The sequence below is a fragment of the Crinia signifera genome, chromosome 5 (assembly GCF_055691185.1).
Source record: "Crinia signifera chromosome 5, ASM5569118v1, whole genome shotgun sequence".
In the NCBI taxonomy this organism is placed as follows: Eukaryota; Metazoa; Chordata; class Amphibia; order Anura; family Myobatrachidae; genus Crinia; species Crinia signifera.
The window spans coordinates 180,427,045-180,571,223 of record NC_139221.1 but is presented as its reverse complement, the minus strand read 5'-3'; positions in this window follow the sequence as shown (position 1 = coordinate 180,571,223).

Genomic DNA, 144,179 nt, shown 5'->3' with positions numbered 1-144,179 from the left:
TAGTGCATCAGTGAGGAGGTGCCACCACCACAGTTAGATGTGTTTGGTGTCTTTCAGTTTAGTATGCGTCCAACCCCTGCTGCTACAATTGTATATAACCCTCCTCCGCAATCACAGGGACAGCAGTGTGCTTGCAGAAGCTTGCTCCCATAACATGTAGAGCGGAGGAGGGCATCAGCGGGAGCCCAAGCATCTGTCTCCTGTCCTTGCAGTGCCTGCTTTGCCTCTCCATCCTATGGCTCGCACAAGGGGCTGGGTAACATACAGAGAAGGGAGGGGGCAGGCAGGGAGACATAAAGTCAATGGGGGCAGAGTGGGGGACATACAGTAAATGGCATTCATACAGTGAAGGAGGAGCAGGCTGGGGGACATAGTGAATGGAGGCAAAGTGGGGGACATACAATAAATGGCATTCATACAGTGAATGAGGAGCAGGCTGGGGGACATAGTGAATGGAGGCAGAGTGGGGGACATACAATAAATGGCATTCATACAGTGAATGACGAGCAGGCTGGGGGACATAGTGAATGGAGGCAGAGTGGGGGACATACAATAAATGGCATTCATACAGTGAATGACGAGCAGGCTGGGGGACATAGTGAATGGAGGCAGAGTGGGGGACATACAGTAAATTACATTCATACAGTGAAGGAGGAGCAGGCTGGGGGACATACAGTGAATGGGGGCAGAGTGGGGACCATTCTGATGTGATTAATGGTTCAAAGAATGTCAGACTGAATGGTTGTCCACCACACATTTTAACCTCACCAAATCTGGCCCTCAACGCAAAAAGTTTGGACACCCCTGATATAGAGAATGCATTGTTTAGTGTTTTGCACTAATGTATTACTTTATTTCATTACATAGATGCATACAGCACCTGTAAGTGTTGAAAGTTACAATTTATTATTATATTGGATATTAATAAAAATATTATTTGCATATTATAAACCAAGGATTGCTTTCAAATGACTTATATATTTGTTTTATGTAAGAAAAGGAATAAGTTTGAGCTGCTGCAGCAGTAAGATGTGAATGATGTAAATATGTATTTCACAGGACAGAAGTGGGTAATGTGGCAGAATGGAAATGTGGGTCATTTAATTACATTTTACCCAAATTGTTGTTGTTATTATTATTATTATTAGTAGTAGTAGTAGTAGAAGTAGTAGTACATGTAGCGACCACCCAGGCATTTTCTAAGTAATCTTACTAGATCACTTAGAAAATGCCCCTACATCACTCTGTGTGTAGGGGCATAGTGTTAGAGATGCGCTGTCCCGCATGTTGCTATCGCCCTGGTGATACTATATACAGCAGGCTGGATAAATGTATAATCGTCTGTGTCAGGGCCAATGTTCTCACGGAGAACACTGTCCCTGACAGATTGTTCAGTGGCACATCGTTGTGCATTGGTGTGTGCTGAGCAGTCTGCATTCTGAGCGATCTAGCATTGCTTAGAATGATTATCTCCCCATGTGTAGGCCCCATTACTGATGTGACATTCAAAGGGCCTGCAACACCTGCCTCATCAGAAGGAGACAATGGGGAGATCAGGGAGGGAGAGGGGGAAGATGGGAAGGAAAAGGGGCGTAGGTAAAGAATGGTTAAAAAATAATGAAAGGGAGAGGGATAGATGTGAAGAAAAGGGAGAGATGGGTGGTAGAGGGGGATACCAGGAATATAGGGGGATGCAGGAAGAATAGGAGAAATAAGACATAAGAATTAGGAAGAGTTGGAAGAGGAAAAAAGAAACTTCAACAGCATCCTTAGGGCCTGATTCATGTTGACTCACTAAGCAGCATAAATTTGCTGCTTAGCGAGACATCTAATGCCGTCTACTGGGAGAACTAATACTGCCCCCCCCTGCCGCACAAATATCCCCACTGCATCTTGAATGGATGTTTAGCATAAACATCCAATCACATGGGAGCGTATGGGGTACGCCGACCATCAAATGATTTAAAATATAAAAGTTAGCCTTGACAGACCTACAGTATATTTGCGGCATCTTATGACATCAGCTGCCAGCCTCCCGCAGGCATCGGCCCGCCATGTACCCATGGGAATGCACAGTGTTTTCATAGGGACGCCTATAAAACGTTGGGCTTTCACATGCCCCAACCCCCTGACCACAACAATCCGCCCCCCCCCTCCCGCACCTGTGTGAATGCCTCATTGACTGTGCAAGTCGCCAAAGGCATCCACACAGCGGCCCTGCACATGAGTATATTAGCATATACGCATGTGCATAGTGAAAACATTGACCCCCAGTGTGAATATGCTGGGGACCGATCTTAACTAAATCATACCCTTAGCCCTTTCAGGGCCAATGTCTAGTCAGGTTCAACAGCCCTCGTTCTAGTAGCAGACCCCTTGGCGAGCCAATTTAAAATAAGAACATTAACATCGATCAACATTGAATGTAGACCATTTTTGAATAAAAAGAAATTACAATTAATTTAAACATTTAATCCAGCTTGTTTGAATTGCAAAAAAAAAAAATTTGGACTGCAAAGGATTAATAGCTAGCAACCCAGCACTGATAATTCCACTATACTAGTAACATTAAGAATTCTATAACTAGGTCCAATCACCTTTTGTCTTGCTTAGATCCAATGCTTGTGAATAATTTTGGCTGCTGATTTTATCAGTGGTTGTTCTAAGGCATCTTGGCTGTTTGCAAGAGAGAGAATCAATACAGCGAGGGTCAGGGCCATTTTTACAGGAGGACAAGCCGTGCAACTGCATGGGGCGCCGCATGGCTTGTCCCGCTGCTGCACAGCAGCTGACACCACTCTTACACTGTTTTGAGTGGGAGCAGTGATGTAATAATGGTCCCGCAGACCCGGCGGTGGCTTGGGGGGAGAAGAAAAAGGTTTGTAATCAGCGCACTGAATCGTGTTCGGCTAGCAGCTGCACTTCAAGGGTGACTAATCCTTTGCTTGTACATAGATATTTGGGTTTTGTAGTGCTGCGCTCTGCCTAAGTATTAAAGTGTGTGTGTGGTCATAATAACAGTCCGTTGTTGAAATTGAAAAAACACACTTTACTGATAAATCAAGGTGCGAATTGACATACACATGCAAAATTTAAAGATAAAATATAAATGAAAGTCAAAACATAAACTTAAATGCATACATGGTCTGCAAGTAATGTTGCAGCACAAGTGGAAAATAGTTTAAATGAGCAACAGTTGCCGATATGTGCACAAACTCCCAAGGAGTCAGATTGGTGATCTGTCCTGGTTGGGCAGTGTGTACGCTCTTGCGGAGCTGTTGCTTCGAAATGTAAATTTCACGTCAGAGATGAGACAAAACCTTAGGTTGTTAATAGCAACGGGGGAAGGTGAGTTGCAGATGGTAATTGGCAGTCTCGGAATGGTACTGAGCGCGGCGTCCCGCTAACTCAGATGTAATTTGAACAGATCTTCAGGTACCCCTTTAGATGTTAAGGTTGTGTTGGTTTTCGGAGGAGCTGTGGATGGTGCATGTAGGTAAGCCAGGTGAGCTAGTGCACCCACCGATGTTTGCTGTGCGTGTGTGGAGACACAACGCACAGCACCTCGGTCCTTTGGTGACTGCCTGTTTCAAGGATGTGGACCGTGCCGCCTGAGTCACCTTCGGTCACTCGTGCGCCGCGTACCAACCTCCTTGCCTGGGAGTCCTCCTGCCTCTCGTCACACTGGACTACCTCCTACTTACCTGTCCTCACAGTCCGGCTGTCTTAGCTTCCGCTCCGTCTCAGTTCTGCTTGCAGCTTGTCTGTTTGCTGCAGCACCGCGGGAAATTGCGGGATGGTTTGATGTTTTCCTCTCTGGTGTGGAACAGTCCAAATGTCTAATGGATATCACTCCAACGCGTTTCAGCCTTATTGGCCTTCTTCTAGGGAGATAATTGTATGTCTAAAGTTGCAGTTTTTATCTGTCCCTCTGTTCAGACAAACTGTCTTGGGGGGAGAAGAGATGGCTACTGACTCAATGGGGGAAATTTACTAAAATGAATTCGTAAAAAATAGGTGTATTAGTAGGCAGAAATACACCTAATTTTTACACATTTGTATTTTCGGGATTTACTGTCCCAAAAATACAGCAATTCGTATTCCTAAAGATGGGACATTCGTATTTGTATTTACAAATACGAATGTCTACACCATCGATAGAATACAACAGGAATCACCATTCAAAAGAATGGTGGTTTCTGATTTACTAAGCAGCCATATAGATAATACGATTTACTAAGCAGCCACGAAAATACGTCAGGAAAATACACCTTGATTGTCCTGTCATTTTTGCTTTAAGCCTGCACGGATCAGCCAGGCTTTAGTGTAAAAAAATAGAAAAATAAATAAATATTTAAAAAAAAAAACGGCGTGGGGTCCCCCCCACAGCTGTAACCAGCACCAGGCTGAAAGAGCCGGGCCCGGTAATTAAAAATCAGGGAACCCGACAAATAGGGGTTCCCCGATTTTTAACAACCAGCCCCAGGCTCCAGGTCCGGGGGGGACAAAATGACTAGGGGTCCCCCGTATTTTAAGAATTAGCCCCAGGCCAAACCATCCAGCAGGGTAATGTCACAGCCGGGGGACACTTATTATATAAGGTCCCGCGGCCAAAACATTAACCCTACCGACCAGTCAGCCTGGCCAGGGGCCCTGGGGGAGTGGGGACCCCCCCAATAAAGGGGTCCCCCCCCTCCAGGACTTACCTGACCAGGCTGAAGCCTGGTGCTGTCCCCGGTGACCCTGGGCTGTGGTCACCGGGCTGATTTCAGTGTAAAAAAAATAGATGAAAAACTATTGTTTAAAACTGTGGAACTATGAGTCCCAGTAAGCCTCCCCTGCAAGCTTGGACTTAGAGAACCACAAGTTCCTGCCTGCGGGGCATTAAAGGGCCCGCTGGGTCTTGTAGTTCCACAGTAATAAAAATAGTACAATAAATACACACTGACACAATGAAAATAAAACTTTAATACATCCATTACACACATACTGATACTTACCTATCTTGAGCCCGTAGGTAGCCCTCTGTCCTGGTGTCCGGTGTCCTGTGTCGTCCTCTAGGTCCATGGCGGTGTCCGGGTCTGAAGTAATCCATGGTGGAGCTGTGGAAGGAAATCCTACTCACCTGGTTCTGTGGTGAAGATGTCTTCTCTTGGTCCGCCGTAGTCTAGGTAATCTTCAAGCTGCCGGCGCTCCCCGCACTCTCCGCATTGCACTGAGGAGAGATTCAGAGATATTTCATATTCTGCGCCTCTTCTCAGAATGATTCTATTGGCCGCCTAGCGGCCAATCAGGAGCCAAGAAAGTCGGCTCCTAATTGGCCGCTAGAATCATTCTGAAAAGAGGCGCAGAATATGAAATATCTCTCCTCAGTGCGATGCGGAGAGTGCGGGGAGCGCCGGCAGCTTGAAGATTACCTGGACTACGACGGACCAAGAGAAGACATCTTCACCACAGGACCAGGTGAGTAGGATTTCCTTCCACAGCTCCACCATGGATTACTTCGGACCCGGACACCGCCATGGACATGGAGGACGACACGGACTGCCAACATGGACCTGGAGGACGACACAGGACATCGGACACCAGGACAGAGGGCTACCTACGGGCTCAAGATAGGTAAGTATCATTATGTGTGTAATGGATGTATTAAAGTTTTATTTTCATTGTGTCAGTGTGTATTTATCGTACTATTTTTATTACTGTGGAACTACAAGACCCAGCGGGCCCTTTAATGCCATGCAGGCTGGGACTTGTGGTTCTCCAAGTCCCAGCTTGCGGGGGAGGCTTTCTGGGACTCATAGTTCCACAGTTTTAAACAATAGTTTTTCATCTATTTTTTTTACACTGAAATCAGCCCGGTGACCACAGCCCAGGGTCACCGGGGACAGCATCAGGCTTCAGCCTGGTCAGGTAAGTCCTGGAGGGGGGGACCCCTTTATTGGGGTGGTCCCAACTCCCCCAGGGCCCCTGGCCAGGCTGACCGGTCAGGGGGTTAATGTTTTGGCCGCGGGACCTTATATCATAAGTGTCCCCCCGGCTGTGACATTACCCTGCTGGCTGGTTTGGCCTGGGGCTGGTTCTTAAAATACGGGGGACCCCTAGTCATTTTTTGCCCCGTATTTTAAGAACCAGCCCCGGACCTGGAGCCTGGGGCTGGTTGTTAAAATTTGGGGAACCCCTATTTGTCGGGTTCCCTGATTTTTAATTACCGGCTCCGGCTCTTTCAGCCTGGTTACAGCTGTGGGGGGGACCCCACGCCGTTTTTATTTATTTATTTATTTTTTCTATTTTTTTACACCTTGCAGCCTGCACGGATCTGACTGATCCGTACAGACTGCCTGAAAAATTCGTATTAGCGGCCGTATATATGGCCAGCTAATACGAATTACTATGACATCGAAGGGTTACAAAGCAGTCGTATATGACTGCTTTGTAAATTCCCCTCCGGAACAAGATATATATATATATATATATATATATATATATATATATATATATATATATATATATATATATATATATATATATATATATATATATATATATATAATGTAGATATGGAGTAGCACTCCTCACAGCGTCTCACGGTCCGGTGCACACCACAACTTGCACAATGCAAGTCAAAATACAAACAGCGTGGAGGTGGCACACGATCAAAGAAATGATACTCTCAGACCCCCAAGGTCAGGTCAACGTTTCGAAGCTTTATTCACGCTTCTTCCTCAGGACCAGCAATACAAAAACCACAGTGCAAAATGACAAATATATACATACATACCAGCACGCCCTCCGTCGCCCGGCATCCACCACGCTCGTCCTGGAGTGACGTCATCAAACCCGGCCAGGTCAGTCACGTCAGCGCCCACAGGCGTCATGACGTTCCCCCTCCTCCGGATCGCCCGCACTACACGTCCAGGCTTCACTGCGTTGTATGGTTGCCGCGGCAACCAGAGCTGCGTCTAACAAGAAGAAACAGGGACATTGAAAAAAGTGAAAGATAAAAACATGTATAAACCTCACATTGCTAAATATCAAAACATCGGCGTTAAATCAGAATTCTCATAAGCACATGCATTACATGGAAATATCAGGAAACAAGTTCATAGAGTAATAATGTACCCAAATATTACGGAGCACTGCCTACAGAAAACCACTGCATTGACAATGTAAACAAAGGCATGACAGAGAGGTGGCACACAAGGATATCATGACAGAATATAACACTTTGCAGAATGCATATGTGCTAAATAAAACAGTGAAGACCAGCGGATTCATTTAACCCCCTAGGCGCCAGTGTCCCCAACCTGTGGATCCACTGGGCCTCACACCGGAGGAGTTTCAACGACCTGTTACCCCCTCTGATCGTAGCTGGTACATGATCAATAATAATGTATCTTAACATGGGAATGGTATGTTTAGCAGTAACAAAATGCCGTGCCACAGGCTGATCACTCTGCCCTTTGATAAGAGCAGCTTTAATCGAGGACCTGTGGCCGGCCATCCTCTCACGTAAGGTACGTTCTGTTTTACCGACATAGTGCAACCCACACGGACACGTGATCATGTAGACAATGAACCGTGCCATGCAGGTTACCCTATGTCGGATTTTGCACTGTGGTTTTTGTATTGCTGGTCCTGAGGAAGAAGCGTGAATAAAGCTTCGAATAGTTGACCTGACCTTGGGGGTCTGAGAGTATCATTTCTTTGATCGTGTGCCACCTCCACGCTGTTTGTATATATATATATATATATATATATATATATATATATATATATATATATAAACACACACACACACACACACACACATACACATATATACACATACAGGGGCGTCAACAGCAGTGTAGACCCCTGGGCATAGCAATGTATTGGGAACCTACAGATCCTCCAGCGGTAGGGGTGCGGGAAGCTTTGATGTCCCACGGGTGGTAGGGGCTATATATCAACCGCTCAGCATGTAGGGCCTGGATCAGTAATTTCCACTAATTACCCCTTTACTGCACAGATGGTGGGAGATGGGGTGGGAGAAGGGGGCATTGGGCTGAATGAAGGGGCCCTGATACATCACTTCCAGGGTGGTAGAGAAAGTTTAATATGCAGAGGAGGGGTGTATAGTGGAGAGTGCTTATTATTTCTTAGATTTTAATGGAATTTAAAACAAGAGAATCCCACCTACCAAATGGTTTTGGGGACTAGGGGATCAGAATTTAAGAGGCAGAGCAATCTGCCAACGAGCATATAAAACAGTAACTAGCTGCTGGAAGGCTGATATCTCTGGTTCCGGGAACAGTAGAGACAAGCTTCTAGTGTCCATCAAAGCGGGAGAGTCCCATCTTTTGGAATATACCCTCAGAAAGACTCTAAGTCAGACAGAACCTGAGTATCTGACTGGGAAGAGCAATTAACAGGCTTGGATGGGGACCACTGCTTTGAAGTCAGATATCTCCGGTTCCCAAGGGCCGATTGTTAAAATTCTTATACCCATGGAAAGAGGGGACCCTCAGCTTTCAGCCTAGCACCCTTTGACTCCTGGGGGATTTCATACCCCCCCCCCTGCGTGCACTACTGGTTGTGGCTTCAGGAAATGAGAAGCAACCAATTATTTTTGTGCAGCTGTGTAATACGAGGAGAGACAATGAATGTTAGAGACATGAAATATTGACTAATATTATAAATAGACTATAGAGATTAGATAGGAAAACAATTCTTAATATTTGTGAACATATAGGATTTCTCTTTGTCATATTTAAAACCAAGAATGCAATACTATTCTAACAATAGTCTACTGTAAAAACATAGAATAAAAGTTGGACTGGATCAGCACTGTAACGAGAGCTCCCAGCTCCCTGTGCTGGACCTGCCTATATGGGCAGATCACCAGTATGCAGAAACCATAACAGTCTCCAGAGTCCGGGCTGCTGTAGTAGACAGTAGGTGGATGCTGTGGGGCACTACTGCCACCCTATACTGGCTGCAGGGTGCCATCCAATGCACCCTGCAAGCCAGAAGTGCGGGCAATGGGGCGGGCAACAGTGCGTCAACTGAGCTTCTGTGCATGGTGCGGTGCACAGTTCACTCATACCTAGATCTGATTTAGATGTGGACACAAACTGCAATGGTGCTGCAAATCAGCAATTATCATTACCTTGTGCATTTATCATCTTTCCAATGCTACTCACAGTGAAGAATCAGTCACAGAGTGAATGACAGGTAGAGATCATTTTGGGGAGATAATCGGGATTGTCTGCAAAAATGCCATTCTGCCCATCCATGGATACACTCCATAGCTGTGCATCTGTGTCGCAGTTGCCATGGAGTCTGCAGTTGCTGAGAATGGGCATCTCTATTCACTTGTGTGTGGCTCCTACTGAAAAGGATTGCTGTTGTGTCAGCAACGTGACTGCATCTGAATCAGGCCCATTGCCTGGTCTGTTTTACAAACTTACATTTTACCCTCTTTTTCACATCTTTAATATAATCAATATCAGATATTTACATTTGAATATTATTATACAAATGCCAGTTTGTAGAGCAATATTTTCAAACTGCAACCTTTTCTGTGCAATACTACTCTATATAATTAATACTTTTGACTTCAGAAGATTCTTTCTGTTTGATGTCAAGTATGTTCTTTTAATGCACTCAGCAAATTATTATTTAGTATTTTATTTTGCAATAAGTTTAGGTGATGTGTTTTTTTTCTCTATATCATGTGGAATTTGCCAGATGGTCCAATAAAAATGCTTATCATCATCAAGAATTAATTCATTGCTTAGCTTTATAAGATTTTCCATTGCACGTGTAATGAAGTGTGCATTCTTCTTCTGTTCATTTTTAAGTCTTTCAGTACTTTAGGGAAAATGACAATGTCACTCAAATCATTCTTTTATGCTATGCGCGCTCCCCATTAAGTGAAAGAAAATTTAAAGCATGGTTTTGTGTATTATAAACAATATTAGAGACATGACTTGATAAATAATTGATCAGGTTTTCTTGACATCTCAGCTTATGTAGTGCAATCCTGCATCGAAAGAGAAAAGCTGATTCTATGACAATAGCATTTTAAATGATAAAGTTATTCAGGGAAGAAGTCTTAAAACACAACATTCATGTAAAATGGAGTTGCTCCTCAAGTGATACTTTTCCTCTTCACCTTAAAGCAAGCGTGCATTCATATAGCATTAAATGTTGGTTAAACTTGTCAAATTGTTTATTTTTTAATCAAAAACATTTTAATACCATACTCTAGAAGTGTATTAAGAGCTCCCAATAGGTATTACCAAGTACAAGTTAGCTAATTTATTTTGTAAATAAAGGATTAACTACTACCAAGGATTTAAGGAATAATAATAATATATATATTATAATTTTTATATTAATGCTTTTAATGTTTTAATGCAATATCCCTTTCTTGATGTTATACCCCTAACTTCCTATTGAAATCTATGGACCCTGTAGTGCTGGAGGCCAACACTTGGTGGTGATGTGAAATGTATGGATGACATTCTGCAAGGGCAAAGAAACTTGTTGTTCACACATATGCAATTGTATTTGGGAGATGTAGTATAGGAGCACAGCTGGAGAATGGGAATGGAGTGTCATAGGTCTGAGGGCGGGATGAACCAAAAAAATGCAGCAAAAACACCAGTTCCTGGGTTTTTACCGCATTTTGAAATGCAATAAAGTCCTTCCTGGCAGTGCTTCACTGTGTGGGTTATACCAACTCTAGAGCTGGCGTAACCCCATAAAAGCATATGGGCTTCTCTTGGCAGTGCTGATGTGTGAGGGATGCCACATGGATCCCTCCCAGAATGCCCTGTGGCTGCCAGCTTCTCTGCGCAATAGCAGTTGGACTTCCCCATCAGAAATGAGGAAGTCCAAGCAGCGGCGGGGATCGCAAAGGGCAGCTCTTATCGGTGTTGAGTTGGTATCCGGAATGACAGAGAAACACAGGCATGCACAGGTGTTTGGAGGGAAATTGTGTGATGGCAGCTCTGACCCTGATCAGCCCAATTCTATTGCAGTCACCGAGTAAGTTCAGGGCTATGCACAGACTGCACACACTGGGAAAATAATTAGATGGTGAGTGGTTTCCAAATGGATTTGCAGGCTAATCCCTGATCAAGTTACAAAGCTGTTAACAGCCTTGCAAAGGGCAATGATTTCACTCTGGTGGGGCTGTGTTTCCTGTTCACTGGTGCGATCAGGTCTGTATCAGGCCAAATGTTGGCCTATGGTGGGGCTGTTTTAAGGTAGCTACAGCTATTTCTGATATTTGGAACCGGAGGATGGAATTCTGACTACTAATAGGATGCTTTGCACATTTGGACTTGTGTTATCTCCCCAATTAAAATACTTATCATTATCAAGAATCTATAGATAAACAGACTCAGATACATACAGTACAATGAGACTGAGGTTGAGATTTATCAAAGTTAAGAGAGAGTATAAAGGAATAACGTACCAACAAAACAACTGTCATTACACAGTCTGTGTTTAAAAAAGGCAGTTAGAAGCCGATTGGTTTGTACTTTGGCCCTCATGGCTCTCGCAGCAGGGGGGCATGAAGGAGGTGGGTAGTGGGCATACGCTAGGTGCACCAAGGAAAATGCTGGTCATCCCCATGTCAACAGAGGTGGCTACTGGCCTTCCGTGGGCGGGCAGCTGATGTCACCGGATGTCAGCTTCCCGCCCTGTTCACTGAGCAGGGCACCGCTCATCTAAGGCACCAGGGAGTGACAAATTAGCAAGCGCTTTAGAAATTATTCAATGGTCGGCGACCATCGAATGATTTTGGCACCCACGCAAGGCTGCGAACCAATGCTGCTTTGCGAGTCAACCAGAATAAGAGGCTTTATTTCTCTTCACATTATCTTTATCCAAGATTTGATATATTTATTTATTAATTAACAGTTTCTTATATAGTACAGAATATTCCATTGCTCTTTATAATAGGAAACAGTGATAAAACAAACTGGGTATTTACAGTCAAAGGTCTGAGAGCCCTGCTCGCAAGCTTACAATCTATAGGGAAATAGGCATTGTTACAAAAATATAGATATTCTTTATTACATAAAGTCCACCAGAATGCAAAGGTTCTGTGTGTGCTGTATGATATGATGACCCAGCAGTTTGGCCAGGGGTCAGGAGGATGGAAAATGTGAAAAAGAAAGAGAAAGGATGTGTGTGGCCTGTACAGTGGGGATGTGGTTGGATAGGAAAGGTGTATGAAGGGTAAACAAATCGACTATACTTAAAAAGTGAGCTATATAAAAAAAAAACCATCCACAGTGTTTTTCCTATTAAACTAAAGGAGAGAAAATTAGCCCCTGAGGAAATGGTTGTTGGGCCGTGTATTATTTTTTCCTTCATGCTTTGAGTAAAAGTATGTTGGATTCTGAGTGCCGGTTCTTTTGCTTTTCATGCTGAAGGAGGGTGAGTGTGAATATTTTTTTGTATGGACTGTGCACCACAAAAATTTGTTACATATCAAAAGGTGTTCTTGAGTGCGGTCTTCAACAATTATCTATGAAACTAAAGGAGAGAAAATTAGGCACAGTAATATAGCAATCACCACAACTATTTTCTCGCAGCCCGAACGTATGTCTGATTTTCCTAAAATTCACTTATATAAGAACTGGTCATGATGTGAATGATTGCTTATTAACTAATAGACTGGGAATAGAGAGTGAAGAGGTATAGATTGCGCTTAAAGCAGCTCGTTATTAAAGTTACAGTGAGAAGAGTAACACAACACCCTTTGAATAGAAATGTGAGAAAGGTGACTGTGACTTAGATGGTGAGCGCTATAATTGAAATGGTAGTACTCCCCTGTTTTTGATGATCCTTTATGGTGCTCCTCGGTAGTATTGAAGGAGCCGTATATGTGGAAAGAGAAGGGGGGAGGGATTGTAATTTTGGACACGAAAACTTATGAGGAAGAAGTGTTTAGACAAATAAACGATGAAACAACCTATAAAAAGCTAAAAAAAGACCCAACTCTAACGTATAAAGGAAATCTAGAACCCTTATAAATAAACATGAAAACGTACTAACTACAAATGAGAAGAAGTTTATTTGTTTAGAAAATTCTCAAATACCTGCCATATATATTTTACCCAAAATTCTCAAGGACCCCATAAACCCCCCGGGACGCCCCATTGTCTCGGGTATAGATTCTATAACAGCCAACCTTTCGGAAATGATTGATTTTTATCTCCAACCCCTTTTTTTTTTAAAAACAAGTCACATTTGAAAGACACCCGCGATATTTTAAACATTTTAAATCAAATCGAATGGAAGGATGACTATTATTTAGTAAGTGCGGACGTAAGTTCTTTATATACCATTATTAAGCACGACCAGGGTATTAAAGCCATAAAAACCTCCCTAGAAAAATCAGAAATGGAACCACAGCTACAAGAGTTCATTTTAGAAGCGATTTTATTCATCTTACAACATTATTATTTTATTTTTAAAGGGAGTATTTATCTTCAAAGCACGGGCACAGCCATGGGCACCAGGTTTGCCCCCAGCTACGTTAACATTTTTATGGGCTGCTGGGAGAATGAAGTTATCTGGGAAGAGAACCCATACGAGGCAAACCTGGTGTCCTGGTCGCGCTACATTGATGATATTATTTTTATTTGGAAGGGAGACGAGGAAACCTTACAGTCATTCTGCAATTATTTAAACAATAATATATACAACCTCAAACTCACCTTCATGATTGATAAAACAAGTATTGATTAATTAGACCTCACGATATATATAAAGGATGGCAACATTTGTACCAAAACTTTTCAAAAACCGACAGACTCGAGTACATATATCTATGCTGATAGCTGCCACCATGTGAACTGGCTTTCAAATATCCCCAATGGCCAGTTCAAACGCCTAAAAAGAAACTGCACAGAAATGGACATCTATAACACACAGGCTTCAGAAATGAAAAAATCATTCCAAAGTTGTGGATACAAAGAAGAAGATATAGAAAAAGGAATGAGAGCAGCACAAGAAACAGAAAGACAAGAATTATTACAACCGAAAAAAAGAAATAAGGAAACAAATTCCGATTACCAGTGGGCATTCATCACCGACTATAATGCCCAACATCACGAAATAGAAAGATCTTTTAAAAAACATTGATTGGGCCCTTGCTGCCAAAAAAGCCCAAACACATCTATAGAAAAGCAGCAAAAATAAAAGATAAGCTAGTTCGAAGCTTACATATGGGCGATCAAACGAGGCACAGCTATAATAGATCGAAGGGCTTCTATAGATGCGGCCTTTGCATGGGGTGCAAAAATACAACTGCACCATCAACATCTAAAACAGAATCACTAACCATCAATGAACAAGAAATAAAGATAACAGAATTTATTACATGCAACACCGCAAGTGTTGTATATGCAATTAAATGTTCATGCAATAAGTGGTACATTGGGCGAACCTCTCACCCTTTGAAAACACGTATCTCAGAACATCTCAGAAACATTAAAAAAGGACTGGAAGCGCATCCGTTGGCAGCACATTTTAAAAAACAACATAACTGTTCGACATTTCAGGGTTTTGGGGATTAAACAAGTACAAACCACTGAAAGAGATAAAAATCTGGCCAAACGTCTTGCACAAAAAGAAATGCAGTGCATATATAACTACAAAACTTTAGAACCTATTGGCCTTAATAGGGACTTCGAACTAAAATGGTTCCTCTGAATTCTTTATGGTCCTTACCTTCATCATTTGCACTAAAAAAAGACCTTTACCCCTCCTTTCTATTATCTCATGGAATGATTATTTATAAGCACTAGATCACTTTTAAGGAAAAAAAATGTTTTTATAAAATATCAATTTTAAAAATACTTATGCTTTTTATCAAACAATGAAAGATCTCACTGTGATACAAACAGGCCATTTCCAAATACACTATTTATTCTACTTAGGTAAACATCAAAATTCAACTTGATGCTTAAAAACTACGTTGGAACGAAGCAGCCAACCAAAAGATGTCCGCCGGGAAAGAAATCAACACACAATCCTGCCAATCAAAAGATGGACACGGAGAAAATAACCGGAGGACAGAACTAAACACATAGACCAACCACAAGATGGCCGCAAGATCCATGACAATGAGGACGCTATGCAAAGGACCAATGAGGGAATGAAAACAAACAGATGACCTAAGAAATACATCACGTCCGCCGGAAACAAGATGGCCGCCGGCCGGGACTTCATTAATAATATACTGCCCGGGAACGTGTATAAAGTAAAAACGGCACATAGAATAACATGGGAGAACGATAGTATATACACCCCACCCGCATTGTACACAGGGGATAATGATTAGTAATCACATACAGGGTATTTAAACCCTGCAGCCCAGTCAGTCAGAAACACCTTGATAAAGATCCAACTACAGATCGAAACGCGTTGGTGCTGACTGACCTTCTCTGGGGAATCTCACCATTTTGGGACAAAGGACTGCTGACTACTCCAGAAAACGGGGCCCCGTTGCTTCCTGGTGATACCATCATTCAGCTGACCCCTGCGAACCCTTAAGATGAGTACCCCACTTGTTTTACACTTGGTATTTTAACATTATGTAATAAAGTCAAACTATTTTATCCTAGTTGTGACTGAAGAATCATTTACATTCATAAACCCGGATATAGCAAGAACTTTGAGACACGCCTGATTAACTCCGACACTTGTGAGTTATTAGAAAGGGGATAACTCCCCGTATTCATTTCTATTCAAACCTATATGTGTTAGAATAAGGGGCTACACCCGACTGAATGTATGATATTGAAATTAACATATCAGTAGTACACGAAGTGTCCCTATAAATTCTCTTTCCACATATACGGCTCCTTCAATACTACCGAGGAGCACCATAAAGGATCATCAAAAACAGGGGATTACTACCATTTCAATTATAGCGCTCACCATCTAAGTCACAGTCACCTTTCTCACATGGGCACCAGCACTGGGTGGGGCGCCTAGCAGGAATAAAATGAAGGCCTATTTTATTCCATGCTTCTTAGCTGTCACCCGTCCTGTTGTACTGTGAGGAGTAAAGTTCTTAATGTAACTTACTGATGGAACAATTACTTTATGTACATTGTGCTACAGTACCAGCTGGACAGCCTAAAGCTAAAGCCTTCTTCTAATGCCACAAGCATTAGATCATACATGCCAGTATTATAACCTTGGTTACATACACATGGGCAGTATGACTGGTGAGTCCCTGAGCACCCATACACGTGTGTTTAGCAGCATTACAAGGGTGCTGCATGTGTATAAGCCTAGGGTATCTGTAACCTTTAATCAAGCCTTGAATGTAGCAGGACTCATCTGTACTGTACCTTTGTCAGGGCAGAAGTAATTGCAGCAGCCAGTCACATCCAAGTCTGTGAAGTGTGGAGAAGCAGCAGCCGGAGCAGTCAGAAAGAGGGAGTTTTTTTTTCTTCTAGTCCGATGGGATTTCGGCAAGAAAAAAAGTGACCCATTTATTTTATATTAGAAACCGTGGATATAAGGAGGGCATATACCCACAGCATATTGGTCATGGATTTTTTTGAATCTTTTGTGGGTAAAATCCTGCAGGCAGAGCCTGCAAAACAGGGAGGTGCCAGGCTGTACAGGTGCTCTCCCTGCTCTGCGACTCTGCTGCTGTCTGCAGGGATTTGCACAGCAGAGGGGATAGGTATTACGTTGGGTGCTGAGAGCATTAGCAGAGGAAGTCCCTGCACCTTCCTACATACTGCGGTGCCAGCCCCTCCCACCTTCAACTCCGTACAGGTCCAGGGCAGCATGTGCCGAGCTGTGATAGGAGGTGCTCGGCACATGCTGAATAGAAGAGTCCCTGATTAGAGTAACTCCTCTGAACCCTGGAATACGGAAGATATCACAGCATGGACCTGCCTGTGAGTATGCCTCCAGGCTCCACTGTCTCTTTAGCTCCTGCCTCTCCTGCACCTTCACTCACTCTATCTCACTCTCTCACCCCCTCCATGGCCAGGATCTGTCCTCACTCTACCTCCCCAGCATCTGCCCCCCACTCTACCCATCATCTATCGCCCCTCTCCCTGCTCATCATCTGTCCCCCTCTCTTTGCACACTTCCCACCATCTGTCCCTCTCTCTTTCCCATCACCCCACCTCTCTCTGCCCAGCATATACTGTATACCCCTATCCCTGTACAGCATCTGTCCTTCCTATCCCTACCCAGCTTCGGTCCCCCTCTCTCCCTGCCCACCATCTGTCCCCCCTCTCCCTGCCCACCATCAATGCCCCTCTTTCTGCCCAGCATATCTCCCACTCTCTCTGCTCAGCATTTGTACCCCATCCCTCTCTGCCCAGCATCTGCTTCCTCTCCCCACATTTGTACCCCCCCTCTCTCTATCCAGAATCTGTCCCTCTTTTCACACCTGTCTCCCCTCAAAGTTTCTGCACATCACATTTCCCCCTATCCCTCTGCCCATCATCTGTACCCTCATCTTCCTGCCTTGTTAAGTAGAATAACCTGACAACATTTATTAAAGGGGATAAGAGGACATCGGTCAAGTGAAAGTGTATGCCCAACAATAATAATCAGCATACAAATAGATCAATAATGAGATGTTATTAATATGCATTCATTCCCTACTACTTAAACACATTGTAAACTTTATCTGCTGCAGTTCCACTTTAGCTATTACTAAATGGAAATTGCAATTGTTTAATTACCTCAGTACATTTTACTTTGAATATACAGTATACTGTAATCGTCACATCATCACACAACAGACCGCACTGTAAGTAAATACCCCAGACTGATTAGTCATTTACTTGTTTATGACAGATTTCTTTCATTCAGTAGTCTCTTGTTATTCTACTACATGAATATATTTGTAACGCATAATAGCAAAGCCACAAAAGGCAAAGTCAGCTTTGGATAATGGTCATCCTGAATTCACAGTAATGCAACAGATATGTGTCAGTCGTTGGAACAAAACTATCTGCAGCACTTGCCAATAATTACTGTATACCTCAGTATTTAGGGGTATTTTCAATTACCTGCAGGCAGGGCCAGTGCCAGGGTGTTCGGTGCCCTCTTGCAAAAGCTTTTTTGCACCCTCCCTCTTCTAAAGGGACAGCACACACAAATAAAGGGTGTGGTATCATAAGGAATGGGTTATCTCAGTTTAATTACACCACACAGTAGCACAATCTTATTTACATTACATTGCACATAGTGCACCTGATTCACAATACAAAACATGCAATCGTAGTGTTCCTTTTACATAAAGCCCACAGTAGTGCCCCATATAAAAAATGCCCACAGAAGTAGTGCCACTAAACACAACACTCACAGTGTAGTCACTAAAAACACCCACAATAGTACTGTTCCTTATACATAACACCCACAGTAGCACCCAAAAAATCTACAGTAGTAATGCACCTTATACACATATGCTGGGGAGAGAGTAGGGGGACAGATTCTGGGTAGAGAGAGGGGGAACAGATGTGGGAAGGGGGGCAGTTGCTGGGCAGAGAGGTTAGATGGTGGGGAGATAGGGACAGATGCTGGGGAAATACTGATATGGGGGGAAGATGATGGGCAGGAAGATGGGGGTACAGATGCTGGGCAGACAGATGGGGTACAAATGCTGATCAGAGAGAGTGGGAGATATGCTGGGCAGAGAGAGGGGCATTGATTGTGGGCAGGGAGAGGGGGGACAGATGTCAATATGAAAAAGGTCAACACATTTTTTTTTCCATAAGCTGTTGGACTTTTTCATACTTACTTACATACATACTTACATACCGTATAGACTCGAGTATAAGTCGACACGAATATAAGCCGAGGCACCTAATTTTACAACAAAAAACTGGGAAAACGTATTGACTCAAGTGGGACCCTCACTTGAGTATAAGCCGAGGGGGGCCTTTTCAGCATAAAAAATGTACTGAAAAAGTAGGCTTATACTTGAGTTTATATGGTACATAACATTTTTAATGTCAACCTTTTGTGTCGACCTAGACATCTATCATCCTGATACCTGCCTGCTCATATCTCTTTCATAGCAAAACTTTTATTGCCAACTGCAGAGCTATATATCACTCTTGTTTTATTGCCATCATTGTTGCTTTTAATTTCTAACTTCGGAGCTCTACACTTATCACCCCATATCTTTTTAATCACCACCTATGTTACACTTGATTGCCAGCATCTGATCTCAGCCTCTGTACAATTACCTTTGTACAAGGCACCCTGCTCTGCTTCAATGCTGGTCATACAGGAAGTGAGGAAACATGAACTTCCTGTGTGATCCCATGGCTCCCTGAGGCACTCTGCCTATGATCTCCTATGAGTGCTTAGACAATCAGAGGCTCCACAATAATGCAGAGAAGGGATGAATAGTAAGTACTACACATACATGGGTTCTTTTTTTCTCAATGACTTAATAAATGTAAAAAACAAAAATACATATTGCATACATTTATTTAATTTGTTTAAAATATTTTTTTTCTATTTTATTGCCATCAAAACTATACAGTTATGTAGGTAATAAGGTTAAAAAATTATAGATCATTCTGAAACTTTCAAAAAGTCTAATAGTGTTGGACCTCTATATATATATGAAATGAAACAATATGAAAGCGATAAAACAAAAACACTTAATAATGCCAGAAATATAAATGTACAAGTCAATAAGCAAAAAGGCAAAACAGCAATACTGTTATTTTGTGATCAATTTTAAAGACTGTTAAATACATTTTGCCTTCAATATGTAGTGCTGTTGCAGAGTGTTATAAATCACTTATTGAGCAAATAATATTTCTTCTTATTGATGTGCATTTTAGCATAATTAAAACAAAAAAATAAATCACACTGTTAGTATATACAGTCAATGTGCACATAACATTTTTAAAATGTGCATAAATATAACTACAAACAGGTCAATGTGGGAAGGAAGATCTAAAATTGGAAGCAGTTTGCTAGACTGTCATTTCATCTGGTGACTTCAAATGTACCGCTTGTTACGTCTAGAAATACCTTTGCTGTCTTCATCATAGTCAACAGCATTATAAGTGTGTAAAGCTAAGCTTTTTATCTTGGTATTTGTGTCCACACAAGTAAAATAAATAATGCAATAAAACACCCTCCTCCACCCAAAAAAAATAAAAAATAGATGCGATCGAACAAAATAAAAAATGACATGCAGGTTTGTAGATAAGTACCATGTCTATCTAGACTGTAAATTATACTGGCTGGTACTTCACTCTGTAGCTGCTGTGGTTGTGCAGTCATTAAATGTAACAAGCAGGGGGAACAAAAAAGAAAAAAAAAGTACAAAGTCTGTCGTATAAAAGAGAAGAAACTACTTTAAACAACTTGTTTTCCCTGGCTGCTCTTTGTGATAAGGGAATAGTCATGCGAATGCTGTCAGCTTTGTGCCATATGTTACAGGAAACCAGGGACCCTTGAAGAAGAACCTCTGAATTATTGATCAATGATTAGCAAATGCAATCGAAATTGTAGACTTGATGTTGTGCAGGGATTCATAATTTATGAGTGGACAAAATAGGAGGTAGCAGAGGTAGCGGTAGGTGATTTCAGCCCCCATATTGATTACTTAAAACATCAGGAGGTAAGTGTAGTGTGACAGACAGAACAAAACCTGACAGCTCACTGCCTGTCCATCACCACAGATGGAGAGCTAAGGGAATAAGCTTTCTACAGAAGCAAATACATTTCTATTGTGTGTCTTTGATCATTATGCTGTTCTACTAAACCAAAGGACATATTAGTAGGTAATTTATGTATTCTCTTACAATAAAAAATTGATAACTTCCGATTAGGTACCACTAGAGCTAAATATCCAGGCAGTTTGTTTTCTTAACAGTTGGACAAGCATTACTATAGACGTATTTTGCATTCACTGGAAGAGGAGGCCACATAGCTTGTACTAGCCTGTTAGAAAATGCTGAAATTCACTGTATAATTGATAAGAAGTTAGCGATATGACAATTGCTTCATTTATCTGGATATAAAAGCTAAACATGTTATTTGTTTCTTTCATTTGCATAAAATGATTCTTCCAGAATCATTGATCATTTTTCGGCAGTCACAGATGAACATGGAAAAGTGTGACATACAGTGTATATATACTGTATATATATGTTGCATGCAGGATTTTACAATACTTTACCATACCTTAATTCTCTGCAATGCATCTGTCACTATTTCCAGTTATAGGGAACATGGCAAGATGGAAGGGATTATATTCATTTTCAACATAGTTATTGTAGGGAACATAACATGTATTGCAAAACTCTTTAATGCAGAAATGAGGACACAAGATCTAATGCAAATTGTATTTTTGTCCCCTTCCGGTGTCTGATTTAGGTCTGGTCGCTCTAACGGTAATGTTGCAATACACTGATGTCATATATATTGCTGATGCACCGGACCTGTACTTTGCATGTGCAGTATGGGAACTGTTTTGTCGGATATAGTATGGCTGCAAATGTCAGTTGATTGGTAGTTTGCAGCCATTTGGGAATGGTAAGGGGGCACGAATAGCATCTGTTTCACAGAACAGATGTGTGCCGTCTCATTTTGTGGGATTGCCCAGGACATGGGATTTTGTGGGATTGCCATCTGACAATGGAGATTTCTTCACCCCATCTTCTGATTTATATTGGCTATTTGCATATTCACATTGGTGACTCAGCAGGCCAATGGTGTCGCAGTTGACCCATTGTTGAATCATTGGATGTAGCAGAGTATTAAAATGCCACCTGCTGCATTATTATACATTAGCATCGCTTCTACTTCCATATTGAGTTTGCATGTACTCTCCCAGGTTATTTATTTAGCATTTTCCAATTATAATATTCCCTTCTTGTTGTGCCTTCCTACTTCATTTTCCTTCAGGCTCTCATTGCTGGTAATCTCCTGGCACCTTCCCTGCTCTGGATCAGCAAACATGGAGGGCCGGAGAGTACCCAGAAGCCTCAGCAGACTTGTACACAGTGGTAGGCTGGGCAGGGTGAATCTGGTGACCAAATGAACTAAAAGATGTATAATAATTATTTAAAATAGCAAGAACCTACAAAGAAAAAATTGTGCATTATACACAGACTTAGGTCCAAAAAAAGTTTTCAAATCTTAAAGTTGTTATCTTGGGACTATCTTGTGACCGTAAATTAAGTCTTTTAACTGTCCTGTGGATCCGTTATCTGGACCTTTGCAGAGTGAGAATTTATATAGTGAAAATTCAGAATGGTGAATGAGTTTAGAAAATGTGAGTGAATCATTTCCATCCAATTATAATGATGACAGTCAATGCTCCTCGAATTGATGCCAATAAATGAAGTCTAAACATTGAGAATGTACAATATATGAACATTTTCACACTATTTTAGTTACAAGTATATTCATACATTCATATAAATAAAAAATAATAAAATTCCTGTTGTCTAAAAATATTAGGAATATACAGAGGGAAAGAGGGTAAAAAGATCTATTCAGTTTGGACAAATTGAGTATAACCTATTCAACAAAATAGTTTACACAATTCAGTTTGATTCAATTCAATGACCCCATTCCTTGTCCAAGCATGATGAGGGAGGTCATCGTTAATGACAGCCATACTGCAGCTGAAACATGACTGTCATTTCCCCTGTCACCCCCCAGCTGTAGCTCACCTCGGAGCATGCATCGGCAAACGTGTATGGGGCTTATTGAGGTAGGCCTGCTGAAAACACATACACTGCTCAAAAAAATAAAGGGAACACTTAGACAACACAATGTAACTCCAAGTCAATCACACTTCTGTGAAATCACACTGTCCGCTTAGGAAGCAACACTGATTGACAATCAATTTTGCATGCTGTAATGCAAATGAAATAGACCACTTCTCAGCTCCTATGCTTTCTGGCTGATGTTTTGGTCACTTTTGAAAGCTGGCGGTGCTTTTACTCAGATGTTACTTGTGCAGACAGGGTGCTTTTATCTCTAAGTACTCCAGATTGTACTCCAGTCTCCAGGACAAAACCATGTGCACTGCAGGTGGGGCAGATGTTACTTGTGCAGAGAGAATTAGATTTTGGTGGGGTTTTACTTTAAAGTGAGATCTATATTGCAGTGTAAAAATAAAGCAACCAGTATTTACCCTGCGCAGAAACAAAATAACTCACCCAAATCTAATTCTCTCTGCACATTTTACATCTGCCCCCTGCAGTGCCCATGGTTTTGTCCATCTAAGACGAATTTTGACAGAAAGAGTGAACTAGAATAAGGCCCAATGTGTATGAACGGCTCTACTGTGGTGCAAAGTGTCAAAGGGGCTGTACTATGTGGCTCAACGTGTATAAGGGGCAGTCTAATGCCGGGCAGTGTCTGAGCACCCGCTCAGATGCTACCCAGCTGCTCCTGACCCGACATGCGGCCTGCGCAACATGATAGTAAGAGGTCACGCTGCACAGGCCACACTGTCACACATTGCTGCTTTTGGCTTCACCTCCCGGCCACTCCGCCCACATGCTCTGCTGCTACTGCGGAGGCACAAGGCACCGCTGCTGTCTGCCTCGCTCCCAAACACCCGACAATTTAAGTAAATGTGCGAGGCAGCAGGTGTGGGTGGATGGGCACATTTTTTTATTATGAATGCCAATCCTGGGAATCCCGGGATTGAGCATTTTTCAATCCCAGACCCCGGAATGGAAAAAAATGTTGCAAAGCAGATTACTGAGGGCATAACAACTATGCTGGTGTTAGACGTGTGCCAATACCTTGCCAATAGTGCAGTGGGATTTACACAGTTGATTAACATACTGTGTACCAGTGATTCCAATTCACTAGGCAAGCAATTCCCAGACTGTACAAGGACATTTAAAAAAAATGTCATTAGTGTCCTCAGAAATGCCGTTGTATCCACTACCCACAGACATGTGGACAAGAGGTATAGGGCAAACTAAGGACTACATGACTGTGACAGCAGCGCTTTACAAAGAAAATGTGTACATTGACACAGGGCCGGATCAACAATGGGCCTGATGGAGCTATAGCTCCAGGCCCACTCTCCAAATAGCATTTTGTAGCTGAGGGCCAGGGCTTTCCAACAAGACTATCCTTGTGTCGCTAGACCCCTGGAAACTGGAGATACCGCCAGGCACACCTGGAACGTTTTCCCCATAGGATAACATAGGACCCGCTAATTCCAACCTCCACCCGGTTCCAATGGCTGCCAGTTCCCCCTACAGCATCACAGAAACTCGAGGTTAATCTCAGTCGAACCCAAATCGTTGGGCCTTCAATCTGATACCTGGTCCATATGGGTTCATTGGTTCTAGAGATATTGCAGGTAAAACTATTTTTTTTTTTCATTTCTGAAATGTAATTCCATGGCTGTTCATGTTGTTTGAGGACAGATTTCTCTGGAACCAAACGACCCAGTTTCACGGGACCAAAATCATTTGTAGCTACATGTAAATGGGTCAGTTAGTTCCAAAGATATAGCTGGTTGTTTAAAGGGGGGCGGGGGTGGTTTTCTCTCCCCCTCACACCAGAAAATGCAGGGACTAGGCTGGTGTAAAAGGGGCCAGTCCGAGAATGTCCCTGCATGATCCTGGGACCATATTCCCTGCATTTTCTGGTATGAAAGGGGTATTATTTCAAATAGCCGGGACATGCAGTGCTCTGAATACAGCCAGGCAGCCCCCTGCTCTCTATACAAGAATTAGACTGCCCTAGGGCAGTCAGAGGGCGCTGTTATGGGATGTCGGTCAAATGCAGCAGCTACTTCATAGGGACTGAGTGGGTCCCCAAAAGTAGATACAAACAAGACAAAAAGAAGGTAGCGCTTGCCAATGAGGAAAATCAATATAAAAATTTATTACACAATAATGACAATAAATAAATCAATATAGTAAGAAAATACACAATAAAAATATAAGTAAAATGCTCAAGCCCTCAGTGGATGCCACTGTTTGTGGGATGTTAATAGGATCCGTCCTATGTATGCCGCAGGGTGGGTAAATGAATGAGGACCCAACAAAGTTCTTTTATGAACTGAAACAATATATAAGGTCTCCAATTGGGAATAAAAGTCAGCGAATTTTTAGAAGATGGAAATAATTACCACTGATTGTCCCTTGGGAGTCTTGTGTCCATGTAGGACTGCTGAAGAAGCTGTGATCTCCGTGTGGGGTTTGTGGACAAATCTTCTTCGCTTGGTGAAAGCAAATATGGAGCCAGATGGTGGGTCTCAAAGATGGAAGGTTGTTTTCCCAAAATATGAAGGTGGTCAACGGCTGGTTGGATCCAAGTAGCGTGGTGTGGCAAAAACAGTGAGGGGCCAGTGTGAGCAAGCAGCTTCCAACGCGTTTCACTGTCTCTAGGGACAGCTTTGTCAAGGATATGCTGCTAACAGTCCTTTGGGGGTATTTATACCTGTGTCTGATAATCAAACACAGTGCACCTGTGTGCTAAAGAACATTTCATCTACTTTAATACATAAAATTTCAATAAATAAAAAACAATAGAAGGCAACAGTAAAATAAATAGCATCTAGAATAAACTTTCATATTAATATAACGAAAGACTAGGTTTTAAGCAAGAAAAAACATGTGTAACAGAGGCGCGCTATTGGACGGGGATCAGGTGTCCAATAGATTATTTCCTCAAACATCAAACGTTTGTCATGGTAACGGGTCATGTGTTTGCAGTACAGCCTATACTAGGCGTGGGGCGGGATGAATTTAGATAGAAGAGGCTGGCGCGATGTTCGCGTGCGTTCCAAGCCTCTATTTAGGAAGCGTACTTCCTGTTTCATTCATTTGGCCTGGACGCCTCGTGGTAGGCTTGCGTCCCAGACCTCGTTTTGAAGATGGTACTCCGGAAGTTCCGGTTTTCTCTAACGTGTAGTCTGGTTGCCTAGTGATAGGCTTGCGTTCCAGACCTCTTTCTAAAGTATATTGTTGCAAAAGTGACGGAGGAAAGTTAGACTAAAGTTGTATATCTGTTACGCATCAATCTAAACGCACATCATTATTGTAGAAAGAAGCATAATTCAAGAAAGGACATAACTTTTTTAAAAAGGTCACGTAACTCAGTGTTGGTGTGTTTAACTTTTGTATAGACATGAAAATATCATGTGTCCATTTCTAATAATCACATATAGGTTAGAGGGAGCTTTTTGGAGTTTAGAGGAGAGGGTCTCATTCAGTAAATAAGAACATTTATAATTAGCTAAAAATGCTAAACCATAATTACAAAATAGCAATGATCAAGAAGTAGCGCCATCTTGTGGCCACTTTTGATTTATACACTAGTACATTATACACATTTGGCCTATATAGTTGATCAATGAAGGAGGGAAATACAATATATAGCAAACAATAATATGGCATCACTTAATTCTTCTTTTGATAGAAGAAAAGATGAGAAGGTAACCGAAGGTTATTACACAGATGAGAAAATAAAAAATTAATAATAATAATGATAATTATATTTAATAATACAGGTACAGAAAATATATTTATATACACAAAAATATTGTAAAAAAAAAATATATAATAATAATAATAACAAAAAATAATAAAAATTGATAAAAATTGAAATTGAGGATTAAACCAGTAGGGCAGGGAGGACTCATTATAAAAATGAAAATATTTTAGTGTGAAACTCACTGATTTCAAATCACACTATTTAATTCTACTGCTTCGTTTAGACCATTAGGGTGGATACAGTTCATCTGATACATCCAGTAAACTTCTCTCCTACATAACTTTTTGAACTGATCTCCACCTCTAATGGTCTTAGCGATATGTTCAACCCCTATCAATTTAAGACTCTTAGGGTCACTGGAATGTTTCTCAAAAAAATGTTTAGATACACTATGCAAAATGACTTTGTTAATGACATTTCTACGGTGCTCTAAAAAACGCTGTTTAAGGGGGCGAGTGGTGCGCCCAACATATTTCAGGTTGCAATCGCATGTAAGTACATAAATAACAAAACTGGTGTTACAATTAATAAAACTGTCGATTTCATGAGTCGACCCATCATCTACAGTGACTTTCAATGTCCTTCTGTCTACATGTTGACAAGTGAGACAGCGGTTAGACCCACACTGAAAAAAACCCTTAGGTTTAGTGGGTAACCAGGAGGTAGGTTTCTCGTTTGTACACGTAACAATTGGTTTTAAAAAACTGGGGGCTAATAGATTCTTTAAGGATTTATTTTTGCGGAATATAAAGACAGGTTGGTCTGGAATAAGATTGCAGAGTACATTGTCACCTTTAAGGATATTGTAGTTCTTCTTAATTATATTACGGATTTTGGGACAGTAATCATTATATTTAGAGATAAAAGCCATCTCTCTCTTATTGTCATAGGGTTCTTTATCATTTTTATTTTTATTATTTTTTTTGGAAGTGGCGGTAATATTTGTGAAAAGATCTTTTCTTTCGATCTGTGAAACGTCAGATAGTGCCTTTTTTAGGATATTTTCTGGGTAATTGTTTTGTTCAAAGGCTTCTATCAAGATATGGGATTGTTTTTGATATGTTACTTCGTCCGAGCAGTTTCTCTTTAAGCGGAGTAGTTGGCCTTTTGGTATATTCTTTTTCCAGATAGGAAGATGTGAACTATGATAATTGAGGTAGTTGTTAGTACTTACCTCCTTAAAATAAGTGCTAGTAGCAATCTTGTTGTCTTTGATCTCTAATGTGAGATCTAAATAATTAATTTTTTGCTTATCATAAGCATGGGTGAATTTCAAATTAAATTGATTATTGTTTAAGTGCTCAACGAAAGAATTTGCAGAAAAGTGATCCCCATCCCAAATAATAAAAAGATCATCAATGTAACGACCATAGAGGACCAGGTTCGCACCGAATGGGCCACCCCATATCAGAGTGTCCTCCGCCTCCCCCATAAAGAGGTTGGCGTAACTCGGCGCGAACCTGGTCCCCATGGCCGTCCCATTCACCTGTAAATAAAAAGTGTCCAGAAATAAAAAATAGTTGTGCTGTAAAATATATAGAATAGAACGTGTCAAAAACAGTCTGTGATCCTCCCCCAGGTCTCCATCTCTTAGAAGTTTGTTGTTAATTGCTTGTACTCCTAGTAAATGGGGGATGTTTGTATACAAGCTTTGCACATCCAGTGTAAGGAAAGCATAAGATGGTTTCCATACTACAGTTTGAATTAGTTGTAAAAAATGTCCTGAATCCTTGATGTGAGACCTGAGGGAGGGTACACGAGGCTGTAGAAAGGAGTCAACATAAAAGGAAAGATTAGAAGAGAGAGAATTAATACCTGAAATAATAGGGCGCCCAGGGGGTGAGGTGAGGGACTTGTGAATTTTGGGTAAATGATAATAAATGGGTGTGAGGGGGTGTTCATTATAAAGAAAATGAAATTCTTCCTTCGAGATGATTCCGTTGTTTTTGGCCTCATCCAATAAGAGAAAAAGCTCGGATTGGTATAACAATGAGGGGTCTTTGGGCAGAGTTATATAGAAGTCTGTATCGTTAAGTTGTCTTCTAGCTTCTAATATATAATCTTTTGTGTCCTGAATCACCAGGCCCCCCCCTTTGTCTGCCTCTTTGATGATTATAGAGGAATCCTTCATAAGATTTTTTAAGGCTCTTTTTTCCCATTTATTTAGATTGGTGTGCCGTCTTGGGTGTTCATTGACCTGTTTACAAAGATCTTTAAAGTCTTTTAAGGTGGTCTTGTAAAAGCTTTCCACACTACTTCCTTTCGTTTTTATCGGAAAAAATTCCGATTTCATCTTAAAATTTTTCTTTATATCGAAAATTTTTTGAGGGGAAGAAGAAAGGGATGGGTGTTCATTTTCATCTAAGAGCTGTACTAAGGTGGCTAGAGCTTGTTGGTCTTCTGTGTCTAGCAGAATGGGTGAGGCCTGGTCCTGTTTTTCAACAAGAGTTTTATTGGCGAAGTATTTTTTCCTGCACAGGGTCCTAATGTATCTGTTTAATTCGACGAAAAGGTCGAAAATATTGGGTGTGGATGAGGGTGAAAATTTGAGTCCTTTATTTAAAAGTTTATTTTCGGTGGTGGTTAAAATTCTTTTTGAAAGGTTAAATATTTTTTGAGGGGGTTTTGAGTTATTGATTATCTTCTTATTCTTGAGTTGTACCTGTCTGCCTCCTCTACTTCCTCGAAGCTTGAGGCCCTTCTTCTTTTTGGTGTACCTGTTACGTGATCGGTTTTTTGGTGTCGACTTGGGAGTCTCTTCTTTCTCATTTGTTGGTCTAAAAAAACTACCTCAGGTTCTTGTTGGGATTTAGTTTTGAGTGGGTAAGACCATTCTTTGGGTCTAGCTCCTCTCTCCATTGTTTCTCTAGATCTATATTCTTTTTCTCTTTGGGAATAGTTAGAGGGGAGATTGTAATGAGTTCTCGGGGGAGGAGTCCTCCTCATGGTTTCTTCTCTGTTATTAGTGATAGAGACTTTTCTTCTAATATTAGAATAATTATTACGGGAGTGGTTTGGTAGAGGGGTTCTGTCCGTACTTCTTTTATAATTATTTCTACCATTCCTGTCCATTTTTAAATGGTCTTGTGATCAGGGTTTTCTTTCTTTCTGTACGTTCTTACTGTACCCCCCTGGTAATCCTCTAAATCTCTTCTGTATTTTTTGCATTTTGATTCTACTAAAAGTTGTTCAAATTTATTCACTCTGTCCGTGACCCTCCCTCAGGTCTCACATCAAGGATTCAGGACATTTTTTACAACTAATTCAAACTGTAGTATGGAAACCATCTTATGCTTTCCTTACACTGGATGTGCAAAGCTTGTATACAAACATCCCCCATTTACTAGGAGTACAAGCAATTAACAACAAACTTCTAAGAGATGGAGACCTGGGGGAGGATCACAGACTGTTTTTGACACGTTCTATTCTATATATTTTACAGCACAACTATTTTTTATTTCTGGACACTTTTTATTTACAGGTGAATGGGACGGCCATGGGGACCAGGTTCGCGTCGAGTTACGCCAACCTCTTTATGGGGGAGGCGGAGGACACTCTGATATGGGGTGGCCCATTCGGTGCGAACCTGGTCCTCTATGGTCGTTACATTGATGATCTTTTTATTATTTGGGATGGGGATCACTTTTCTGCAAATTCTTTCGTTGAGCACTTAAACAATAATCAATTTAATTTGAAATTCACCCATGCTTATGATAAGCAAAAAATTAATTATTTAGATCTCACATTAGAGATCAAAGACAACAAGATTGCTACTAGCACTTATTTTAAGGAGGTAAGTACTAACAACTACCTCAATTATCATAGTTCACATCTTCCTATCTGGAAAAAGAATATACCAAAAGGCCAACTACTCCGCTTAAAGAGAAACTGCTCGGACGAAGTAACATATCAAAAACAATCCCATATCTTGATAGAAGCCTTTGAACAAAACAATTACCCAGAAAATATCCTAAAAAAGGCACTATCTGACGTTTCACAGATCGAAAGAAAAGATCTTTTCACAAATATTACCGTCACTTCCAAAAAAAATAATAAAAATAAAAATGATAAAGAACCCTATGACAATAAGAGAGAGATGGCTTTTATCTCTAAATATAATGATTACTGTCCCAAAATCCGTAATATAATTAAGAAGAACTACAATATCCTTAAAGGTGACAATGTACTCTGCAATCTTATTCCAGACCAACCTGTCTTTATATTCCGCAAAAATAAATCCTTAAAGAATCTATTAGCCCCCAGTTTTTTAAAACCAATTGTTACGTGTACAAACGAGAAACCTACCTCCTGGTTACCCACTAAACCTAAGGGTTTTTTTCAGTGTGGGTCTAACCGCTGTCTCACTTGTCAACATGTAGACAGAAGGACATTGAAAGTCACTGTAGATGATGGGTCGACTCATGAAATCGACAGTTTTATTAATTGTAACACCAGTTTTGTTATTTATGTACTTACATGCGATTGCAACCTGAAATATGTTGGGCGCACCACTCGCCCCCTTAAACAGCGTTTTTTAGAGCACCGTAGAAATGTCATTAACAAAGTCATTTTGCATAGTGTATCTAAACATTTTTTTGAGAAACATTCCAGTGACCCTAAGAGTCTTAAATTGATAGGGGTTGAACATATCGCTAAGACCATTAGAGGTGGAGATCAGTTCAAAAAGTTATGTAGGAGAGAAGTTTACTGGATGTATCAGATGAACTGTATCCACCCTAATGGTCTAAACGAAGCAGTAGAATTAAATAGTGTGATTTGAAATCAGTGAGTTTCACACTAAAATATTTTCATTTTTATAATGAGTCCTCCCTGCCCTACTGGTTTAATCCTCAATTTCAATTTTTATCAATTTTTATTATTTTTTGTTATTATTATTATTATATATTTTTTTTTACAATATTTTTGTGTATATAAATATATTTTCTGTACCTGTATTATTAAATATAATTATCATTATTATTATTAATTTTTTATTTTCTCATCTGTGTAATAACCTTCGGTTACCTTCTCATCTTTTCTTCTATCAAAAGAAGAATTAAGTGATGCCATATTATTGTTTGCTATATATTGTATTTCCCTCCTTCATTGATCAACTATATAGGCCAAATGTGTATAATGTACTAGTGTATAAATCAAAAGTGGCCACAAGATGGCGCTACTTCTTGATCATTGCTATTTTGTAATTATGGTTTAGCATTTTTAGCTAATTATAAATGTTCTTATTTACTGAATGAGACCCTCTCCTCTAAACTCCAAAAAGCTCCCTCTAACCTATATGTGATTATTAGAAATGGACACATGATATTTTCATGTCTATACAAAAGTTAAACACACCAACACTGAGTTACGTGACCTTTTTAAAAAAGTTATGTCCTTTCTTGAATTATGCTTCTTTCTACAATAATGATGTGCGTTTAGATTGATGCGTAACAGATATACAACTTTAGTCTAACTTTCCTCCGTCACTTTTGCAACAATATACTTTAGAAAGAGGTCTGGAACGCAAGCCTATCACTAGGCAACCAGACTACACGTTAGAGAAAACCGGAACTTCCGGAGTACCATCTTCAAAACGAGGTCTGGGACGCAAGCCTACCACGAGGCGTCCAGGCCAAATGAATGAAACAGGAAGTACGCTTCCTAAATAGAGGCTTGGAACGCACGCGAACATCGCGCCAGCCTCTTCTATCTAAATTCATCCCGCCCCACGCCTAGTATAGGCTGTACTGCAAACACATGACCCGTTACCATGACAAACGTTTGATGTTTGAGGAAATAATCTATTGGACACCTGATCCCCGTCCAATAGCGCGCCTCTGTTACACATGTTTTTTCTTGCCTAAAACCTAGTCTTTCGTTATATTAATATGAAAGTTTATTCTAGATGCTATTTATTTTACTGTTGCCTTCTATTGTTTTTTATTTATTGAAATTTTATGTATTAAAGTAGATGAAATGTTCTTTAGCACACAGGTGCACTGTGTTTGATTATCAGACACAGGTATAAATACCCCCAAAGGACTGTTAGCAGCATATCCTTGACAAAGCTGTCCCTAGAGACAGTGAAACGCGTTGGAAGCTGCTTGCTCACACTGGCCCCTCACTGTTTTTGCCACACCACGCTACTTGGATCCAACCAGCCGTTGACCACCTTCATATTTTGGGAAAACAACCTTCCATCTTTGAGACCCACCATCTGGCTCCATATTTGCTTTCACCAAGCGGAGAAGATTTGTCCACAAACCCCACACGGAGATCACAGCTTCTTCAGCAGTCCTACATGGACACAAGACTCCCAAGGGACAATCAGTGGTAATTATTTCCATCTTCTAAAAATTCGCTGACTTTTATTCCCAATTGGAGACCTTATATATTGTTTCAGTTCATAAAAGAACTTTGTTGGGTCCTCATTCATTTGCCCACCCTGCGGCATACATAGGACGGATCCTATTAACATCCCACAAACAGTGGCATCCACTGAGGGCTTGAGCATTTTACTTATATTTTTATTGTGTATTTTCTTACTATATTGATTTATTTATTGTCATTATTGTGTAATAAATTTTTATATTGATTTTCCTCATTGGCAAGCGCTACCTTCTTTTTGTCTTGTTTGTATCTACTTTTGGGGACCCACTCAGTCCCTATGAAGTAGCTGCTGCATTTGACCGACATCCCATAACAGCGCCCTCTGACTGCCCTAGGGCAGTCTAATTCTTGTATCCTTTTTGAGTATTTTTGGGCAGCAGTTATGGGCTGTTTTGTCAAGTATGAGGAAAGAATCAATAGAAGGCAACAGTATTTTTCCAGGTGGGATCTTCCCGAAGTAGAGATTAAGAATGTGGAAAGTGATCTTAAAGATGATTTTTATGCTCTAGAGGATCTACTAAAACTAGAAATGAGACACTGGCTTGACAGTGTCAACTTACAGAAATACTTAGAGAAAAAAATGGTTCCAAGAGGACTTAGAATTTTTAAACCCTCTATATTCCAAGAGAATGAACATTATCAGAAGGAATGGGAAAAAATTCTAGATAGTTGTTCTCTAAATCTGATAGAATTGGTGATTAAGTATAGACAGGAAAAAACCCACAAAGTAGAATCTGAGATAGAGACCCTGAAGAATAAACTTGCACCTTTGAATACCACAAAGGAATTTAAAGACAGAGATGCGTTGGTCACGGACAGAGTGAATAAATTTGAACAACTTTTAGTAGAATCAAAATGCAAAAAATACAGAAGAGATTTAGAGGATTACCAGGGGGGTACAGTAAGAACGTACAGAAAGAAAGAAAACCCTGATCACAAGACCTCAAAAATGGACAGGAATGGTAGAAATAATTATAAAAGAAGTACGGACAGAACCCCTCTACCAAACCACTCCCGTAATAATTATTCTAATATTAGAAGAAAAGTCTCTATCACTAATAACAGAGAAGAAACCATGAGGAGGACTCCTCCCCCGAGAACTCATTACAATCTCCCCTCTAACTATTCCCAAAGAGAAAAAGAATATAGATCTAGAGAAACAATGGAGAGAGGAGCTAGACCCAAAGAATGGTCTTACCCACTCAAAACTAAATCCCAACAAGAACCTGAGGTAGTTTTTTTAGACCAACAAATGAGAAAGAAGAGACTCCCAAGTCGACACCAAAAAACCGATCACGTAACAGGTACACCAAAAAGAAGAAGGGCCTCAAGCTTCGAGGAAGTAGAGGAGGCAGACAGGTACAACTCAAGAATAAGAAGATAATCAATAACTCAAAACCCCCTCAAAAAATATTTAACCTTTCAAAAAGAATTTTAACCACCACCGAAAATAAACTTTTAAATAAAGGACTCAAATTTTCACCCTCATCCACACCCAATATTTTCGACCTTTTCGTCGAATTAAACAGATACATTAGGACCCTGTGCAGGAAAAAATACTTCGCCAATAAAACTCTTGTTGAAAAACAGGACCAGGCCTCACCCATTCTGCTAGACACAGAAGACCAACAAGCTCTAGCCACCTTAGTACAGCTCTTAGATGAAAATGAACACCCATCCCTTTCTTCTTCCCCTCAAAAAATTTTCGATATAAAGAAAAATTTTAAGATGAAATCGGAATTTTTTCCGATAAAAACGAAAGGAAGTAGTGTGGAAAGCTTTTACAAGACCACCTTAAAAGACTTTAAAGATCTTTGTAAACAGGTCAATGAACACCCAAGACGGCACACCAATCTAAATAAATGGGAAAAAAGAGCCTTAAAAAATCTTATGAAGGATTCCTCTATAATCATCAAAGAGGCAGACAAAGGGGGGGGCCTGGTGATTCAGGACACAAAAGATTATATATTAGAAGCTAGAAGACAACTTAACGATACAGACTTCTATATAACTCTGCCCAAAGACCCCTCATTGTTATACCAATCCGAGCTTTTTCTCTTATTGGATGAGGCCAAAAACAACGGAATCATCTCGAAGGAAGAATTTCATTTTCTTTATAATGAACACCCCCTCACACCCATTTATTATCATTTACCCAAAATTCACAAGTCCCTCACCTCACCCCCTGGGCGCCCTATTATTTCAGGTATTAATTCTCTCTCTTCTAATCTTTCCTTTTATGTTGACTCCTTTCTACAGCCTCGTGTACCCTCCCTCAGGTCTCACATCAAGGATTCAGGACATTTTTTACAACTAATTCAAACTGTAGTATGGAAACCATCTTATGCTTTCCTTACACTGGATGTGCAAAGCTTGTATACAAACATCCCCCATTTACTAGGAGTACAAGCAATTAACAACAAACTTCTAAGAGATGGAGACCTGGGGGAGGATCACAGACTGTTTTTGACACGTTCTATTCTATATATTTTACAGCACAACTATTTTTTATTTCTGGACACTTTTTATTTACAGGTGAATGGGACGGCCATGGGGACCAGGTTCGCGCCGAGTTACGCCAACCTCTTTATGGGGGAGGCGGAGGACACTCTGATATGGGGTGGCCCATTCGGTGCGAACCTGGTCCTCTATGGTCGTTACATTGATGATCTTTTTATTATTTGGGATGGGGATCACTTTTCTGCAAATTCTTTCGTTGAGCACTTAAACAATAATCAATTTAATTTGAAATTCACCCATGCTTATGATAAGCAAAAAATTAATTATTTAGATCTCACATTAGAGATCAAAGACAACAAGATTGCTACTAGCACTTATTTTAAGGAGGTAAGTACTAACAACTACCTCAATTATCATAGTTCACATCTTTCTATCTGGAAAAAGAATATACCAAAAGACCAACTACTCCGCTTAAAGAGAAACTGCTCGGACGAAGTAACATATCAAAAACAATCCCATATCTTGATAGAAGCCTTTGAACAAAACAATTACCCAGAAAATATCCTAAAAAAGGCACTATCTGACGTTTCACAGATCGAAAGAAAAGATCTTTTCACAAATATTACCGTCACTTCCAAAAAAAATAATAAAAATAAAAATGATAAAGAACCCTATGACAATAAGAGAGAGATGGCTTTTATCTCTAAATATAATGATTACTGTCCCAAAATCCGTAATATAATTAAGAAGAACTACAATATCCTTAAAGGTGACAATGTACTCTGCAATCTTATTCCAGACCAACCTGTCTTTATATTCCGCAAAAATAAATCCTTAAAGAATCTATTAGCCCCCAGTTTTTTAAAACCAATTGTTACGTGTACAAACGAGAAACCTACCTCCTGGTTACCCACTAAACCTAAGGGTTTTTTTCAGTGTGGGTCTAACCGCTGTCTCACTTGTCAACATGTAGACAGAAGGACATTGAAAGTCACTGTAGATGATGGGTCGACTCATGAAATCGACAGTTTTATTAATTGTAACACCAGTTTTGTTATTTATGTACTTACATGCGATTGCAACCTGAAATATGTTGGGCGCACCACTCGCCCCCTTAAACAGCGTTTTTTAGAGCACCGTAGAAATGTCATTAACAAAGTCATTTTGCATAGTGTATCTAAACATTTTTTTGAGAAACATTCCAGTGACCCTAAGAGTCTTAAATTGATAGGGGTTGAACATATCGCTAAGACCATTAGAGGTGGAGATCAGTTCAAAAAGTTATGTAGGAGAGAAGTTTACTGGATGTATCAGATGAACTGTATCCACCCTAATGGTCTAAACGAAGCAGTAGAATTAAATAGTGTGATTTGAAATCAGTGAGTTTCACACTAAAATATTTTCATTTTTATAATGAGTCCTCCCTGCCCTACTGGTTTAATCCTCAATTTCAATTTTTATCAATTTTTATTATTTTTTGTTATTATTATTATTATATATTTTTTTTTACAATATTTTTGTGTATATAAATATATTTTCTGTACCTGTATTATTAAATATAATTATCATTATTATTATTAATTTTTTATTTTCTCATCTGTGTAATAACCTTCGGTTACCTTCTCATCTTTTCTTCTATCAAAAGAAGAATTAAGTGATGCCATATTATTGTTTGCTATATATTGTATTTCCCTCCTTCATTGATCAACTATATAGGCCAAATGTGTATAATGTACTAGTGTATAAATCAAAAGTGGCCACAAGATGGCGCTACTTCTTGATCATTGCTATTTTGTAATTATGGTTTAGCATTTTTAGCTAATTATAAATGTTCTTATTTACTGAATGAGACCCTCTCCTCTAAACTCCAAAAAGCTCCCTCTAACCTATATGTGATTATTAGAAATGGACACATGATATTTTCATGTCTATACAAAAGTTAAACACACCAACACTGAGTTACGTGACCTTTTTAAAAAAGTTATGTCCTTTCTTGAATTATGCTTCTTTCTACAATAATGATGTGCGTTTAGATTGATGCGTAACAGATATACAACTTTAGTCTAACTTTCCTCCGTCACTTTTGCAACAATATACTTTAGAAAGAGGTCTGGAACGCAAGCCTATCACTAGGCAACCAGACTACACGTTAGAGAAAACCGGAACTTCCGGAGTACCATCTTCAAAACGAGGTCTGGGACGCAAGCCTACCACGAGGCGTCCATGCCAAATGAATGAAACAGGAAGTACGCTTCCTAAATAGAGGCTTGGAACGCACGCGAACATCGCGCCAGCCTCTTCTATCTAAATTCATCCCGCCCCACGCCTAGTATAGGCTGTACTGCAAACACATGACCCGTTACCATGACAAACGTTTGATGTTTGAGGAAATAATCTATTGGACACCTGATCCCCGTCCAATAGCGCGCCTCTGTTACACATGTTTTTTCTTGCTTAAAACCTAGTCTTTCGTTATATTAATATGAAAGTTTATTCTAGATGCTATTTATTTTACTGTTGCCTTCTATTGTTTTTTATTTATTGAAATTTTATGTATTAAAGTAGATGAAATGTTCTTTAGCACACAGGTGCACTGTGTTTGATTATCAGACACAGGTATAAATACCCCCAAAGGACTGTTAGCAGCATATCCTTGACAAAGCTGTCCCTAGAGACAGTGAAACGCGTTGGAAGCTGCTTGCTCACACTGGCCCCTCACTGTTTTTGCCACACCACGCTACTTGGATCCAACCAGCCGTTGACCACCTTCATATTTTGGGAAAACAACCTTCCATCTTTGAGACCCACCATCTGGCTCCATATTTGCTTTCACCAAGCGGAGAAGATTTGTCCACAAACCCCACACGGAGATCACAGCTTCTTCAGCAGTCCTACATGGACACAAGACTCCCAAGGGACAATCAGTGGTAATTATTTCCATCTTCTAAAAATTCGCTGACTTTTATTCCCAATTGGAGACCTTATATATTGTTTCAGTTCATAAAAGAACTTTGTTGGGTCCTCATTCATTTACCCACCCTGCGGCATACATAGGACGGATCCTATTAACATCCCACAAACAGTGGCATCCACTGAGGGCTTGAGCATTTTACTTATATTTTTATTGTGTATTTTCTTACTATATTGATTTATTTATTGTCATTATTGTGTAATAAATTTTTATATTGATTTTCCTCATTGGCAAGCGCTACCTTCTTTTTGTCTTGTTTGTAGCCCCCTGCTCTCTGCCCGGCTGTTAATGGCTGTCATTTCTGCCCGGCGGTGACTGTTCCCCAGTTACCACGAGTATGTATTCCCCCATGGCAATGAGCATGTAATCCCACATGGCAACAAGCATGGAACCCCTGGCAATGAGCATGGAACCCCTGGCAATGAACATGGAACCCCTGGCAATGAACATGTAGGTAAGCAACACTTATGTAGCATAATTTTTAATAGGCATTATGGTGTTTAGCATAATACGTAATGGAGATTATGGTGTGAGGCTTAACATGTAATGGGCATTATGGTGTAAATTTTATTTAATTTATTTATGAAGCATATTGTGCATTATTGCTCAATCTGTTTGGTATAGTGCAGGCATTTCCAAACTATGGCCCTCCAGCTGTGAAACTACAAGTCCCATCATGCATTGCTACAGTTTTGCAATTAGGGAAGGCTAAAACGATGTCAAGGCATGCTGGGACGTGTAGTTTCACAACAGCTGGAGGGCCACTGATTGGACATGCCTGGTATAGTGTGTATTTTGGCTCAATCCACGTGGCAAAATGGGAATTTTGCCTTAATCTGTGTGGCATAATGTGAATTTTGACTCAATCTGTGTGCCATAGTGTGAATTTTTGCTCAATCGGTGTGAATTTTGTCTCATTCCATGTGGCATAATGTGTAAGAAGCAAGTACAGTATAAGGGGGTTACTATTGTGTTGCATGATTTGTATAAGGGGTATATGGTGTAGTAAACTTAGGTTACCACATAAAAGGTGCTGACATACTGTCTACCAAGTTTCGGCTTTCAGTATTTTTTTTATGACTGGAGTGCCGCCTCACCCCGCAAGTATCTTAGGACATCGGCGTCCTGAGGGTGCACCTTTGGAGGGCACCCACCAATATATCTCCCTGCATTTTTTGTTATGCCAGCCCCCTGCCTTTTCCAGGCATATATGATTAGTTGAAAGTATTTACACAAATAGAGACACACCCATGAGCAGACAACCCAAACAGAACACTGGTCACGCCACCCACATTATTAGGTGCTGGCCGTAACCCCTATTATTGCACATAATAGACCCTTGATCATTTTCAGCTCCAGGCCCATTTAGACCTTAATCTGGCTCTGCATTGACATCATTCCCTGCCCCAGTGGAGCTTATTATCCATATTCCCTTACCACATGTATTATACACAAAAATATTAATTGTAGGGATGATTTATGTTGAGAGCCAAGTAATCACCCAGTATATTTTTGGATTGTGGGAGAAAACTGGAGTACCCAAAGGAAACCCACACAAGCATGGAATTAATATACAAAATCTGTGCCGTTAGGGACAGAATTGGAATGACTTCAGTCCTGTGAGTCAGTAATGCTAACAATTAAGGTGCATAAACACGGGGGCGATTTTGTGTAATATCGCAGGAAATATGGTCGCTAAGCAACCATATTGCCGTGATGGGAGTGTGCACCGGCGATATATCGCCGGGTGCGTGCTCCCGTTTTTACCCCTGTAGTGATCGCTGGTCGCAGAAACATGCTCCTGCGACCAGCTGATTTCCACTGCCGGGCTCCCCCCGGCAGTTTCTTTTTCATCAGCGACCATCTCTGGTCGCTGATGAAAAGGAGAAACTGAGCAATATATTGCTCAGCCATATATTGCTCAGCAATATATGGCTGAGCAATATATCTCCCCCGTGTGTACGGGGCTTTACACAGTCCATGCTAGAAAATTAGAATTTCTAAACACACCCGTTACAATTACTTTCACTGCATATAATGCAGTCACCATTGAAAGAATAGTGGAGGACTATTTTAGTGACATCATCTAAGTAGGCAAGTCAGACAATCTGTTAAAAAAAAAAGGCAATTTGGAGGAACTAACACAAATTGGCTTTGTTTAACATATGTTGTCCCCACTCCAGTGTGTACTGGAGTGAAATAGTTATTAACACAGTCGGGAAGCTTGTCAGAGATCGGCCTAGGAGGTTACTTCCCCAAAATGTAGAAAACATGATGTTCATCAAAATAAATTGCAAATTCCTTGAGGAAGACCTTTACCAGAAAATACCTCAAAGTAGTGTAGAAGAGAAGAATTATAGTCTGTTATAACGACGATGTACACACTGATGGAGTTGAGAAATCATAAGATTATGATGACATCTTTCCTCTTTAGAAACAGTTTGTGCATGGAAGTTTAATTGACTCTTTTTTTGTGGGGGCCCAAACAAACCAATCATTTCAGCCCCAAGACCTAGCAGACTAATGCTGTGTACACACGGTCCGATTTCCTTTCCGATGTTGACGATATAGTCAACATCGGATCAACATCGGATGCAGATCGCAAGGGTTTTAACCCTTGCGATCCCGATCCGATCCCGATGCGCGTTCACATATCGGAAGCCAGAAAGTCTTGGCTGCCTTGTCTATACAGGTCGAGTATCCCGTATCCGAATATCCGTTATCCGAATTATTCCGAAATACGGACATTCCAGAAAGTGAAAAAAATTTTTTTTTGCTAAAAACTCACTGGGGACATATGTAACAGCATCACTGGGGACATGATATGTAACTGGCACTATATATGTGCAAGACAATGATTGCTTGGCATTCAAATTCAGTGCTGAGATAGTACACACATTTTGTTTCACGTTTTGAAACCTTGTTTTTTGAACAATTAAAATATGTTTGTGTGTATTTTATGTGGTAATAAAATATATTTGTGTGTATATTATGTGTTTATACAGCATAAATGCAAGATACTTCAAAATACATCATTGAAATATTAAAATATTCCGAAATACGGAATAATCCGTTATCCAAAATTCTCCTGGTCCCGAGCATTTTGGATACGGGATACTCAACCTGTATAGTGCAGATCTGCACTATATAGTCAAGATAGGATGCAAATCGGATGTGCCTTAAGATCCAATCCACGATCCTATCTGATCAGATCGTGGATAGGATCTTAAGGCACATCTAACGTGTGTACACACCATTAGACTATGGCAGACAGGGTGCTTTTATCTCACACTAATCCAGATTGTACTCCAGTCTGCCATTCAACCTAACTTTTAGTGTATCACCCCCTGTACAGCACATCTGTCCCTTTAGTGTTGCTCCAGGAGGGTTGTGATCATTTGGTCTACAGCATTATGGTCTACAGCATTATGGTCGACACCATTAGGTCGACATGGGAAAAGGTCGACATGGGAAAAGGTCGACATGGGAAAAGGTCGACATGGGAAAAGGTCATTAGTTCGACTGGTCGTTAGTTCGACTGGTCGTTAGTTCGATTGGTCGTTAGTTCGACAGGTCATTAGTTCGACATTGTCTAGGTCGACAGTCAAAAGGTTGACATCTGGTTTTTAACTGTCGACATGGACACAGTTTTAAGTGCACCTCATCCCCTCGCATCGCTCGTTGCACTCGCAATGCGTCGGGCACGGTGCCTCGCTTCGCTTGCCACACTATTTTATTCTCCCACCACACCCTAGTGGATGGTAGGGCATGAAATACCGCCTGTCGGCACATGTTGACTAAAAAATCAGTGAAAAACTCCATGTCGACATTTTGACTGTCGACCTAGACAATGTCGAACTACTGTAATGATCTGTCAAACTAACGACATGTCAAACTAATGATCTCTCGACCTAGACCCATGCCGACCTTTTACCATGTCGACCTAGACCCATGTCAACATTTTCCCATGTTGAACTAATGGCGTCGACCTAATGACTGTCGACCATAATGCTGTAAACCAAATGACCAAATCCCCTCCAGGACTATTGACTGCATCTTCAGTTATCTCACAGTAGTCTGGATTGTACTCCAGTCTGTCTGCCTTCAACCTAACTTTAAGTTTATCACCCCTGTACCCCTGTTCAGCACCCTTGTAATTCATGGCAGAAAGTCAGCACTCAATTATAGGGCAAACAGGCACAGCACCCAAATATAAGGCAGACACACGCAACACCCAATTATTTGGCAGACGGGGCAGCACCCATGGACTTATATACAGCAGCACCACTGGACTTATATATGGCAGCAACACTGGACTTATATATGGCAGCAACACTGGACTTATAAACATCAGTACAGGGCAGCACCGCTGGACTTATATATAGCAGCACCACTGGACATATATACTGCAGCACAGGGCAGCACCTCTGGACTTTAATAAAGCAGCACAGGGTAGAACCACTGAGCTTATATGCACAGCAGCACAGGGCAGCGCCATTGGACTTATACACAGCAGTACAGGGAAGTACCACTGGACTTATATACAGCAGCACCACTGATCTTATATAAAGCAGCACCACTGGACTTCTACACAGCAGCACGACTGGAATAATATACACCAGCAGAAGCAGGGCCGGCAACAGAAATCTTGGGGCCCTGTACACTGAAATTTCTGGGGCCCCCATCCCCCCAATTTATCCCAAATCCCTACAACCCTCTTCTGCGTGAGCTTCACCTAATTTTCTCGGCTCCAGATCCTGCTTTCAGGTGCGGACTTCTTTTGTTCTCCATCCTACTGGCCTGGCTCCTGCATGTGGCTTCCTGCTGCTGCTGCTGGCCGGCTGAGGCTGATGCCTGTCTTGACTTGTCACAAAAGAACATAGAGCACTGTAAGCAGGCAGCACAGGCCGTTTGCAGAGCATGGAACAGTGAATGCGTATTAATAGTAAAGAAGCCTGAGACTGAGGCCACTGCGCCAGAGGTGGGTACAGCTATGAGCACACACACAGAGTAGATGGCTCCGAGTGCCAAGTGGCCGCAGCAGTAGATGACAGTGGCACACAGTCAGACTCAGACACACATAGACAGTGTGCAGTAGACGGCCGGGCTGTGGGGGTCACTGACAGGCGAGCTAGTACAGGCATCAGCCGGGCTGGGCACAGAAGCTCTGGGGCCCTTCAGATTGCCGAGGCCCGTCACACTTGTCCCCCTTGACCCCCCCTGTCGCCGGCCCTGAGCAGAAGAGCACAACTGGACTTGTTAATGGCTGCACAGCACCACTCAACTTATACTTGGTAGAGAGCACACAGGAGGTCAGTCCCCTAATGTATCACCCCTGTACAGCACACCTGTCCTTTAGTGTTGCTCCAGGACTATTGACTGCATCTTCAGTTATCTCACAGTAGTCTGGCTTGTACTCCAGTCTGTCTGCCTTCAACCGAACTTTAAGTTTATCACCTCTGTACCCCTGTTCAACACCCTTGTAATTCATGGCAGAAAGTCAGAACTCAATTATAGGGGAAACAGGCACAGCACCCAAAAATAAGGCAGACAGGCGCAACACCCAATTATTTGGCCGAAGGTGGCAGCACCCATTGACTTATATACAGCAGCACCAATGGACTTATATACAGCAGCACTACTGGACTTATATATGGCAGCACCACTGGACTTATAAACATCAGCACAGGGCAGCACCACTGGACTTATATACAGCAGCATCACTGTACACATATAAAGCAGCACAGGGCAGCACATCTGGAATTTAAAACAGCATCACAGGGCAGAACTACTGGACTTATATGCACAGCAGCACAGGGCAGCACCACTGGACTTATATACAGCAGTACAGGGAAGCACCACTGGATTTATATACTGCAGCACCACTGGACTTCTACACAGCAGCACAACTGGAATAATATACACCAGCAGAAGAGCACAACTGGACTTGTTAATGACTGCACAGTACCACACTACTTATACATGGTAGAGAGCACACAGGAGGTCAGTCACCCTACCTGGACTGATACAGCAGAAACAGCAACACCAGCCCCACACCATCTGCAGACAGACAGACACACTTCTGTCTACTACCCTCTCCAACAATGACGAAGTGAAGGTGGCTCCGATTAGTAGGTACTTAAATACAGGGGCGGATGCAGGAGAAAATTATGCGGGGGGAGGGGCACTATGATAGGAGACAGTTTTGGAGGGGGAGGAGGATGTTAATGGTGCCAGTGTACATGCTTTGAGAGCAGTGAGAGAGAGGAGAGTAGAGAGAGGGCATGAATTGGATTAAAAGTAGACCCTTGCATTTAAAGTGCACAGGCCAACTTTGGCAACAAAAGTGAAGGATGTAGGTGTGCGCGTGCCCAGAGCCAGCCCTAGGCATAGGCAAACTAGGGAAATGCCTTGGGACAACAGCAGCTTCTGCTGATTAAAATTATATGCACCATGCCTATATTCTGTGTGTGAGTGAGGCTGTATCTGCATATGAAATAGTGTATTCATGAAAAATCAATGTAACATAGCATTCCGTATGCATTCCGTATGCAGGTACAGCAACAGTCGCACACAGAATATAGGCATGCTGCATATCATTTTAATCATCGGAAGCTCCTTGTGTGTCCTGGTCACATAACAATGCAAATAAGACGAATTTTCAGCAAAAAAGGCACCCAACGTACTGTGTGATGTAACATGAATAAGGGACACCATCGCATGATATAATGTGAATAAAGTTGCACTCCTGTGTGGCATAATTTGAATTGGGGGTACTATTGTGTGGACCCACCCCTGTTTGGGCTGCACACCGAATGTGTACACTGTTTCTATTTAAAATATTGCGGGTAGGAGCGCCAAAATGACGACTGCTATGATGAGGGTTGATGGTGCTGGGAAAAGGGAGCAGGGTCAGAGGCGGAACTAGTGGCAGTGCTTGGGGGCCCCAGCCAAAATCTTGCCTAGGGTGTCATTTAGGCTAGGGCCGGCTCTGTGTGTGCCAAAGGCGTGCTCTCAAAAGGGGGAGTATCCTTGACAGCCATTGACAGCTGAGCAGAGTGCGGGATGCTGCTCGGCTGTCTTCAGAGCACTGCAGGTCCCGGCTATTTGAAATAATACCCCTTTCACACCAGAAAATGCAGGGACTTACCTGGGAATATGGTCCCAGGATCATGCAGGGACATTCCAGGGTTGGCCCCTTTTACACCAGCCTAGTCCCTGCATTTTCTGGTCTGAGGGGGAGAGAACCCACCCCCTTTAACCGGCTATCTCGTTTAACTGGCTATATCTTTGGAACCAACTGACCAGTATCATATTGAATAACTTTTGAGTGGGCTTCGAATGATTTTGGTCCCGTGAAACTAGGCCATTTGGTTTGGCCAATTGGAGTAATCTGCCCTCAAAGAACATGAACAGTCATGAAATTACTTTTCAGAAAGCAAAAAATTGGTTTACCCACAATATCTCCGGAATTAATTGACCCATATGAACCAGCTTGGTATCAATTGAAGGCCCAGTGGTTTGGGTTCAAATGAGATTAACCACGAGCTTCTGTGATGCCAGGGGGGAACTAGCAGCCATCGGAACCGGGTGGGGGTCGGAATTAGCAGGTCCCATGTTATCCTATAGGAAAAACGTCCCAGCTTTGCCAGGCGATGTCTCGGGTTCCCATGGGTCTAGCAATGCGGGCCAGGCTCGTTGGGAAGCCCTGGTCCTCAGATAAAAATGTGCCATGTCTGTCCAAAATTACAGGGGGGGGGGGCAGGGACACATGCCCCCCTGAATCTGCCCATGCTTATATAGAATACAAAACATGCAAGAATCCTACAGCGGCAAGATGACGTTTTGCTTCAAACTTGGTCTGGCATGAAAACCTAAACCGGACTTCAATCCCAGCTCGGTTTGTAATGTTCAAGGGAGTTTCAATCTTGAGATCTGAACCCGCTCATCCCTATCTGATACCCTCAGCTAAACTCGTTTTTTTTTCTGCAAAACTCCTCTCCTTTAACTGTTACAGACTAATTTTCTAAGAACAATTTTCATTTGGACATAAATAATATGGCATCATTGGCAGAGGAAATTTGTGAGCAGTTCTGAAGTACTTGGTCTCACTGGATTGTTTTTAAAGATTCTTTGCAGGATTTAATTCAGTCCAAGATGCCTTGTGAATAATTGCCCCTTTAAAAAAATGTCTGATATCAGCCGGCATATCACACGTACAGCTATCATGGACTATATTACATCCTGCATTTTGTCACCTATCAGGGCTCTTAATCTGCAACACTTTACTTCTTGGTGCGCCTCAGTCCCCTCTGGCCATTGACTCCTGATTTATGGCTTTTTTATCTTCTCTACTGTATAGCACCTTGAAAGGTGTTCCTGTAAGCCTTGTATTCCTTACCACTAACCCTACCTTTATGCCATTTCTTTCCTCTTTTCTACTCTCTCTACTTCCTTCTCCCATTTGGTTTGACTTTCACTACATTTTTTATCTTTCCTTTATTTTTATTTTTTGAGGGGTACAGTAAGTTAATTATTTTCTAGCCAAATTGCAGACACAAATACTTTTCTTCTACATCTGATAGGTTGTTTACTTCTGCTTTCACTTGTGCAAGTGGATCTTATACTTGCCTTATTTTATGTGCTCTCTGTTACCCATGTTATACTTTGGTTTATTTATATTTTTTAGTTCCTGAGTTTTTCAAATGAATAGGCACTAAAGCAAAAATATTTTGAAGTAATTTAAATCTGTAGTTAAACTATATGCCTGCCAAATGAATGATTGCACCAGTGTAACAAAAAAAAAACCAAGAAGACTCTCTCAGAGGCCCCATGTGACAGTATTGATACAGTATGTTTTTAAAACAACAATGGTGGTCCCTAGGAGTTAGATCACAAAAAGCATCAGTCTGATATCTTATGTGGCTGCATAGACTTTGGCAATTAAAACGTTTGCTACCCTTGGTGTACAAACAAAAAGGTCATATTATAAATCAGTGACCATAGGCGTGCGCACAGGGGGTGCCAGGGGTGCACAGGCACCTCCAAATGATGGGCACCCCCCTCACAATTGCAGCCAGAGCCGACATCGTGGAGCAAGCTCGGGCCGGCTGCAGTGTGTGACAGACGTGGCCAAGGCTGCTGCAGCAGGATACTACAGTACTATCTGTATCTAGTGACGCCCCTGGCTGCCTCTAGGGGGAGCTGACGTGCACAGCTTCGCTGCCTGGGTGAGGAGGGACGGAGGAGAGTGAGGACTTCCTGCCTGCTGATTGAAATTTGCTGCAGGTGTGCTCAACTTATCGGGACTCGGGAGGTGCTGTAACAGGGGGATTTGTATATTATCTGGGCAGTCTATGGCTTTGTTTTATGGGGGGGGGGTGTATAAAAAGTTATTTTTATATTTGTCTTTAATCATGCTGCCTGCTTTTTATTATGTCTAAAAGGAGTGTGTGTGTGTGTGTGTGTGTGTGTGTGTATGTATCAGCTTTTTGTATGTATACTGCATGTATGTCTGCATAGAGGGGCTGTGTATACTGTATGTATGCTGTGTGGGTGTGTGGGAGGGGGCTCTGTGTATACTACAATACATCTGTGTGTGTGTGTGTGTGTGTGTGTGTATGTTTGTGCATGCTGTGCCTGTATGTATAATGTGTGTGTGTGTGTGTGTGTGTGTGCATGTGCATGCATAGAGGGGGTGTATGTGTGAGCATACTGTAGGGGGCTGTGCATATGTATACTATGTGTGTGGGGGCTCTGTATGTATATACCTGTGTGTGCATAGGGGGCATGTGTGATGGGCATTATTGTGTGTGGCATTATGTCTAATGGGCATTACAGTGTGTGGCATTATGTTTAATAATAGGCAATGATGAACACGCCCAGTAGGTGGTGATGGACACGCCCCTCCAATGGTGCACCCCCTAAGAAAATGGGCTGCGCACGCCTATGTCAGCCTCCTGCCAGATGGTTTTAGTTGTCACTATTTGAGGCATTTGGTGGCTACATAAGAGTCACAAAGTGGGTCATTACTTAGTTTATTTACTCAAATGTGCAGTAGGGTTAAGTTAAGAATTCTCTATTAAGTACAGCTGCCCAGATTAAAACCTCTGTGAGATGCAGAAAGGTAAACTGAAAACAATTTCACTAAAAGAATATTGATAGTGTATGCATTATAATACACATATGTTGATGGGACATGAGGCAATCATTTTATTGGTGGGAATTAAAAGGCTAGACTGAGCGACACCTTGAAAAAGGGCTGAAGCTTGAGCCCGAAACGCGTCGGTGAGGAGAAGGGGACACACTTGATGGTGAGACCTATTGCTTTATACCATCTAGCAAATTCACCTCAACCTGTTCCGGATGCAGGGAGGGAGTGATTTTTGGTCTCACACATTTTGAGTGTGATATTGTTTTTTAATACATTTTTATCGTCTGTTTTATTTGTATACCATATGGAATAAATATTTTTTACGGAGTATGCTGGTTGTGGAGAATATCCTTATCTGGAGAAAGATCAAAGAAACTGCTCTGTGCACATAGGGCCTCATATTGAGGTGAGTGTCTGTCCATCAGGCGTTTGATGTGTTTTTGGTGACTTGATACAAAGTGTCGGGGGAAATGCTTGAAGATTAAGATCCTGTTTCAAAGATACCTTTACATGTAAATAGGGCCTATTTACCAGGTCAGTAACATCCATATTGTGCTCTCGAAAAAACATGAGGTTACAGAAGGATTGGAAGGGAGACTGTCTTTGGAGCCCCATAAAGATACCTTTATGTACATATAGGGACCCCCACGGAGGTCAGTAGGAGACCCCATTTTTTCCAAATTAAATTGAGGACAACAGTCAACCTTGAAATCTACGAGCAAGTTTCATCTGCTGTAGCTTTAGGGGATAGCGCTGAAGTGTATTTTCATTTCTTTGGTGTTGTATTTGGTCGGTGGGAGTGTAGTGACCAACAGAATTTACACACAGCAGCAGTCCCGGGCGCAATCATCCACCTGTTGAACCCTTTTCTTTTGTGTAGACTGAGCAGTGTTTAGGGACATTCAATACCCCTATTGCAGTGGTTCCCAACCCTGGTCCTCAAGTACCCCCAACAGTGCACGTTTTCCAGGTCTCCACACAGAATCACAGGTGACACAGGGCCGGCTCTACCATTAGGCAGCTTTAGGCATTTGCCTAGGGCGCTGGGATCTGGGGGGCGCCACCAAGTCTGCAAATCAAAAAATCAAGGATGTCTATGAGAATCCTTGTTGTACTTAATGCAGGTTGCGGCTGTGGAACGTCGTAGACCTCACCTCAATACTTTCCCTTGATACATACTTCCCTACATTGCTGCCCCCCTCCTTGTACTCTGTTGTGGGTGGCAAAGGGGAGGGTGCAGATGGCCTCTAGGACAAGCAGGGTACTTGCCCACCTTCCCAGTTGGGGATGGGAAGACGTGATTATTTTTTTTGGGGGGGGGGGGGGGGGTGTGGAAGGTTGAAGTTTTGCCTAGGGTGTTGAGAAGCCTTACACCGGCCCTGAGGTGACATAATTAGCTCCACCTGTGGATCTTTTAAAATGTGTCTGAATAATGAGTGCACCTGCCGGGTGACCTGGAAAACGTGCACTGTTGGGGGTACTTGAGGACCAGGGTTGGGAACCATTGCCCTATTGTATTGGAAGCTGTGGCAACATAAACACATGAGCATTTTGTCAGTCTTTGATGTGACATGTCAATGGAGTGCACTTTCTAAGGAATTGCAGTAGATATTTCTCAGCTGCTCCCTTGTGTAGAGAAAGGGAATGCACCTTGATTTGTGTTGAGACTACTTAGGTGCACTTAAATCCATACGTATTTGTAATGTGCATATGGTAAATTAGTTCCTTGCCTCTACCTTTTGGTTTCGTTAAAAAATTACTCCATGTTACTGTATAGAATTCTGAGGAAGACATCTTCAAAACTGAGCTTCAGGACAATCAAGAATGACCTGGAATTTATTGACAGTCAATAGAACTAGTTATGCATTAGGAAAAAATCTTTGCAATTTCAAAATATCAGAATCTTTTTCGATTCATCTTTTCAGAGCTGAGTGTACTGTAGCATTTTATGCATTGTTGTATTACGATTATATACACGAATATATTAACTACTGTAAGAATGTTAAAGTATTTAATGTGCTAGGGTTAACAATAGGGTTAACAATTGTTTTTAACATTATTAATGGTTTATTTAAAGAATCACGTAGCATACAATGCCAAAAAATCAATATGGTATAATCTAATAGTTATTAACTCAGTGTAAAGCATAACAAGTAGCACTATTTCATTTGTTTAATTTGCACAGCCTTTTCACCATACTGTACAGTCATGCTGTTGAATTTTATAGTAAATGAAGCTTGTTTTTATTTATTTAAGTATTAACAACTTTGCTTACCAAGTTTTTAACCAAAATCAAATGTTTTAAAGGTGAGTTATAAACTAAATGGATTTAACTAACACTTAGCTCGATGAATTCTAAGCAAAGATTAATTGCTGACTTAATGTAATTATAAGACATCAATTTCATTAAGTAGCCTTATTCCATTCCAATACACCATGATTTCTTCATGCTAATGCTTGTATTGAGCAACACTAACAAACATAAGCAACTTACAGGACTATTACGAACATATATAAATGTATAATTATAAAAATATGTTTTACATAGATAACTTATGTCCTTGCTGTATTATATAATGTTTGTCCAATACTAGTAACATCCTCATTGAAAATACAAAGCATTTCAACAACTAAAAAAATAGGGACCCCCTTTCATTCCAATACAAAATCTAAAACATGTCTAACTACTTCATATAAGTGCTCTAAATCTGCAAGGGCATGATTAAATGCTCTTTCCAATATAGTAGCCAAGTGCTGAATAGACTGTATGTTATTGGCAATATTATACTGTCCAAACAACATAGAAAAAATCCAACAGTTTCTCCTCAATCTATTCATTATAAACAAAATTCCTATAGGTTAATGTTGTAGTATCCAAGATGTAAAAAAAATGCAAAGATGCAGCGGAAGAGTGCGTAATAATATACTGTATAATGACACACCTAATTGTAATATAAGCTGTCAGCACTATGCAGGGCACATACTGTATTGGTATTTTAGTTAAAACAAACACCAAATAATGGTTTTCCTTCTCTTTTGTACATAGATAATTGTCTCTGATTGCTACTATGGGGGTATGCAATCGTGTTTGAAGTTAGACGAATAGTCGATTTACTTCCATTGCATTTTGCACGACTAGCGCGACAGCCTCTTATCATGCCTATGCAAAGTGTTATACAGGGGATATACCTTCTGTCGATATTTGGCCTATGAGGCACAATGTAGATGTTGTTAAGTCGACTTCCAATTACTGTGTAAACCCCTGCACAGAGTGGGATGCTGCCATTTTGCGAGTTTGGAGGACGTGGTTTCAATTTGGCTAAGAGTGAAGTGGAGTTTGGAGAACTTTGACAGTGTGGTGGAGTTCTTTTTTTTTTTTTTTTTAAGCAGAAGAAGCAGAGGTTCGTGTGCAGGACCAGGGACAGCACGAGAAGCTTGTGGAGGAGATCCAGATTTGCAGTTGTTTGGATTTTATATTAGGTAAGGTTTTTGATGGTTTTTTATTTAGTTCTTGGTTTCCTTATTTGCTCTCATTTGGTTGTATTGGTTTCTATTTGCAGTTTTTAATTTTGTCTTTTGGAGCTGTGTGTACCTTTTCTGGTATTAATTGTTTTTATGCTAGGAGTAATGTTGTGCTACTTGAATTGTAAGAATATATTAGTAAGGCTCGTTGGCCTACGTTGTAATCTATTTTTACCCAAAACACATAAGATATTTCATGTACATTATAATGTGTGTCCGGAGTTTACTATCATTACTACGTTTTCTGCGCTTGAAATCTTGTTGCAATGCTGAACACAGTCATGTCATGTGCTATGTGTGTCTGCAAAGGGTAAGGGGTGCCTGACTGGACATGCAATGTACTTTACAATATTTCCGAATCAGCAGACTGTGGCTTCCTAATAAAAGTGTTTCTGTCAGCACCGGGGATTTCTGTGTTCACGACTGTGACCTGGGTGGGCCAGTGGAGGGTGCTGGAAACTAGAGACTTGATGATTTGATGAAGTTTGAATAAATACATTGGTACACCAGGGAGCAGCTGGACCAGAAGGACGGCAGAGACCAGAAACAGGGGCTCAGAGTCTAACTTACCAGTGGTTTTCACCAGGGAGCCCTGCAAGGAGCTTTGGACTTAGCTGCACCCAACGAGCAGGTTACAGCCTCTAGCCCTGGTACTCTGGACTTAGCTGGCTAGTGAGAGTGTACACTGGGGACTATATACTGGAGACCTTGAGAAATTAAAAGACTAATATATATGCAAAGTACAGTGGGTATCAGTCTGAGAACTGAAGGTGACAGTAGTCGTTGACCTGGAAGCCAGTGATGACATTACATGGCCAGGGAGCTGGAAATGAGTATTTGCTGGCCTGAGAGCCAGAGGGTAGATGCCGAACTGGGAGCTGGAAGGTAGATGCCGACCTGGGTGCCGGTGATAGGAAGTCAAAGGCCTGGAAGCCAGAGGGTACGTCTGACTGGAAGCCAATGGAAGGCACTATTGGTCTGGGAACTGATAGTGTATTCGTTGGCCTGGGAGCCGGCAGCAGTGTTTGGCTATTAGCCTGGGAAACAATGTATTCTTTGCCCTGGGAGCCGGGAATGCTGGTACTTCGTCCTGGGAACTGGGGATGCAGATATAATTGTCTGGGAACCAATCATAGCAATTGGCTTGGGAACCGATGGTGACCACTGGCCTGGGAACTGATGGGGTGTTGCTGGCCTAGGTGCCAGTAGTGACCTTTGCTGGTAATAGCTGGTTGTGGCACAGGCTACTTCAATAGGAAGTTTCAAGTGGAATAAGCTGGATAGTAGTCTGGCAGCTGGGGATGCTAATCACTGCAGAAGCAGCAACAGGTCTGGAGCCTAGGAACTCTGACACTGGAGACAAGCACACAGGGCACAGAACAGTTGATCAAGGTGCTTTGATAGTGCTGGGGGCCTGAATTATATCCCCATTCTTGTCTCTGATTAACTGCAAGTCGTAGCATCAATTGACTCAGGAAGCACCTGTGCATACCTTGATCAATTTCTAAGGTCAGAATGTTAAAGTTTGCAGGTAACCTATTGGAGCTAACATGTCAGCTGATGGTCTTGAACACAGAGGCGCCTAGAATGCAGACAGCCTAAAGTAGCATGTGATTACTACAGCAGACAGGAATCCTCACAGATGAGCCAGGTATGTGATGCTGCTGCAGCAGCATGGATACATACAAGCCTGGGAAACTGGGAAACTGGGAAACTGAGAAAACAAATGTGAACTAAGTCAGGTTCATGACAGTTTCCAGGGCAGATGATCATTGCTCTTGATAGTGGAATAGCTGTCCACGTGATAGACCTGGGTGTGGGCTATGAAAGGGACTATTGGAGCTTTCTCAAGAGTTTGTACTAGGTGTGACACTTGTATGCTGCAATACTGTAACTATACTCGCTTATGCTGATTACCTGGTAAACTGTTTTGCCTGATACCAAATAAAGAGCAATACTTCATCTTTATTCAGTGTATGTGATTCCTTGTCAGATAGATAGACAGGCAGACCGTCAGTCAGTCAGATAGACTGATATACAGGGCCAGATTAACAATGGATAGAGCTAAGCTCCGGCCCTCCACATAGAAATAGGTTCATCATCATAACCATGGTGAGAACTAACCACCAGCTGGTCAGTCCTAAATCAAAGTATTCAATTCTATTTCTATTTTCCCACACAAAATTATGCATATTTTGTACTTAAATATTTAGGTAGACATTGGGGCTTGAAAAAGCCTTTTCTACAGGCGAAACGCGTTGGTGGAGGAGAGGGAACCCACAGTCCCATACTAATTGCTACAAGCATTGGGAGATTTTATTTGAGTCCGAACCAGCCTATCCTGCATCCATCTTGTCCTTTACCCCAGTTTTGGAGGATTTGTCCTGAGTCCACCGGAGTGGACGCCTTACCATCTGGCCTGGGAACTTTACCCCCTTATCATACCGCCATCCTATTAGGAAGAGGACCCCCCATCTAACGGGACTACAATAAGGACATCCTAAAGGCACCATAGGAATGGATCTCACCTTCCACTCCCAAAAGAAATATGGTACCATATGGACTGATCTCTAACTGTTATTCCCTCGCTAAAGCTCTATCCATTCGAGCACTCAATGCCATCCAGTGTTGTTATTATGTCCATTCAGTTTTTATTCATATTTTTTATTATGTATTAATAAATTGTTTTTATTAATTTATATTGGCACCTGTCTCTAAATACAACTGTCACATTCATTTATCAGCGCTGTGTACACCATTCATCTGTCTTGTTCACTTTTACGGGTTTGACCCCCCCCCTTCTTAGTACACAGCAGCTTTGATAGGGCAACTCATTTTTTTGCGCCCCCCCACCTTTTGATAACTTGTTATCTCCCACCACTTGACAAGTGTACATGGCTCTGGCTATGCCCATACAGAATGATTACATATTCTCATAATATGCCCTTAAACATTTTCTGATTGTTATGATTTCTTTGTGTGAGAAAGATATTGGGGGAAATTTACTAAGATGTGTATTCTACTTCACATGTGATGTTGTTATGGGCAACCAATCAGAATCTACTTCTTATTTATTTAGCACCCTGTAGATGATAGTAGACAGGATCTGATTGGTTGCCCATAGCAACATCACATGTGAAGTAGAACACACATCTTAGTAAATTTCCCCCATTATGTACAGTACAGTATATATACGGTTGCCATGTCAGTTATATTAATTTGGAAAGGTATTAAGTGATATAGACTTATGGGGCCTACACACATGCCGATTTTGAGCCATTTTCTAAGCGATTTAGCTAGGTCGCTTAGAAACTAAGCATACATCGGTGTGTGTGTGGAGGCTAAAGCGATATAGATGCGCGGCCCCGCGCGTCTAAATCGCAATAAGAAGAAGAATGAGCATGTCCCATCAATCTAGTAAAATCGTTTAGCAAGACCCTGCATATCGGGCGCCTTTTGTGTGGTGTCTTTTTTTTGTGCTCAAGTGACCAGCGATTTTCCTCATCTAGACACTCCCTGAGCCCTCCTCTCCATTCTGCACATGCTGATGCTGTCAGAGACCACGCGCTGTGAACCCTCCGGAGCTGGTAAGTACTATGCTATCCACTATACACCACCAACGCACTGATTACAGGTGGGGTGGGGTGGTAATGAGAGGGGTCCACTGTGCCACCAATGTAAACTTTATGGGTGAGGGTGTCATGTGATGCCCGCTGCACCCGCGGCCCCCAACGCAAGAATATGGGCACCAGGTTCTTTGGGGGGATGTGAGGCCACCACTGTGCCACCAATGTTATAAAATAAAGCATGTTTCTGGGTGAGGGTGTCATGTGATGCCCGCTGCACCCGCGGCCCCCAGCGCAAGAATATGGGCACAAGGATCTTTGGGGGGGGGATGTGAGGCGACCACTGTGCCACCAATGTTATACAATAAAGCATGCTTCTGGGTGAGGGTGTCATGTGATGCCCGATGCCCCCAGCGCAAGTTTGGGGAGGGGTGATGGCACATTGCAAAAGCCAGTCATGTGTTGTTAACTTGCATGCTCTGGGGTGATGGCACATTGCAAAAGCCAGTCATGTGTTGTTAACTTGCATGCTCTGGGGTGATAGCACATTGCAAAAGCCAGTCATGTGTTGTCAACTTGCATGCTCTTGGGTGATGGCACATTGCAAAAGCTAGTCATGTGTTGTTTACTTGCATGCTCTGGGGTGATGGCACATTGCAAAAGCTAGTCATGTGTTGTTTACTTGCATGTCTATGATGGGGTAAATTGTCTTTCCAAACCCCCTAAAAAAAAAAAAACAACAGTAAATGTGTGTGCATGTACATGTGGTAGGGACAATAGATTGTAAGCTGACCTAGTTTGAACTGTTTATGTACATAATGGTGGATGCATATATGTTAATTATGTATTTACATTTTATACCATATTATTCACACAGAAATGGCAAAGCAAAATTCATCTAAAAAATTCACCACTAGGTTCATTGACATCTATCGGGCCCATGAATGCCTGTGGCAAATTACCAGCAAATACTTTTCAAACAAGCAGAAAAGGGATCAGGCCTACAATGCTTTGCTGGCCTATGCTAAAGCCAACAGAAGTGATGCCACCATGGAATGTGTGAAGAAGAAGATAGCGAATTTGAGGACCGTCTTTGTGAAGGAGCACGCAAAAGTGACTGAATCGCAGAGTTCTGGAGCTGGTATCGATGACGTATACAAGCCGACGTTATGGTACTACGACCAGATGCACTTCCTGCTGGAGAAAGATTTGAAAACGCATGGACAGAATAACATGGATCCTGTGCCTCCAATTAGGCAAGAGGAGGAGAGCCAGGATCTGGTAAGTTTGAACACATATAGATATGCGACATGTCATCATTATTCATGGTCCTAACGTTTTTTATTTTATTTTACAGGATGCTACTCCGGAGCTGTTTGTGGAGACGTCCGAGACTACAGAGGCTGCAGATCTTGAGTGTGAGGAAGTAGAAACCTCAACCTCTACCCCCCTGCCAATGCCACCACCCAGGCAGAGGAAGAAGACAGCCAAAAGATCTGTAGCCGGCAGCTCTGAGCAATTTTTTCAATTTGCGGAGGCAAGGCTTAATAAGCCTATTGATTCAATTCGGCAGTTTTCAAATACGGTAGACTCGGAGATGCGTTCAATGGATGACGACACCCGTCGAAAATTCAAATACATTGTGTACGACGCAATAATTCGGGCCCAAGATAAAAACATTCCTGATGACCTAAAATTAATGCGCGACTCGATGCATTACGCATCTTGCGGACCCTCGCCACAGTATCCCTACCACCAACCCTATAGTAATCCGCCGGCAATTCCTCCGCAGCTTGCCCCTCTTAACACGACGGGAGCCCCTTCACCCAACCGGGCCACATCAGTCACCACCAGCACTCTGTCCACTGGAATGTACTCAGCTTTCTCGAGTACACAAGCACAGGACGATGCTGTTTATTATCCATTATAAATAAAATAAAAAATTCTAAATTATTTAAGTTGAAAAAATTGCTCTTTCTTCCATGCGTTTTCGAATCCTTGTAGACTATAATGTCTTCTTGGATACGTCATTTGGCCCTGACTCCAGAATGATGCGATATCAGTCACTCTTGTGTGTCCTTCACTGAAGACTGTCCTTACCTTTGCTATCTCTTCTTTGCACATTTTGGGAGTCATCACTTCTGTTGGCTCTAGTATATATAGTATTGGCTCTAGTGTGTTTGTTGGCCTGATCCCTTTTTTTGTTTGAAAAGTCTTTGGCCCAGAGGCATTTCTCAGCCTGATATTGTTGATGAACCCAGTGATGTTCACTTTTATACTTTTAATATTTTTAAAAGAGTATTTTCAATAAATGTTAAAAAACACGGTATGGTGTCATTTCATTTCAAAATGTAATTTATTGTTAATTTTAAGTTCTATTATGTACAGGTATGGTTCCTCTTTGCAACACTTCGCCTGACTTCTCTCCCCTTGAAAAATAATATTTTTCAAGGGGTGAGGAGTGTAGAGAAAGTGCTGCAAACACTCTGGTAAGGTGCTATTATGTACAGGTACTCTTTGCAACACTTCTCCTGACTTCTCCCCCCTTGGTCACAATACCAATCCACACACCAGCAGCAGTAGACTCAGACTGTTGCACGGACATAAGGACAGTACAGTATACAGACTGCATACCTTGTTGAAGCCTTTGCTTATAGGACTGCACCAATTTATACAGTTTGAGTGTCCCGTATCCAAATATTCCTTATCCGAATTATTCCGAAAACCATATATTCCAGAAAGTGAAAAAAAAGAATTTTGCTAAAAACTTACTGGGTACATTTGGAACAACACTACAGGGGACGTGATATGTAACTAGCACTAAATATGTGCAAGAAAATGATTGGTTGACATTCAAATTCAGTATCTGAGATTATACACAAACTTTGCTTCATGTTTTGAAACCTTGTTTTATGCACAAATACAATATATTTGTGTGTTTTTCATGTGTTTGATGTGTTTATACACCACAAATGCAAGATACTTCAAAATATATATTTAAAATATTAAAATATTCCGAAATACAGAATAATCCGTTATCCAAAATTCTCCTGGTCCCGAGCATTTTGGAAAAGGGATACTCAAACCTGTATAGTTTTGAAATACACTCAACACACTGTTCATCCTCTGGGCTCTGATGGCAAAAGTAATCAATTAAGTGTGATGGATTAAAAAGTGAAAACATAATTTGACATACAGTACACAGGACAAAGAAACACTTGCATTAAATGTAAAGCTGTAATAGATATTCTTTGTGATGAATCTGTAAATCTGTACTAAATATTGCAATGCTTAATGTTCCCAACCTAATGCTAACAAGAATGCCACCAATTGAGAATTCTGTTCATCATTTCTATGTGAAGTCCTTCAGACAGCTCTGTCACCTTGTAATGAGTATTTTCTCCACAATAATCTCTCTTTTCTCTAAAAATAGTATAAATAGAATTACAACACAATTGCCTCCTTTTATCTGATGAATGTGAAGCAGTAATATTATGTTAGTAGGCCTTTTTAGAAGATCTATTGGACTTTAATAAAATTTGATCAATGCATTTAAGTCAAATTGAATTATATGTAAGTGGATAGGGTTGACATATGTTTCAATATCTGCGAGTGATACATTATTCTCTAGTGAGCATAAAATTTAATGAAATATAAATACCCATTAATCCTCATGTTTCAACCAATCAGTCACTGCCTGCTGTTAGCTAAAACAGCCCAGAAAGTCATCTGTTTTATCTAAGCAGGTGCTCCAAACTGGAAAAGCATCAGAAATCATGGGGAGGTAAGAAAGCATAGGGTCAAGGGAACTGTGCCAAAGCAATTGTTGTCTGTAGTGCCACTCAAAAGGAATAATAAAATCATAATTATGCTTTCAAATCATTAGGCTTCAAGACTTTGTGGAAATCACAGTGTCTGCTACCTTTATAGTCACATAAAGTCTTGACTAATGATATTAATTCACATACGTTTTATTCTTTGCTAGCACTTTATTTAAGGCACTACAAGGTAGAAGCAAAAGGAATTTAAAGTAAATTTTAATTATGAAACGCTGGTTTCGGACATTAGGAGCTGCAGTAATAAATGTAGATTTTACATTCAATACATTTAGTGAAATTTAAGTAAAATACCTAACTTCTAAGTTATCAGTTTCAATGATTAGATGCAGAGAATATAGATAGGTTCGACATGTATTGTATGCTTATTAATAAATGAACATTTACTATATTATTTTTGCCAGTATCTTTTGCCTTTTCCTCATTATTGCACTTAGAATGACATAAAACTGTTGGTCAGATGTACAGTATTAAGCCTTAAAAACAGATAAATGTGAGGGTGATAAAGAGTGATACAGGTGGAGCATCTCTCATACATCCCCAGCCCTCGCCAAAACCCCTCCACTGGCGAGAGCTACCAGAGAGGCACTCCATCTGACCAGGACGCCATCGCTCAGAGGTGGGCGGTGGAATCCCTGCCCATCTCCCTGAAGCAGAGGAGGGGGGGGGGGGTGCAGGGAGGTGGCCGGGACCGGCGGGGAGCTCCATCGGGATGGGCCACGCGAGCGTCTTGTGCACACGTGTCCCCTTCTGGTGGGTAGCGGGGCCTGGCAGATGCTGGCAGCTGAATGAGAGAGGCTCCATCTGTAAACATCCATCAAATCAGCTCCTAATTGCTATTTTTCAAACACAACCTATAGCATGTCAGTTAGGAGCTGATTGGTTGGACATTTATCACTCTTTATCACACATGCGTTTATCTTTTTTAAGGCTTAAGGGCCATACATAGTAAACGATATTGGTCATGTTAATGATATGCGCTCCTGCACATTGTTAATGAACCCCTCCCTCGTCCAAACATATTTGTCAACCACCAGTGGACAGTGCATGTCGACATTGGGTATGTCAACCTAGTCACTGTGGACCATTAGTGGTTGACCTAGTGACTGTTGACCTAGACATTGTCTACCCAGTGACCGCAAAACCCCTTGGCATGTGCACTACACAGTTTGCCAATAACCATTCAGTTGCGTGCCCATCAACATTGTGTACAAACATGAAGTAGACATTATGGACCTCAATCAGACTTGCAAGCAAAGCAAAACTGCAAGCATCTGGGCAAAGCCATGCTGTTCTGCAGGTGAGGAAGCAGTGATATTAGAGTTGGGTGGGGTGTGTTCCAACTGAAATCTAAATTGAAGTGTAAAGATAGAGCTGTATAACATGTGGGTTACTGTACATGCAAAAATAGGCAGCATATAACCTGCACGGAAACAATATAAATGCATTTGCAACATGGTGTATTCCAGACACAGTGGTAATTCCTGTGAGGGAAGTAATAATCAGGCTAATGTACTTTTATAGTCCTGGCTCTGATCCATCACAACAATTGGACTTTGATGAAAGTGGTTCCTCTAAGCCCAGGACTTTTGGTAGGAGCTACTAGTGCCCATGTTACATTGTGGTCAATGTGGGCTAAGACTTTACTTGTAGTGTACATTTTAAGAAGAATGTCATAGGATATTGTGGATATATAGTACAGTATGTCAAGAATGCAATATAATATTTCTAAGGTTAAGGTCCCAAGGTAATCACACGATATGTAATTGTGTGATGTATTCGTCCTGTACTCGGTGTGTAACCCAGTGTACAGTATATAGTATAACTGTGGCCAGGTCTAGATTAAGGGCCTAATGGGCCTTGAGCTGAAAATTTTCAAGGCCCTGTTATGAAAAGTGGAGGAAGTGAGGCAAATGCAATTTAGGCATGTAAGACCCCTACAATATATACCCCAAAGTCTCACTATATTTTTAAAAGTACAAGTATTGCAAAAATATGTAAAAATAGCAATGTTATTTTAATACTAATGATTTATGGACAACCATTTGGCCAGCCCGTGTCTGTCTGGTGATCATCATGCTGTCACGGTGATGGGCCTATTTTTATGTGGAGGCCTGGAGCCTCAATCCCTCCCACTATTAATCTGGCCCTGACTGTCACCATATTGTTAATGTAGTTCAAATTATCTGGGGCTCAAATGGATAATTGGAAGCATAGTTGAGGCCAGAAACTGTTTTTGCAATGTGATCAGAATATCTTGGATATCCAGATATTGCCACCATAGGTGTAGCCTAGAAGTCTGAGGAGGTAAGGTGACATGTCCCAGAGGCCATTCACATTTCAAAGACAGGACCCCAGTGGATGAATAAAAAAATTGTGTGATCTAGGGTCCAGACCAGCAGACTTTAAATAGACCACAGATAGGAGTACTAAGCTGGAGTAAACAGTCTCTATTTTTTTAACATAACATAGCACCTCCACACGGAATACTCAGGATTTACCCAAATTCCATGCCTACAGTATGTTCCTTCTATTTGCTTCTCTTTGTTCTTTTCTGGATTCTAACCCACCTTTCGGAGCCTGACTCAGCATGTGGGCAGCAGGAAAAGGACATATGTGGGGAGGTAGCAGATTAAGAAACCCACCAATCAGCTCCTCATGTTACTTGCTGGCATTGGCTAAGGGTTGATACTGTAGTCTGCCAATGTACCTTGTGGAAATGCATCATCCACCATGGGGAACTCAACTACTCATCAGGTGCTGGGTTGACTTTTACAGATTTACTGAACTATCATGGCTTTGTGGAATAAGTTATAGGGTTGTGATGGGGATACTTGTGGAATTGAAAGTATTAATCTGCTATCAATGCTGTGTGGATAAGTGATAGTTTTGATGTGTGGAGCTGCTTTTGTTTAAATCCTGTGTGGAATTTTTGGGGAAGCGTAACTTCTATAAGGATTGCCTGTTTGGGCTGTTACCTTGGTCTTGTTCTTGTGCTATTTTTACCTCTTATTCCTGTGTTTTATCTATGTCTGTGTGTGGTGAAAACTGAACCATTATTTCGGTTCCATCTGCACTGTGTCTGGGTGATCAAAGAACCCTGTATCCTCAAACATTCTTTTGTTTTACTGAATCTGCAATTAGGGTCCGCTGGACCAGGGCCAAACATTGAATTGACCTGGCTGACAACCCCTTACAATGGGATGGTCCCATTTATGTTAATCTGAATGCTGCATCTAAACTTAAGACCCATACAGATTGTGGACTCACCGTGGTTACTTTAACCCTATAAAGGGACTATTCTGGTCATCTTATTTGAAGAGAAGGCTATCATAGCCACCACACCATTAAAGAAACTATGTGCCAGTTTCTATACTGAAACAATTTTTTAGAAATCTGGAACTTACCCCTGTGAGGGAGGTCATTACAACTTACTTACTTCTGGAACATAAGCTGGTATAAGCACTGTCCAATTATTTTTGATCTCTGAAGTCGGTCCCTTTGAGAGAGTTGATCATCGTTTACACATATCTGAGGAAATATACGCTAATATAAGCGTTCTAATATCACAATGGTATGTTCAATACCCTTCAATTTATCCTACTACATTTCTCATCATGTGCCCTCTTTATGCAATTTTTCACTTGACTTTTTTCTGTGCTCGTTCTCCTAAGTTACATTAATTTTAAGGACTAATAGGTCCACCTGTTCTTAATAATATCTAAATTAACATTTGTTTTATAAAATGTATGTATAAAATATATATGTATAATATTGTATGTGTATATTTTTGTGTATGTATTGAAAAATTCAGTATGTAATGTACCACCACTATTATTATTTTTTACCACTTGCAGTACTAAACCCCTGATGAAGTCTTTTTCAAGACGAAACGCGTCGGGTTACTTGCATTTCCGAAAAGGATTTCATTTCCAGATGTGATTCTGAAAAAATCAATTAATAAAAAGCACACTGGTTTTATAAATATTTGTACTGTTTTATATTTTAACAAATTATTGGTGGAATTTCCATTTGGTGGTTGAAAGCGCTCTCTATACTTCCTTTCCTCCCATTTCTAAACACCGCCTCCCACTAACAGGGGGGGGTAATAGAGTAGCTGCTTACTATTTAAGGGCGCACGTGGGGTCATTCTTCTGATATATATATATATATATATATGGACAGAAGGTTGTGGCCCCAATAATGCGCTTCAAAGAGCAGCACCTCTATCGTACCTTGCTGTCAATAAAGGTACAGGTTGGATAGGATAGAAAGGGAGAAAGGATAGGGGTGCGCTAAGTATACCACTCTGTGGCTTTACATACAATAAATCAAATAAAATGAATAAAAACAAGTAACATTTATTGGAAGGTTAAGTCCAGCATTCAGTTTTCATTTCACAGGTTTTTGTTTTTTTTTGTGTGCCACATATAGTTCAGATCCGCTGCCCAACGCGTTTCGTCCCTTGGGACTTCATCGGGGGAGATGAACCAATCAATTTAGAAGAGAAGAACTCTCTCGGGTTGCGTTCTTATATAGAAAAATGTTCTTAGGTGTGTTAAATCCCGCCAATTTAAGGTGAACTTAGTCTCTCGGACTCGGTTATTGTGAATTCACACAGATAAAAAGGTGTTCTACACGCAGTCTCTCCTATCGCAGTAGGAGGTATGCAGCTTCAGGTTTAAGAAAAGGATCTCTCCAACTGGGGAGAAGACTGATCTTCAGCAGACAGAAATACATCCAATGCAAAAATCAGACTGTTTTGCAATCTCTACAGCCTCTGAGTGTTATCAAAACCAAGAATCACAGGATCACAGTGTCGACACTGGCTCCTAGAGATCCTGTGATTCTTGGTTTTGATAACACTCAGAGGCTGTAGAGATTGCAAAACAGTCTGATTTTTGCATTGGCATCATACTAGTGGAGCAAGTAATTGTTAAAGAGTGTTAGATAGATAAGAGCAGCTACTGCATGTGTTAGGAGTGTTACACTTGTGAAAGGAGGTGAAATAAAATTGTGTGAAAAATGTTACATTTATAAAAACAAACAGTAGGAGTGTTACACAGTGCTAAAATAAGTATTATGTGGTGGTGCTCTGAAGCAGTCCAGCCACAGCAATTCAGAGGGCCCCATGCTCCTAAACATCACACAATTGACTATAAAAATATATACAGTAGGTATTAACTTAATTGTACCTTATTCAAAATTCAGTCTGAAAATGCTAGGATCCCTACTTAAAATAATCAGGGACATGCTGTTGTTAATGTGATGACTACTGATTCATAAAATGTATTGAATTACCTTGATGCCTGCACTCTGGTGTGAAAAAGAAAGCATACATGGTTATGTGACAGAGATACTCGCAATAACACTCCAGACAGGTTAAATCAATATAATTTACAACACTTAGACCTTATTGTGAGGTGTATTGACTTAACCAGTCCGGATTGCCGGAGCCTGTCCCTGTTGTGGTGGCCAGATTTTCTCCATATGAGGCACTATTACCATTGCGAAGCCAGATTGTCAGGAACCCAGGTTCTCATGCCGCTCGCGTGCGCCCCTTACCGGCACGCTGGTTTAAACTGCTCCATAGATCAGCTGTTGGTACACTCTGCAACCCCTGGCGCAATGTCTCCATCTCACAAGCTATTACCTGTGTCACCTAGGACTCCAGGTGCATTCCCTGTCCTGATTGCGGGTCACATGATCCAGGTAAGCTCCAACTTAATTCCTGGTCTGTGTACTGTTGCTGCGGCTAATTCCACAAGCCTGTGGCTGATTCTCTAATCACCTGGAGGAATAAAAGCCTGCTTCCCAGTCTCCTCCCCGTCTTGAACAACTTGTCAGTTCCCCCTGCAAGTTCTCCAGTGTCAAGCTCCCTTCAAGACTCCCCACTTGCTCCAGAGGTCCGGTTACCTGAGTCCGCTGTTACCTGCTTTCATCCTCAGCGTTCCTGGTTATTCCACTCCTGCCAGAAGCTTCCACGAGTTCCATCTGCCGTGTGATCCAGCTCTCTGTGTGCAGCGCAGGTTACCTGCTCAGCGTCCGGATACCAGTGGGTCCTCATGCCCTTTGCCTCTCCACTTCCAGGCCGCCCCAGCGATCCCCAATGATTACCATTGAGTCCCCTCCAGCTCCCAGGCCGCATCACAAGTACTCTTCTCTGGCTCCCAGGCCAAATACCATCGACCGGCTCTCAGGCCGCATCCCACGGTACTCAGTCCCCTATACTGTGTACACCTTGCTACCTACATTCCTCTGTGCCCTCTGTGTTGCTACCAAGCATTCAGTGCCATCGATCACCATCGATGGTTTAAGTATCCCATAACATCTTTGCTCTACCAGTCTCCAGAGTATCAACCCTGCCAAAGCCACAGGGGAACCTGGGTAGACGGCCACGACCTGGTCGGCAGTGACCCCTTGTGTGGGTCACTGGTGAACACCACTGTCGGCTTAGACCCCGCGCCTCTGCCTTAGGTTCAGCCAATCCTCTGTGTCCCGGCAGGTCATCATTCTCCATCCCTCCGTGCATGAGCTCCAGATACCTCAAGCCTCCCAGCTTCCGATTCCCTGAGCCCTCCACTGGCTCACCCATGTCAGTGCCGGGAAGTCCATGCCGTGACACAGATATTTTATTATATAGATCTACACAGTTGTTGATTAAGTAAGTAGTTAGCAATTGATAGCCGGAAGTAACACACATGCAGTCCACACTGACATGCGGAAGTGCGCTCATTATTGTTGTTTGGTGCCATTTTTGAACTGGATAAAGGGCATAAATAGCACTGGACCAGCAGCAGGCTCCTTGCTGTAGGTGATGCTGTGTTGAGTATTGGTACATTATGGATTGGATGCTTTTTTCATAATTAAACACATAGTAGTTTTTAAATTGCATTTCTTGAATCTGGTGAGTGCTTCCTAATTTTTTCTATTTTGGATATTGTGAAGTAGTCGATGTCACCCCAGTTGATGAACAATTTTCAGTTATGAGTGCAATATTTTTTCCAACCAAATATATATAAATATATATATATATATATAGACGAGAGATTGACGCGGCACTCCAGACCAGATTTCAAACTTCAATAAATGTATTGTGCTCCGCAACGTTTCAATACATGTCTATTATCTTAAGCTCGCCTGAAGATAATGGACATGTATTGAAACGTTGCGGAGCACAATACATTTATTGAAGCTTGAAATCTGGTCTGGAGTTCCGCGTCAATCTCTCGTCTGCACATCCTGTGGATGAAGGCACCCGACAAGGAATTGGATCCAGGTGGTGTGCCCGGCGCCATACAAAGTCTATATATATATATATATATATATATATATATATATATATATATATATATATATATATATATATATATATATATATATATATATATATATATATATAGAAAGTGGTTTCTCTAAGGCAGAGACACAGGCACTCGCCACTTTATCCCAAAAATAACTTCGATTTTTGGTAAAAAATAAATAAATAAAGTTTATTTCTCAAATGAGCCAGCAGGTCAAAGAAGTTAAACACATCACCAAACTCCGACGTTTCGGTCTGTCAATAATGGACCTTTATCAAGGAGCCTCATAGAGCACAGAAAACAATGTAAACAGCAAAAAAGCCTCCACGCGTTTAGGTACTCAAAGGAGATGCAACATAATACAAACATATATAAGTAAACTTACGTTTTCAGGTGAGATATAAGGTACAGCAAAGCCATATAAGAGCTGCATGCAAACCAGCATGGAGCAGTGGTGGTGAACACTTAGAAGTGCTGGCATGATTTAAATAGCCCCAGAACGGAAGTGAGCAGCGCTGGGTCCCGCCGGAGACCCTGGTGACGTCACTTCCTGTGTGACGTGACCAGGAGAGAAGTCAGAATAGTGGAGCGCACGCTAGAGCCAGAAGGCGGAAGTAGCGCTTCCGCTGGTTGGAACGCATCGCACGGCGTGCGTTCCACCTAGCACCAGGGGATGTGCTCAAACCTGCGCAGCGTGTAGCGCATCGCAGGTGAGGCTGCATTGGGGCGCAGGTAGGGTGCTATATGCCCTGATCTAACACCCGGCGTAAACGCCTGGGTGAAGTGCAGTGTAGCTGTGGGGACAAGAACTTGCGCGGTGGTGACGTCATTGCCCTGTTGGAACGCAACACCCGGAAGTGTGCGTTCCAGGGCATAGCTGCGTGGATATGATGCGGCAGTGTCATCTTTGCCTAGTTGGAACGCAACACACTATAGTGTGCGTTCCAGGGCATAGCGCCTGTGGGCGCATAACTTGGTGCATAGCGGGTCAATGGGAAACCAACACTGTAGACGTCAGTGCCCACTTGGAACGCAACATAATGAAGTGTGCGTTCCAGGGCATAGCGCAAATAGGCGCATCAGTGGGCATGTAGGGTCAATTTTGGAGATCAGTGCCTCATAGGTGTTCAAATGGGCCATATTCCGTTCAGATAGGGTGAAAATAAACCAAGACCAGTATGATAAACAAATAAAGTGACTAATTGCAACATATATTGTGTTAAATCAAAATGAGAGCCATAGTACCACCACTGTGCAATTATCATTTACACACCGGTGGGTAAGTTACTGAGGAGTCGAGCCGACTGTGGTCAGGCGGAAATAAGAATATGTGAACCCCAAAGTGGGGTATGGAGAGTGACATATACCAACACCCTCTGATAAAGCAGAGCAAGAGAGAGAAAAGAGAAGAAGCAGAATAGGAAAGACCATACATTTGTGACAATACCAATGATGAATTTATTTCAGAAAAATATTGAGGGGATTGTTTTCATTAAGGCCCCTCGGGGCCAATGTCCCAAGTTCAAAAATCCATCGACTCTCTTTCTTTTTCAGTAAAAGTCCACGGTCCCCACCTCGCGGAGGAGGAGGGACCCAATCAATCAGCCGACACCGTAGGCTGGCAACCTGATGTCCTGCAGAGAGAAAATGTCTCGGGATGGGTAGGTCTGTTTTGCCAGTTTCCAAAGCTGACCGGATCGAATTCCTGTGGTTGGCCATACGCTCCCTGAACTTCCGGGTGGTCATACCAGTGTATGCCAATCCGCAGGGACATGTGAGCAAATAAATTACATGGTCTAAGAGACAATGTAGCCGAAATCTAATCTTTATGGCTTTACCAGATAAGGGATGTGGGAAGGATGGACCAGTCAACATTGCATTACAGGTGGTACAGCCGGTGCACTTGTAGCACCCAGGGCGTTGGGAGAAGAGCCAGGAGGGGTTCTGTTTGGGTTCCGGTTGAATCATGGGTCGCATGAGGAGCTGCTTTAGGTTCGGACCTTTATGGTATGCCATCATAGGACTTGCATGGCGTTGTAGTTTCAGGTGGGGATCAGATTATATCATCGGCCAGTTTCTTTGGAGGCTCCTGTTGATAGTAGGGGATGCATGGTTGAATGTGTTCACAAAAGTCATACGAGGACCTTTTTTAGGTTGTGTGGCCTCTTTATTGTTGTAATGGTGTGCCATTTTGGTTTTAGCTTTTTTCAGACATCTGTGTAGAATTTTGTTGGTGTATCCTCGGGCCTTGAAGCGTTCAGTCATGGCTTCTAACTGTTCTTCCATTATGTTCGTATTACTGTTGTTGCGTATCACACGCATATATTGTGATACTGGCAGATTCTCCTTGAGGGCTGGGGGGTGCTGACTGCTTGTGGTCAGGAGGGTGTTTCTGTCAGTCATCTTCCGAAATAGGCTAGTCTGTAGATGATTGTCAGCGATGGAAACACAAATGTCGAGGAAACTGATGGATGTAGGGTTGATAGAGTGGGTGAAGCGGATCGGATGGTTCATCGCATTGAGTGTGAAAATCATCTCAAGCAGCTCGGTTTCGGTGCCTTGCCATATCAAGAATACATCATCAATGTAACGTTTGAATATTGCCATCTTGTCACCGAATCTGGGTAGGATGAACTGGTCCTCGTATTCCTGCATGTACAGGCAGGCGTAAGATGGGGCCAGGTTGGACCCCATCGCAGTTCCTGCAACTTGGATGTAGTATTTCTGTTGGTGCATGAAATGGTTACATCTGAGGATCAACGTGGCAAGGTCAACGAGGAAATCGGTCGGCGGATGGGGATTAGATCGAGTGTCTAGTTTTTTCTTTAGGATCCTGAGGCCATCATCGTGCGGTATGACAATATATAATGAACTTATGTCCATTGTTGCCAGCAAGGATTGGTCGTCTAGGTTGATATTCTGTAGTTGTGTGATGAAGTCGCTTGAATCACGGACGTATGTGTGTCCAGATGTCACCAGTGGTTGTAAGAAGCAATCGACAAAAATTGCCAGGGGTTGAAGGAGGGAATTGCGAGCAGAGATGATGGGCCTGCCCGGGGGGTTGGTGTCGGACTTGTGAATTTTCGGCAGTGTGTATATGATGGGGCAAACAGGGAAAGGTACCGTGAGGAAGCTGTGGTTATCTTTGGAGATCCAGTGGTGTGATAAGCCGAGACTCAAAAGTGCATCAACTCTGCGTTTGAATCCAGGAATTGGATTTTGGGAGACCTGGGTATAAGTCTGGGTGTCCGAGAGCTGGCGGAGTATCTCAGCGTTGTACTGTGTCCAGTTCTGGATGACAACGGCACCGCCCTTGTCTGCCGGCCGGATGACTATCTCTTTATTGCGTTTGAGGGTAGTCAGAGCTGTGCGTTCCGTGGCTGTGAGATTCTGATAAGATGGTTTTTTTTGAGTGTTCTGGATATCAATCTCGATCATCCTGGTAAAGGTCTTGATGGATGGATTAGCGGAGACCGGGTCAAAGGACGATGGTGGTTTGAGTTTAGTAGTAGAAGGTGTGGAAGTGGTCATCGTGGTGTCGTTGCTGAAGTGCTCTTGAAGCCTCAGTTTCCTCCCAAATTTATAGAGATCAACAGATGCTTCGAAAGGGTCAAAGTAGCATGTTGGGACAAACGACAGACCCTTGGAGAGTAGGGAGATCATTGGGGGAGTGAGGGTCATGTCAGAGAGGTTGAAGATTAAATCTTCGCCTGCCTGCGTACCCTTTTGCCCAAAATTTCCTCGGCGGGGATGTGGCCTCGGCCTCTTCCCTTTCCTTGTCGGTTGTTCCTGCCTCTGGGTGCAGATGGGCCGGATTCTAAAAAATCCGACTGTGTGCCCGACTGCTCAGTATCTGAGGCCGACATGGACGAGCCCGTGTTGAATCGGTAGGGGTTCCTCTGTGTTTGTCGCCTTCCTCTGTAAGGGCCTTGTGTGCGGCGGGTACCTTGGTCACCTGATAGCCAGCGGTAGACGTTGTGGTTCTGGTAGTCAGTGGTGACTGTTGCTAGTTTATTCCGTTTGAATGATACAAGGTCCCGCTTGTACTCCTCAATTTTGACCCTGAGTTTCTCTATCAGATTGCAGCTCTTGTCGCTTTTAATAGCTGCCAAATGGGCAATGCCGAATGTGTCAATATCAGTTTTGACCTTTTTCAATTCGGAACCGACCTCCTCTACTACCAAGAGCATTAGATCAAGGGAGCATTTGTTGAGTACTCCACACCATCGGCTGCAGAACGTGGGATTATTCCGGCCGATGGTGGGGACGTTGGCGACTCGAAATCCCCGTGGAATATATTTCTTGCGGTGATAATCAGAGAGGAAATGCCCGTGTAGTGTGAGATCGGTCTCTCGTTTCTTCAGTTTCAGGAGCCTGAGGTATAGATCGTTTGGTGATTCGGTTGGAAGGGCGTCAAACTCTAGATGATCAAATAGGACTTTCTCGGCGTCGTCATCGGTTAGTGAGACGATGCCTAATTCTGCCTGGGATAACAGTAATTCATCCAGGAAGCCAATGCCGCCTGTGGCCATCACAGTGCAGGTCCTGGGGTTTATTTAGGAGCAGCAGAGCGCTCAGATGATACACATACAGAGCTCAGATGATACACATACAGAGCAATGGGATGGAACAATATTGCAGATATATTGAAAAAAAGTGCAGATATATTGAAAAAAATGCAGATATATTGAAAAAAAACGGTTAGAAAAATGGAGGGAGAGATAGATGCTCTGAAGTAGATCCTCTGGTTACAGAGGTGATGATCATACACAAACACTTCAGTGTGTAGTTCCAATACTGCACCAGATTAGCTGGGTTGCAGATGAGGTGGGTGACAGGTCAAGGATGCCTGAGTTTAACCAAAGGTATCCGGTAATAATGTTAGGTTGTAGACCGCACTCTCACAGTGGAAGAAATACGTCAACGGTGGGGTGTCCTGTGAAGGGGTGCAGAGTGTACTCCGAACTCCAGTTAATAGAAAGTGGTTTCTCTAACGCAGAGACACAGGCACTCGCCACTTTATCCAAAAAATAACTTCGATTTTTGGTAAAAAATAAATAAATAAAGTTTATTTCTCAAATGAGCCAATATATATATATATATGAACAATGGTGTGGCACCCCTCTGTCTCAGTTATTGGGGATTTTACCACATTTTTAGGATGCTCTAGACATCCCCCGCTGGGTTACCGCGGCGGGGGTATCTACATCCAAAGCTGGTGATACCCCATAGAAGCCTATGGGCTTCTACCGCAACCCACCACCGCCCCGCACCGACCCCCCCACCCCACACCGACCCGGACCTGTGACCTCCTCCCTGCACTGTAATCCTCTTTGCGGTGCAGGGAGGAGGAGGAGAGCCAGCCCCCCGCCGCAGCAGCACCAGCGCTGGGTAACGGAGGGAGGGGGAGCCACCGGGACCCACTGGGACCCGCTGACTCACCGCAAAGGACAGCTCTTAACGCAAGAGCTGTCCTTTGCCATAATTATCGCATATGTTAGAGCATATGCAATAATTATGTTGGTGATGAGCGGTGAAGGGTGGCGGAGCTGGGCTGCGGATGTTAGATCAACCCAACCTTAGACTCTTCAATCAAGTAACCTGTATTAAGGTATACATTTGTGATGCCTTAACACACGTTACTTCATTGTAGAGTGTCCGAGTGCTGCTACATTTCTATATATATATAGATAGATTTATAAGAGAAGGACAATAATTCACTCTGAACAAGAATATATGTCACCTTAAGAGTTATGCATATCGATAGAATCATCAAGTTATGCATTTCAAAAAAAGCACTTCAATATATACAGTATATAAGATTGTATCTCAGTTTTTTTCAGAAAATATTGGTGATGCAAATCTGTTTCTACAGTGTTCTGACTTGACACATTCACCACTGCCAAACAAATATGTCTCAAGTACAGAAATGTACTGAGGGGCGGAAAGATAAAAAACACTTTGATTTATTATAAATTTTAATACATTGTTTTCAGACATTTGAATTTAGCAAAACCAAACTGACACACTGTTGAAGCATTCAAATATTTTACATATAAATGAATCGTTTTTTTATTGAATTTTTTAAGAGAATACAGTAAGTGATTACAAAATAAAGGATATACATACAGGTAACATGTCTTAAATAATTTTCCCAGTGGCTTTATTATATTATAATTATATTACTATAATGTTGTGGTAACTATGGTTTATAAAGAAAAGTGTATAAGACAAGTCCCACAAATACTTTTATTTCAAGTGATATTTGTGCCACACTCACTTAAGATGTGACCACTTTCCAGAAACCCATTGTACACTGGAGTGCTTGGATTATTACTACAGAAACAAGAACAATTCAGCATAAGTTTTTAAATACTTGTTACCAAAGAAAGATCAATCTTTCTGCTCCACAAAGTCACATCTTTAAACTCACATCAGTACCATACATCCTTTGCAAATAACCCCTTGTAATTGCTAACATTTATATCACACACATATATGTAAAACCCTTATTCTGGTTCATTTGGATGATAGAAATCTTTTTTTTTTCAATGTGCCCAGGGCCGGCGACATCACTAGGCAGCTTTAGACATTTGCCTAGGGCTCCGGCCACTGGAGGGCGGAAGTTGGAGCAGGTGTCCCCCTGGATGGCATGGAGACTTCGCCTCCGCGTTGCCCATCCCCCTGCCCCCTGTGGAGTGACTTTCCATGCTGGGGTGACAGCAGCAAGGTACACACCGCATGCCCGGCACCCCCTGTGTGTAGCAGTAGGCTGGATCCACCGAACGCCGGACACCCCCCTTGTGGAGCGGGTGAGCGCCTGGGTGCCCACTTCCCGCCTTGCACCGCCCTGAATGTGCCCAATTTTTTTTACTTATTCTGAAGGTATATGATCAGTCACTAAAATGAACTTGCTGCCAACAGGTTATACTTTAGTTTTCAACTACCCATCTAATTGCCAGACATCCTTTAGCACAGTTTATGTTTTTCTTTTGAGATATTCTACTAAGGTAGAGGATATCTCCAATAATTTAAGTCAAAGAATTAGTTTAGAATCTGTCTGTAAATAAACAGCTTTGTAAATATTATCAGGACCAAAATTTGTCTGGTACAGTACATAGTGTTCTGTAAAGGGCTTGGAAGGTACTCTCTTTGGGCGGGACCAAGCAGAGGCAGTACATCCAGCTGACCATCGCACTGATGCTCACTGCATATGTACTAACATACAGCAAATTACAAATTGCAGTTCTGCTTCTTAGAAGCTCTGTAAGTTTACCAATCAACAATAACTCATTCCTAATTAGGTGGTAATAATGAACTAGCTCAATTTTTAGACATTATTATGTAGCTCAGCAAACATAAGGGTACTTGTGTATTTTGGCGGCGTCCATCGCATCGCATACCATAACGCATGCGATGGTATGCGATGCGACGCGATTTCGATGGTTAGTGTACGATGGCATACAATTTTCAAATTGTATGCCATTGTACATGGCATACAATGCCATACGATGCGATGCAATGTGATTAAACATTGTATAAGCACCCTAATTGGTGGTTATACAATATTAAGCACCCTAATGGGTGCTTACAATGTTAAATGCACCCCCACGCCACCCCCCCCACTATAAACGTGAACCCGAAGCGTGATGAGCGCAGCAAGCCCACGAGGGGCGGCGGTACGCGTCATACGACCTTTTCATACCCCCACTATCCACGTCGGCGTGGAGTTGAGAATAGATTAGTGTGGCGAGCGCAGCGAGCCACCGAGCCCGAAGCGTGGCGAGGGGACGCGGATACCTGTGAAGCCCGTGAAGGGACGCGTTTACCTGTGAAGGTATCCGCATCCGCTCGCCACGCTTCGGGCACGGTGGCTCGCTGCGCTCGCAACACTAATCTATTCTCAACTCCACGCCGACGTGGATAGTGGGGGTGGCATGGGGGTGCATTTAACACTGTAAGCACCCATTAGGGTGCTCAAAAGCACCCTTTAGGGTGCTTATACGATTTTTCATCGTATAGGGGCTCAAAATCGTATCGCATCGCATGCCATCGGGTACATGGCATGCGATGTGATTCGATACGATCATCGTATGATGCACAAATCGGGCGCCGCCAAAATACACAAGTACCAACATAAGCCATGTGTCATCAACTTGTCCAATATACTGTACATAATATATGTTTCATTTTCTCACAGTCCGTTGCTGTGCATATAACTCTTGCCTTGATTCGTTAGCAATTTAACATTTCACAAAGTTGTGTGTAGGACAGGCAACGAATAGTGCAGTGGTGACAAGTAATTTATGCCCTAAAATACTGGCACTCCTAGCATTCAAACAACAAAGAAGAAAATTTTAATCAGTCTCTCTGTCTCTCTCTCTTTCTCTCTCTCTCTCTATATATATAAATATATATATATATATATATATATATATATATATATATATATATAAACATAGAATTTGACGGCAGATAAGAACCACTTGGCCCATCTAGTCTGCCCCTTTTTTTAAACATGTTACCTCAAACCATATTTGATCCTTATTTTTTGTAAGGATATCGATATTCTTATCCCAAGCATGTTTAAATTGTACTACTGTATTTGCGTCTACCACCTCTGATGGTAGGCCATTCCACTTATCTACTACTCTTTCTGTGAAAAAATTCGGTACTTATGTATTTTCTGGGCTGCCGATTTTTTGATTGTATGCCTTAACTTAAGGCATACAATCAGATGCGATGCGATGAGATATCGCATCGCATTGCATCGCATACGACCATATCGCATGCGATGCGATGCGATGACCCGATTTTTCCATAGGATTCAATGTTAAAATGGACTGAGTCCATTTTAACATGGAATTCAATGGGAAAAAGGGCTCCTTTTCATACCCCTACTATCCAAGTGGGCATGGAGTTGGATATAAACCTGTGGCGAGCGTAGCGAGCCACCGAGCCCGAAGCGTGGCGAGCGAAGCGTGGCGAGCGAAGCGATCCCCACGCTCGCCACAGGTTTATATCCAACTCCATGCCCACTTGGATAGTAGGGGTATGAAAAGGACCCCTTTTCCTATTGAATTCCATGTTAAAATGGACTCAGTCCATTTTAACATTGAATCCTATGGAAAAATCGGGTCCACCGCATCGCATCACATGCGATATGGTCGGATGCGATGCGATGGACCCGATTTCAAAATCGGCAGCCCAGTTAGTACATAAGTACCAAAAATTCTTCCTCACATTTCCCCTGAATCTTCCTCCCTCTAGTTTCAGTGCATGTCCTCGTGTTCTGCTGCTCCTCTTCCTGTGAAGAATGTCTCCCACCTGTACCTTGTTAAAACCCTTGATATATTTGAAAGTTTCTATCATGTCCCCCCTTTCCCTTCTCTGCTCTAAAGTATACATATTAAGATCTTTTAGTCTTTCCTGGTACATTTGTGATGTAGGCCATGCACCATTTTAGTTGCTCTTCTTTGTACAGTCTCTAATGTATTTATATCCTTCTGGAGATATGGCCTCCAGAACTGAACACAATACTCTAGGTGAGGTCGTACCAATGACCTATACAATGGCATTATTACTTCTTTCTTTCTACTGCTGATACCTCTCCCTATGCAACCAAGCATCTGACTTGCCTTCTTCATTGCTTTGTTACATTGCCTACCTGCTTTTAAGTCCCTTGAAATAGTGACATCTAGATCCCTCTCTTCCTCAGTAGTTTCCATTATAGTGCCATTTATACTATATTGAGTCTTTGGATTTCTGAGACCCAAGTGCATGATTTTGCATTTTTGGCATTAAACTGTAGTTGCCATTCTCTTGACCATTTCTCTAATCTACCTAGATCCTCAATCATTTGTTTTACCCCTCCTGGTGTGTCTACCCTGTTGCATACCTTTGTGTCATCTGCAAAAAGGCACATTTTACCCTCAATTCCATTTGCAATATCACCAATAAAGATATTAAAAAGCACCGGTCCAAGTACAGATCCCTGGGGTACTCCACTTGTAACCTTTCCCTCCTTTGACTGTACTTTTATATATATATATATATATATATATATATATATATATATATATATATATATATGTAGGAGAGTCCGCACTCAAGGTAGCTTGTTATCATAGGGGGTGCTCCAACAGATGAATGAACATCATAAGGATATAGAGATATAGAGAAATGGGCACTCACCAAGGTCTTAAATTCAGCAAAAAGATTTATTCATGAAATGAGAGTACATCCGACGTGACGTGACGTTTCGATCAAAAGATCGTCATCAGGAAAATATCAGCATAAGCAACAAATATCATACCCAACCAATAGGCAACCTGGTATCCATCCATGGAGGAGATACAACTGTATAGCCTCGCCGGGCCAGTTTAAATACCATCTCACCGGAAGTGATCACCGCACTTCCTGGTGCAACATCAAAATTGGTACCATCGTGCGTTAAGGGCATATAAATAAAGTTCAGGCAATTTACTAACTTTGGCAAATGAACATAAGCATAACGACTGGTACCAGAGTATGATAACTAATGCTATCAGACAATACAAGCGCTGTTTAGCGCTAAACACTTGAGTCCCGCTGGACCGGAAGTAGATTATGCGTTCCACCCGCTTGTATCGCGGGGAACTTCCGCGTGTCACAGCTCCCAGTATCAGCTGCGCTAGACCGGAAAAGGAACTAGCGTTCCACCGGTAATTACTAAGGGGAGCTTCCGCGTGTCATACGCGTGTCATACATGGCGCACATCGCCGTTGTGTATAATTAGGGTTGTCATGACAGCGTGACTGAGACTTAAAGAGCACCAGACGGCGGGGCATAAGGGACATTAGAGCAATATATGAGATGTTGTGGTATTTATAAACCAGCCCGGGCGGCCTCACTAATACTGGCAAAACACAAAACAAAATATAAAATATACACAAAGGAAACTTATGCACAAATGAATATACTATACATAAATAAACATCAAAAATAAATAAATAAATATCCATGCGTCACCACTTGTTGACACACGGACCAGCATAATCAAGTGACACAAAAAAAGTATATAAAGATACAATGTGCATTAGTGTCCTATTTTTGTTATTTTATGTTTTATACTGTTTCAATAATTTTATATTTTATAGAAAACTTATTAATAAGAAATTTAAAGACACAATGCCCCACGGGGGGTGTATATCACTTTAAATGGTATCGTCTCACAATGGCCCTTATTCTGGTTGGTGCGGTCGAGCCGCATATGCGGCTCCGACCGCACCAGACGAATCCCCGCCTACAAGACGGATCGGCACGGCCGTCCGTACACGGACGGCTGCCGATCCGCATGAAAATGGCGGGGCGTACGCCTCCACCATGTTGGGAGCTGCCCCCTGCATTCGATGGTCGTCGACCATCGAAGGCAGGTCCGCACGCCCCGGCAGCTCCCGCAAGCTGAGACCACACGGACAATCGTCCGTGTGGTAGCTTGTATGGGGGCTGAAAGCTGACATCCGGCGACGTCAGCTTTCCGCCCCCATGAGTTGCGTCATGCCCTCATTACCATGCATACGCCCCGCGTTTGCATGGGAACGCCCATGAAACGCGGGGCGTACACATAGGGAAATGAGGGCATGAAGCCCCTCACGCCCCTATACGCCCCCTTTGCGGCGGACGAAATCCGTCTGCGGCGAAGGGGGCTGCACATGCGCAGATTGACCTCTGCGCATGTGCAGTGTCAAAACATCGGCGGTACGGCCGCACGCGGGCCGTACCGCATAGATTAGAATAAGGGCCAATGTTATCGGATGTGAGACAAATATAACATAAACACCAGGTATAGTGACTTCAAGATATATGAAAACATACATAAGAATTAAATTAAATAGACTATATCAAATCATCTAATAAAACATAAACAATACTTAAATGATATATAAAGAATGACCTGGAGACACCAAATCCAACTTCAAAAAAACAAAAATCCAAACCAAGGCAACTGGAAACATAACCATAAAAATGAAAAAACAGGAAAAGGGCATCGGAAGTTATTTAGCGCAGAAAGATAGATAGTGGATTTGCCTCATTTAGGCCTTTGGGGGCAATCGTGCCCAATTCAAAGATCCATTTAGCTTCACGTTTTTTAAGCATGATGTCCCTGTCACCACCTCTCACTGGTTTCGGGATGTGATCTATCAACATGCATCTAAGGCTCGCCACACTATGGCCCATTTTAGCAAAATGCTTGGCGACAGGTTTGTCCGAGGTTTTTGCAACAATTGCTGCCCTGATCGTGGTCCTATGGTTGGCCATCCTCTCTCGGAAGTCACGCTTGGTCAGGCCCACATAGTATAGCCCGCATGGGCAGATTAGGATATAGATTACATAATCCAATCTGCAATGGAGTCGATGTCTTATGGTAATCTTTTTCCCACTGTGCGGGTGAGCAAAGGCTGGTCCTGTCAACATGGACCTGCAGGTAGTGCAATCACTGCACCTAAAACAACCGTTTTTAGGACGCGATAACCAGGTGCCTGTGTCTGTTTTTGGTTGGCAAAGAGGTCTCATTAACAGATCCTTGAGGTTGCTTCCTCGTCTGTATGCACACATAGGAGGTTTTTTACTAACCCCAGTGAAAGCCGGGTCAGTGGCAATAATTGGCCAGTATTTGGCAAATTTCTGCTTCCTAGTGTGCGCCCCTGTATCAAAAGTATTGGCGTAGATCATTCTTGGTTTCTTGTCAGTAGTGGATGGCACTAGCTGTTCTGCTGAATTTTTGGACCTTGCCTTGGTGAGGCATCTGGAGAGGGTGGAATCTGAGTAGCCACGTTGTTTAAATCTGGAGTACATCTCTCCAATCTGTTCTTCCATCGTCGCGGTAGCTGTATTGTTCCTTAGAACCCTTAAAAATTGGGACACGGGTAAGTTCTCTTTTAAATGGGGTGGGTGGTGGCTCGTTGCGTGGAGTAAAGAATTTCTATCAGTGTCCTTGCGATAAAGTCTGGACCCTAGACCACACCCATCCTTAAAGAGGGTAACATCAAGGAAATTAATTTCACAACAACTTAAAGAAAAGGTGAAGCGGATCGGTGTCTCCAGGCCATTCAAATAAAAAAGCATATCCTTCAGGTCACTCTCACTCCCTAGCCAAATCAGAAAAACATCGTCTATATATCGACGGTAGTAAAATATCTTAGTCCCATATACGGGAAAGATATGCCGCTGCTCATAACACGCCATGTATAAGTTGGCGTACGCCGGTGCCAAATTCGACCCCATGGCGGTGCCAGTCTTTTGTACAAAGTACTTATCCTTGTATAAAAAATAGTTTTTAGTCAACACCAATGTGGTTAGTTCCACCAGAAATTCAGTGGGGGGACCTCCACGGAGTTCATCTTGCAGTGTGAATCTAATCACTTCTAAGCCCTCCCCATGGGGGATCACAGTGTACAAGGATGCGACGTCCATTGTCACTAGGATAGCTTCAGGGGGTATGGCTGGAATGTTCTTAATGCTTTGTAGCAAGTCACCAGTGTCACGTAAGTAACTGGACGTTTTTGTAACATAAGGTTGTAGGTAATGATCCACATAAATTGCCAAAGGCTGCAGGACGGATCCCCGGGCCGAAATAATTGGTCGGCCAGGGGGATCCGTCATGCCCTTGTGGATTTTTGGCATCGTATAGATTATTGGACAAATGGGGTAGTCCACCCTCAGAAAGCCACAAACATGTTCATCAATCCACCCCGCAGATAAAGCTAGATCTAAAACGCTATCAATCTCCTTTTTAACCCGTACTCCAGGGTCCCCTGAGAGACATTGGTATACCAGGCTATCGCTCAATTGTCTTAAGATCTCTTTATCGTAGTCTGCCCAATCCTGGATGACCAACGCACCCCCCTTATCGGCCTGTCTAAAGACCAGGGAGTCGTTGGCCATCAAGGATTTTAAAGCTTCACGTTCAGGTATCTGCAAGTTATGGAATTGTGGGCGTGGGGAGGGCGGGTCCCTTGTACAGTCAGTAAGTCTTAGATATGTTTTGATGCTGGGATTGGCACTAGAGGGGTCGAACATACTTGGTTGTTTAAATAATGGTATCTCTGTAGTACTAGAACCACTTTTGAAAAATTCTCTGAGCCGAAGTTTGCGCCCAAATTTATAATGGTCTACAGTGGACTGAAAAGGCTTTTGGTCACAGGTAGGCACAAATGAGAAACCAAGAGACAAGAGTTTAGTCTCGCTCTCGGTGAGTTGATGGCTTGACAGATTAATTACTGAATCCATTACCTGGGATTCCTGCCTCGTCTTTTTCTTGTTATACCCACCCCTTCTGGAGGGGTATCTTGATCGTCCCCCGGCCTCCCTCTGTTTTTCGCTCGGGTATCCCGGGAAAAAGACCCGGTGGGGGGTTTCTGAGATCTCTGGTCGTTATCCCCTCTCTCAGAGTCGGAATTGGACGCGGAGGTTGATGAGTAATTCTGTCTAAATCGGTTCTGTCTATACCGGTTCCTATTGGAACCTGCGTCGCCCTTTAACCACCTATATACCTGATGGGAACTGTAATCACTATTGACAGTGGCCAATTTACGTCTTTTAAACGCCACCAGCTCTTGTTCAAATGTGCCTATCTGTTCCTTGAGTTTCTCAGTCCACTTGCTTTTCTTGTCAGAGAGAAGTGTTGCCAAATATTTGGAATTGAATTCCTCTATATCTGCTCTGATTTTATTCAATTCTACCCCTACCTCCTCGATCACCAAGACCATGAGATCCAGGGCACACTTATTCAACACCCCACACCATCTAGCGCAGAACGCTAGGTTATTACGCCCGATGGTGGGGGTATTGGACACCCTGAAACCCCTTGGTATTTTCTTGTTTCTATAATACTCGGAGAGGAATTGTCCGTGAAGGGTCAACTCTACTTCACGTTTCTTAAGTCTATGTAATTTGAAGTATAAATCATTAGGAGTATCATCAGGTAATTTAGCAAATTCTAGAGCATTGAACAACACTTTCTCTGCATCATCATCTGTAAGAGACACTACATTATTTTCAACCTGGCGGTACAGTGCTTCATCCAAAATATGAGCGGGTATGCCCTGAGACATACCAATAATGAGTACAAAGAGAAATATATACTGTACAGTAATCAAGTACTAAACGGGTTAGAGAGTGACCCTCAGGATATATAAAAAATGAAAAAATAAATTATAAATAAATAAACAACATAAAAAATGAAAAAAGATGAAAAAATGCAAAAAAAATGAAAAAATGAAAAAAATGAAAAAAATGAAAAAATGAAAAAACACACAAAAACAAAAGGAAAAAATGCCAGTTAGTGGAAAAACAGTGGAAAGTCCTCCAGGGGGGTCCGGAAGTCCATAGATTGGTTATTTAACCCAACGGGGTATAGGGAAATCGGTGCTGGGCACAAGGTGTGTCTGGAGAAAACCACCATATAGATATGTAGGAGAGTCCGCACTCAAGGTAGCTTGTTATCATAGGGGGTGCTCCAACAGATGAATGAACATCATAAGGATATAGAGATATAGAGAAATGGGCACTCACCAAGGTCTTAAATTCAGCAAAAAGATTTATTCATGAAATGAGAGTACATCCGACGTGACGTGACGTTTCGATCAAAAGATCGTCATCAGGAAAATATCAGCATAAGCAACAAATATCATACCCAACCAATAGGCAACCTGGTATCCATCCATGGAGGAGATACAACTGTATAGCCTCGCCGGGCCAGTTTAAATACCATCTCACCGGAAGTGATCACCGCACTTCCTGGTGCAACATCAAAATTGGTACCATCGTCCCCTTAGTAATTACCGGTGGAACGCTAGTTCCTTTTCCGGTCTAGCGCAGCTGATACTGGGAGCTGTGACACGCGGAAGTTCCCCGCGATACAAGCGGGTGGAACGCATAATCTACTTCCGGTCCAGCGGGACTCAAGTGTTTAGCGCTAAACAGCGCTTGTATTGTCTGATAGCATTAGTTATCATACTCTGGTACCAGTCGTTATGCTTATGTTCATTTGCCAAAGTTAGTAAATTGCCTGAACTTTATTTATATGCCCTTAACGCACGATGGTACCAATTTTGATGTTGCACCAGGAAGTGCGGTGATCACTTCCGGTGAGATGGTATTTAAACTGGCCCGGCGAGGCTATACAGTTGTATCTCCTCCATGGATGGATACCAGGTTGCCTATTGGTTGGGTATGATATTTGTTGCTTATGCTGATATTTTCCTGATGACGATCTTTTGATCGAAACGTCACGTCACGTCGGATGTACTCTCATTTCATGAATAAATCTTTTTGCTGAATTTAAGACCTTGGTGAGTGCCCATTTCTCTATATCTCTATATATATATATATATATATATATATATATATATATATATATATATATATATATATATATATATATATATATATATATATATATATATATATATATATATATATATATATATATATATATATATATGAAGATAGCTGGCAGTCCACTGCTTTATTCCATATAAATTGCACCCGGTGCCTTCCCCAGCTTCAACCCCACACAGGGTTAGATCTTTCGAGATGTATTCTTGTCACCCTGATGACGAGAATAAATCTCGAACGATCTTGAACCTGTGCGTGGTCTCCCATTATTTTGAAGTCATCCGAGTGCCGCATGTGTATATATATATATATATATATATATATATATATATATGGATAACAGTTGTAAGTTCTCGCCCTTGGTTAGCCCCATTAATGATTGGGTCTAAACAACTTTTTTACTTAGTACGAAGCAGTAAAGTCCAAAGATTATAGTCCAAAATATATATTTATTAAAAAGTATCTTATTCACCACATCGGTCGTGGTACTTTTGGACCACACAGGATTTCAGAGATTTTCTAAACAGCATAACAATCGTTCCCAACGCGTTTCGTCCCTATAGGGACTTCATCAGGGGATTGCCCTTTGGAGGTGTATGCCTGTGAAGGGATCAGTGAAAGTGAGCTAGTAGTAGTAATAGTGAAAGGCTTTCATATGTCACTGCGGTCACCGCGTCTCTCTCACATGGTGACCGCAGTGACATATGACAGTCTTTCACTATTTAAGGTAAGACAGCACCATTCACTCTTGTTCACACCTTGAAGAAGGGGCGCATTGCTTCGTAACGTCGGGCTATCTGATGTGACACCTTGTATTTGTAATACACTTGCTTTTTGCTAAATCCGTGAGTGTAGCCTCTTCTGTTCTAAAGTTATATATATATATATATATATATATGTATATATATATATATATATATATATATATATATATATATATATATATATATATATAAACTAGAAGATCAATACAAAACACTTTCCCTGAAATCCTGAAATTCTCTTACTTCAGGCTCCAGGGGTTAGTCTCATACAGTAGATATGCTCTTAAATGTGGCCAAATATAACATTGATTATTATTTTCTGTTTAAAATTTGAGCCTCATAATAACTTTAGCAGTACATCAGACATTTGAGATGTATTAGTCACATTTAAAAATTATACTCATTTGAAGATTGTCATCCACTATTCATCATCTGCATTAAAAACTTTATGTTTTCACATTATTTTTTAATGTTGTTCTGGGCTTGAAATTCATAATTAGCTTTTTGCATCTGAAGTTTATTGCTTGCAAAGTGTATCATTTTCAGCTTGAGCATGTAAGCTTGAACAAACAAACTTGATAAACTGGAAGCAGGCTTGAACATTATTCAACTGGCTTAAAGTGACTCTAATGTAGCTAAAAGTTTTCATCAGTATGAATGTAAATAATTCTGTCATACAGTATTTTGAAAAATTTTTGCAGATGTGAATGCAACCCTACTCTTTCGATAATAACAACGTCTACTAAATAATTGGCACATTTTTAGCATTGTATACTGCATATGTGTTCCTTCCACTACTTTTTTTTAACAGGTACAGTATGTATTCATTTATTGATGTTTGAGTGATCTTGGTGCCATCTTCAGGACTTACAAGGAAGGGAAAAGCAATATGAGGATTCTATCTAAAATCTTACTAGAAGTTGTTGCAGACTGAACACTTTTATCTGCATTTTAAACATTTCTTATATAAATTTCCAAAAATGGATAGAATACACTTTGTCAGTATTTATAATGCAAATCGATCCCGGGTGCATTCCTTCATTTACACGCTGAACTTCTCACTGCTGTGTTATATTGACTTACATAGTAAATTTATATCAATATGTCACTTGAAATTGATTGCAGCTACATTCAATTGAGGATGACTTTAATGGACGTAAAGTGATAATCAGCTAATTAATAAAATGGAATAAAATGTATTTCTACTTAATGACATGCAAAATGGTTAGATTCTTTATTTAAGTTATATTATATTATATACTCACTAACAGTGCTTTTGGCATTACATTTTACAGCATCAGTAGGTGTCAAAAAGATCATGGATCTAATGTATATATGTACCATAGTTTGCATAGGGACCTTCCTGTAAATAATTTAAGAACAGTTCATTTCTAATTTAGCTGATTTTGAAGGGGGCAAAATACTGTATATACAAAAGGTCTGGACTTTGGGCAAAAAATTTACATTTGCTTTATACAGTAACTGTCCCCTACTCAGTTTGCTTCAGTTATTACAGTTTAATATTGTGCACCTCCTTCATTTAAAAAAAGACAATTTGAGGATCTTTAAACAAATGTATTGTATAGATTGTTCATGCGTTTAGGCAACATTTTTGATTAAAGTAACCTGTGAGGGCAGAGGCAATATTTAGGGGCCTTCCTACTTGCCTAATTTTATGATGTTAATGTATTGGTATGATAGCCAATTTAACAGAATAATAAAAAAGCCACTGGGACATTTTTACATATTTTGCTAGAGATGAGCGGGTTCAGTTCCTAGAGGACCGAACCCCCCGAACTTATCTGATCCGAGGCCGGCTTGCAAATGGCTCAATTGTTCTCATCTTCATTCCAGCTGTGGATTTCAGACAGCACAGACATGTCAGTGTTGTCACTGCTGTGGGGGTTGCTGTGACAAGGGACAGTGTCACAAGGGGCTGCTGTGACAAGGGGCTGCTATTACAAGGGGCAGTGTGACAAGGGGCTGCTGTGACAATGGGTTGCGACGGGGCTGCTGTGACAAGGGGCTGCTGTGGGGGCTGCTGTGACAAGGGGCAGTGTGACAAGGGGCCAGTGTCGGACTGGGGCATGAAGGGCCCACCAGGGAAATGTAATCCTCAGAGTCCAAAGTGCAAGGCTTGGCATCTGGGCTATAGAAAAATACCCCATGAATGGTCCATAGGAGAGGCTTATTAGAACGTGACACAAAAAAACAGGGTCACGTTTATACCGCCATATGTTCTAACTAGACGAAATTGTGGACACCAGTATAGTCGATCTTTTAGTACTTTATTACAGGAACGAAATATATCTCTATAAAATTCACTCTAATCCAGAGATACCAAGAAGGTCCAAAGAAGACACTTTTAAAATAACCGTCATCCTTTTAAACAGAGATTACTGTGTAAATGTCTTTACCCCTGATGAAGTCTTGTTAAAAGATGAAACGCGTTGGGTTTCATCTGTAAAAACAAAGATTGTACTCCTATGACAAGAAGAACCCAGTTTTAAGGAATTCATGTTTTAATAAACAGCATTTTTAATATATGTAAATATATGTATGGTTCTTTTGAAAAAATATTGTGAATACGGAAAGACAGAAATAATCATTATAATATAGAGCGCCTGACACTATTGTGGTAGAATTGGATAGAGGATGCTCCGCTAGTAGGGAGCAAAGTGTCATTGGCGACCATCTACTGATAACGCAATTCTAGGAATTTTGTTGTTGTGTGTATATATATTTCAGTAAAAGGACCTGCGATATGAGATCTGTGGCAGCAATGTGTTGAAATCGCATGAAAAGTGCCCTTATTGCATTAGTGGATGATGGCCTTTAGACCACTTCCTTCTTCCCACAGGGAGTGACTCTAGGTAGCCACTGCTGGGGCACGAACTGACAGCAAAGGGCATATTACTGTGCGGATCATGGAGCTGCTGGTGTAAACTTATGGGCGGGGCTATGATTGTGGGCCGTGGGTGTCAGCATTAGAAAATAACATGTGGTCCATCAGGGGGGTTCTAGATAATCACACCCCCTTTCCTCCCTGCATGCTTCACTTACACTGATAAATGCAGTGCTCTAACAGCGCCTGTTGCCCGGCATATTTGTGCAGCCCAGTGTGCAGCTACTCTAGTTGGACTCCTGCTGGATTCAGCACACTGATTGCAGGAAGTGAAATCAGTGATGATGTACTGTCCCTGACGGAGCCTGACACTTATGTGCATAAAGACTGAGAAGCTGCAGCTCCACTCCTCCCCCACTGATATCATCCCTGATTCTGGATACAGCGCAGGCTGAAATAGCCTGCCACTCACACCCTACAGCTGGCCTGGTCAGATAATACCTCCGACATAGTAACTGACGCCAGGGCTGCAGGCCACACCCAAATGCAAAAAAGGGCATGGCTATGAATTGGTAGGGTCCACCAGTGGTTTCCCCAGCTCCCCAGTGGCCCAGTCTGGGCCTGCAAGGGGCTAGGCTACTGTGACAAGGGGCTGTTTGACAAGGGGCTGTGTGGGTCTGTGTGATAAGTTGCTATGTAGAGCTAGTTTGTGCAGGGAGAGAGCATTGTCTGCTTGTTTGTTGGTGCCAAATCAAACCAATAATTTCAGCCACAAATGTGGCAGTCCCTATCACTAAACTTACTGGTTTGTTAAAGTGTGCATTTTGGCAGTAGGGATTCCGGCATTGGTATTTCGACCGTCTGGATTCTGACTGCCGGCATTTCATACCGAATCCCATCCAAGTGTGCAGCCCACAAACAAGTGCCACCCTTAAGCATGTGCCTCACATGCCTAATAGAAAGTCACCACTGTATGAGGAGACAAAGAATAATGGATGTGAGCAGAGCCAGTTCATCATAGCATTTTGCAAAGAACAGCTTGTGAACTAGAACTACAGATGGAGCCATTCTTATTCACCTAAACAGCATGCCGTAAATTCCCTTCTCAGAGCACCATCGGGATGCGCATGTATCTCATGCTTTCATATACCATTGCTAGTGGGGCACGTGAGCATCTCAGATGCACATGCGTCCCGCCAGAACACCTCGAATGGAATTTATGGTGCGCTGTCTGGATGAATGAGATTGGCTCCATCTGTAGATTCTTTAAGCGAAAGCCTCCTGCAATCCACTTCTGAACTGTGGTTACCATGATGGAGAAAAATAAAAGTCAGCTGCACTTATATCTTTCTGTGAATAACAAAGGGTCTCCAATCCAGGAATTATTATTATAATTTAGTTATATAGTGCAACTATTATATAAATAAATGATGATCATTTTTATTCTTCCTATCTTTTTTTTTTCTGGACAAACATTTTTTTTTTGTGCTAGTATACATAGGATCCATGAAAAATTACGCACCTAATGTATGTATTTTAATGCCTGCGTGAAAAAAAATCATACTGATTAGGGATTGGTTTTGCCTGCCTCCAACCAAATCACTGATAAGTGCGATATTAGGTAGTTGGATAGCCTCAGGTGAGCCAGTTTGCAATTAATGTGGCTATTTGGATACTGCCCTTTGCCTTATCGAGCTCACAGTCAGAATTTTCTAACATACAAACACACATATGCATACACACATGCACATTAGTGCTGTGGGGCATTATTTTTAACAACTTTGCTACCATTCTGCCTAATCAGAAGATCCACAATGAAAATCCTGAAGTCTGTTCACAGATGGAAATATAGAAAAACATTTGACCTCCTTCAATGGAAATATCTAGATTGAATTTACAAATATTAGCCAATGAGGTTAAAGCAAGAGATACTGCAGGCATGGGTGCAAAAGGAGGTGGGGTGAAGCACTGAGGTATGGTAACACAGATTTGTAAACATTTTTACGGTGGCATGTGCCTAGAAGAAGGACATTCCAATTTTAACTTTGCTGGCCAGGGTCCCCTCCAATCCCTCAGGCAAGCTTGGGCTGGGTAATCATTAATCTTCCCACCCCTTTGTCTGCATTTCTGGGTTAGAGTATAACATAGAGAACTGTAGGAGAGGATCGACAATATAGAATAAATTATGTTATGGAAGACTTGCTTATAGGCCTTACCTGTAACTTTTCTGGTAGGCTGATGGCCTAATTTGGCTGTCTGTTTTTTTTTTTTTTTTTGCTTCTTATGGTCCATTTTTTTAATATACATATTTTGTTTATGCTTTATTGGCATTGGTTGAGCAATCAATGTAATCTATAAATTATAAGCAGGATATGACAATTTAAAATCTGAAACAGGATTCCCAATTGCAAATCTGTGTTACTTGATCCATCAGTGCTGGTCTCTATTTAAGAAAGAAGGCTCCGGAATTTAGCCTTTTTTTTTCTACCTATAGAACATATAATAAGATATTTGATATTTGCCATCTCAGAAGATAAAAATCATATTTTTTTGGGGAGAGTACAGTACTATGTGCGATTCTTTGAAACAGAGACTGTATCTGCTAATTTCCTCAATTGTATAAACATTCTTACTGTGTATACATTTTCTTGCTGTTTATAAGATAAGAATGATTAGTTAAATGGATTCATGCACCTATACTCCATTTAACTTCTCCTATCAAAAGATGCAAAATGTTCTTAAGTGTCACATTTTTCAAATTTGAAAGCCAATCAATTTGCTCTAGGGTTATATAGTGCAGTCTGTTTCAGCAGGATAGAGGGATAGGTGGGAGATGCCCACCATATAATCACTGGGTGTTTGGAATTAAGTACAGGGCAATTTAGTACTTAAAAAGCATTAGATGTATCTCATCATGATATTCCTGGCCTGATTCATAAATCAGAAATTCTGGGAGTTACAGTGTGTAACTTGGGAACATTCATACAAGAAAAGCAGCTGCAATATGCAATCACACTACAGGGCAAATAGCACTTAATAAAGTGGTCACCAGTAACATACTGTAACACCTGTCTTAAAATATGACATTTTGAAGTTTGTGTATCAGCTTTTCTGGCATTTTGATCTGTTAGTGATTGATAACATAGAGACCTTCCCATAAACACAGTGTAGATAAATATATTTATTTATGTATGTGTGTGTTCTGGGTCATTAAGTTGGTGTGTACAGAAGGAATGAAGCACATTTTCATAGTTTTGAAAGGATACTTTGATTACTCAAATGCTAGCAATAGTATGCTTCTTTTCAAAGATATTCCATGGCTACTACAGATGTTTAAATAATGAAAGCAATAGTTACAGGTAAACAAAACATCAGAGTGCAAATATAAGCACGACAGCTAATCAAAGTCAAAGCTGCAACATAACTTTTGGACTCCTGCAAAGAGAGTGCGCATCTGTGAGATTTCTTTGCTTATGATCAAAACGCATAAAGAAAATAAAAACAAAAATAGTGAATATGAAGTCATCTTGAAATACTTTATATAGATCTGTCAAGATTCATAACAGTGCTGCATTTTTTTTTATTTACAACTCGCTAGAGCTGTCCTCGAAATTTGTTTGAACTTATAAAGCGGGGTGGCTTCTTTCAACAAGATGTCGTTGGCAGTCTTTACTTTCTTCTTTGTCAATGGCAGACAATGTAGTATAATACAAAGTGCAAAGAAGAATAAGCTAGCAATCCTATTATTATTTTGAGTGTTTTACTTAGACTGATTGCAGGTTCCCCAACAATAGTGTTTTAGCTAGTAAAGCTCTAGTTAGTCCTTGAAATGGCTTCTTCACATCAATCATGTTGTACAGAATTTCAATTTTATGTTTGCTGGTGTAAATCTAGAAGGCCCTTGATTATACCAGGCTCCAATTCAAAAGAAAACTCACAGAGAGTAACATTAAACGTGTGCAATGTCAAACAGGTCAAGCTGGCAAAGCCAGAGTAATTGAAAGCATCTCATAATAATGACACTATGTTGTAGTGAATTGAAATGGTGTTCACCTCATGGGTCTGGGAGTTTTTCCTTTTAAATGTTATAATTAGTTGTGAAACAAGAACATGTAGTCTTCATCAAGGCTTCTATTATCTTGTTGGGTATCTGTTGCAGGGTGTTAAGAACAGGTACAGTATTTTGTAATCAATATGTTGGTGTTAATGTCCATATCATGTAGCACTGTAAATATGTCTATGGCTCACATAATAAGCCTTGGAAACTGGAACCAGCACTGTATTATGTGGATTACTTCTCACTAATACTTTGTAAACTGCACAAGCCATTATAGCCTTTTTTTAATTTTCAGTGTTGATTTTGTTGTATAAACAGTAGCTGATAAATTATTTCTCATGCTGTGAAATAGCATCATGTGAGGCTATGTTTTTAACTGACTTTGAGTTTGCACTTTGCTTTATTTTTCCATTTAATATAACATTAGTAAATAGAAAAAGTGAAGAATAGCATGCTTTCTTATCTATTTATTAAGACATGACAATAGAAATGTTTTTTAGTGCAATGATATATTAATAACATTTTACCAAAGCAACCAAATGATACTCAGCAGATCGATACTAGCTGAGAATGTTTACGTTCAATTAATATTGCCATACTATACAGTACCTTTAATCAGGGTCTAATTGTATAGGCTTTGTGGTTGGCTAATTCAAGTCTGCAGCCAGCCAGGTAACACATGCACAATGGCACGGAAAAGTCCAGTCTGGTGAGTTCAGTTACATCAAGTGACTAAACTATAGAAAAAGTTTTAGAACAGATACAAATATTTAAAAAAATTCAAAACCCTCTAAATTGGCATTTTATCTTTATTTAAATGGAAAGGCATTTCTATATTGATTTCTTCCTGCAAATATTGTTGTCAGCAGAGGTTAGCTCCAACAATAGCAAAAGCACAGTTTGATCAATTGCAATATTTGTATTCTTTGCATAAATGAAGTCAGGATTAAGTGCATTATAATTTAGTGTAATTTGATGTGTATAAAGGGCCTAATTCAGACCTGATTTGCAGGTGACTGCGAGTGATTAGCTGTTACCCAGACAGATAGAATATCTGCTCTGTTAAACTCAGCGAGTGATTTGCAAAAATATTCACCCATCCATACACACTTCACTCAGCATCTAATTATTTTTCCAATCTATGCAAATGTGAGAAAGTTTGATCCTTTTACAACTGTGCGACATAGACATAGGCTGATCAAGGCGATCGCATCCCGCGTTGCCCTCAGACATCATCGTTTCATCATACACAGCCATACACACTTATGAGGATATGCATACCACTCACTTCTAATCCACTTATAAGTTCTGTGTATATATTTTAAATTGAGAAGAGGAGGTACTCATAAATAAAAAGCCTAATCAAAGGGTATGGTAGAGAATAAAGGCAGGGAACCACTATACTATGTCCACAGAAGCACCTCCTTCCAGAGGCGTAACTCCCATCGGTAGTGAATTTGGCTGCCTCCAATCCCCTAGCCCTGAAAGGGCACTTGCATGTACTGTATAGCAGCACCTGTGTGGTCCTCAGTGAGATCCAATTGTGAACACTGCTCTTCCAATGAAGCTCTGTAGCATACCTACAGCTAGTGAAATGGCTCTATTATAGAAGCCCTGCTAACACTAGCAATAAGGGACAGGATGGCTCCCATCTGATACCACACTGATTATACCGCATAGCTGAGGTCCTGCAAATTCACTATGGATGCTGGTCACTGTGGATTGGCTGAGCGTTCTACCTACTGGTGGAGCCACATCCCTCTTTCCCACTCTCGGAAGGCAATTCAGTGTGCCGCAGCATGAATGAAGCACACATGTGTGTGTGTGACACCTCCATGTGGCAATGGACCTGTAAGCGCATGAGATGCGCATGCGTCCCCATTCGGCGACGACGTGGCTCCATCTGTATATAAGGTATTGTTTTTTGTTCTGCTCCTTTGTTTAAGTACTTTGCTGGACACTGTTTAACCCTTGTTTCACTATATAAATAAAGAATAAGGGAGTGGGAGTACCAAACTTTATCTTGTCTCTGGACATTTAGGATGTACTTAGTACCCTGCCTCCTTCACACATGCAATGTACTGATAATGAAGACCCAATATACAGTGTTGTATATTGCAGAGTGTCTTTGTCAACAAAGACACCCAAAAATGTGAAAAAGTAATGTTGACCTTTTGAGTGTTGACAATGTCGACCGTAAGCTTTTGCTGACCTTTTGTCATTGTCAACCTAATATATGTCAACCATTCTTAGGTGTTGACCTAGTCACTGTTGACCAACAGTGGACAGTGATGTGATGTGTTGCAGTGTCTTTTTTTAAAGTTAGATCTGTTTTGTTGGAAACAGCTGACAAAACTGCTGGTTTCATTGATTTCAGGACTTTCCGACACTGGACTATCAATACATTGAACAACAATACTCAAATTGTCTGAAGCTGTGGGAAAACCACCATGATTCAGACTGTCTGGATTGAATACCCCCCTATATCTTCAACAATGTATGCTCCTGCAGGTTATTACCACCCCCCTCTGTTGTTTGTACACTCAGTAAAATCCTGACTTTATATTCAATGACAGCATGCTTCTGGTTGTGGCCGCTATTTGCAACATTGTTTAGGGTGTATGCACTACATTGTTTGTCAGGGAGTTCCAGGCAGTTCCAGGGAAATCGATGACAATATTGCATCATTTGAAGTCGCGTCTAATGTATACCCAACTAACTGTCAATAATGAAAGCTCATTGGACAACACTGGCAGTATACTCTATTAGGTTTGCAGCCATCTCTGTTAAAGTGCATCTTTGCATAAAGATTAGGGAACCCTTCTGATATTATGCAGTCTCCTCTACTGTCTAGCTATGTACCACTAAGTAGCACAGTACTCACTTTCAAAATGTGATTATTGGGAATGAACATGGGCTACAGACGCACTGCATTCCCCATTGCTGTGTCACCAGTACACTACTATGCTCTTCTTACTTCATTCTTTCTGGCACCAAAGTCTTTTATATTGGTGGTACTGATGCTATTTCTTTTGTGCACTGGCTATATTTAGCACAACACACTTACCATTAATTGTGTTGACTTAATTATTAAGAGTGTGTGATGTCATTAGTTCTCAGCATGAGATTGCTTTCTTATGAAAATCGGATCATTTCCGAAACTGTTTGCCTCTATTGTGTATAGATGTCAGGTTCACTTTAATGATTGCGAGAGTAAAGCTTTTTTTTATTTTCCTTTAAATGTAACACAGTATTAAAAAAAGAAACAACTAAAAATAGTATACTTTATCAATGCTTGCATTTATGTATTATAATGCAATAGCTATGGAAAGGGAAACATTGAAGAAAAAAAGCACTCTAATTTCTGCTTCAGGTAACTAAGAGGTGAGAGGAAGTAACAGGAAAGAAATTAAACACTGAACAGCATTGGCTTTAAAGTATCTCTGTCCATGCTTGTGAGGTGAAGTGGGACAACCCAGCTGTATCTCAACATTAATTCCTCAATAATTAATGATTAATCCATTAAAGTTTAATCGTGAATTGATAAGTAATCGTCTGGATGTCATGTCACTTGAATGTAAATGTAGCAAGTTGTCTGAAAATGTTCTTTACACCATCTTTCTCTCTTCTTTTGATCAGGTGAAGGTGCATAAAACTGTACATTGAGATATATATATATATATATATATATATATATATATATATATATATATATATATATATATATATATATATATATATATACAGTCTGGTTTATGTTTCCTACCTGCTGAAAAGTTCTGAGGACCGTGTTTGAATCCCCTCCAAATCTTATATGTTATAGGATTGTGCCTGAATCCCTTCAAAATCTGGGATTCTTTATTAAAGACCCCTATGGAAACTGATGCTGGTGTGCATGTACATATAAGGATCTCCAAAGGATCCAGTCTTTGATTTTATATTTCGTCCCTGAGAGGTTGACATTTGGAGTCAACATTTACACTTATGTGCTTTAAGTTTATGGAATGTTACCCCTGAGGAAGTCGTTTACGACGAAACGCGTTGGGTTTATTCCTTGTACTTGTTGAACCGAATTGACTCCATACGGATGAAAAAAATGCTTTTATTTTGTATTTTTTTATATCAATTTGTATTAAAAAATGTTAAACATTGTTTGGCATTAAAGTTCTTTATACCGGTTTTGGTGGTGGAATCTTATGCTAGGGGCGCACTCTTTCCCACTATCCATATATATATATATATATATATATATATATATATATATATATATATAAATATGACACCAAATTTCAACCCAGCAAATTGTGAAACATTCGTATGAATGTCATTTATTTAAGCTCACGTACAAAAGTTGCCAGGTAGCAATTTGCAGAAGAAAACCTGAACCATATTCTCTATGGTTTTCATTTAGAAATAAAATGCTGCATCACATACCATACTGCAGGAAATTGAAATCAAATTGCCAAATGTCATAGCATGCAATTTGTCGTAACTAACGTGTCCATATTTGGCAAGTCAGTCTAGAATTCCAGCTTGGTTCTGGTTTTCAAAAAAGCCACTTTAATTCTCACGAATAACTTACCCATATCTTGCCACAAATCTCAGGCTATTGCAGTATATGTTGACCTTTATGGAAAAGTGTGATATAATGTTTTAACTTAAAGATTTAATGTTTGTTTTTACAGCCAATTTTGCATCTCATTCTATATTCCTGCCGACAGGAAACTAGGTGCATGTGGGACGCTAGCACGTCCCAGTCAGATGTAGCATCCGCTCGCCAGTGGGGGTGGTCTGGCAAGCCCCAGCACTGGATAAGCGGCGCTACATCTGTACATGCACACACAGACATTCTAGGGTTAATTTTGTTAGGAGACAAATAACCTACCAGTATATTTTTGGATTGTGGGAGGAAACCTGAGCAAGTACAGGGAGAATATACAAAATCTTCACAGTTAGGTTGGAGTCAAACCTATGACTTCAGTGCTGTGAGGCAGTAATGTTAACCATTACACCATCCGTACTGCCAAAATTACAGTAGTAAATTCACACCCATATCCTGAGGCACAGGCATCATAAAATGCACCCAGCACTGTAAATTAGGAATACATCACTGATATACACTAGAGGTCCATACACACTGGGTGACTATGCCCAGCGTGTATGGACAGCGATGATGCCAATCATCGCTGCGGGGAAAGCCGCTCAGTGCATACACACTGAACGACTTTTCCCCTGCCCGGCGCAGACGGAGGGGGGTGGACTGCTTTGAATAGCGCAGAGCTATGCAAAGCCATCCTGAAAGCTGCTCATCTGCTGGTTTAACCAGCAGATAAGCAGCTTTCCCAGCAATGATGCGGGAGCACGCAGCAGTGTTTTGAGCGACTTTCAGCTCAAAGTTGCCCAGTGTGTATGGGCCTTAACATCCAACAAGGTAATAATTACACAATGTTTTGTGTTTTTATAGTATAATATTAATTTACATATAGGTTTGATTTACATTGATTTACATTTACAAAAAACTGTAATACAACAAATGTAATATTCCTTTTTGCATACAAATGAAAGTAGTATATTAAAAAGAATTAACTCAAAGGTGCACTCACAAAATGATATAATATATGCAGCAGTGTTGTATAGAGTGAATTTCTACATTGTACGGCCCAACCTCTTGCATTATGATGTCAAGGAGGCAGAGCTGCAAGGACCAGAAATAAATGGGCTTGAACCTTTAATCAGGCCCTGACTGTAGTGGTTCTATAGTCTGCAAAGAGTACCTATCTTTAACATGACTAGTGTATAGTTGTCTCTTGATGGTTTTCGAAATTTGCATGAACACACCCTTACATGTTAAACCACCTTACATGTTAAACCACCCTTACATGTTAAACTGTTACACTTTCTAAATTATGCAAATGTAATATCTGCATATTGATGCAAGCTTACTTTTTTGTGTAGGCATGCAAAGTGCGAATTTGTATATTTCACTCTAAGTAAATGGGCAAAAAAAAACCCAACAACTAAAAATCCGCTCCTGCTCAGCTGTAAAAAACATAGAAATCCAAAATGTCCAGTGGAATATTATGTCGACAATGAAATTCAACATGAAAATAGAATGTGATGGCTCTTCTCAGCCTTTCTCATATTGTTGTGTTTATGCAGTGCTGTAAAACTACTCTAACAAACACACTTAGATGTTTGCGTAGTTGAGTAAAGGGCCCTACATACGCAGAGATGTATGCCAGAGATACAAAACGGGAGATTCAGCACAAGAGATTTCACTCTTTCAGACAATGAGCCACATACAGGCCCTTATTCTGATCTGTGCGGAAATTCCCGCATTCTTACGGAGCGGTCAGCACGCAACGGTGTTTTGCCGCATGCGGCCATCGTCCCTAGAAACGCCCACGTGTCCTCCGCATTCGGACGGACTCACTCTTTAAGAACAGGGCGTGTTTACGGACGACATACAAACCATGCGTGTGCGGGAGAAACACTCCGATTCGGCACGGTATTACAGAGTATTACAGAGTATGCTCGGGAATACCGCATCCGAACGGGAGCCAAGCGGTGCTACCGCACGTAAGCGGAGTATTTACGCCAAACAACCCACTATGAAGTATCTTCTGCAATACATCACATGACCCACTTATTCAATTACCTATCCTCATAAAAAACTGCTTATTTGGAATTGGAATCAATTAGATTCCAATATATCCTTACAAGCATGCCTAACACATGCATTGCACACATTAACCCTTACAGCAATGTAAGTGCAATGGTTTCAATTAAAGCACTGACAAGCGGCCTATTAGTGAGTAATGAGTAAAGGAGTAGATTCTATTGGGTTCAGGTGTTAATGGTTGTAGTCATTAGGCGTACGTTCGCCTAGCGCATGAACGAGTGGTGTCCGCAAAGCAATAGTACACTTGTGGACACCGCACATTTCTGCCCTTTTTGATCGCGTGCATTCGGAGTGGTTTCCGAATGTACGCCCCCCAACATAAGTGTACTCCCCCGTGTCCGCCCATGTTTCCGCCCCGTTTTGCCCACTTTGAAACTACGCCCATGTGTCATTCCGCATGACGCCCATAATACGCCCCTATTTCCCGAATGATAGCGGTGAACAGTTATGGACGGGATCTGGCCGAACTGGTACCGAGTCAATGCGTGGCACATGCGCGTTGCGTTCTCCACGCATGCGCAGACGCCGTAAAGACGCGATCCGAAAGTATGCGGTAAAGTCCGCGTCAATCAGAATAAGGGCCACAGAGAGATTTAAGTCAGAGATTCATAATGGGAGATTCAGCACGGGAGATTTCAAATCTGTCACAACTGTCACAGAAAGTGAAGTAAAACACTGCACTTCATCACAAAAATAATGTTATGTGGTATAGACATCTACCACATAAATAATGTCTTCTTTAATAAGTGTTCTCACACCTCCCCCTAGTATGCGCCCCCCTCCCCCAAAAGTTTAATCATTGGTGGCTAGTGGTTCCCCCAGAACCCCCCCCCCCCCTATATGCAAACTTTTAAACGTTGGTGGTACAGTGGGAACTGACATAAAAAATACTTACCAAGTCCGGGGTCCAGCATCTCGTCCTCTCAGTCATACAGAAAATAATTTTGTACAATAAAAAAATGACATGGGGTCCCCCCCAGGCATGACCAGCCCGGGCTTTTTGAGCAGTCGTGGTTCCCAAAATATGGAGGAAAAAGTGAGTGGGGTCCCCCGGATTTTGGGGACCAGCACCAGGCTCTTGAGTTGGCCCTGGTTTCCAAAATTCGGGGGTCCCCCATATTTTGGGGACCAGCACCAGGCTCCACTAGCAGGGGGTGTACTGCCATAGCCAGGGGACATGCTTGATGGGATCCCGTGGCCAAAGTATTACCCACCCTAACTAGTCAGCTCAGGCCGGGAGTTTTTGGGGAGGTGGGGACCCCCCAAATAAGGGGGTCCCCCCTCTCCAGGGCACCACAGGCCTAGGCTGAAGCCCAGGTCTATCCCCTGCACCCCTGGGCGGTGGGTGCAGGGTTGATAGCTTGTTTAACAGTAATATTGTCTTTTACAGTAGGACTACAGGTCCCAGCAAGCCTGCCCCACATGCTGGCACTTGGGAGAACCACAGGTACAAGCATGTGGGGCATTAAAGGCCCGCCGGTACCTATAGCCCCCCTGTAAAAGAAATATTAAAATATAACCACAAACACAGGTTTTTAATGTTTTATTAAATAAAAACACAAACACAGGTTTTTACGTATTTTATTAAACTGCATCTTGTCTTCACCCAGGGGGGCTCCTGGCCCCCCAGGGCTTCTGCGGCGTGTTCACCTGGGGGCGGTGGCCCCCAAAGCTCTTTTGCTTGGCCGCCACCTCCCAGGGCTTCTGCTTCTTCATCTGTGTTCTTCACCTGGGGGCGGCAGCCTTTTAAGCTCTTTTGCATTGGCCGCGCTTCCCAGGACTTCAGGAGCTCTTCTCTTCTCCTCCGCCATCGGACTGACTGCCCCTACCCTGCCTCGAGCTGGCTAATATATCCAGCTCTAGGGGGCGGGGCAATGACACAGTGAGCCGTGATTGGCTGGCCGTGGCCATTTTGAAATCTGAAAAAAAAAATTACAACTCCGTCCCGCTGCCGACGCCCCGCTGCCGCCGAGAGGAGAGGTGGCGATGGGTGCTCCTGCTGGTGGGGAAGGGGGTTCAGGGGTGGCAGCAGCGGAGGCGGATTCAGCGGCGCGGTCTGCGGCGGGTCTGTGGCGTCCCCAGTCCCTCTGCCCTGCTCATCTGCCCGCAGCCACACATGCGGGAGATGAGCAGTAGCTTTCTGAGCGACTGCTCTGAATTGTACAGCCCGTCCGTTCTGAATCTTGGACAGATTCAGAACGGTGGGGGCGTGCATGTAAATCGCTGTGTGGGCTATATACACACAGATTTACATGCATTTTCAGGCATTTTCTGAGCGATTTGTTAAAATCGCTCAGAAAATGCCTGAATACCGTGCTGTGTGTGGGCCCATAATTGTTATTGTACTGTACATGCATCTCAGTCCAACTGCATACAGTATGAGTGTCATTGTCTTCCAACAGCAGCTTTACTATAAATCTGTAAGCAACAGGGCTAAAAGTAGTCATGCAGAGGTGGGGGAACTCCTTTCTCTATGCCGCCTAATAACACCCCCTCCCTTACCCCCAGGCAGAGACAGGGCCAGTGGTAGGGTTTTTGGCATTCCCCCACAAACTAAAATGCTTTTCTGTGAGAATTACTGTGCAGGGCCAATGTGGAGGTTACAATGTTCCACCTCACTTTAACCCCTGGTAAGTAATAAGATTGACAGTGAATGTACATTATGTGAGCAGTAACGGAAGTATGGTGTGTTAAATTCATGTTTATATCAAATATTCTGTCAATGTTGCCATACACAAAGTCTCCAATGGCTTACATTCTGACCAAACACAGTGTTGCACAAGGGTCAGATGGTATGACTTATGTTGAGTCTTTTATACAATGGTGGCAGATCGCAGATGCTGTCACTGAGTTGTTGTTTTTTTGTCACAGATCTGCTGCAAAAGTAATTGCAGAGTCAGATAGTTGGATGCAAGTAAAAATGTAACTTATTTTAAATTTTGTTGTTCTGCATACATTCTGCATACAATTTGCAAATATATCTTGAAAAACTTTGCACTTTCATTATCATTATACAATTTCATTCTATACACATGATAGTTGCCTACCCTCCTGCATTCTGCAGGAGACTCCCTGAGATAACAACAATCTGCCTCTCTCCCTCATTAGTCTAGCAATCTCCCTCATTTCACCTAGCCCATATTACACTGTTGCATTTTTTGGGGGAAAAAGGAAGGAGTAATTTTAAAAGATTCCTCTCAGATGTAGCAGAACACACCCATGCTTATAGCTGCCATGTTCACAATCTATTTTCACAATCTCTCCATATATGGAACTAGACACTCCCTTTGGGTGGAGCATGACACCCACCCCCCCTCAATGGGGCACCTGGAAAATTGTATTACCAACTATAATCTCCCTGAAACTATTTTTTTAAAGTAGGCAAGTACGATACACATATCAATATTTTTTTTATGACGAATTGAATTTCTTACAGGTTACATAAAATAACTTTTAGAGTGTGAAATGTATTCACTAGGCATTCATTATACAGATCTTTTGTCCTAAGTACAGTAATTGAAATCAGTGGCCATCCTCATTATACATACAATAAAAAACATGTAAAGTACAAGTAACAGTACAAGTAACAGTGTTTATGTAACTAATAAAACAGTATATAAGATCATTATGACTAGTAAACACAACAGTGGCAAGGTAAACTACAGTAGAATGTTTTTTGTTATCATCCTTTTGAGTCACAGCTTCAGTTAAAATATACCAGTAATACAATCTGAAGCAACACAATTAAATTTTTTGCATATCATTGAATAAATGCTATTTGTGTTTTAAGCTATTTAAGCAAATATCATAAAAAGGTGTTTATTGTCATTTTAGAATTTGATATATGACATATATGTATATACATGTTTTTAGGAAAAAAATGTTCTTAGCTCAAACTCAACAATGTTATTTTTCATCTAGAAAAAAGTTTCTAAAACATAGGGTACACAGATGGAGCAAGGTTTTTGGGCACTCTAAGTAACATTTCAAGCTACTGCCCCTGCTCCATCTAATTCTTAATATGCCATGCATTAGTATCCTCATTTTATAGTAAGCCACACAGGAATGTTCCAAAATCATAGTGTACCATATCATATCATATACAATAGAGCCCTTAAAGCATAATTAGCCTGATAACAATGGTCCTTATTCATAATATGACACATATCTGTGTCACAAAGTAATTATAAGCTGTATAAGCAGTATCCCTAATTCAGAATTATCAAATCTTCAAAACATCAATTTGTGCAAATATATATTGTACCACACATATTTGCATCAATACATAATGGACCTGATTCTGGTTCACTTGCAAAAGCAAATTATCTCTCTAATGGACAAACCATATGCACTGCAGGGGTGGCAGATGTAATATGTACAGAGAGAGTTAGATTTAGGTGGGGTTCATACTTAAAACTAATCTATATTGCAGTGTAAAAATAAAGCAGACAGTTTTTACCCTGCACAAAAACACCCAAATCTAACTCTGTGCACATGTTACATCAGCCCCCTGCAGTACACATGATTTTGTCCAGTAGAGAAATAATTTACTTTTGCAAGTGAACCAGAATCAGGCCCAATAAGTCATACAGCTGGGAAGACACTGAGAAAAGGGAAGAAAGCTGTGGGTGCTGGATGACTGACAGACTGTCGCAATTCCGACAGTCATTACACCGACATTGGAATCCCGACTGCTAAAACCCTAACACTCGGGATCCTGACAGCCACCGGGTATTCTCCATCATGGGGGTCCACAACCCCCATAGAGGGAGAATAGAAAAGGTGGTGAGCGCAGTGAGCCACTGTGCCCACAAGGGGCTTTGTTGCACTCCCCCCCCCCCGCGCGCTGTCTGAGTCCAGGCAGTCGGGATTAGCCGTTGGGCTAATGACTGTAGGGATCACTACTGTCGGTGTGCTATACCACACCCATTACAGTGGACATCAGTACTGTAACAGATAGTGTACAAAAGACAGACCACCAGTGTGGGGTGATGTGTCATAGTGGGATCGGGTATAGTGGGGGCTGTGTTTGACACGATCCACAGGTGCTGCCATGTAAAAATATTACTTACGAGTAGAATACACAAATGTAATTAATAAGACAAGGAAATAAGTATAAAAATATACAGCCTATCAAACTTTAAAACATTATTTACCTAACCCATAATCTGGTATATAGAGATATTGTATACAAAGCATTGTCTTGTTTGTTTACATTTCTTTTTGTCAACCACAATATTAACATTTTATTAATTCAATATCAAAAATAAATTTGATCAATTTTAATTCCCACTACAGTTGGTTTCCATGAGTTGTTATATATTTAATGATTTTATTAGTTTGTTACTTAGAAAAGGGGGGCTGAATCTCATGCTTTAACCATTAGGGAATTTGTGAATTTATTTCCAGAATGAATATTCATAAATATTAATACAAAGTAATGTTTTTCTGTTTGTTATTTTTTGCACAAAATGAGCTACACTACTATATTTTTAACACTTCAAATGTATTCACTTTAAAAAATGTGTATTTCTTATGAAGATAATTCAACAGCTAGAAAATATGCTAAATATTGGAGTATTCCCTTAGAAAATATAGCTACGGGCATTTTTTTTCAGTGCTTGTCCTATGATCTTATTAATGTGAGTTCCCGGGAAGGTTTTCCAAATGACCTTGAGAAATACAAACACTTTGGCATCATTTTTTTTTTTCTTTAGACTAAGGGGGAAAAATATAAGACTTTGCAGCACTAGAAAAATGGATATTTTCTTTGGTTCCATAACAGAAAATAGCTAATACCAAATGTTTGATTAATTATGTAAATTGATGTAGAGATTTTTTACTAATGAGTTTATAACACAAACTGTTTCTTCTTCATGATTCACCAATACAGTATCTTGCTTTATTAAAAGTTTTATATTAGCATTTCCATACTAAGGTATTAAGTAAGGAATTGCATTAATCTTCTGTGTGGAATATCTAATTCTTCCCCTTAACTCTGATTCACAGAAGTGCTGGAAAACTAATGCAAAGCTTTCATTGAAGCCTCACATCTTGTGACAACACAAAGACCTTTAGGATACTAATACACCATGGAGCTTTAAGCCTCATGCATTTTTCAAATATGAACGGAAAATAGTATCCTGTTTCTCTGAGGTATGAGCACTTAATTTCTTTGAATATTACCAACTACATGAAGAAAATGGTTGTGATTTTAATTCAAGTGATTCTGGAACTATATCCAAAGCATGGATACTTTGAGCTTATTTGAAATCATTTTTTTTAAAGCTCTTCTCCGATTCAGTTATTTTTTAAATTCTCAACAGGCAGTTTTCTCTCCATTCTCAGGTGTTTTATCTAGTTTAAGTTTGATTTTGTTATGTTAAATGTTTCATTCATATATTTTTTAGTGTATACATTACATTGAAAGAATTTAGGCTTTGGATGTAATAAATTATTAAATGAATATAAACAAAAATGATGTAGAAAACCGCCAAAGTTGCGCCTTCTAACACTGTGTGAAGCAAATAATACTGTGTGTACATATATATGTATATACATATGTATATAGGTGTTACATGGAGTATCAATAATATTTTTGTAGCTCCTCTAGAATAGTTTTTTATTGAGATCTCAATATATGAAATGTCCTTATGGGGGAAAAGGGGTATCAGCGCATGTTATGTGTACTGACACTGTTTCTTCTCCATGTATGAAGGAGCCAGGATGCATTAAATGACACTATGCGCCCCTGTCCATATCAGTGCTGCTATCTAAACGATAACAGGCCAGTATGCAGGGCAAATGTATGAATGGTCAGCAGTGTGAACCGTTCCACCTCCTGCTGCTATCCTTTTCACCAGCAGTAGGGTGGCAAAGCCCTATTTCTACAGAAAGGACATCGCTGTTTCTGCTTGTGGCTCTGGGCTGTGCTGGCAATCTGGCATGAGTAGCGAGATCCCACGCATGCCCAGTCTAGCCAGCCGGAGGAAGGAGACAGTGTGTCAGTGTGAGCTGATGCACTGACTTCTTAAATAGAGATTGACCCAGGGGGGAGTTTGCCCTCCCCGCTTATTCAGACAGGATGTTAATACCACTTGTTGAAGTCCCTTCCTGCTTGTCTCATAAATAAGGCAAAGCAGGAAGTGTTATAGTGGTGCGATAAGCGCAGCTATAGTGCATCTGGTCTTCTTTAGTACTTTAAAAAAATGAAATCAAATAAATCGTTTACATTATATGTCATCCTTTGGATAATTGAGGTGTGAGGGACTGGATTCACTTCTGCTTCTTTACATATTTTATGATTGGCAGCCACAAGCATTGGTTTTTCCTATTACATTGACCATAAATAATTTGTATTAGTCCTGGACCACCAACAAGGGCACCCCTGCAAGTGCTCCATGGCACGCCAGGGTACGATGGCACACAGTTTGGGAACCAATGACTTAAGGCTCATACACACTTGACGATTTTCAGCTGAAAATCGCCTAGTGTGTATGCCCCACAGATTGCCGACTAGCGATGATGCGCGCTCCCGCATCATCACTAGTTAGGTGGGCAATCTGCTGGTTTTACCAGCACACCTAGCGATGATGGCTGGTTTATCAGCCATCATCGCCAAGTGTGAACAGCAACCAGGCTGAAAGATGAATGTCTTTCAGTCCAGCTGACAGCCAGCTCCCTCCCCCTGTTCATACTCACCCCTCCCCGCTCCAATGCTGCCTGCCTCTCCTCCGGCTCCAACACTGCGGCTGCAAAGTGACAACTTCTCTCAGCTTCTCAGTAACGCCCAGCCCCCCAGCAGAAAGCCCCGCCCCCCGGCTGACTTGCGTGCTCCCTGCTCCTGCTCCTGCTGTGTGGAGATAACGCCACTGACCACCAATGAAGTTGTTTTAAGGCAGTGATATATGCATTGCTGGCACATGCCAGCAATGTATATATTACTGCACCACTGGGCACCAATGAATTTGTTTTAAGGCAGTAATATATGCATAGCTGGCACATGCCAGCAATATATATATTACTGCACCACTGGGCACCAATGAATTTGTTTTAAGGCAGTAATATATACATTGCTGGCACATGCCAGCAATGTATATATTACTGTACCACTGGGCACCAATGACACATAAGCCAGTAATATATACATTGCTGGAACATGCCATCAATGTATATATTACTGGCAATACTGGTCACCAATGAATATTGGCAGCAATGTGTACTCAATATCGACTGGGCTGCTACTCTCAATGCTCTTAAACTCCCTCGTGGCAACGAGCACTTCACCCCCACCCCTGGCATCGAGCATAAAGGGCCCTGGGATCGAGCATTAATCCCCTGGCATCGAGCATTAAGTCCCTGGCATTATGGTATGTGGCTTAATGGGCATCATGGTGTGTGGCATAATGTGTAATGGGAATCGTGGTGTGTGGCATAAGGTGTACTGGTGTGTATAACATGTAATGGGCATTATGATGTGTGGCATAACGTGTAAGGGGCAATACGGCTGCAAATAAAATCGTAGCTATGTACATTGGCGGGACTTACCTGGGCAGGGCGGCATTTACCTGATCGCTGGGCTCCCAATATACACAGCCCACCAATCAGTTCTGAAATTAGGCCCCAAGAAAAGAAATGCACTGAATAACATGGCCCCTGCTCCAACCCTTGGAATTTTAACCCCTCCCATTATGTAAATATCCTTTTATATGAAAGATTTTCAGCAGTCTTTCGCCTCCTGAAAATCTCTTGCTCTTTGGGGAAAATAGCTCAGTGTGTTCTTGGTGCCTGATTGAAAACTGATCGCTGGGCTGCATATATTCAGAGCCCAGAGATCAGGTACATGCTGCCCCACCCAAGGAAATCCCACCCATGTGCACGGCTACGATTGTATTTGCAACCGTGCACGTAGGGAGAATTACAGTGTATACTCTACTACCATAATAAAATTAGGGTTGCCACCTTTGTTTTGAGAGATCCCTTACAGTCGCCACACCCACAGACCGCCTCTTTCCTGCCTTTTCATTTTTTTTTATTTGCTAATATTCTATTCTTGATTTTGCACACCGTAATGCCACTTACACATTATGCCACACATCGTAATGCCCATTACATCTTATGCTACACACTGAGATGGCCATTGCACATTATGTTACACACCATGATGCCCACTAAATTACATACCATAATGCCTATTACACATATTGCCACACACTGTGATGCCCATCAAATATTATGCAACACATCGTGATGTCCATTACATATTATATCACACACCGCAATGGCTATTACATATTATGCCACATTAGTACCGCTTACCTACATGTTAATTGCTAGGGGTTTCTTGCTCAATGCCAGCATCTTCATGCTTGATGCTATGGTGTAGTAAAGTGCTTGTTGCCAAGGGGGAGTTACGTGTATACATCACCGCCATACAAAAAAATGGTGGTCAGTGGCGGCGGTAACGTCTATTAGGGGTTATTCATGTTTCTTCGGTGTTGTGCGTCTGCGCATGGGCATGTGGGTTTCTGCGTATGTGCAGAAGTATGATGTGTGCACCCAGAGCGAACTTTCGGTTTGCCGGGAGCATGCACCCATGGCGGGGGGCTGCCTCATTACCATATGAGAACGCCCAGCGTTCCATGGGCATTCCCATGAGAACGCTGGGCACACTGGGCACGTGGTTTGGTGGATTCGCAAGGCTGCAAAATGCACACTTCCACCTGGTCAAGATATTGGCAGAGAGATTGAAATTGATCTAACTATTGATCATTCATAAAGATCAGACAGGATTTATTGCAGGGCGCCATGTCGTAGTAAATGTGAGACGGGTGCTGGCTGCTGTGCGGGGTCCGGGGCCTTTGTCTGCGTCCGACGGGCTGCCAAATATGGTGCTCTCATTGGACGCGGAGAAGGCCTTTGACTTAGTGCTGTGGCCTCACCTTGTTCGTACACTGGAGAAATGTGGTTTTCCCTCCATTTTTATTAAAATAATTAATTCCCTCTATTCCTCCCCCAAGTCAATGATAGCTTGTAATGGTCTGTACTCATCTCCCTTTCAATTAGGTAGAGGTACATGCCAGGGATGTCCTCTTTCCCCACTTTTGTTCGATATAGCCATTGAACCGCTAGCGGTGGCAATTAGGTCTTCTCCTGATATCCAAGGAATAAAGATTGGTGAAGAGCATTTAAAGATAGCACTTTTCGCTGATGACACTTACATTTTTATTTCTAACCCTTTATTTAGTATCCCAGCCATTTTAAACCTAGTTGACTCATTTGGAAAAGTATCCGGGTACAAAATAAATGTATCCAAGTCTGAGCTGCTACCACTGGGAACTTATCATTTGGATATTTTAAAGTCATTGAACACTCCCTTTACTATAACCTCTTCACACTTCAAATATCTGCAGACTTAACAAAAATATACAATCTAAATTTTTTCACAGGTTATTTCGGATATTTCTTTAAAATTGGATTAATGGAGTGAAATGCCACTGTCTTTATTAGGCCGCCTTGCAGTGATACAATCGATAGTCTTTCCGACGCTCCTTTGTTGCATGCAAAATGCTTCCATTAGCACTGAAAAAAAGCGATATTTTAAAAGTGGAAGCTATATTCTCAAAATTTTTATGGTGTAAAAAGTGCCCTAGGATCGACAAATTTAAATTAAAATCTCCAAAAAATGATGGTGGGATGGGTTACCCTGATATCCAAGCTTATACTTCAGCTATATTTTATTAAGATTGGCTGCTGAATAAATTAATATATACCGACCAAAATTTAGATAGAGCTATCTGTGCTCCTTTTGCCCCGACAGCTCTAGTTCAATCCAAACGGACAGACATCCCACCAGATATAGGATCCCATATATTGTTTAGGGACACATATGTGGTTTGGATCAGCACAAATAGAATACTTTGCAGAGACATACGGTTCTCTTACTTTATACCAATATGGGGTAACCCCTCTTTCATACCCTCTTTGGAAAATCCCTGGTTCAAGGTGTGGAGAGACAAAGCTTTAGACACCTCTTACAAAGTGTTTGACCCGGGTGGTGGTGTCTCCTCGTTCCAAACTTTAGTATACAAATATACATTGCCAAATAGTAATAGATTTATGTATTTTCAAATCCGAAATTTTTTACAGAAACATAATGTGTTGGGTTCTTTGCCTCTTCTTACACCCTTATTGTCCCAAGAAAATTCAATTGACTTATTACTGGTATATTTGCATTCATATAAGCTACAATATCTATATAGACTCCTGGTAACAAAAACTCAATCGAACCATAATCAATGGGAGTCACTGTTAAACAGTTGGAAGAACAACATTCCTTCCATAAGGATTCTAGAGGATATTACAAAATTACAAACTATTACAAGGAAATCCCTGACATCAATGTATTACCAAAAAGTTTATTTCCGGACAATACATAGAGCATATATCACTTCATATCGTAGACAGTTTATGGTAGAAGACGAACAGGGAAACTGTTTAAAATGTGGGGTAACTAAGGCAGACTTTGCCCACTCTATGTGGGATTGCTACAAACTTAAGAAATTCTGACATAAAGTTTGGAATTATGCCTCTGATATGTTCAAGGTTTCATTCATTTATGACCCAGCGGTGCTCATGGGATTGCATTTTTATTCCTGGCCCATGGAGAAGGTGGAGAAATGCACAGTACCCTTGCTCATAATTGCACTCACCTTAGCAAGAAAATGCATACTCTTACATTGGACAAAAAATCTGCTCCATTATTGTTAATGCTTAAACAAAAACTGCTAAAAATAGTATATTATGAATGGAAATATGCTCGATTAGCTCCTTATAATGGGATAGGCTCTTTCCACAATAGATGGAGCCTATTTCTCAATACACTCGATAAAGCCACTAGAATACACTTCTCTAAACATCTACACGTCACCGACTTAGAAGTAAGCCTTTATGGGCGCCGCTGAGGTCCTGGTGTTCTTTATGGAAATTCTTAGATGCAAATGATTCAAGACGCTGATACAAAGTAAGAATTGAAAGTTACATCGTCATTGAAGCTGGTTACTTAACCCCCCCCCCTTCTATCCTCTACACCTGGTGCGTCTTCATCAGTGTTATGTTTCATTTAGATTATATGTGAGTAATATATGTATAATTAATAGGCTACAACTCATTGCAATATATTGATATATTTTCCCTATGCTCAGGAATTATAATACTTTGACTGGACTCTATAGTGTCGATTTCATCACTTAATAACTTGATCCAATATAGTATAGGTAGTGCAGCAATAGATAAGTCACATAGACACAAAATAAAGCTTTGCAAGGCACAATGAAATGTTGGTGCAGGCATTTTGGATAATAACTTCCATGAGTATTCCACCCAAATAAGTTACCAGACGAGGCAGCCATCTTGGGTTCACTACGTAAGATTACCCTGGGTGGAATAGGATACTCCTAGGAGAAATGACACAAAATGGGGTGATTGCAGTATGGGGTAGGGTCCCAATAAGACAGTCAGGTCCATGCATTTATAATAGTAATTCATACACACTAGGCATGATTTTCAGTATATGTCAATTTTTGGCTCATGTGTCTGATCTGACCGTGCACTTCTCTACAAATGAATAATTAGAATTCTGCATAACACTTGCATTTGGAGGAACCTCAATCATTTGCATTGAAATTCCAACACAACAGCTGTAAGAATTTCAGTTGAAATGATTAGCAGACACTATGCCTATGCATATGTGTATTTATAATGGGAACATCCAAGAAATATATTTCATTTTGTAGTTTTGGCAGCTTATACCAACACCATAAAATATTTAGTGCAGATTCCCTAAGTGCATAATTCAGCAATTTAATATTGCACAATACAGAAAATATCATGTTGTACATATGTAATAAAAAATGTATAATAAAACAAATTAAGTAGTACACTGTAATGACATATGGGATACTAATTGATAATGAGCATCAGTTTGCTAAAGTATACATGTTTGTCAAAGTACTCAAAATATTTGACATTGGAGGAGTGGGAAAGACCTTCCTTGCCAAGACACAAAATGCTCCACAGACAAAAATATGTCAGAAATGCCCAGAATGCACAAGATCAAAATAGGGCCTCCATTAAGTCTTTAGCAAAATGTCCTTTTCACTAATGGTAGATGGATGGCTACTGTAGGACTGATTAGCATGGGTATACTCTTAAGGTCCAAAACAAAATAATCCATAAAAGATTATGGGGGGAAATTTACTAAGAATACGAATATGATTTTTCGTATTTGTATTCTTAATACGAATGAATATGAATGCACACGGCTGTTTTAGCCGTAGGCAAATTCGTATTCCGGAGGGGAATTTATAGTCAAATACAACTGCTTTGTAATCCCCGATGTCATATTCACTCTATGAATTCATATAGGCAGGCTGCATTGTGTAAAAAAAAAGATAGAAAAATAAAGAAATAAATAAAACGGCATGGGGTCCCCCCCCGCCCATGACCGTGACCAGCCCCTGGCTCAAAGAGCCGGGCCTGGTTTTAAAAAATCAGAAAACCATTGAAATAGACCTGGGCCTGGTTCCCAAAATATAGGGGACAAAATGAATAGGGGTCCCCCATATTTTAAGAACCAACCCAAGGCCCAACCAGCCAGCATGGTATTGTCACTTGCTAATTAGAATAAACCATTGGGTTTTGCTGCGGAACTATGAGTCCCAGCAAGCCTGGAATGCATACTGGGACTTGGAGAACCACAAGTCCCAGCATGCAGCCCATTAATGGGCTTGCTGGGACTCTTAGTTCCACAGCAAAATCAGTAGTTAAATTAAAGCAGGTTTAAGAAGGAGGCAAAAAAGGGGTTGCAGGGGTAGATGCACACAAAAATGATACAAAAAAGGGGGTTTCTCTGTACCGAAAATAGGAGAATTTTATACTTTATAAAGTATTTTTCTTAAAAATGGCCCTTGCATTTTTCTTTTATTATTTGAAACTCAGGGTCACAAAGCATTTTTAGACATGGTGGAATAAAGAGGTTAAAAATACAAACAATCACTAACAACATACATGGTGTATAGAGAATATTAGTAGTGAAAATTGTGAAGAAAATAGTATTTTTCTTGGCCCTTAGGGCTGGGAGGTTCCCTATATCCGGAGGGATATGCATGGTGTGGTGTTGGTGTGAGCAGGCACAATTGATATTCTTAGAACTGCGCATGCTACTATCACATATGATGTTCAAATACTATGTATCCCTTTGTATTAAGGTTCCCTAATGGTATTTATTTGCAGAGCTACAGTATGGATACAATGTATTTGATGCTCCTGTGTTAGGTGACTAGGATGTTACTATATCACCTAGCTGCCCAGGGAGAGTGGAATATACTCTCTGCTCTAATAGCTTTAATAGTATTTTTCAGCTACTGCAGCATATTTTGCTCCAAATTGTTCCTAGAGTAATAGTTGGTAGGTAATACCTCTCTGCTATTACCACCACTGTCCCTCTGTCCCTCCTCTTTACAAACAGATGCTTATTAGCAATATGAGGCTTGTACCCCTATCTGCTGTTTTACTGAAAACCTAGGACACGTCCCCTCACGTCAATCACATATACATTTTAACAATATCAGACATTTCAATTAAAGTACAGCATTAGTCAGGGCTCCACGGAGTCCGACACGTGTTTCCCCTATCTAAAACAGGCTTTATAAAGCCTTGATAAAGCCTGTTTACTGATAATTAGCGGCCATATTTTAAAATGGTTGCTTAGTAAATTAGGAATCACTATTCTTTTGAATGATGATTCCTGTCGTATTCTATCGATGGTGTATCCATTCGAATTTGTAAATACAAATATGAATATGCCATCAATACGAATACGAATTGCCGTATTTTTGGGTCAGTAAATCTTGAAAATATGAATGTGTAAAATATAGGTGTATTTCTGGATAAGAATACACCTGTTTTTTACGAATTTCATTTAGCAAATTTCCTCCATTGTGTCATTTAAATGCCGAAGGGGAGAATATGAACAGATCTAACATTTTGAAGATGGGTATAAGGCAGCAGTTCCTAAACTTTTTTGAGCCACAGCACCCTAGAGGATCAGAATTTTTTTCAAGTAACCCTTGAACCAAAAGTTTCTTTGAGAAATTCAGGAAAATATATGTCATCTAAAGACGCCGTTATGTGGAGAGTGACAGTATTCGGTTCTGGTTGTCTACAGATTTTGTGTTTGGAAGCCACAAGCACTGTTTTTGCCTATTACATCGACCATAAAAATTTGGACCTCCCACCCGAGGCACCCCTGCAATGTCCCAAGGTTGTTTGGGTGCACAGTTTGGGAACCACTATTCTGAGGGGTATATTTAGTAAAGTGTGGGTTTTAAGAAGTGGAGATGTTGTTTAGCAATGAATGAATGAATGAATGAATCAATCAATCAATCCAATTTTAGCTTTTATCTTATAGAAGGTGTTAAATAAATGATCAGTAGAATCTGAAAACCCATATTTTAGTAATTATACCCCTACATTTCTCTAAGTATTTTAAATATTTTTTGCTGCTTTGGAAAGGTGAACTGATAAAAAAAGCAAGAATTTCTTAATTTTTTTGTAGAATTTGTTATGAGAGCTAATATGAGTGCAGTAATTGTATTTTCTGCTGCTTCAAAACATTCTTTATCAGTAAGGTCGTGTATATTTGCCTAACTACTGCATAAATATTAGATTGCTAGTTACTTATTTTATACTATGTTTGACATATTATAATTATAACATTTTCTATATTAACAGTTGAAATTTAGCATGACATATTTTTATATATTCAAAGACAAAAACTAGAGCTGTAGGGGGCATTAACTAAGATGGGAGTTCTATTGAAGATGGGATGTTGACCATAGCAACCAATCAGATTCTATTTCTTATTTATTTTTGCTTTGGGCATCATTCGAAATAAAGACAAATATGTTGAATTATTAGAGGTGTGAATACTTTTGCATATATGCATATATGCTGTTCCTTCTGCTTATTAGTTGGGATGCAATCCCAGATGATATTTCTGACAGGCGGAAATATCCTTTTTAACAAGAATATTTCAAATTTACATTCAATCTATTCAATGTCAGGTCCGGTTTTCCGACCGTTGGAAACATTGACAGTCAGAAAGCATGTGATTGGGGAAAACTGCCACAGATTCGACAATCATGTCACCATATTCAGCAATGGAGATTTGAGTTTTTTAAAAATTGGATTTGCATAGGCCAATCCCAGACGAAAACAGTCAGGATTGAATACTGGAGGCCAATATTTCCTCCTATCGGAAATATTGTCCAGGATTAAATACCCCTCCCCCCTTAAACTTTAATATACTCCATTCTCCCTACAATGACACTTAGAATACACATCTCAGTAAATTTCCCCCTATTTCACATGTGATGTTGCTATGGTCAACCAATTAGATCCTATCTACTATCTTCTAGAGCAGTGGTAGCCAACCCTAGCCCTCGAGAGCTACCAACAGTTCACATTTTCTAGACAACCTAGCTGCTGCACAGCTGCACTCATTAATCACTGACACATTTTAAAAGATACACAGATGGAGCTAATTAGCTCACTTGTGATTCTGTGAGGAGACCTGCAAAACATGCACTTTTGGTAGCTCTCGAGGACTGGGGTTGGCTACCCCAGTTCTAGAGGGTGCTAAATATATAACAAGTAGATTTTGATTGGTTGTCCATAGCAACATCACATGTGAATTAGAATACACATGTTAGTAAATTTCCTCCTTAATCTTTAGTTTCTGACACCCTAATGCTTTTTTTCAGTGCTGTGGCCTCTGATGCAGCAATGTTAATATATCATGAAATGTACTGGTCCTGCATTGTCTTGTACTGTAAGTCACTATTTTCTTGTTTAGGTAGACTATATGAACCTATAGTCACAAAATGCAAAGTCTATGGGTTAAGGGTAGAAATAGTCAAGCATGCATGCTAATGTACACATGCATCATGGCTAATGTGTGCAATTAAGCTTGCTACATCTGTATATATTTAATACCTGAATCTGTCAGGGCTGAATAGGGTAATGATATCAAAAAGTGTAAAGGGCCCTACATATGCAGAGATTTGTGCCAGAGATTCATAACGGGAGATTCAGCAGGAGAGATTTCACTCTCTCATATAGGGCCTTATTCTGATCGGTGCGGCCCGATCTGAATATGCGGCCGCAACCGTGCAGGCGAATCCCCGCCTTCCATACGAAATTGGACGGGGATACGCCTCCTCCGTCTTGGGAGCAGCCCCTGCATTCGATGGTCGCCGAACATCGAATGCAGGGCCGCACGCTCCACCAGGTCCCGCAACACAAGACCACACGGACACTTGTCCGTGTGAAATCATGTATGGGGGCGGGCAGCTGACATCCGGCGATGTCAGATGCCCGCCCCGTACCCACGCGTCACGGCCTCATTACCATGCATACGCCCCGCGTTTGCATGGGAACGCCCATGAAACGCGGGGCGTATGCATAGGGTAATGAGGCTAAGTAGCCCCTCACGCCCCTCTACGCCCCCTGTGCGGCGTATAAAGAATCCGTGCGGCGAAATCGCCTGCACATGCGCAGAGTGACCTCTGCACATGCGCAGACGATCAACATCGGCGGTCCGTCCGCATGCGGGAATATCCGCACCGATCAGAATAAGGCCCACAATGAGCTATATACAGAGAGATTTGTTTCAGAGATTCATAATAGGAGATTTAGCATGGGAGATTTCAAATCTGTCACAACTTTCCCAGAAAGTGACGTAAAAAACTGCACTTTAAAACAAAAATAATGTTATATGGTATAGACAATTTCCTAAATAAACTCATAAATAAATAATAAATCCTTAATAAATAAACATTGTTGGCATAACCCCCCCCCTCACCCCAAACGAAAAACATTGGTGGCATAGTGTGTCCACCCTCCCCCAACCAAAAATACGGAGGACAAGGCGAGTGGGGGTTAACCCGTATTTTGGGGACCAGCACCAGGCTCTTGAGCTGGCCCTTGTTTCCTAAATACGGGGGACAAAATGAATAGGGGTCCCCTGTATTTTGGGGACCAGCACCAGGCTCCACTAGCAGGGGGTGTAATGCCATAGCCCGGGGACACGCTTGATGGGGTCCCATGGCCAAAGCATTGCCCACCCTAACTAGTCAGCCCAGGCCGAGGGTTTTTGTGGAGGTGGGGACCACTCCAAATAATGGGCTCCCCCCTCTCCAGGGCACCCCAGGCCTGGGCTGAAGCCCAGGGCTATCCCCTGCACCCCTGGGAAGTGGGTGCAGGGTTGATAGATTGTTTCAACAGTAACATTGTCCTTTACAGTGGGACTACAGGTCCCAGCAAGCCTGCCCCACATGCTGGTACTTGGGAGAACCACAGGGGGCATTAAAGGCCTGCCAGTACCTCTAGCCCCCCTGTAAAGGAAACATTTAAATAAAACACACAAACACTGGTTTTAAAATATTTTATTAAACTGGTTCTTCTTTCTTCACCCAGGGGAGCTCAGCCCCCCCAAGGCTTCTGCGGCATCTTCACCGGGGGCGGCGGCCCCCTAAACTCTTTTGCATGGCTGCTGCCTCCCAGGGCTCCAGCCTCTTCATCTGTGTTCTTCACCTGGGGGCGTTGGCCTTTTAAGCTCTTTTGCATTGGCTGTGCCTCCCAGGACTTCAGGAGCTCTTCTCCTCTGCCAGCTCTAGGGGGTGGGGCAATAACACGGCAAGCTGTGATTGGCTGGCAGTGGCCATTTTGAAATTTTATTTTTACATCACCCGCTGCCGCCCTACTGCCGTCAAGAGGTGTCCTCAGTCGCTCGGTCCTGCTCATCTGCCCGCAGCCGCACATGCGGGAGATGAGCGGGAGCTTTCTGAGCGACTGCTCTCAATTGTCCGGTTGTCCTAGCTCTGAATCTTGGACAGATTCAGAACGGCGGCAGCGCGCATGTAAATCGCTGTGCGGGCTATACACACAGCGATTTACAATCATTTTTAGACATTTTCCGAGTGATTTGTTAAAATCGCTCAGAAAATGCTTGAATATCACGCTATATGTGGGGCCCATAAGGCAGTCATATAAATAGGGTTTAAAATAATTAAATTAAAATAATAAAATAATTTAAAAAATAATAATTTTTCTGGTATGGCTGTTTCTAGAGAGATGATGGACAAACTACAGGGCAGAACAGTGATGAAGTGGTGATGCCACCAGCAAGAACAAAAGTTAGCTAAGTGCAATACTGTTTATTAAAGCTAAACTGTATAGTTTGATGCTCATTGTAAATGGTTTAATGCTATGTCTCACAATTGTTCAAATAAATGTGCATTGCACTCATTTGCATAATTACATGATTTAATTGTCTTTTCGCAACAGTCTTCATATGATATACAGTATATATAAACCTTGTCAGAAGTGATTATTAGTAGAAAACAAAAGGCAATACCTCTGGGAAGCATCACTGACCCAGCTTAGCTTCCTTTAATTTAATATATCACATTTAAATTGTTTAAATAACTTAATGGTAATCCCATTCAATCTAATGTTTGAATAAATTAAGGCAATATCTGGACACAGTCATGGTCCAGCACACTTAAAATTCAAAAGGCACTTTCTTTTGTCTTTTTTAAAATCACAACATTACATAAAGGTAATTAATTAATTAATAAAAAAGACATATTAACTGTGTATTAAAATAAATATGCGCACCTTTATATGCCCAATAACGAAACTGTTTGAATTTCTAGCACTCAGCACTTTAAACAGAAAGTTTTTGATCAGAAAACATGCCTAAGGGTAGTGCCTGTAGTAATCTCCACCGAGTCCTTGCTGATTGTCTAAGAAGAGATAATGAAAAACTAAATTATTTCCCAGCATGCTTGGATAATGTCAGCAGACCAAATATTATTGCTTTAGGAAATATAGCTTTTATTTGTATAACGCTCACCATTTCTGTAATAAGTATTTAAGAAATAGTAATGATGTGTAAATAATATATCAGATACTCAGCAAGACCTGATTGTGCATTTCATTTCCATTTAACCATTGACTAGTGACAAATTCTCAGGCTTGCTAATGCTTATACCTATTGAATATACAGTATATATTATGAATTCGTTTTTAAAATAATATATTTTAGATTTAAAAAAATAATAATTTGACAAGTCAGTTGCATAAGTATTTCCACTAAGAGAACTTTATTACTTTCTTATTTGTGTTTGTTGACATGAGTGAGATCATTACTTGACAAATGAAGTAATGAAGATAAATCATGACTTTAATGCCACAGTGCTCCTAGTAGACCTGTAATAGGTAGACTACAGTATTTTATAGATTTCAACACTTTTTCAGCCAACAAAACAAATTTATGCTTGGGCTAACATTATCCTGAGGTGGGCAGTTTTTTATTCAAACGTTTGGTATTAATACATTTGTATGTGTCATCATGTAACAACCAGCTATGTCCTCAACAATATGATTATCTTCTTATTACATCAAGTATGCAAAAGTAATTCTGAACTTTCACAGTCCGGGTAAAAAAAAAAAAACAACTGGTTGTCATAATGAGAGTCTTAATGCGTGTGGAAGGGCACTAGTATTGTGCACTAAATAAAAAATAAGACCAAATTCAGGTGTATATAAATGTGCTATGCTAAACATCAGGCGCAATTAATAGTAAATTAATTTCAAAGAAAGTTATAATCAAATGCGGCAGATCCCAAAAGGATACCACCGTATCCCAGACAAAAAACAAAGATAGTAATTATTCAGAATAATTAGAGAGCGCACTGAATTGTTCACACAATATATTTACTAAAAAATCTATAAAAATATACTCTAATCACATTAAAAATATAATTCATACAAATAATATATTCCACTAGTACCTTACACCAATTTATAGCTGTAGTTCATCATAGTAAACAAATACACTTAAGTCCAATTGCTCTTACCCACTTATTTACTGGTGAATGGAGTGTCCAATTATTAGCAGGGTAACAGTGTATTGAGATAAATGAAGATGATGTAAAATTATCCTAAAATAGTGAAACAATTTCTAATGTCCAAAGACATGTGAAAGAAGCTGTATCCTACTGTAATTGCAGAATTGTTGTTGTGGCTTATCCAGGTTGAATGAACGTGAGTACGGTGAAATTGTGATCAGCCCTAACACTGGGCAGATGTAACTAACAGGTGATGCTGTATGAGAGGGCTCTACCGGCGTGGAGCTTTGATGTACCCCACTGACGGGAGCGCGTGCTAGATAGCAACAGCAATGCGGCTATGGTGTGAAGGGGTGACGTCTCATCTACCGGCGTTGCGCTGTGACAACAGACGCCGGGGTCTCCGTCACATCCCGGCGGCTGCCAGTGTCCCCCTGCGTCTCCTCCCCCCTGCAGCCGGATGTCCTCCCGGCTGTGACACCTGCTGGGGGAAAAGGAGATCAGGAGGACGGGAGGGGGGGGGGCGCGTACAGCGGACGGCGTTAGACGGCGTTAGAAGCCCAAGCGAAAACGGGGCGGACGGGTAATGGTAAATAGGAAAATGCGGTTACCACAACCCCCGTTTTCCCACTCTCTTTCACTGTCACTTTCTCTTTCTGACACTGTCTCTCTCCCTCTGTCTCTATTTCTTTGTCCCCATACTCTATCCTTGGCACTTTCTCTCACCCTTTCTTCCTGACACGCTCTCACACCTGACACCCTCTCTCTTGCTCGCTTTCCCAATATCTCTACCTAACACCCACTTTCTCTCTCACTTCTGCTCAAACCCATCCCTCTTCATCTTGCAACCATGCAAGGGGATGTGTCCTGAAGACACATCCCCTCGCATGTGCCCGCAGCAGGATAATCATTCGATGGTCGCTAACCATGGAATGATTTCACCTGCCTTCCCAAATATAAGTCAGGGGAGACTGACATATTTTCGAGCAGCGGGACAAAGACTGGGTGGGCAGCTGATGTCATATGATGTCAGATGCCCGCCCCCTGCACACCTTGTCTGCCCACAATCCCATGGGAACGCCAAGCATTTTTATGGGGACACTCATGAAATGCTGTCCGTTCCCATAGGTGACACCCGACTCCGCCACCCCACGCCCCTGGCCTGCATCGCCCATGGACCCTGCACATGTGTATAAATCATTATGCACATGCACACAACAAAAACATTGGTTCCCCCATGCGTACATGCATGGAGGACTGAATCAATCAGAATCACCTCCTTAACGCATTTGACATCACAGTGCTCTGCAACAGAACAGAGCAGTGCATATTGACAGTATTACCATGAAACAAAATTACTGTCTAGCTACCCCTGTCTGACACCTGCAGGGAGAGATAGAACGCTCCCTTCCAAAGCAAAGTTAGTTTACAAAAACTCTTGGAGCAAGGACCCCCTGCTAACGAAAGACCAGTGCAGCATTCATAACAGTAATGGAGCTTGATAAAAAGGTACTTTTGTGACATACAGTACTGTATGCCAATGGTATGCTGTGATTCAAATAAAACCACTTTGCATCTATTTTTGTGTTCTAGTTTATTTTCTTAGCCGACACTGAATAACACATACACTGTCGTGCTGATGCCACATCACCTAGCCAGTATCATGCACACCCTTATTTCACACTTAATCACACTCCTTTTCACAATATCCACGACCTTCCAACAGTCTCCCAGCAACCAGCACTCCTTTCAAGTGCTAGGATCACCCACTGTTATCAAATTTCTTCTGTAGCCCTACATCTCCAAGCTTCTCCAAACTCTCTGGGCGGGATGTATTAATATACATCGCCGCCCTTTGACGTCCTTCTGGCTGGTTTACTAGGGGGAGGAAGGGTTTACCTTCTTGGTCCAGGAGGACCTGATGCAAGGTAAGCCAGAGGGAGGGGTAGAGGGGGTCGGCGGAGGCGGCGGGCTGGCGACGGGCGGTGATAGAAGCCCATAGGCTTCTATAGGGTATCGCCACCCAAAGTTGGCGATACCCTTCCCTGCGGTGATGCGGCGGTCGGGTTTTAGTACATATGAAAAAACGGGGGTTTAACCGCATTTTCGGATTAGTACATCCCGCCAAGTATAAACTGTACTTTTATGAATCACCCATTCAGGTTAATGGTGTCAATGACTCACAGTTAGGTGAAATTAACTAAGCACTACTGAAAAGTATAGTTATACCAACTGTGCACCACAGAACCTCTACAGGACATGCTACAGGACATGCAGGACATGCACATGCGCACTTGGAAAACATTGAGCACACATGCGAATTCCCATGCTAGTGAACAGACCTGAATAAGGTCCTAATTATAGTTTGTACAGGTCCTACAAAAGTAGAATGTTTTCTCCCTTTTTACAGGAATTACACAAATGTTATGTGGTTTGAGCAATCTTGCCTATTAGAATAATGCACAACATTTCTGTGTTTTTCTGGTGGTATAACTTGTGGTAGGCAAACTGATGATTAATTCATTTCATTATTTCATACGTGTCAAAATTATGATTGCAGACCCTTATGATTTCAGATAGTGTAAAGTGATTTGTTGTAACCTTTAGTTTCAGAAATAAGAGTCCTGCTACAGAATCGCCATTGGTCAGTACTAAGTATTAATGGCAATAGTGCAAGCTGTTTGTGTTGGTGGGACAATATATACTGTACTACCTTGATTATTTAAGTATACATGTGTTTTAGAGTCTGTGTTTTAGAGTCTATGCAGGGATGGAGAGTATGTACAGGACTTTCTTTACTTAACTCAGTGCACATCCACAATAGGGGGGTTATTCTTATTAATTCACAGCAGGACTGCATTCGCACGTGGACTGATGTTTTTGTAATGCGCATTTGCATTTCTGTGCATATCAAGGGTGCGTGCACCCACAGCAGGGTGGGGGCAGAGAGGGCCGTGGGGGTGTGTGTGGCACCATTAGCATAGGGAATGCCCAGCGTTTCATGGGTGTTCCAAGGAGAATGCTGGGTGTTCTCATGCTAATGAGGCCTTGAAGCAGTAGTAGGGGGCGGGCAGCTTTCATCAATGGATGTCAGATGCCCTCCCATTTCCTTCCCAGCATGCATGCATATGTAAGTGACTTCAGAGTCACTTTTATATGCATGCCCCTTCCACATCATTCGATGGTCGCCGGGTGGATCCCACTAGGCTGCGAATGGATGTTACTGTGTAAATCAACCAGAATAACCCCCTAGGTCTGATGAGCAAAGAGTGAGAGTTGTTGCCCATTTCAACCCATCACATTTAGACTATTGTCTCCTAGAAGGTGCTAGACAAATGATAAGTAGAATTGGATTAGTTGCTATGGGCAATATCTCTCACTTATAAAAACTCACACTTAGTAAATATACCCCCAACTGTCACGTGACACAGTGTATAATGATGTTGATCTGTCCTACAGTGGTGTATTTATTAATCTGCCATGATAGGCATAGGGGGGGAATTACTAAAATGTGTATTCTACTGCACATGTGATGTTGCTATGGGAACCAATCAGAATCTACTCTAATTTAGCACCCTCTAGATAGTAGACAGGATCTGATTGGTTACCTATAGCAACATCACATGTGAAGTAGAATACACAGCTGAGTAAATTTCCCCCATAGACGTACATTCAAGGGGTAGTATGAATAACCATTAAGTGTGTTTTTGAGCACATACAGTAAAAAAAAGACAGCATATATGATGTTCCTATTGTTCAGGAAAAGGTAAAACTTTATATTACACACATCTGTACTACAATTAAAACATTATTTTATTATTAAGATTACTATAGAATTTTCTAAGTGCACTTTAACTTATAGGTGAGCTAAAATCAAAGAAGCTTTAAAATCAAATGTGAAATGCAATCTACAAAAAATGTACTAATATCTTTCTTTGCCGATGGGAAATAATATTCTTGTCTGGCTTAATAATACTCTGAACATCTTTTTTTATAATCTGCAAGCAAACAAAAGGAGAGTACAGTTGGGTAGCATAAGACTGAATCCAAATTTGAATACAATATGATATCCTGTCCATAAAGAACAAGGACATTTTATGAGTTGGCAAGCGTTTAAATCACAAACGCTCCTATTAAGTGAATTTATGAGAGAACTGTGGAAAGTTATAACAATCATACGTCCCCTTCAATGCATTGCACTCAGTGAATATGTAAGTGGCCTTGAATCATTTATGCCTACATGCAGGAAACTGATAAATTTTGAACAAATTTAATTGAAATCACCCCTGGAGTGAGTTTGAAGGAAGGATTAAATTTAATGGTCTCACAGAGTGTCACAGCACAAGACTGCTGGCTTCTGAGGTCTATTTTTTCCTTCAAAGAAAAGCTAAACCTTAACCAAGGCGTAAATTTGAGTTTAATCACATCTCAGAAATGGAAATCACTTTACTTTACTATGTAATGAGACTTAAAGAAGATGTTAAACTACGCAAATCACAAAGTTTAGTTTCACTTAAACAGTGTGATACATAGATATTTCATCCACATTATACAGAGTGTATTAGCACATTACAATGCAAGTTAGGTACCTTAGTCTGATTATTAAGATTTTCTGAGCATGAAACAGGTTTGTAATTATATACAGAATAAAAATGTATTTATTTTAAATATGAAAATAAGCATTGTCCTTGCTGCAGCTAGAAATGCCAGTCAGCACTGTGTGCTGCATATCCAGTGCATATCCAGTGCATGACCAGTGCTGAGACAGAATCAATCCTGGTTCTCCCTGTTCAGGTCTCATCAGTTGATATTTACTGTATCACAGAAGATTTTCAGCTAAACATGTTACATGGTCAAAGCAAAAGTAATTAACATGAATATGGCTTTTTTGACACCTTTACCAGTATAGAGTAAAGGCCCATACACACTCGGTAACTTTGAACTGAAAGCCGCTCAGTTTACTTGTTTCAGCCGCTTTCAGCTCAAAAGTAGACCAGTGTGTGTGGGGCAGCAATGAGCAGTGAGAGCTGATGCACCCTCCTGCATCATTGCTGGCCCCAGTATTACCAGCAGAGCAGATTGGACGGCTTTCCATAGCGTCCTACTATGCAAAGTCCATTCATGGGGAAAATCACTAAAATGGGTGAAAAACACTCAGTGTGTATGCATTTTTCAGCCCGTTATCCATACACGCTGAGCAAAAATGCCAAATTTGTATGGACCTTTAGCTTTGTAAATTGAAAGAAAAGTGTCACTTGCCTTATCCATATATTTATATACAAAAATCTATCTGAAATGAACTCTGAATAATCTCCATTTTGTGGTTAAATGCTTATGTCCTGCTCTCAATTCTGTCTTGCAAGTTGCAACATACCTGTAATACTGGAAAGTAGCAGAAAGATCTTTATACATCATAACATCCTGAAATGGAAATACCACTTATACCCCTTTTACACTGCACAAATAACCCAGGACCGACCAGGGTTGTTGCCAAATCATCCCGGGTCTCTATGTGCTGTAAGAGCACCATTTGCAAAAACATGGGTCCAGCAACCCGGCATTCCGACCCGTGTTAAAAGAAGGGTTTTACCCTGGCTGGACCCAGGTTGCTGGTCATTTAAAATGGGTAACCAAGGTCAAGCGTTCTGGGTCCCGTTCCAAGCACTGCGTCCTCCCCCACCCCAATGACACCTCTTCACCTTGCCCCTGATGACATCATCACCGATCTTAATGCTGGGTCGCTACGGTGAGCTTCACCTCACCTGGTCGCTTTTGGGACAGACCTATGATGGACCTGTGTCCAAACCAGGCTCCACACACACACCACTTTTTATATATATATAAAGTTACTGGATGAAGATGGCACTCATCAGTCTTCACAACAATGTTGAAAAATCTAATTCTTTATTTCAACATGTTTCGGTATGAAACCGTCATCAGTCATCATTCATACCGAAACATGTTGGAATAAAGAATTTGATTTTTCAACATTGTTGTGAAGACTGATGAGTGCCATCTTCATCCAGTAACTTATATAGGACTACCTGTCCAAGGACGGCACCGGAGCAATTCACAAGTGAGCGGCTCAAAGGAGTGCAGGGTTACCAGACTGCTATATATATATATATATTAGAGATGAGCGGGTCAGCGGGTGATCCAAGTCAGGATCCGAGCCGGCTCGGGAGTTCCCGCCTAAATTCCGGACCGAAAACGAGGCAAAAAGTCATCATCGCGCTGTCGGATTCTCGCGGGATCTGGATTCTATATAAGACCCACGCGCGCCCGCCATCTTCACTCCATTATAGGAGAGGGAAGGGGGTGGTTGGGATCTTTGCTCCGTGCTCCGTGCTCCATGCCCTGTGCTGTGATTTTTTTAGCGTGATATATTATTTTGTTGTAAACTAGGTGCTGCAGTGCTCACACGCAGGGGCTGCAGTGCTGCTGACTGTACACTCAGTGTACAGGGGCTGCAGTGTCCATAATACAAGGGGCTGTTTCCAGTGTGTCAGGGGCTGTGTCCAGTGTACAAGGGCTGTGTACAGGGCTGTGTCCAGTGTACAGGGGCTGTGTCCACTGTCCAGGGGCTGTGTCCACTGTCCAGGGGCTGTGTCCAGGGGCTGTGTCCAGTGTCCAGGGGCTGTGTCCATTGTCCAGGGGCTGTGTCCATTGTCCAGGGGCTGTGTCCATTGTCCAGGGACTGTGTCCAGGGTGACGGGCTGTATCCAGTGTCCAGTGTAACTGGCTGTGTCCAGTGTGACGGCATATATCTAGTGTCCAGTGTGACGGACTATATCCAGTGTCCAGTGTGACGGACTATATCCAGTGTCCAGTGTTAAGGACTATATCCAGTGTCCAGTGTGACGGACTATATCCAGTGTCCAGTGTGATGGCCTATGTCCAGTGTGACGGTATATATCTAGTGTCCAGTGTGACGGCATATATCTAGTGTCCAGTGTGACGGCATATATCTAGTGTCCAGTGTGACGGCATATATCTAGTGTCCAGTGTGACGGGCTATTTCTAGTGTCCAGTGTGACGGCATATATCTAGTGTCCAGTGTGACGGCATATATCTAGTGTCCAGTGTGACGGCCTATATCCAGTGTCTAGTGTGACGGGCTATATCTAGTGTCCAGTGTGACGGCTGTGTCCAGTGTACAGGAGCTGTGTCCAGGGGCGGTGTCCAGAGGCTGTGTCCAGGGTGGCGGGCTGTGTCCAGTGTCCAGGGGCAGTGTCCAGTGTGATGGCTGTTTCCAGTGTACAGGAGCTGTGTCCAGAGGCTTTGTCCATTGTCCAGGGGCTGTGTCCAGGGTGACGGGCTGTGTCCAGTGTTCAGGGGCAGTGTCCAGTGTGACGGCTGTGTCCAGTGTACAGGAGCTGTGAACAGAGGCTGTGTCCATTGTCCAGGGGCTGTGTCCAGGGTGACGGGCTGTGTCCAGTGTCCAGGGGCAGTGTCCAGTGTGATGGCTGTGTCCAGTGTACAGGAGCTTTGTCCAGGGGCGGTGTCCAGAGGTTGTGTCCATTGTTCAGGAGCTGTGTCCAGGGGCTGTGTACAGGGTGACGGGCTGTGTCCAGTGGCAGTGTCCAGGGGCAGTGTCCAGTGTACAGGAGCTGTGTCCAGGGGCGGTGTCCAGAGGCTGTGTCCATTGTCCAGGGGCTGTGACCAGGGGCTGTGTCCAGGGTGATGGGCTGTGTCCAGTGTCTAGGGGCAGTGTCCAGTGTGACAGTTGTGTCCAGTGTACAGAAGCTGTCTATAGGGGCAGTGTCCAGTGTCCAGGGGTTGTGTCCAGTGTGACAGGGTGTGTCCAGTGTAAAGTAAGAAAAATAAATAAAAGTAATAAATAAAATAAAAACACATTTTTGGAGGATGATTGAGGAGGAAATAGTGGGAGATCAGCAACCTGATAGAAGTGCTAAAGCTGCTACCACCAGTCATGACAAGGCCGATACCTCTTTGTATTTTTTGCTCTTTGGAGAATTTCTCTTTTTTGGGGGTAATTTATTAAACTGCCACCTTGTCTGCCCCTGCAGTGCCGCTCTGCTTCCAAGATGTGTCAGGTTGGAAGGGTAAGGTCCACATGTATAAGATGCCCACTGCTGTCGCTTACCTCAGTCATCCAGCTACCTCGGTATAACCTTTTGGCCCAACTACAGTAAATGAAAACAATTTTGTGAGCTGTGAAGTGATCAAAATTGACTATCAATGAGTGGAAACTAATGCTATTGAGGTAAATAATACTTTAGGGGCAAAAACAGGCCCAAATTCTGTTATTTTAGCCATTTTTAGCATTTTTTCATAAAAATCCAGATCCAAAACCAAAACCCGCAAGGGTGATTTTGCCGAAACCAATCCAGATCCAAAGCACGAAGGGAGATCCAGATCCAAAACTAAAACCCGAAAAAGTGGCCACCGCACATCTCTAAAATATATATATATATATATATATATATATATATATATATATATAGGGGTCTTGAGGACTGGCACCTAGAACATCCAGTAAAAATAAATGATAAGGTGCCTTCCACAAAAAGGTATATAGCTGCGATTTCCAAGTAAATGAAAACAGGAGGCGGCCATTAAAAAAAACGGTGAATAACTGTATTAAATCATAACAGTGCAAAAAACGTCAGTATTCATTGGCTACAGTTTCGGAGCTGACGCCCCTTCCTCAGGACAACTGACAACTCAACATAACCAAACAAAGGTGAAGTGCAGAAAAGAAACAGTTTGTTGTAACAGTTCACATTTGTGAACTTTGTGAACATTTCAACGTATTTAACTGTTAATATATTGGTTTATTTTTGGCATAACTATATTCTGTAATGCCACAAGTAAAGACAATAAACAGAGGTGTATAAAAACCTAAAGAACAGAGTGTAATGTTACTGAACTTACTGTAGCACTCAGTAAACAGTTTGCAGGACATTAGAAGACACATAGGTGCACTATTCTACTAAAGGCAAACAAAAGGGATTTACCCTTTTTTTCCCACCAAGTTTCTTTTCTTGATAACATCAATTACAGAGCATCCCCTCCCCCCCCCCCCCCCCCCCCCCCCAAAAAAAAAAAAAAAACACGTACCGGAGAAAACACCATATTCACAATTGAAACCATGAATATGGGTAATTTATCAGGGATTTTTTTCTCTCACCAGTGAAACTTGAGGCCTCTTGCCAGAACAGAAGATGTTGACTTAGATCAAAAAGCTTTTGCACGTTTCTTATTCAGGTCAAGTCACAACTTTCCAACACTGGCCGAATTTGAATTTCTCAATTTCAGTTTTTTCACTCCGTCCTAATGTACATATATACAGAGTACCACCTCCCTCGCCTTTCCTACGAATGGGGTGCAAACAGCACTCGCCATTCCCAGGTTGAGATGCAGTGGCCTGTGACCACATGCTCTAATAAATACAAATATAGGGGATCAACACTCACCATAATGTAATAACAACTCACCTTAATATACAAATAATAAAATTAATAGGGGGTTTTAGTTCATGAATTGATCAATGCATTTAAGCTTGTAGCCCATCACCAACAGACCCCATTTCACTGCAAGTCCTACACTAACAATTGGTCTCTTAAGAGCCTGACAAGACCCATTATTTATTTGATTATTTGTATATTAAGGTGAGTTAGTTCATTATGGTGAGTGTTGTCCAAGTAGCAATATATATATATATATATATATATATATATATATTAGCTTTATGATTTCTGGGCTTAGTTTCAAAGATGATATGCTCTGTGTAGCTCAATACATTTCCTTGGCTCATGATCAGGGAACACCTGACAGATGCAGGTTACCTACCCTGTCACCTTCATGTAATCCTTCATGTTTGGTATCAAAGAAAACCTACAGTAGTTGAAAGAAAAAATACCTTGGGGGAAATTATGACAAATACAATAACTCATTTTTATTTAAAGTCTGATTAATCCACCAGCACATTAAATAAGATATAATTCAAAAGAAAAAGAGAGAAACCTGATTAATGTCTCAGATCAAATTATATACATGAAAGAAAATATAATAATCCTTTAATTACAGTGTGAAACATATGGTTTCCTTTTTTTGCACTTTAATCTAAACCTGTACACTAAAGTTATTTTTTTATTCCAACAATGTTATAGACAGAAACAAATTTGTAGTACATACAAATTCAACAGTTGAATTGAATATGATGATGATAACTGTTATTATAAAAAAAAAAAAAAAATTAGTTTAGTTTTAGATTATTTTAATATTTTTCTTCATGTCAACATGCTTCTAAATTAAAATATAAAAAAATACACAATTTCAGATTGCCTTTTATTTGTGATTTGTAATGCATTCTTTTAAGTTAAGACATCAGCCAATGTCATTTTTCAAACACAGCCTGTAATATGTAAATTGCAAGCTTTTTGGTTATTGTTATTATTCTTATTACACGTTGAATATCTGTTATCCAAAATGCTCGGGACCAGAATAATTTTGGATAATGGATTATTCTGTATCATCTCAGTAATGCCAGTTACAGTTGTACCCAATAGGTTTTTACAAAAAAAAAATACATTCTGGAAACTTTGGTTTTCGGAATAATTTGGATAAAGGATATTTGGATTTTCTTATTTGGTAATTTTGTACTGTAATTGGATACATATAAATAAAGGATATACAGGTTGAGTACCCCAATCTGTATATCCTTTATTTATATGTATCCAATTACAGTACAAAATTAACAAATAAGAAAACAGTGATTTTGCAGTTCAAGACAATATAGAAAAGCACAGTGTACAAAAATTCATACTGTACTGCAGAACAACACTGAAATAAGTATGAGGGTGGCAGAAAACCAAGGGATTTGATGCCGTTGAGTAAAGTATGGAGTAGAAGATGGTGTAAGTAATAGAAATAAAAGCACATAAGGGAAGACAGGCAGATGGACAGGGTAACACAAATTGAGTAGATAGGGTGAGTGGAACAGAGGGATAGGGTGAGACTTGTCCGGGTTTGGTGAAAAAGTGGATCTTTGGAGTCATTTGACATTTTGTATAGGTGGAGAGTCTGAGAGGAAAGGTAGAGAGAACCAGAAAAAAATAGCAGCAAAAGGAAAATCTTGGAGGTACTGTATGAGTGTTAGGAAGGAATCAGTCAACAGGAGAGATGGTATGCATTTGCAGAACAAAGGTAATAGGTAGTAGTGTAAAAATAGATAATGTAGATCATCTGGGTGCAACATGGAGGAGTAAGCAGCGTCTCCTCACTGCTCCAACTCCCAGTGCAGCCGAGAGTGGGGGGGGGCGGGTATTAATTACCCGGACCCAGGCTTGCTGGAGGGGCCCCGCTGGGGTCCACTCCCTTCACCCTCCGTCCCTCCCGGGTAGCAACAGCAGCACACACTTCTACAACATGTGCTGTGCTGGCAGCAGGCTCAGCATGAGTGTCTCACTAACAGCGTGAGAGGTCATGCTGAGCCTGCAGTCAGCACAGCACATGCTGTATGTGTGCTGCTGCTGAGATTACAGTTTTTAGAGTTTTCTTTCACCCGCCTCCTCATTTTGTGGGCGTGGCCTAAGTGTGGGAGGTGCCCAAACTTAGGCCATGCCCACAAAATTTTACCGGGGCCCGGCATTCCTCTCGGCTGCCCTGCCAACTCCCGTTTAGCTCCGGCCTCTGACAAACTGTTGACAGCACATAGAACCCGCTCCCCCCGACGAGCAGCCTCGGGCATGGAGAAATATTTAGAGACACAGGGCACTGCTAAACAAGCCCAACCAGTGCAGCCATAGAGACAAGAGAAATGGTGCGTGGAACAAAACATGGTGCCTGCTGTAGATCCTACCACGGGGGTGCCTGCAGCTTAGAAGCAGATTACAGACACCTCACCTATGGATTCAGGTACCCCTGCTACATTTAGCTCACTAAACATCACTCATGGGGATTTAATCTCCGCAATACAAGCTTCCATGGCCCCATTATTACAGAAAGCAGTCTCAAACATTTCATCACAAAGAGATAAGCTTTCAGATATACTGACGGAAGCTGAAATACAAATCAGCACAAACATGGATGACATTCAGGCTGTGCAAAGATCGGTAAAAGCCTTGAAGGCTGATAATAAGCTTTTAGCTGACAGGCTTGAAAATGCTAAAAATAGGCAAAGAAGAAATAATATTAGGATCACTGGCATCCCTGAATCTGTTAAGGGACCTCAATTAGAGCAATTTTTCCGAGACACTCGATTGAAGTTACTGCATGTTGAGTCATCATGCCCGGACTTAGAGAATACACAGACTGGGAGCTATGGAGGCTATAGCCCAACCTAGACCGAGAGTTGTGAAACTGAGAATATTGAATTACTTTCACAAGCAGATAATTTGGAATGCGTCTCGGGAGGTCAACCCCATTAAATGGGAAGGACATATAATTAAAATATTCCAAGACTTTTCCAGCGAAGTCTTGAAAACCAGATGGTCTTTCTCTTCTGTTTGCTCAGCTATTGTGAAATCTGACTGTTCTTAATGCTCTTTCCAGCACGTCTCCGGATCATAACAGACTCAGGGACTCACGATTTCCTTACCGCCAAGGATGCGGAAGAATTTCTTATTAAAAAAGCGTTCAATTACACGCCAAGATGATATAACCGATGTGGCTAACAAAGTGGCGGGTTAACATCCATATTGCCTTTGTATACTACGGTGTTGACCGGTAGTTACCATTCTTGGCCATCTAGGTGCTTCTCTAATAATGTTGTATGGGTTCAAAATAATTCCTTTAATGTTACTTATATCTATTAAATAGCTGTTATCTATAGGAAAATTCCGTAAATAACAGGAGTTGGCGGGGTGACATAGCCTTGCCTTTATTGTTTATCTTTTTATATATTATACTTTCAACTGAAAGCAGTTTACACTTGATAAAAGTGTTTTTACATTTACATAGTAAGATCATTCCGGTAGTCCATGGGTATAGAAACTATTGCTGTATGTTTTATAAGTGTTTTTTGCCCCCTGTCTTCGTCTTATAAATCACCCTTATATCCTTAACCCCCCCATCCCCTTGGGAGCATAATGGTCAAATAATCGTATTATATATGTTAAATCTCCATAAATATTAGCTCACTTAATATCATAGGAATACACACACCCGCTAACAGACGTAAATTATTAATTATTAATTAATTCATTCATTACTTAAATAAACAAAAGGTTGATATAATCTGCTTGCACTTGGTACCTGAAGGTAACTGCAAATGTTAAATTGGGTTGTACTAGGCTCCTCCTAATTAAACTCCAAATCTTGTGGGGTAGTTACATTAGCGAAAAAAACTCTAGAAGTAAAAGTACTGTCTGTATTGGCTGACTCCAATGGCAGATACTTGATTATTAACATCTCTATAGGGGATAATACCTTGATTATCTGTAATATTTACGCCCCTACTCAATACAAAAAATCATTCTTTATTGATCTGACGACCAAACTTCACTCATATGATCCTATGATGCTGGTCTTGTGTGGAGGCTTTAATCTGATAACCTCAAAAATATTGGATAGATATTCCCCTTCGAAACAGAAAACTCCACTTCCAAAAATAGGAATTCCATACATATTTAAAACATTTAACTTGATTGATACATGGAGGGCTTTGAACACAATTGAAATAGATTTTACTTGCTCTTCCCTATCCCACAACACCTGGTCTAGAATAGACTACATTTTGATAGCAGACCCATTATTTCCAAAGGTAAAAAATGCAAAAATTACCCCACCAGTCCTCTCTGACCACGGCCTAGTTTCTATAGAAATATAACTTTTTAAATCAAAAGCTACCACGCCTACTTGGAGGTTCCCTTCCCACTTATACCAGTCCCAAGGCCTACGCGATAAGCTTCTATCTACTTGGCGAAAATACTCTGCAGATAATGCAGAAACTACCCCAATAACTTTTTGGCAGGCTGCTAAAGCCGTAAGAGTTAAAAGGCAACAAAATTCCAACTATACAAACCTTCAATCCCAACTATCTGAAGCCTTTTAGGACTTAAAAAAAAAACCAGTGAAATCAACAAAGCAAAGTATCAGAATGCAAAATTACACTTTGAAGAGCATCTACAAATAAAAGGCGATAAATATCTCTAATATCAATTCTAAGTTTTATAAATTCGGAAACAAGATTAGGTCTATGCTTACGAATTTATTACAGGGATCAAGACAAAAAACAGTGGTACTACCCCTCTTAAAAGAGGATGGGTCTATTACTGAATCTGATAAACAAATAGCTGAGGTTTTGGGGGAAATTTACTAAAGGAAATTTGTAAAAAAATAGGTGTATTTGTATCCAGAAATACACTTATTTTTAACATTTACTATCCCGAAAATACGGCAATTCGTAGTCGTATTGATGTGATATCAATACGAATTGCCGTTTTTTCGGGATAGTAAATGTCAAAAATAAGTGTATTTCTGGATATAAATACACCTATTTTTTACAAATTTCCTTTAGTAAATTTCCCCCTGTGCGTCAATATTATCTGAATTTATATTCTCCTCCATTGATCACCCGGGAGGAGTCAATGGGGGCATCTGTTTCAACTCCTCCTCTATTACACACACTCCTATCTCTTTTTGGAACACCCTTCCTCTCCCACAACTACCTGAACATTTCAAATCCTCCCTAACCGTCTCAATTTCCACAGAAGAAGTGTTGTGGGCTATCAGACAGTTAAAACTAGATAAGGCACGGGACCAGATGGATATTCTAATTATTTTTTTAAATGTATGGAACCACATATTGTTAACTCGTTGGTGGCATGCTTTAATGGTATCATAGAACACGAGTCCCTTCCTACTAACTTATTGAATGCAATTATTAAAGTGTTACCCAAAGTAGGCCGTAATTTAAGTTTAGCTGGGTCATGTCGGCCTATCTCTCTGCAAAATGTCGATTACACATAATTTACAAAAAGTTTTATCAGAGAGATTAAAGCCTTTATTACCAGTAATTATCCATAAAGATCAGACAGTATTTATTACAGGACGACATTCTGTCACAAATGTGCGTAGAGTCTTGGCAGGCATCGAACAGTCGGATGTGTCTTCGAAGCCTAAAGATAATCCAGATATGGTACTCACTTTGGATGCCGAAAAGGCATTCGATTTGGTATTATGGCCCCACATCCTTAGCACATTAGAGCAATTTGGCTTTCCTGCTAAATTTATTGCAGTAATTCAGACGATTTATACCTCCCCTAAATCTAGTGTAGCATGTAAAGGACTCCTATCTCCTATGTTCCAGTTAGGAAGGGGTACTCGCCAAGTCCTTGGTGTGGCGTAGACCCAGAATCGGTGAATAACTTGAATATCCCCTTTACTAGCACACATTTTAAGTATCTCGGCATCCAAATAAGCGCTTGTCTATCTAAATTATATTTATTAAACTTTTCGCAAACTAAAACAAAAATAGCTACGAAACTTACAGCCTGGAAAGACCAGTATCCCTATTAGGCCGGTTAGCCATTATAACTTCAATTATATTTCCAAAAATATTTTACCATATGCAAATGTTACCCATAGCATTGCAAAAATCAGATATTTCTTGCCTTGAGTTGATGTTCTCAATAGAGAATAAACGCCCCAGAATCGCCAAATCAAAACTCAAAACTCTTAAAGTGGAGGGTGGGTTTGGATTACCTGATTTAGGTAATTATTCATTGCCAATTTTCTTTAGATATATTAGTGATTGGATTTTAAATAAGTCCACATATACAGACAATATGCTGGAACAAGCCATTTTTTACCCTTTTGCTCCTGCAGCATTAATTCATTCCAAAGGCTTAGACATCTTAATAGAGATAAAATCACACATCTTATTTAGGGACACTTCCACTAGATGTTTAGCAATGAATAAGAATTCTAAAAGAAACCCGTACATATACCAATTTATTCCCTTATGGGGAAACCCATCGTTTTTACCCTCAAAAACTAACATAACTTTTAATTTGTGGAGAGAAAAAGGGTTAGATAAGTCTAATTAAATTTTTGATCCCAGAGGCTATATATGCTCTTTTTTAGATCTTTCTCAGCGATATGACCTGCCCCGTACTCACCAATTCATGTATTTTCAAGGACCACTTCCTGACCTCAATAAAGGGGCTAAGTCCGGAACCGGAGAGAGTGATAGAAACACAGAAGGCTGATTAAGCTTGAAGTGAACATAAACCACTGAGGGTTCATGCAGGTTACACTTTCCTGATAGTCAGGTGATATGTTAATTTGAAGATGGGAACAAGGCCTATCAGTGCAGGGGGGAGGGTTTTAGACAGGGTAGGATAGATCACATGCTAGAGTGATCTCCCTCTGTCCGACGAAGCTGCTGACTAGGCAAGAGCTGCTGTGCACCACACTGTATATTGCATCTGTTTTTTTCGTTTGCAGAATTCTATCTAAATTTACCTTCTCTCTTCCCTCCTCTCTCTCTCCAGCTCCTAATCTGTCCCTTCCTTCTACCTTTCATTTTGCTGTGTGGTGCTACTGTGTGATGTCCAGGCCGTCAAGAGCTTCCAGGCCGCCCACCTGCCTCAGGAACGCCTCCTGCTCTGCGGGGAGTCTGCCCGGGTCTGGAGCCGCTGCCTCTTCGGGTCCTGGGATCTGGAGGAGTGCGCAGCGGGGATCGGCGGCTCCCGGCTCGTGGGTAGTGCGTGGCGAGCCGAGCGGGGCGCAGGCCGATGATGCGGCTGGGCGCCCCGGCCGCTTCACACGCCAGAGGAGGCCGTGGCCATGGTGCCGCAGCTCCTACTCAGCCTGGGGGGTCAGGCAGGGGTAGAGCCCGTGGTGCACAATCACGGGAGCGGGCTGGGCACCCGCTACCCTGATAGTAATACTAGCAGTCAGGCGGCAGCCAGGCTGGGTCCTCGCCAGGTACCTAGGCTAGCCAGCAGGATGGCTCAGCCAGCTGGGAGGGGTAGTCAGCCCCCGGTGCCCCCATCCAGTATTCCCAGGTTGGCTAGCAACCTGGCACGGGAGAGGGGGGTAAGGTCAGGGGATTTGCAGGTCACTGGGCACCCTACTTTAGCTTGCCCCTCTGTCACCCCCACCCAGCCGGGAGGTTGTTAGCCATGTCCCTGTTATGCCTGGCTAGGCTTCGTTTGCTACAGAGGTCTAGGTGGGCCCCTCAAGGCAGCGCTGGGAGTGGGTCTGTGATGGCCCCACTATAGGGCCCCCTCCTGCAGTTCAGTCAGCCCCGGATCCCCAACCACCGATTGCAGAGGAGGGCGTCCAGCAGTTTATGGCTCTGCTGTCTTCCTTTATGAGCCAGATGCAGGCTCTCAGTGGGGCATCTCCCGCCATTGCCAGCGTCCCTTCCCCAGCTGCTTTGCCCGGGGTGGCCTGGCAGCTTCCCTGGCAGCTAGGGTGGCCAATCCCGGGATCGGGATCTGCGGGATCCCAGGATTTGGCCCCCAAAATGCCTGGATTTCAATCCTGGGATTGGAGTTTCCAATCCCGGGATTTCGGGATTAGACTGCGCATGCGCAGTCTGACGCCGGGCAGCGTCTGAGCGGGTGCTCAGCAGCTGCCTGGCTTCTCTCGTCCCAGGCAGCGTGGCTCTGCGCAGTTTTATGACGTCAGAGGTCAAGCTGCACAGGCTGCACAGGCTGTCTGCCTCCGTCCTGTCCCCGGACCAGCCTGCCCAGCCGCCCAGCAGTAGACCAGCCCGCCCGTCCAGCAGCAGACCTGCCGGCACACCTGCCCACCAGCGGACCAGCCCGGGCTCCATCACCTCGGCTCGCCCACCCACCCGGCCGCCCCACGCATCTGTAAGTAAATATGCGGGGCGGCCGAGGCGTGTTTTTATAGTAGGGAAGCCCATCCCGGAATTGGGCATTTTTCAATCCCGAATTCCGGGATTGAAAAAATGCCCCGGGATTGGCTTCCCTATTCAGATGTAACCTGTGCAAAGAAAGTTAAATTTGGGTGGGGTGTGCTGAAACTGAAGTTGCAGTGCAAAAATAATGCAGCCAGTATTTACCCTGCACAGAAACAAAATAACTCACACAAATCTAACTCTCTCTATACATATTACATTTGCCCCACCTGCAGTGCACATGGTTTTGCCTGTTTTCCAAACAAGTTTGTACTGAGCTCAGATCTGAATAAGGCCCTGTATCCAATACTCAGTGTATACAGACCACACTGTATCCAACCCACAATGTATCCAATCTGCACTGTATTTAACTCACACTACGGCCCTTATTCTGGTTCACTCGCAAAGGCAAATTCATTCATAAAAGGACAAAACCATGTCAATTGTGCAGAGTGAATTAGATCTGGATGGGGTTTTACTTCAAAGTGAATATCTATACTGCAGTTCAACAATAAAGCAGTCAGCATTTTCCTGCACAGAAACAAAACAACTCATCCAAATGTAACTCACATTACATCTGCCCCACCTGCAGTGCACATCATTTTGTCCATTTGAGAAGGAATTTGCCTTTGCGAGTGGACCAGAATCCTCCCCCCCCCCCCCCATTATCCAACCCTCACTTTATCCTGCACTTAATCTGATCCATACTGTATCCGGCCATACCCATAAGGGGTACAAGTATCAATCATAATATGTATATAATTATATTGGATTTCAGTTTATATAAGGGATGTAGCAAATATATCATGCACTTTAACAACGAAGGTGGAATTTGATGGCCACACATCTTTATTCAGCCTTAATTGCTATGTAACCAACCTGCACTGTATCCAGCCCTACAGTATATCTAAATTACACTGTATTCAACCAATACTATACCCTGCACTGTATCCGACCTGCACTTTATCTAATCCAAATGTCCTGTATCCAACCGTCACTGTATTCCACATTGTATCCAGCCTGCACTGTATCCAACCCACACTATATACCATATTGTATCCAACCTGCACTATATCCCACATTGTATCTGATGGGCCCTGTAACCTACACACAGAATCTGACCTGCACTGTATCTGAGACACTATATCACACATGGTATCTGATGCACACTGTAACCAACACTGTATCTGTCTCACACTGTATCCTGCACTGTAGCTGATGCATACTGTATCCTGCACTGTATCCAAGGAGCACTGTAACCCTTTGTGTGTACTGACACATTGTGATGTAACCCTGTTGGGTGCAGCTGGGGAGAAGGCAAGGAGGAATGATTGCAAGGAATGAGCAGTGGATCTGACATGGTATAATATGTATACAGGGGTGGGGTCCTGTGGTGCACACTGGTAATGAGAGGTGCGACCCTGTGGATACCTTTGAGTAGTACTGCATACAAAGACAAGGTTGCAATAAAAATTTTCATTTTAAATGAGGTTCTTCTCATCATTGTAGTCACAAGTAATGGCTTTTCCACCGTGTCTAGGTGACCTCATTAGTTGGGCAAGTCGGTAACATTTTGGGGGGTACAAATCTAGGGTGCTGGGCACCCCAAAGCGAAGCAGCTGAGTGACCCAAGGGCAATATAAAAGTAAAAAAATATATAGAGAAAAAAGTGAAGAAGGTTAGTGAGAGAGGCTGCTGAAAATAGCATGGGTAAATTAGTGAGAGGTAACGAAGTAAGAGGTAAAGTAGTGAGAAGAGAAGGTGAGAAATGAGTTACATTGAAACAAAACACATGATAGGGATGAAAGTAAATATGAAAATATGTGTTAATCTGTGTTGCCACTGGAGCCAAACAGCCTCAGCTGTCCAGGGGGACCCACAACCCAGAAATCCACCCCATCTGATAATCCAATATACATTTATTTAGGGCTCATCTTGCTCTGCATGCAGTCAAAAAGGTGCGTACACACATACACATTTTTCTGTCTGATCTATCCGGTGGGAACAAAAACCTGGAAATGTATGGGAGCAAATGACAATCAAAAAATTGTTCCCAAACACTTGAAAACAGAGAGTGATCAGTCAGACATATTGTTTAAATCATTCTGATATAACAAATTTATCAAAGCATATATTTTTTCTGTTTTCCTGCATTTGGGTGGACATTTTGGATTGTCATTTGCTCCCATACATTTCCAGGTTTTTGTTCCCACCAGATAGATTGGACAGATAAATCTGTACGTGTGTATGCGCCTTTAGAAATGTCAGGAACCTAATTAAAACCAATATATAGGACAGGTGGGCTTGGGTGTTACCACCAGGCAGAAAAGGGTATCTGGCCTTCTCAATGGATTTATGACTAGCCAGGTGGTGGCTTGCTTATCAACTCATGTCGAATTCCTATGCATCAAAATTTAGAACCCCTGGTCTGGTCATCTTCTCAGGAAGATAGAATTTGCTCTCCCCTGGCCTGTATACAGTCAAGTAAAGCATAGGACACAATCTGTAAGCCAATATGTCCCAGCCACTTACTGTAGGTTACATCTAAGCTGAAAGAAGAGGGTATAACATTTATAATACACAGTATGGGAGACATATCATTTTGGGATCCAATCAAGTGATGGATCGTGACATTTTGTATATGTGGCTCTAGGGCATGGGTCTTCAAACTGCGTCCCTCCAGATGTTGTGAAACTACAAATCCCAGCATGCCTTGCCACAGTTTGGCTATGAGGGAGTGTTAAAACTGTGGCAAGGCATGCTGGGATTTGTAGTTTCACAACATCTGGAGGGCCGCAGTTTGAAGACCCATCCTCTAGGGCAGGGCTGGGCAACACCGGCCCTCCAGATGTTAGTGAACTACACATCCCAGCATGCCTTGCATCAGTTTCAGCATGGCCACATAGCAAAACTAATGCAAAGCATCCTGGGATGTGTAGTTCACTAACATCTGGAAGGCCGGTGTTGCCCAGCCCTGCTCTAGGGCATACCTGCTGACTTTTGCAAACTCCTCTCTGGGAGAAGCCCAGAGAGGAGTTAAAGCGGGGCAGGATGAGGCTTCGTTTTGGGAGCGGGGCGAGGCTGACGTCACCAAGCCCCGCCCCCATGACAGACAGCCGCATCTATTTTTGGGTCCTTGGATGGGGCAAAATTATGCAAATCACATCATTTTAGCCCCGCCCCTCCCTGCGGACCCACAAAATTCTTAGTTTTATACCATAGGGAAGGGGGGAGCAGGGGCTGTAGGGAAAATGCGGGAGACTTGCCCCCTTCCTGGGGGGCCAAGAGGGGGACCTGATTTGCGGGACCATCCTGGCCATTCAGGGAGGGCTAGGTAAGTATGCTCTAGGGTGGTGTCACAAAACTGACTTGGTTTACATTTGTTTTCTGATTTCCAATGTTTCTAGGGTTGTCTATGTCGTATGTCGCTGCTGCTGCTCTATATTACGGCTTGATTGAGCTCCTGTGAGGCTCCCTGGCTTCAGCACTGTCACATAATCCAGGTGTATTCAAGTAATCCCACTTCCTGGTTGTGACCTAATTGCTGTTGCGGTCAGTAGCCAATCCCCAGCTACCTAGGGGGATATAAGGACCCACTTGAGAATAGCTCAGGGCCTTGAACAACTAGTCCGATGCCTGTGTTCATCCAGAAGTCAGCATCCCAAGGTTCCAGGTTCCTCTCCAGAGTCCCTTTGGTTTTCTGTGCAATGTGCTGTTACCAAAGCTCCCTGGCTCTCTCTCCACCTGCCAGGTTACCGCCTCGCTGTTACCATCTTCAGGTCCCAAAGGAAGAGGATACTGTAGATCACACCAGCATCTCCTAACAGAGTTTTCTACTGGTCTTAAAGTACCATCACTGTCTTCGACTCCCTTGTTGACACAGGCGTCAACTCTAAACCTCAAATTCTTCTGAGAGTTTCCCAGAGACGGACTCCAAGGCACCTGAGTACCTGCTACAGTGAAACTCATCCTGTTGCTGCTGTTGTTACAACCATCTTGCCTGGTTAATTCCACCTACTGTAGCTGCTGTTATATTGTCTCCAGCATCCAGCTTACAGTCAGCTTCTCGAGTGCAGCACAGGACCATCAACTCCAATGCCGGTGGGAACTATGCATCAAAAAGTGATAAAATGGAGAGTGATAAACAACCAGCCAATCAGCCCCTAACTGTTATGTCACAGACTGTATTTGAAAAAGGCCAGGCAGGAGATGATTGGTTGGTTGTTTATCACTCTCCATGATATCTCTTTTTGAAGCTTAGTGCATCTGGCCCATATTCTGTAATTGCTAACTATCTCTTTTAAAGCCATCTAAAAAGAAACAGTTGGTATAAAACATTCATATTTTTAATATCATTCTTGATACTGTATATTTATTTGTATTGGATATTGCACATATCTGTTTGTTATTCATATTATAACCACAAGGATGATTAAATAAATACTATAAAAACGGGATGAAAGGGACACACATTAAGGCTGTTAAGACCAATTAAACCACCTTCAACTTTTGGGCTCTGGCCAGTTCAATTTATTAAGCGCCATAAGAACATCTATCTTGTAAATGAGTTTAATGTCAGATTAACACATACGATCATCATTGTCTAGAGAATCCTGTGTAGAGGTCCAGATTTTTGATCAGCTGTTCTTGGCTTTCATACAAGTGTGCAAGTCATAACATAAACTCGACAAATTAATATCCTAATGATCCTCATTAACAAAATATGAAAAAAGGATCATGAAATAAATAATTAATCCTTATCATTGCTTTACCTTTTTGGGAACATATCACTGGCTAAATAATTTGTTATATGTTATTATTTAATTCATAAGAGCAGATTAAATGGCTCAGTTGGTACTTGTGTATTATCACGGCGCCCTATTTGCATACGTACGGCACCATAGGGAAATCGCATCGTATGCAGGTTTTTTGCGTGCAATGCGATTTTCCTATGTAATTTATTCACTGCTCTCTGCCGTGAGCGATGCGATCACACCGCACGCTAAATCGCATGTGATCTTATAGGGTGCGATGCCATTTACTTTACTATACACTTCTATGAGATGCAATGAGATTCTAGGCACCCCCCCCCCCCACACTATCCACGCCACCTTGAAGTCTGGCGAGCACAGCAGAACTCGTCCCCCTGACCTTTTCATACCCCCACTATCCATGTCGGCATGGAGTTGATTGTATATAGTGTGCGAACGCAGCGAGGGGACGTGGATTACGAGACATGTATTCCGCATCCCCGTGTGGGGCTCGCTGCGCTCTACGCCAACGTGGATAGTGAAAATGTCGGGAGGATGCGTTCCGCTGGGCACGCCACACTTTAAGGTGCCGTGGATAGTGGGGGGGCTAAATCTCATTGCATTGCATAGAAGTGTATAGTAAAGTAAATGGCATCACATGCATCGCATGCAAAAACTGCATGCGATGTGATTTTTTTTACTCAGAATCGCCCATTAAGCAATTTGCTTAGTGGGCGCCATGATAATACACAAGTACCATATAGTTATTTAGTTTGGCTTTTTTAAATTGTCCTCTCTTTGGTTAATAGTAGATACTTGAAATAGTAGATAATTGAAACATCATACACATATATATGCATAATGTATTGTACAATATGGCATATATAATTTAAAAATGCTAATTTTTTATTATATTGGGTAGCCTTTTCTAGATGAATTCATATTGGTGGCCTTCCTAAGTATTAATTATCCCACATAAAGTAGCATCATGAGCAGTATAGAGCTAGAATAAATGCCATGGATACAATGTCCCAGGTAAGCCAAAATTATTGCCAATTATTTTAAAAGAAACCTACATTACACTAAACATTATACTTATAATTAAAATATCCAAATCATACCTTGCAGCGTCTGCTAGTTTAAAGTAATTGGTGGTATATTTCTGGATTTCTTTTAAGGTGAACCCTGTGCATTCATGTCTGAAATTTTAAATATATAGCTTTCTATTTTACCACATATCAAATTTAAAACACTCCATTAGGGGTCCTGGTAATCAATATAAATATGAAATTATATTGTAGGACATATTTATGCACAAACACTATTGACATATGTCAGCCTACAATCTACAACAGGTAAATGAAGGACAATGCACATTTTTTTTTTTAACAATATTTTTCTTTATTGAAGCATGACATACAATAAATGTGCATTTCCATTATCTAGATCACAGTCTGCAATCACATTAATTTGTACAGAAAAAGAATAAACAAATTGTTACAAACATTTAGCAGCAGTGTCTTTTGTTACAGACAATCAACATAATGCGTGAAAGGGAAGATAGAGAAGTATTTCTGGATCCGCGCCTTGACCCTTCCTAGTCTCAATTAAGGAAGCACATCATGTACAGCAAGCGATATTGGGGGGTCCTGGGCACACACTCGTGTTTCGTACCACAGGGTATTCTTGAAACACTTCCATATTTGTTCCTTCATAGAATCTGACAAGGTCTCTATGTAGCTTTCCCACGTTTCGAAAAATTTCTCCGTAAATTTTTCTTTTTGTAATGAAGCCTCCAGCCATTCCATTCTGAAAATATGGGACAATTTATCCAAAAACATTGAAAACGGGGGGGCTGTAGGTTGTATCCATAATTGGAGGATGCATTTTTTTGCGGCCGCGGATACTATTATTAGTAACTTTTTGACCCCCAATGCTATTCGAGTACGTTCCGGTGTTATACCGAATATCGCCCATTCAGGTGTCAGAGGTAGGCAATTTACTAGGTGTTGAGTGACGAATCTCCAAACCTGGATCCAAAACCTCCTTATTATTGGGCAGTCCCACAAGCAGTGGAATATGTCCGCCCTTTGGGAGCCACATCTAGGACAGGAATGATTTGCTAGCGTTCCCATAAGATATCTACGGTGTGGTGATAAATATGTTTTATGGAGTACATTTAAGAATAACTCTGTATAGGATGTTGCTGATACTAGTTTAACCGACATGTCGAATATTCGCAATATTTTTTTAAGGGTAAGGGATGGGAATTGGATTTTCCATTGTGCTAATCCTGTTTGCTGGGTCTCGTAATTGATGGGGACATGGAGAAATAGGTAATGTACAGAAATTGCCTTGAAAGAGGGGTTTGGTGTCGCTAATAAGGTATCTAGTGGGTTATTATAATCTTTTGGGGAAAGTGTCCTGGAGAGGCTAGCTGCATAGTGTTGGGCTTGTAAGTAAGCCATGGGGAAGGGTTCTAGCATTGGGAATTTCTCCACAGCCTGTGCGAACTGTAACGGCTTCTTAGTCTCACAATCTATTAGCTGCCTAACAGTTTTCAAACCCTGTCTGTCCCATAAGGAGAAGGGGTGACATGCCAGCCCATTTTTGGAAAGAAGGGTTACGTACAAAGGGGAGGAATAATGATGTATGTGAGTTTATTGTTTGTTTGTGGCGTATTATGTGCCACACTTTTCGGGTGGACATTAAGAGTGGGTTATCCCGAATTGGCACAGGAATTTCTTCGTCAAGAAGATGTAAAAAAGAAATTATATTGATACCAGTCAGAAAAGCACCCTCTAGAGCAGTATTGGAGTAGATACTTTCTCCATGTATCCAATCGCGGAGGTAACGTAGATGAGAGGCATAACTATATTCAGTTATGTTAGGCAAGTTAATACCGCCATTGGATCTTTGCTGTTGTAATTTGACCATACTAATTCTAGCCCTTTTACCATTCCAAATGAATGTGCGGATAATTTTATCAATCTCTAAGGCATCTTTTTTGGTGAGCAAAATTGGAAGGGATTGTAATGGGTATAGTATTCTGGGGAATAGGATCATTTTGACCAAATTTGCTCGTCCTAGATACGAGAGGGTTAAGTGGCGCCAGCGTTCTGTGTCTTCCCACATAGAGCGTATTATGTTTTTTTAGTTAAGGGTGTACAAGG